We start from the raw sequence: 144,179 nt of genomic DNA on the forward strand, positions 1-144,179 counted from the left end.
ATTTACCACATAGGTCTGCTGTTGATAGGTGTTTCGATTATTTCCAAGCTTTTGCCATTACACACAATGCTGCAGTAAATGGCATTCTTCATATAGCTTGGCAAATCCATATAATCAAAAATAAAAATAAAAAATCAAACCAAAAGTGGAATTTTGAAAGCAATTGACATGGGTAGACATTTGAAAATTTTAAAGTTTTATTTATTTGACAGAGAGAAAGATCACAAGTAGGCAGAGGCAGCAGAGAGAGAGGGGGAAGCAGGCTCCCTGCTGAGCAGAGAGCCCGATGTGGGGCTCGATCCCAGGACCCAGAGATCATGACCTGGGCTGAAGGCAGAGGCTTTAACCCACTGAGCCACACAGGTGCCCCTAGATGTTTGAAATTTTTGTTAGCATTCCTATCCTCCCAATGTCCTTGCCAACTAGTAATATTTTACTACTATTTAAACTTTACCAATCAGCAGAGGAAAATATCTGACTTATCTAGAATGTGTTAATTTTAACCATTAAGGGGCCTTGAGACTTTATTAAATTATTTTGTAAATCACCTATTTATCCTTCACTTGTTCATTTTTTTCTGTATGTGTTGCAAATATTTTGTAAGTATTTTCTGTATGTGTTGCAGTCCTTAACTGTTGTCAGTTTATTTCTGCTTTTGTCACTGTGTCTCTTGTTAAAGGACTTTGTTAAATGTCTAGCTGTCCTTGACTGTCCCTTTCTTTTAAGAGTGAGGCCTGACCAAGCCGACCGGAAGTCAGGTGTACATGGGCGGGACTCCTGAGTGGTCTACCTACAAGTGATAGAAATGTTACCAATGCCACATAGTTTGTCCCAGCACGAACGTGACTTCTCTCTCTGCTCTTTTTTCCTTCATTGCTGCCCAGTGTGCCTTCATGGCTCCGAGGCCAGCTTTGTTCTGGGAAGGAAGTGTCTAAGGAGCCACTCCATCCAGAAAGCAAGGCCTCCATTGAGGACAGCCTGGTGTCCTCCACTAGCTCTCTGTCCAGTCTAGCTGACCCCACACCATCGGTGCTCACGCTCTCTTTTCATCTTGTCTTTCGTGTCTTCTTATAACAGATGATTCCTTGGCTATTTCTCTTGTATCCTTAAGTGTTCTTGAGTTCTTCGATGGACTTAAGACCTTTCTTCTTCCCATACTTCAGTTTCTCTCAACATTTCTTTTGTCCCTGCACACTTGGGGGGCATGCAAACCCCCCTCAATGCAGTGGCTGACTGGGACATTGATTCCTATGGGTGCACAGTGAGGGAATGTGGAAGAGAGAGAGAGAGAGAAGCAAGGTCAAGTAAAACAAAACAAAACAAAACACCCTTCAAGTGTGTCTGCTCACACACAGGTTGAAGGGGGTGAAACACCCTCAAAGTTCCCTGTTCTTGGGGCGCCTGGGTGGCTCAGTGGTTTAAGCCTCTGCCTTCGGCTCAGGTCATGATCTCAGGATCCTGGGATCGAGCCCCACATCAGGCTCTCTGCTCAGCGGGGAGCCTGCTTCCCACCCCCCTCTCTGTCTGCCTCTCTGCCTACTTGCGATCTCTGTCTGTCAAATAAATAAAATCTTTAAAAAAAAAAAAAGTTCCCTGTTCTTTCTTCCTCCTTTTGAAACCTTCTCATCGGATTTTCTAGACAACATTTGTTCCAGAGTCCTGCATCATAACTTTGTTCATACAACCTCAGATTTGCCTGAAAATGATGGAGGGGAATGAGAGAAGCACTTTGGACCAGAATGAGCTGATGTTGTTTCCAGAGTTGCTCTGGAGATCACGTAATAAATGAGGGTTTGGGAGTCTGTGGAGGCTAGTTTTCCCTGTCCTCTCTGCCCTGTCTCCTGAAAACTGAGAACTAGTTGGCTTAGTCTAAGTGATTCCTCATAAAAAGTGAACATTCAGTCCCTTCTGTTTTACAATAAAGGACTAGTATTTTTTTTTACACATCTTTGGTTTTATCTGATTTTTTAAAAAGGATTTCATGTATTTGACAGAGAGAGATCACAAGCAGGCAGAGAGGCAGGCGGAGAGACAAGGGGAAACAGGCTCCCTGCTGAGCAGAGAGCCTGATGCGGGGCTCGATCCCAGGACCCTGGGGATCACCTGAGCTGACGGCAGAGGCCTAACCAGTTGAGCCACCCAGGTGTCCTGGGACACAAGTCTTAATGACAGAGAAGACAAGATTTTATTGAACTGTGGCCTGGATTAATTCATAACATCACGTTGCTTTATTCTGCACCAAGAGGCCTCTACAGTTTGATTTTTCACAAAATGTTGGCTACTCGGCCTTCCTTTTGACATCAGTTTGGTCTGCCTTCGTTATTTAGAGTGTCTCATCTTGTATTTGGCCTCTGTGCTTCCTACATTAAAAACATGTGCTTCACAGTAACTATTATGGGTAGTTTGATACGGTGATGAATCTCTTTTTCCATTTTGCTGTTTTCCAAGATTACTGTGGAACCATGATTATTGAAGGAGAGGAGGCTCCAATTGCCTACACGTTGGATGATACCAAACCTGATGGCAGCTATGCCGCCATAATGGGGTAAGGCGCACTGATGGTGGTGCGGGCGCTATTTGGTGTTGACAAAATATTGCGTGCTATTAATAAATGTGCCACAAGGTTTGTTAAATAATTTTTTACCCAATGGATAAACATCTCCAAAACGACAGTAGAAAAATTCTTAATGCCTTTAAAAATGTATTGTGTTCCAATGGATAATTACTTAGCAAAGACGTAGAATACCAATAACATTTTAAAGTTTGTTATATCCATTTTCTGCTTCATATTTAGTGCTTGGGGTAGATCTATTTTGGTAGCTATCTTTTGTGAAAGCATAATAGAAAGATGACTGAGGGTGTTCTACTAAAAGGGCTTCTTGTGGATCCTGTGTGGACATCAGTGGTCATTATGTGGGGTGCTGAGATTTTCTGAGTCCCACTAGAGAGGCACCAAGGCCAGCTGGGTCCTCAGCTAGGCAGGGAAAACCAGCACAGACTGGGGATGTCTTGGGGATCAGAACCTGGCCCAGATGGGTGGTTACCTAAAGCAGCCAAAATTGAGATGGGCCCTAAGATATATACAGACTTATTTCCAAGAGAGCCCCTGGGTGATGACAGGGAGCTCAAAGCCAGTTGTCAAGTTGAAGGCAATCAGAGAGCTAGAAACGGAGGCAGATTTTAGAAGGCTGGACGCTAGAGCAGGGGCTGGATGAACTTGGGTGAACATTTGAGACCAAAGGCTCATTCTTGTTGGCCATCACCCACGTGGGGGGAGGTAGCCAATCATTGTATTATCTTAGGCGGAAATTATAGACAGTCATGTGTGTTTTGTCCCTCAAATCCCTGAAGCTGAAGGTGCTTGTTGGTGTCAAGAAAGAACAGAATAAACTAGGATATAATTTGTTTCCTCTGATTGACTTTTCATTTGTTCTCTAGGCTTGTGTGTAGCCATAGAGATGGGGGGGGCACAGGGTAAAAGCAGCCATTAATTTCCCCCTTTCTCTGTTTGTATGTTTTAGATTTATCCTTGCCCACAAAGCCAGAAAACTGGCACGTCTTACCAAAGAGGAAAGGTATGAAACCAAGTGCCTCTTCTCTCTTTCCTTCTTTCCTGCCTACTCGCCTGCCTTTCCATTTTGCTAACTTTTAATTTGAAGACTGCCTCATACCGTGTGTACTGCTAATGCTACGTGTCTGCGATATTAATTATGAAGGTCTTGTAGGAAGGCACAGGGCCAATGACTTAAGAACTAAGTGTTCAAATTAATATTTATTGAGTTTATTGTACATAAGATACCATGCAAGGAGCTAGCTGGAATACAAAAATGAACATAGGCCAGGGGCTGAGAACGTACTGAGGAAGGAGATAACCAGATAGACAAGTAACTGCAAGGCCGGCCGTCCCTGCATAGCTTGCATGAGTGATGCGTAACAATTAGATTATAAGTGCGGAGGGACACGTTTCCCTGGAGGTGACAATTTCTTCCACAAGTTAATATTCACCCAATTATTTATTCCCACACCTCCCCTAATGCATATTTACCAACTATGAGCCTCTGAATTACTTTATGGCACATTCCTTCCCTGCGTTATCCTGCTTCTCTGTGACTATGGACCCCGCTGCTCTTGGCCGGGGGTATGGACGGGACCATTCACCTAAAAAAAAAAAAGTCACCACTGGAATATTAAGATCCATCAACGTAGGAGGTTTTGTCTGGCTAGTCTACTGCTGGGTCTCCAGTGCCTGGAACAGTGTCTGCAGCAAATCTTTTCCCAGTTTATCTTTTGACCGTATTTATGGTTTATAAGAAAACGTTGACTTTTTATGAAGTTAAATTTATCAGTTTTTAAAATCATGCCTTCGGAATGGCCTCGCATACATTGAAAAGACTTTGCCATTTCAAGATTATTATAAAAACTGCTCACTTTCGGATTACTTTTCTGGTTTCATCTATTACATTGAAGACCTTTGATCCTCAGAAATACATGTTGGTGTAAGAAGTCACAGAGGAGGTGAACTTTGTTTCCTTCATGGGGAGCTCTTTGTCCCCGTGCCATTTTATTGAATAATCTGTCTTTCCTTCGTAGATTTTAATAATACTTTTGAAAATCATTGCCCGACTCTAGATCATCTCTAAGATTCCCTTTAGCATTCTGTAAACATCAGACTTGAAATAACTGTACTCTCACACCTTACCTGACTAATAACTATTGGCTAATGTCCCCAGTCTCCCATGAAAGTAAATTTCTCAAGGGCTACCATTTATTGAACAGCTATTATGTACCACTTCTTCACTGAGCCTCTGTTATGTCCCAGTTATTCTAAAGCCTAACTTTCTATGCCACGTACCAGTGGTTCTCAAACCTGAGAATCACTCAGAAGCTTTCTGAGTCAGCAGGTCTGGGGTGGGGTGGGAGAATCTGCATTCCTAACCAGTTCTACAGGAGATGCTGCTGCTGGCGGTGGTCTGAGGACCACGCTGTTTTATACCATGGAAGAAAAACAAAATCCTGCCCTTTTGTTCAGGGAACTAAAGCTCAGATAGCTTAAGTGACCTGCTCAAGATCTCGCAGTCTTTGAGGGGCAGAAGCAGAATTCAAGGCTATTCCGGCCCCTTCCTCTTTTCGCTCGGCCCATTGCCTGGCGGCGGGACAGTAGGAGGAAGAAGGGAAGCAAGGATCGTGTCCGGATCCCCACCCGCTCCCAGAATCTCTGGCACTTTGCACACTGACACTTAAGAGGTACACCAGGTCATCTTGCAAGAATGACCAAATTGTTGCGTGCCCCCAGCGATGTGGGCCATTTATGACTTTCTCTTCCTTCATATTGTTGGTGACCACGTAGAATTCAGACATTTGAAAAAGAACGAAGTGTCCTGTCGAAAAATTAAAATGAAATGGCGAGCGGAAGGAATAGCTCACGGGGTCTTTGAATGAAGGGATGGGTGTCTCTTTTACTTCCTTTCTTTCTTCATTTGCCCTTTTGTCTTTTACTCTCCCCCCACCCATAGGATGAAGAAACTGTGTGAGCTCTATGCGAAAGTTCTGGGCTCCCAAGAAGCTTTGCAAGTAAGACCATGTTTCATCACTTTCCTCAGAGAGAGACCCCTGATTTTGTCCTCAGGGGGCTACCAGGAATAGGCTCATGCAAGTAGGGTTCTAGAGGGCTCCTGTGTTCTCTGATAGTTCAAGAATTCCACAACACTGTTGTTGTTGTGGGCGATGCCACGCTTGTCCCTGAGTTCAGTGCTCTTCCTGGAGCCGAACACTGGGCCACGCCACTCCCACCTCTGTCAGAAGGTAAGAAGATCAGAGCTTCTGCTACTCCTCGGGAGATCTAGGGTCCTAGCAGCTGGGATGGGAATGCAAACAGTTTCTTTCTCTCTCTCCGATCCTACAAAAAGATGAGGTTCTCATTTATTTACATGAACTAGCATATAAGCATTCCCTAACATCCCCCCCCCACCCTCCTCTGTCTCAGAGGTCCAAATCGGGTGGCCTGTCCCTTTCCTGCACATCCCCTTTTCTCTTGTTTTACCCTTGAATATTAGGGGTGCAGAGAAGATATGCCGATTGACTTAGGGTGAACCCTGCCAGCCAAGTTTCACAGACCCCTTTGGAAGTAGTCTGAGAATGAGGATCTTTCGATCTTCAAGTTACACAAAGACTAGCCCCACCCGGCCCAGGCTGGATAGGGTGAGATCACAAGGCCACCGGTGTGATAGGGGCATTTGGTGACCTCCAGAGGGCACACTGTGCCCCTAACCAGTAGATACAGTCACCTCCCTCATCCATATTTAAAGCAATGAATTGGTGTTCTTGTGACATGCACCAGACCGCGGGGGGTTTTAACGTTTGAACATGGATTAAATCACCTTTTGAAAGTGATTATTAGGGGGCACCTGGGTGGCTCGGTGGGTTAAACCTCTGCCTTCAGCTCAGGTCATGATCCCAGGGTCCTGGGATAGAGCCCCGCACTGGGCTCTCTGCTCAGCAGGGAGCCTGCTTCCCCCCCCCCCTCTGCCTGCCTCTCTGCCTACTGTGATCTCTGTCTGTCAAATAGATAAATAAAATCTTTTAAAAAAAAAAGAAAGTGATTATTAAATGTGGTTATCCATGAAGCATTTGAAGACCATGGAGACCCATGTTCAAATGAGCGGTTAAAGCATGAGAAAAATCTAATGAGGGGGCTAAGAATATTTACCTTGTTAAGCCTCTTAAATCCAAGTCTCTGCAGTGCTTGCCGTGACTCAGTTGAGCAGCTTCATGGCTTAATCTTCTTACTTCCACACTCCTCTTTCTCAGCTTCAAGGCAACTCATTCCCTCCACTCAGGCTGGTGTAGCTTTCCAATCTGTCATGTTTGTTCATTCTTTTAAAGCACAAATTTTTACACCCCTCCCCCACACACACACACATGATGTAGGTGAAACTCATGCTCTTGAGGCTTTGGGGAGTTCCTTTGAACGAGACTGATTGATTGATTGATTGATTTGGAGAGAAACATAATAATAACGAAGAATGTGTTCTGTTTCGTTTTTTTGTGTGTGTGTGCTTCCATAGGCCACTTAACAAGCTTATTTTATTTATTTTTTTAAAAAGATTTTATTTATTTGAGAGAGACAGTACGAGGGAGGGGAGAAACAGAGGGAGAGGGAGAAGCAGACTCCTCACTGAGCAAGGAGTCCAATGCGAGGCTCGATCTCTGGACCCCAGGATCATGACCTGAGCCGAAGGCAGACACTTGACCGACTGAGCCACCCAGGCAGCCCTAAAACGTTTAAATATAACCGTAGCCTCTAGGCTCAAGGGTAGTGCGAATGTAATAGCAAAACCATCAATATACACACGCTAGAAAAAAATAATTTCATGTCTATTAAAAATGACTGGTTTTTCTGTTTTAAAATGCTGTTCCAGATACTTCCCCTGGGTAGATCCTCAAGCTTTCTTGAAGTTAACGTTCTGAGATATGCTCGGGCTGAGGTGGTGTGTCACTGAGAATCCCTCCAATGACCTGTGAGATGGTTGTTTGGGGAACCCCAGTTGGAAGGGAAAGCAGTTGCTCCCAAATTTAATGTAGGGAAGTCTCTTTTTTCGAAGAAGAATGTGGATGAATCATTGCGGCTGATAAAAATGAGCTGGTCCTGTCCTTGTTTGCTCTTGGCACAAAGAGGAGCACTTGCTTTAGTCTTGAGTTGGTGTTCATTGTGTGGAAGGAAGCAAGCCCCGGGAGCAGGGAAAGGGGAAAGAGAAAGTCCACCCTCTCTCCTGAGTGGCTGGAAACAGCCAGAGAAGAGTGCCCCCGAGGTGGTGGTTGCCCTCAGATGGAGAGAGGGCACGGGATGTGGCAAGACCACTAGCGACCTGGACCCAGGGACAGCCCTCAACAAGGGCCTTGTGTTCTGTAAACAGGATACATTACACACGACTATCCAACGTGCCCTAGGTGACTGCATATTTCTTAGGCAAAACATTTTTTCAAAATTTAGTTTCAAGCTGATATTTTTCTCTTAAAACTTACTATGGTGATTTTCATGTCAAAATAACGCTTAATGATAAAGCTTATTTTAGTTATTTTAATAAAGAGCTCGAGCTTTGCAAAATCTTCGCTACTGTTTTGTCTGTTTGTGGCAAAAACATGTTCTTCAGGCCGATAGTTGTTTGCAAGAGCCCAGATCCATAGACGTGTCTCCAGCCCGTGAAAAACACTCATTTTCGTCCATCTAGCTTCCCCTCGCAAAAGCTCACTTCCACCAAAAACATGAGTCTGGTCCTCCTTTTTCTTTTGACAGACATGTTTTTCTGCTGTTCTCTCTGCTCCAACCACTCCAGTAAGCGTAAATCCTTTTTTAAACTTGTCTTGAAACCATTAGGCACTAACAACTTTTTAAAAAGGTAAGACCAATTGAAACGTGGAATGAGACCATAGCAGTTCCTGAATGTTTCCTGAGACATGAATGAACTTTCTCCAGTCAGAATGTCTTCCAAGTTTATTACCAAGGGCATTTACCTGCCCAAAGACGTATCTCTAAGAACATCAGGCTAGTAATAAGGTTCTCTTACAGACGTATATTGGTACTTCAATATGATGCCCACCAGGCTGTGTTTGATTTATTCTAGAGTAGATAACTTTGTCTGAGTCTCCTCTGAACTCTTGTCTTTCTTTCTTGCAGCCCGTGCACTATGAAGAGAAGAACTGGTGTGAGGAACAGTACTCCGGGGGCTGCTATACCACCTATTTCCCCCCTGGGATCATGACTCAATATGGAAGGTAGAGTAAAAGTGTGCTAAGCTCTCACTGAAATTCCCCGAGCCTGAATCCAAATTCTAAATGGGTTTATGGACCCCTTCTCCTTTTTTATCTTGCAAATGCTAAAAAGGAAGAGAGGGAGAGAGGGAGGAAGGAAGGAAGGAATTCCCAATTTCCTTTGCATCTTGTGAATCTCCTGGGTAAAGTCATTACAACTCTGCCCCATGGAGGTGCCTTGCATTTCTGGAGTCTTCGGAAAGAGCAGTCCCAATCAATATAACCAATGAAGGTGGCCACATAAGAATGGGAGTTTAGATAGTCAGCAGGTTCGCTTACATTGTCAGAAGAATTATCTTTATACCGAGATTAGAGCTCAGTAAAATTTCCTTCAAATGGAACTGTCGGGGAGCTTGGGTGGCTCAGTCTGTGAAGCGCTGGACTCTTGTTTTTGGCTCAGGTCATGATCTCATGGGTGGTGGCATCGAGCTCCCCATTCCGCTCCAAGCTCAGTGCAGAGTCAGCTTGAGATTCTCTCTCTCCCTCTGCCCCTCCCCCCACTCGTGTGAGTGTGCTCATGCTCTCTCTCTCTTCCTCTCACTCTGTCTCTCCAATAAATAAATAAGTCTTTAAGAAAATGGAACTGTAGAAGTACCTGCATGGGTACAGCATCCATAAAAGCAATCATCAAGTCGGAATTTCTTAGAAGTTTATCACAAAGGACGCTGACCTGCCCAAAGACATATCTCTGAACACATCAGGATAATAAGGCTCTACTTCTGACCTATACTGGGTTCTTTGATATGAATTCTAGACTGGAAGTGTAGGGACTTAGGTACAGTCCTGACTCTACCCATAACTAACTTTGTCATCCTGGACAGGTCACTTCTCTCTGGACCTTGCTTTCCTTGGCAGGTGTATGAGAAAGTGCAAGATAGCATACAAGGAATAATAATCAGAATGTTAATGACAACATAAGGAATTTTTTTAAAAGACTGATTTAATTAATTAATTAATTTATTTAGAGAGCGTGATTTGGCAAAAGGGGCAGAGGGAGAGGGGGAATCTCAAGCGGCCTCCAGCTAAGCTCAGAGCCTGATGTGGGGCTCAGTCTCACCACCCAGAGATCATGACCTGAGCCAAAAGCAGGAGTCAGACATTTAACCATCGAGCCACCCGGGTGCCCCAAGAGTTACTTTTTTCTAACACTTTTTCTGAGATATAATTCACATACCATACAATTCACCCAAAGCACACAATTCAGTGGCTTTTAGCATTAACAGTGCGTGCGTCCGAGTAGGACTCACTGGTTGTTTAGATAATTGTGTTTGATGACAATGACATGGTATGGATTGGTGATCTACCAGTAACTTTTATGACCATTACAGTAATACTAAGCAAAACAATAATTTTAAGGCAAGAGCTCAATCTCAAAAAGATAAGAAATGTAGGGTAGTGTGAGGAAAAGCCTATTGGAAGTATGCAGTAAAAAGAGGGTAAGAGTGAATGTGAGCAGATGATCGATCTGTCCACCTAAATCAGTCAAAGAAGGATTAAAAGCTGCCTGTGCGAAGATACACAATGACTTTGGTGAACACTTTCCTTATCTCCCTGAAGATGGCAAAGTGTCACATATGAGAACATTCTGGGGCCAAAGAGCACCACCTGATTAGTTACTGGGTCATTAAGTTCATTTTTGGATATGCTAAGTATAGAATATGTCCATAGTAATTGCTTCATTCAGGGCGTATGGGCTAAGTGCCAACTGCTTGCCAGCTCCTGTGCTGGAGATGTCCATACCGAGAAAATTCCTCCGTGCTGTGAGGGAGCTGACCGTGTTGGGGGCTGGGGTGGGGATGGGGAGAAGAGAGGAGAGCAAACTTTGACTCTAATGTACTATGGTAAGTACTCTAATAGATGGGTATACAGATGTCTTGGGTACCCGGGGAGAGATGGGCTAGCCTTACCAAGAGAAATAGAAGAAAGCTTCATAATACACAAACTGCCTGAGGAGCGCGGAAGGCAGAGAAGGGTATTGAATGATGCACCCTGGGCAGATGGACACTTACGAGCAAACACTTGGACTCCTTCAAGTTTGTGGGAGGTCTGGGAGAAAGTTCCATGTGGCTGGGCTCTGAGTCATACTGGGGATTGAATGGAGAATCAGAAAAGTAAATAGGATCCTTTGCCTCCTACAACAGATTCTGGAAGACAAATTTCCCTTTCAACAAAGAAAGGCCAACCCGAGCAGGACTTTTGGTTTCGGTTTTGTAATGTGATTAGATTTCTGATGGCGGAATGGCAAGCTTCATACTCAGTCCCCTAAGGTGTTGAAGACAATGTCTGTCAGGCCACCGGGTGGCGGGGAGCCAAGATTCACCTGCACTGGCTTGACTCTGGCCACACGACAGAAACAGTATAAACCCCATCATGTCAGGCATTCGTGGTGACGGGACAATGCCCTGTTCTCATCTTGATTTCTTCCCAAGGACACGTATCAACCTTCATATCACCAGCTTCAATTTGGAGGGTAGAGACTAAGGCTCAGCATATCTTGGTGACCTAGCTCCCGGACCAAGCAAGGACTACCTGCCAAAGGGCTTCCCGTGACCCATCAGGTTCATGACATTTGAGGTAGTGCTGTGAGTGAGCTCTTCATGGCCCTGGAAGTAGACAGAAAACACTCGGTTTGCATTTCTAAAGGGTAGACAGAAAAAGGAATTGTAGTGAGGAAGCAATAAAAACATGTAAGGAAAATATTTTACTCCACCAAGCCATGAGAAATATACGTGGAAATAATCCCTTTTTGTGAATATATACTGTCTGCTCACTCACCTGCAAAAGAAGAGACAGGAATTTATTTTTTTTTTTTTAAGAGGCAGAGACAGGGATTTTTGCTTCTCTAGCTGCTGGATTCCACTCCACAACCACCCCCCCCCCCGCCCCGCCACCACAAGGGAAGATTCGCACAGAACAAATAGAGGAAAAATATCTCTTTGTTTGAAATTAATTCTTAGTTTTTACATTCCAATTGTTTGCATGACTAGTTCTCTAAGCTTTTATTCTGTCATCTAATATTTAATTCTAGGATTTGGCCAGGCCTTCCAGAGGTTTCCAATTTGTTGTTTGTTCCCTCGATTTGAAAAAAGTGAACATGCACGGGGACCTCTGTGGCTCAAGGAGTTAAGCGCCAAATCTTCATGTTGGCTCAGGTCATGAGATCAAGCCCCACATAAGACTTCGTGCTGGGTGCAGAGTCTGCTTGAAATTCTCTCTCTCCCTCTCTCTCTGCCCCTTCCCTCACTCATGAGCTCTAAATAAATAAATAAAATCTTACTAAAAAACAAGAAAAAAGTGAACATGTATAATGTTGATGATGATACACGAGGCAAAGTATAGAGGATAAAAACAGAGACCTTGACATTAAAGCAGGCTGTTTTCCTCCTGTGTAAAAAGCAACATTGTTTAATGAACTTGGAAAAAAGGAATTCACCTTCTCTTGCAGGGAATCCTTCCTGAGTACCTTTAGGATCTCCAGGCCTTTCTGGCTGTGGATCGTTCCAGATTATTCCATGTATTACTGGCAGCATTTAATATTCTATAATATCTTCTCTTCTACTCTCTACCCCTTTTTTATTCTTAATGGCTTCAGCGAGGAACAGTGAAGGAAAACCCACCAATTCAAGAAAACCCATTTGGTTTTCTAATAAAAGGTTTGATGGTGTACAGTGTTGACCAGGATAGAGCTTGGGTGTCCACTCTGGACAGCCACATCCCTTCCTTGATATAAAGGAAACCTGAGATAGGATGAATAATGACAGGGCAACAGTGTCCATGTCCCTTATGGTATTTTTGTCAGGGTAACAACAAAGCACCCTTCTTAGAAGCCAAGTTCTGTCCCTTTGTATAGCATATGGCCTCTTTTTGCTAACTAGTGTTGATGATACACAAGGCAAAGCACAGAGGGGGAAAAAAAAACTGACACCAGAGACCTTGACATCTGGTAGACCTAGTTCCAATACTAGGTCTGCTATTTTCTAGCACTTGTGACTCTTGGCAAGTTAGTGCATTATTTCTTCAAGCCTATTTCTCATGTGTAAAATGGGATAATGATAATAGTAGGTATGTCATGGAACTCTTTAAAAAGGTTAAATAATTCAATAGAGGGAGGAGATATAACTAGGTGACTAAGACTGTGGGTGCTCAGGGTCCCTGGGTGGCACAGTCAGTTAAGCATCCAACTCTTGGTTTTGGCTCAGGTCATGATCTCATGGGTTATGGGGTCAAGCCCCATGTGGGGTTCTGCACTCAGCTGGGAGTCTGCTTGAGGATTCTATCCCTCTGCCCCTGTACTCTCTCTCTCAGATAAATAAGTAAAACTTAAAATAAAAAAAGACTGTGGGGGCTGGAGTCAAATGGCCTGGGTTCAGATATCAGCTCTGCCACCAACTAGCCATAACCTAGAGCCTTACTAGCCATGACCTAGAGTGAATGACTGTCTTTGTTGCTGATTAGATTCCCCAGGAGGCAGACTCTGAAACACAGATTCACATACAGGATATATTCTCGAGACAGCCCTTGAGGTCAGTACTTGCAGAAGTGAGAGGAAGGAAGCAAGAGTGGGCAGAGGGAGAAGTTGTACTGCGGTGAAGGCCTGAGCTGAGCCCATAGGAAGCTCTAGAGCTAGGATGTGCCTTAAGAGTTGTTTCAAGTTGGAGCGCAGGGGGAAAGGAGTCCTTATCGCCCCATGGTGCTTAGTCATTGAATGCTCCTGGTTCTGGAAGAAGCATGAGCTTGAGGTGATGCAGTTCTCTTCAGCAGAGCCAATCCCTGGAGAGGATTGACATCCGAAGACATCTTCTGGCAGCATTCCCAGCATCTGGGAATAAATCCTTCATTCCTGAAGTGGGGGGTGCTCTTGGTAGTGTATCACAGTGTCACAGTCCGTGTAACTTAGTATTCTCATCTGCAAAATGGGGATAATCTTAACACTTAATCTTAAGGCTGTGGTGAGGATTAATGCACTTTGAAGAGGGCTTGGCACCCAATAAATCTTAACTGTTATTTAAGCGGTAAAACTCTTAACACAGGTAGCAGTAAGCTCTCAGTGAGTCGCAGGGTTTTTTTGTTTGTTTTTTTGTTTTCAAGATATAGTGAGAGAGAGAGAGAGAGAGTGAACAGGGGGAGGGGGCAGAGGGAGAGGGAGACAAGAAAACTCCCTGCTGAGTGCAGAGCCCAGTGCAGGGCTCGATCTCATGACCCTGAGATCATGACCTGAGCCAAAACCAAGAGTCAGATGCTTAACTGACTGAGCCACCCAGACGACCCTAGTGAGTGGTAGTTTATGGCCATAGTCAGGCTCACAGATTTGTTACCTGTCACTGATGGAGAAGTCCTTAAAATCATTGTTCTGTGTCCTCTAAGTGATGGGGAATCCAGAGCTTAATGAGAGGAATTGATTTGCCAAGTCCATTGGTGGACTCCCCAACAAGTAGGGAACTGAGGCAGGTGTCACCTTGCTTGGACCTGGTGAGCCATAAAAGGATTGGGCCCTAATAGTCCCTCATTTCATGTAGGTGAAGCAAATACATACTCCATTGACATCATCCCCTATACCTGTAGGCTCTTAGTGCAGGAGCAGCCTTCAGCTTTTACTCCTTGTCTGTGACAAGGATCATGCAGTAGCTGGAGGCACCTGTGAACGTCATCCCAGAATTGCCCATGAACTCCCAATGCTTAGTATCAGAGGAAACCATCCGGATTTGGTCTTTGTGGGAGGGCTCTTCTCTGTCTCTCTGAGACTGACCACTTTTACCTCTTCGCTTTTGTTTCAAGGGTTCTGCGACAGCCTGTGGGCAAGATTTATTTCGCTGGCACTGAGACAGCCACGCACTGGAGTGGTTACATGGAGGGGGCCGTGGAGGCTGGGGAGAGAGCAGCCCGGGAGGTAGGGCCTTGGGTCATGGACTGTGGGAAAGGAGGTAATGCATGGGTCTTATAAGCAGGTCAAAGATGTCTGAGATCCTGGAGGCCAATTCCCCAGTGACCTCCATCTGAAGACCCATGAAACACCATTTTAACAGTATCCTCAAGTGCAATGAACACCTTAACCCAAAAGTAATAATGAAAATATCGATCACATCGCCCAAAGTGAAAAGATCCCATGGGGCAAAAGATCCTGATGGTTATACTTGAGAAATCACCCAGGACTAATGTTATAGAACCCAAAATGTTTTTTATGATGACTCAGAATTCATTTATATATTTCCTAACAATCCCTATGTCTCATTCCTATCGAGGCATGTTCATAACTACTCAAATCTATGGTGAGCCCCATGGTTGGGGCTTCTTATGTCATAGCTGAAAGGCCTTTCAGAGCCTTTCAAAGATTGAATGAACTATGTTGGCGTTTACCCTGGTGTTTTGGATGGATATCCTGAGAGACAATCAGTTAGTCTTTTATTTAAAGAGGAGATTAGCAGCAGAAAGATGGTGTCAGCTCTGTTACTCACCAAAATCCTCTTTTCAGATCCTGCATGCCATGGGGAAGATCCCTGAGGATGAATCTGGCAGTCAGAACCAGAGTCACTGGTAGGTTATTTTTTATTTCATGAATTTTTAAATCCCTTTTCTCTAAAAGCAATTATTTACCAAAAGAACCACTTATAATGGTCATATACCTTTCCCTAAGTGATTTAACCCATGCGTGTTTGAAAAGATACCTTATATAAAGGGGTGCTTGGGTGGCTCAGTCAGTTGAGCCTCTGACTCTTGATTTTGGCTCAGGTGAAGATGAATCTTGGAACCCTGAAAAAAATAAGATAAAATTAAGACATTAAAAAAAATTTTAAAAATTTTAAAAATAAAAAGTACATTAAAAAGAAAACTGAAGGGATCCACGAACTCCCCAAATTGTTTATAGATTTTTGTATATATGTATTAAAGGAGTAAGAGGGGTCTTCTCAAAATTCATGGAAACTACCAAAATTGTTTTTAATCAATCTATATTTTAATTTAACTTAATTTCATTAAAATTTTTGATAAAAAAAAAAAGATCTCAGGATTGTGAGATCGAGCCCTGGGTGGAGCTCATGCTGGGTATGGAGTCTGCTTAAGATTCTCTTTATCCCTCTCTCTCTACCCGCTCCCCCCCCCCCGCCAAAAAAGGGAAGAATTTAAAAAGATACCATGAGCTGGGTAGATGAGAGATTTAAAAGAAATTGATAAACTTATAGCCTGCCACATCCATTGCAGATTATTAGGAAAAAATATAATTTCTTTTGGTCAGAGAGTTCTTGAACATATTAAGAACTCAATAAATGCCTCCTGAATAAATCTCTTAACAGTGGGTAGGAAATAAAAGGAAAATAAGTCAGCATCCACTGTCTAGGGACCAAGGAGTGGAATGAAAAAGAGCAGATGTAGATTAGAAAAGTATTTTCAATATATGCACTGTCATTTTTGTAATAAAACCCCAGGAAGTTTTCCTGACTGGAAGGAAGGACACAGAGGATAGAGTGAAATGCACTGCAGAGGACAAGGGTCAAAAAGGTCAAAGTTATTCCTTGATCAGTGTGAAGTCCAAAAAAATAGCCATGCCCGTCCGAGTCATTGCTTCAGTGCTTTTGTCAAAGATGGGACTGGGGGCTGAGTGGACCACAGATCCATTCAACTCAACAAATATTTATCGTGTACTGACTTGGCATCAGCTACCATGCTAAGGGTAGAGCAGTGCTTTCACGGAGCAACAACATGTGGGGAAAATAGATGATAACCAGAAAGTATAAATGTCATGGAGCAGACTTGTCAAGGTGTAAAAAGTGGAGGCCATTTTAGCCTGGGGTCACAGAAAAGGCTCCGCCAGGAGCCTGTAAAGTAAGACTTGAAGGATGAGTCCGAATTAGCCAAGTAAAGGGCCTAGTGGGGAATGGGGACAAGTGCCATGAGCAGCAGGAACATTGTATTTCCTGGCGTAGAGGTGGGCAGGAGTGGGTCATGTTCAAAGAACTGGAGGAAACAAAGAATTTCTGAAGCAAAGTGAGTAAGCCCTGTACTGACACCAAATGTTCTCTGAACCCAGGACGTCCCTGCGCAGCCCATCACCACGACCTTCTTGGAGAGACATTTGCCCTCCGTGCCAGGCCTGCTGAGGCTCATTGGGTTGACCGCCATCTTTTCAGCAACCGCCCTTGGCTTCCTGGCCCACAAAAGGGGTCTACTGGTGCGGGTCTAACCAGTGTGTGGGTTGGGGGCAGGGGTTGTAATGAGGTTCCAAAAAGATGTAAAGACTGTAGAATGACGTGGGGAGCGTGAAGATAAGTCAGACTTCTGACCATAAGAAACACGGTATGTCCATTTCCAGTTGACCCCTGCATATAGTCCCTTACCTGGCTTCATGCTCTTTCTTGCCCATTTCCAAGTTTACTGCGCTCAGAATCTTTCTAGTAGTTAAACAGGCTTCTTAAAATCCTCACTGTGCCACGATGCACCTTGCCCATGCACAAAAAACTAGTTTTTTCCCCATCTCTGTGGCTTTGTGCTGGTCCTTTCTCTTAGGTGTAACATCCTTTTTGTCCAAATTCTCTGCACTTGTCCTTCGAATCCTGTATTGTTATAGCTGGGCCTTAGAGAATATCTAGTCTTCACTTTCTTTTGTAGTGTTGATCAAGCCAAGGCCAGGAGAGTTGGAACTTAAATCGCCCAAGTTTCACAATAAGCCACCTGTATCTAGGGGACTAGAACACAAGTCCATTGCTTCTCCCATCCCCCCCAGGGTGTATGCCCCAGTCACCCTCTTCCACTCCCTGCCATGGTCATCGATGGTGTCCCTTTGTGTGGGTTTATGCCATACTAAGTTGTTAGGTGCTCCTCAGTGCTACTCAGTATACATCTTTAAAGTATTACTGTCTTGTGCAGTGTGTCTTCAGCTGATTTCAGTTTCTTTGAGGATAGGAATCTTGCTTTTTCTTCCTTTTGTATCCTCCCATTATGTCTGGATACAAAGTTCAGTATGTATTTGTGCAATTAAAATAAACTCGATTGACCAGATGTCTGTTGTCTTTTCTTTTTGGGTAATGACTTTCAGGGTTTTGACAGATCAAATCAAGACCCAGTATTAGGCATATAATTGTGGCTTTAAACCCTTTGGTCAAAATTTCCTTGAAGCCCAGATGATGATGTGTGTGTGAGCACTTGGTAAATGATTTATAATGATAAAATAAGAATGCTAAAAGACAGCACTCCTTCCTTTCACCCCTCTCAAAAGACCTGTCAAAGTAATTGACATATTAATAAGATCTGTTAACTATTAAGATAATTATAATATTTCAGTTACCCTTTCATATTCTTTATCAGTGCAAAGCTTTACTAGGTACACTCATTAATTTAAAACTACAGTTTCACAGTCCATTAAATCCTATTTAAACGACTTTTTAAATGCTATCATTTCAAAGTATTCATACCTCTCAACTCCCAAGGTCACTTTTTATCAGAATAGATTTTAAATCCATAAATGACCATTTTCCTACTCTCCTTTAGAAATGGAATTTATTATTATTAGCATAAATGCAGTGTGAGAAATCTCCATGATTAACCAATAATAGCATAGATTTGCTGATTTTACAGTGACATTTACATTCGTGAATTTATAAGAACTTTAGAGACTAAATGAGGAAGTTAAAGAACCCACTGAGACTATGGGGCACCTGGGCAGCTCAGTCGTTAAGTGTCTGCCTTCGGCTCAGTTCATGATCCCAGGGTCCTGGGATCGAGCCCCACATGGGGGTCCCTGCTCAGCAGAAAGCCTACTTCTCCCTCTCCCACTCCCCCTGTTTGTGATCCCTTTCTCAATGTCTCTCTGTCAAATAAATAAAATCTTTAAAAAAAAAAAAAAAGAACCCACTAAGACTTTGTATGTAAACAGTGTGATTTTTTGAATCTCAAAATTAATGTACTTGGGATAGAGATGTCTTCTTGAGCATGTTTCCCTTCAAAAACATTTACCCCCAAATTTGTCACATTATTAACTCCCAACACATCCATTAAGAAAGAGTCAAACAGGGGAATGCAAATCAAAACCACAGTGAGATACCACCTCATGTCTGTTAGAATGACTTACCATCAAAAAGACAAGAGATGGGATGCCTGGATGCCTCGATTGGTTAAGTGTCCAGCTCTTGATTCCAGCCTAGATCATGATCTCAAGGGCATGGAATGGAGCCCCACATCAGGCTCTGCACTGAGTGTGGAATCTGCTAGAGACTCTCTCCCTCTACCTCCCCCCACCCTGCCACTACCCGCTCACGTATGCTGGTGAGGATATGGAGGAAAGGGAAACTGTGCATCTTTGGTGGGAATGTAAAATGGTGCAGCCACTATGGAGAACAGTATGGCGGGTCCTCAAAAAATTAAAAGTACAACTGTCTTCTGATCCAGCAATCCACTACTGGGAATATATCCAAAGAGAATGAGAACACCATGTTGAAGAGATCTCTGCATCCGCCATGTTCACTGCAGCATTATTGACAATAGCCAAGGCATTGGAAACTACCCAAGTGCCCATTGACAGCTGAATGGATAAAGAAGTTGTGGCATTTATATATAAAATGGAATATTATCCAGCCGCATAAAAGGAAATCTTGACATTTGTGACATGGCTGGACCTTGAGAGCACGATGCTAGGAGAAATAAATCAGACAGAAAGACAAATACTATATGATCTCACTTACATGTGGAATCTAAAAACAAAACAACAAAACCCAAACTCAGAAAAAGAGATCATACTTGTGATTACCAGAGGCAGGGGTTGTGTTGCATGTCAATTATATTTCAATATAACTGGGGGGAAAAGATTTATTGAACTTTCAAAAAGGAAGAATCAAATCAGGAGTTACTTGTTCCAAGAATCTCCCGGACCATTTATCCTCCTTTTGGTCAATGTGGTCCTTATACTTTGTTCTCCAGATGCCCCGTACACAGACCTCGTGTCTGGCATGTACCCCATGGTATGGCCACTGTGCCATCTTGTTGACCTGCGTGATGTCACTGAGGTTCCCAGCCACATTAGGTGCAGTTACCAAGGCAAATCCCAAGATGGACAAAAAATGGGAAACTTCCAAGGAAAGACCTAAAAACTAGTTTCTTCTCTGTTGAAACTCCTTGCCAGTTTTGAGGGTGTAAAAAGAGTGGGGAGAGGTTTATGAAGGGGTAGATTAGTGAAGGGCTCTCTCTGGAGGGAGCTTTTATGCTCCGAGTCCAATGCACCCCAAGAAGGAAGGAGAGGGGTGCTATCTTCTCATCCCAAACCTCGTGAGAGGGGTTTGTTTCCTTTGAGAGCTTGACATACTCCTGAGGAATCTAAAGCCCTAGACTCCGCTCTAGGTGTTTCTGACCAGAGAGCAAGGGACAACCATCACAGAGACAGCCGAGAAATAGAAGCTGAATGGGTATTGAAATTGACCACAAGGAAGGCACTGCCTGTGTTGGGGTAGTCCAAGTCAGAAAGGGCCAGCATGAGAATCTGAATAAAACTCCACAACTGGGGCACCTGGGTGGCTCAGTCATTGGGCGTCTGCCTTCGGCTCAGGTCATGACCCCAGGGTCGTGGGATCGAGCCCCATATCGGGCTCCCTGCTCCACGGGAAGGCTGCTTCTCCCTCTCCCACTTCCCCTGCTTGTGTTCCCTCTCTCGCTGTGTCTCTCTCTGTCAAATAAATAAAAATAAAATAAAATAAAAATAAATAAAACCTCACAAGTGTCCCCACAAGAGTTGGTTCTCATGACAGTCCCAAAGCATATAAATCCATCTTACAAGAGGGCCAGTCAAGTAGGAGCGTTCACTGAGCCCCCTTGCCTCATCCTTTTCCACACATACCCCTGAAGTCCCAGAATGTACAGTGGGCAAGCTAAGCAAGGTATACAGAAGGAAAGGAAACATTAGCCATAGGCTTCTGTGAGTTGGCATGACAGGCCCTGAAATGGGTCCTAACTGGAAGAGAAAAGAAAATCAAACTCTAAATCAAGCTCAAAATAAATAAAAAATAAATAAATAAACCAAGTTCAGAGATTTGGTTGTTCTACAATATTGGACATTCAAATTATTGAATTGAAACTGGTTTGTGACTTAAGCCTTAGGACTGCCTCTAATTTAAGAGTGACTGGTAGAGTCACAGACTGCCAGAGTGTTTGAATGCAAGAAGGGGAGGAACATCTCTCCCTGTGCAGGTTTAAATGAACAGTGGAAGAGAAAGAAAGTTGTAATTTCTTTACCACCCATTTCATGTATTGGTGTTCTTATCAACTATTCTTTAGAGCAGAGACTGTTTTTCTATTCATCTTTTCAGCCTTTGTATCTCTTATGGTGCCTAAGCCACCATAGTGTCTCAAGATGGATTCCTGTAATTTTCATTGTAGTTCTGCTATTTATAATTCTGACCATCCGGTTACACCTGCTTACACTTTGTAAAGAGGATGTTCCCGTGCCTTCTTTTGCAGAGAGCTCAGTTTCATTTTTTCTCAGACTCATTGTGAAAGTACTATCTTCTCGACTGTATGTGAGTCAGCGTAGCACTGATAATGTTTGGATCCAGTTTCCTTTTTGAGTCAATGGAGTCTAAGCAGTGATTCTCAATGGGGGTTGCATAGCAGAATTACTGGGGTGCTTTAGAAAGAACCACATACCTAAGCTTTACATGGAGAGTTTAATGTAGCAGGTTGGGTAGAGAAAGGGCAAGTGTCTTCATAAACCTTCTGTCAAGGTCCAAAACTGAGCCCTTCTCACAGGACAGCTGCTCTGCCTTCATTCCCTTTCAGCTATCTAGGTATATCAGGGTGAAAAGAAAGTGCTTATAAAACACTTGGAATACGGGCACCTGGGTGGCTCAGTGGGTTAAGCCTCTGCCTTTGGCTCAGGTCATGATCTCAGGGTCGGGATCGAGCCCTACATTGGGCTCTCTGCTCAGTGGGGACTCTGCTTCCCCCTCTCCCTCTGCCTGCCTCTCTGCCTACTTGTGATCTATCTCTCTCTCTCTCTCTCTCTGTCAAGTAAATAAAATCTTTAAAAAAAAAAACAACACTTGGAATAGAAGGGAACAGTGTCACCCACTGAAAGCCAAGCATTAAATCCATCACGATAAAGAGTGAGACCTATTTCCTGGATCATAGGAACTACTTGAATCAAGAAGGGCTATCTTTCTATTGGAAAGCATGATTGTCTTTAGCTGGGTCCCAAAGGTTCCCCCAAAGGCAGAGCCTGAAGCAATGGCTTTGATGCAGATCATTCGCTCTAGGAAGTGATCTCAGGGAGCCAAAGGGGGACAAGGAAGAGCGAAACAGGGAAGGAGGGAATGCCAGTCCCCAGGGTTGCAGTATCGAATTGGCCATTGCTGTGGGCTCCTGGGGCTCGGTCCTCCTGGAGAGCCTCTGAGGAGCCACAAGAAATTCATCTCAGACTAGATCAACAGAGGGAGTTGAGGGAGTTAAGGGAGTATTCATCTCCCATTGGCCAAAGTTTTCCGGCCAAAGTTTTCCGTAGAATGCTTAACTTGCTTTCACTTCCAGGATTGCCCGTGTATCAGATTGGCTGCTGACTGTGCTGTTAGTAACTTGCGCAGCTGGTTGCTGGTTGCTATAGCAACAGCGGGAGTAAAAAGACAGGCTGAGGGGACGGACGTGGTGGTGTCCAAGAGGTGCCCTATAGAGGCTCCTGCATGGCTCAGTTGGTTAAGTGTCTGCCTTCAGCTCAGGTCATGATCCTGGGGTCCCATCGAACTCCTTGCTCAGCAGGGAGCCTGCTTCTCCCTCATCCTCTGCTCCTCTGCCTGTTTGTGCTTGCTTTCTCTCTCAAAAAATAAAATCTTTTTTTTAAAAAAAGGGTGCCCTATGGGCGCCTGGGTGGCTCAGTGGGTTAAGCCGCTGCCTTCGGCTCAGGTCATGATCTCAGGGTCCTGGGATCGAGGCCCACATCGGGCTCTCTGCTCAGCAGGGAGCCTGCTTCCCTCTCTCTCTCTCTCTGCCTGCCTCTCCATCTACTTGTGATCTCTCTCTGTCAAATAAATAAATAAAATCTTTAAAAAAAAAAAAAAGGGTGCCCTATATATAGGGGACAATATGCAAATTAAAGGAGAAGTGTGGCTTTTTGGGAAGAACTTCTGAATCTTGGGAATAAATCTGTTTATGTGACATTCTTGTGGGTATTTTAGTTATACAAGTACATTCCAATTTGAGACCTTCGAGACTGCCCAGCTGGGGTAAATCCCATGACTGGTAAGGTCTCATGCAAGAAAGGTGTCTATGAAACACAGTGCTTACCATGCCTGTGGTCTCCTTTCAAAAAGAGTGGTCAGAGGTGGATCCTTGCAACCAGGTCACCTGCTTGTGTGATCTACTACCCTGATGACGACTGACTGGATCACGGCTGATTCCTGAGTCAAAGAGGGCTCTCTGTGAGTGCTCAATGGCCCATGCATTGACTGGCCCAAAGACTTTCTGTGGCACTGGTGAAGATAAAGGACACAGGTTTCGGGGGAGCCTAAGCCACAGGAATGAGGTGTAATGGTGCCTGATCCTGACACGTGACTTTAGAGTGGCTGCTGTGTCACTTGACCTACTGAGACATCTCAACAATGATGGATGTTCCAGGACATAGTGAGCTGATTTTCTATGGGAACAGAGTGTACTCTGCCAATATTCCTCCCTCCTACCTGCTTTCTTCCAAACTTCAACTCCACTTGTCCTCAGTTACCTAGCCCTTGGTCCTTTAGGCGTTTGTCTCCTGGACAATCTGTCAGGATAGGATCCCTTTATTTCCATCTTAGCCTAGGCCCAGAACTAAAAGGACAAGTCCTCATTTCAACAATAGACTAAACTGGGACACCTGGGTGACTCAATCAGTGAAACGTCTGCCTTTGTCTCAGGCCATGATCCTGGGGTCCTGGGATTGAGTCCTGCGTCGGGCTCCCTGCTCAGCAGGGAGCCTGCTTCTCCCTCTGCCCCTCCCCCCCGTTCATGCTCTTCCTCTCTCTCTCTCAAATAAATAAATAAGTAAATAAATAAATAAATAAAATCTTTAAAAAACAAAACAGAAAACCCAATAGATTTAAACCTTGTAAACCAAACAAAATAGTCTAGAATGTTCTGGACTCTAGGGGACTGTGTAGACAAACTGGTGTACTGTGGTGGTGAAACTGCTCTTACTGTTTGTTTCCTGCCAGTTTGTTTTTTAAGTGCTGAGAAGACTCATTTGAGCTGGAAATTCTCCTGGAGAGTGACCTTAATGACATTTCGGTCTATGGACACTAGAAGCCAAGCTCCTGTATTGGAAATAACTAATCTAATCAGACCTTGCACTAACCCCGGGCTCCTCCTTTCTGATGTGATTGCTCTTGTCATTTCTGCTGAGACCATGCAGTGAGTCACTGATATATCATATACCAGTCCAGCAGAATGACCTTCAGCCTCTGGCCCCCATCCATGATCCCTTTGACTTCTTCTTTCACCTTTCTTTACCTCTCTAATCCCCAACCATTTCTTCCTTAAGCATTCTAGTCCAGTTGATTCTCCTTGAATATTTACTTTCCTGCAAGGCAAAAGGCTGAGTGGCACTGAGTTTTCGTACTTGACGTTGACATATCCAATTGCCTTCCCTCTAGGCCATTTCATTGTATTATATTTTCTTTTCCCTAACTTGCTGTCAAGAGCTTTTCAATACCAGAATCTTCCCTGGGTTATAGAAAAGCAGGGAGAAAGTCCTGGAGTTATAGTAGAGGATTGGGGGGTGGGGGACACTGAGAAAAAGACCAATCACTGTTTCGGAAGAGGGTGAGAGGTGGCTTGGGCCATAAGCCCCTCATCCCCATGACCCATCCCTCTTCTCTGACCTAGTGTTGTCCTCTATCTGCTCTTCTCCTCTTCTTCTGCTTAAACTCCAGTGCTGCCACATGCTTGGGCCCTAGTCCCCTGGTCAAGGCTAGGCTTAGATAAATAGAACTCCTTCAAGATTCCATGGCTCACAGTGATGCTGGCCCTTCGGACTAGGCCTCTCTATGTTTTAGAAGTACTCCAAGGACAAGACTGTTTTCAAAATCACATTTTTTCTAAAAGCTGCTAGGCATGCTAAAATCAGGAAATAAATGGTGTCCTTAGGTAACAGAAGAGCCTCCCTGCCAACCCCCACCTCCTTGAGCCCCATTTATTTTAGGCGCCCAATGCCAAAGTTACCACTGAAGCAAAGGACAGGGTAAGCGATGAAACCCACTGTAGAAAAGAGCAGTATAGGAACCGCACTCACAGAAGGGGTTCTAGACTTACAGGCCATTCCCATTGGCAATGGCCATGTCTTTTGAGCCACAGATTAGGGCAGAATGTTGGGTATTAGACTTACTCCATATGCATCCTTCCACTCTCTTCCTAAAGGAGTCTTGGTTTTGCTCAGTTATTCACCTACTGCTCTGCTGCCACACCCTCAGCCCCGAGATGTGGGTACTGTTTAGTCTAAGCCAATGGTGGGGCGTCTGTTTCCTTTGTCAATGAATGACTTAAGCCTCACCATGTTACATGATTCTGGCTCATGGAACAAAAGACGTGTTCTTGGGGGGTATGCTGGAGCCTCCAGGAGAGTAAGTTTTTTTAAGATTTTATTTTTAAGTAACCTCTACATCCAACATGGGGCTTGAACTTGAATTTACAACCCCGAGATCAAGAGTCCCATGCCTTACCAACCAAAACCATCAGGTGCCCCAGGGTCCCTCACTCTTAAAAACAGACGCATGAAATAAAAAGTCCCATCCCATCCTTCCCAGGGACACTGCAAGTGTCTGGATGAGATATTTGTAGTTGCTACAGCCATCTAGCTTTCAAGCCTAGGACGAGTCCTAGCACAGATCAGGTCAGGGCCACAAAAGTCTCAGAGGTATGGAGCTGTATCCCTGATGCACCCTACTTACAGCCTAGACTGTCTCAGGATGGCTGCCACGTGAGAAATAAGTTCAACAAGTTCAAATATGTTTTCTGGCGCTTAGAGTCCAAAGCATCCTAAAAGACCCACCTGCCTTAACACAATTTAAGATCTCCTTATAAAACTGTCTTTGGATAATAATTGTGCTCATTATTAATTATATTATAATAATAGCTCCCTTTCATTAAACATGTATTATTTACAAGACATTGTACATCATCTCTTTTAACCCCGAAATCACCCCCATCATCTCCATGTTACAGATGAGGAGTCTGTGTCTCAGAGATGCTATGAGGCAAAGGTCTCAGAATCAGTAAGAGGTGGACATGAGCTTCAGATGCACCTGGGAGGGGCGCCTGGGTGGCTCAGTCAGTTGGGCCTCTGCCTTCAGCTCAGGTCATGATCTCAGGGTCCTGGGATCAAGACCCGCATTGAGATCTGCACTCAACGGGGCATCTGCTCTTCCCTCTCACTCTCCCTCTGTGAGCATTCTCTCTCTCTCTCTCAAATAGGAAAATAAAGTCTTTTTAAAAAATAAAATTAAATTTAAAAAAAAAAATAGTTATCTGGAATACCAAGGACCTGATCTTTCTGAGTTACTGGTATTTCCAAAGCTTAGATATTTTTTTTTGAAACAGCTTTTCTCTTGCTCTCTTACCACTCTGTCTAACCCCAATATCTTCTTCATATGTTCTTCTGCCCATTGCATTATATGGTTTAAAGAATGTTTACCATTCAACCACAACTCAGCAAACATACATGGAATACTATTTATCCCAGATCTTTTTCTTGGTGCTGGGAATAGAATCGTGACCAAAACAGAGGCAACCCCTCTCATGGAACTTAAATGCTAATGGGTAAGTTGGTGGAGAGGAGTGTCATGAAGGAAATGTAAGCAAAGGCAAGGGAAATATTGTGATGTAGGCAGAGGGAGGCTCTAGTAGATTGGGTGGTCCACTGAGGCCTCGCTGAGAAAGTGACTTTTAGAACAGAATCCTAAGTAGAGTAAGGGAAGGAAGCATGATGTTCTTTGGGGGAATAGCGTTCCAGGCACGAGAAACCGAAAGTACAAGGCCCAAAGGTGAGAGTGTGATTGGAACATCAGAGGAAGAGAATTGGGGCTTTAAAGGCAGGAGCGACAGTCACAGGAACTTAGTGATAAGATATAAGGTTGGAGGGTTTGACAGAGGCAAGATCACAGAGGGAGGCTTAGGCCATAGCAAGGCCCTGGCTTTCAATCTAAGTGTGAAGACAACCCATTGGAGGGTTCCTAGTAGGGGTACAGGGTTGGCAAATGTTTCCAAGAATTGCTTTGTAGTGGGTACTGTAGTGTGCCACAGAGATCCCTCTTTGGGAGACTGTGGGCACTCATTCTCCCTGAAAGTTGGGAAGCTGACAGCTCCTGGCTGTGTCCCTTTCTGTAGGCTGAAGAAACCGCCCTGCCCCAAAGATCTGTCCCTTGCTAAGGGTAGCCCCCATCCAGAGACTGGGCCCGGTGGGGTATAAGAGACTCTCCTAGCTTCAAAGCTGCCATGGGATCCGCTGACACCCTTACAGCAACGAGGGCCTAGTTCAACTTCCCCTTCTGCCCGATTCGTTTCCCTCACTCCCTCATAGGCTTTGATCCCAAGAGCACCCTCCCTCCAGAATCCTCCCCATGCTCACATCTCCATCTTGGAGTAAGCATCCTGTGACTTTTTCTTGGTGCTAGGAATAGAATCATGAGCAAAACGGAGGCAGCCCTTCTCCTCATGGAACTTAAATGCTAGTGGGTAGGTCGGTGGAGAGGAGTGTCATCAAGGAAATGTAAACAAAGGCAAGGGAAACATTGTAATGTGGACAGAGGGAGGCTCCAGTAGATTGGGGTCGTCCGCTGAGGCCTCGCTGAGAAAGTGACTTTGAGAACAGAATCCAAACTTGGCAGTTTGGAAAGCAGGTTATTGTGCAGGAAGTGTGGGAGCAGGAGCACTGCTTAGGAGGCCGGGGCAGCCATCCAAGCCAATGACCGTGGTTGCTCGGTCTAGTGTAAGAGACTGGAAACATCTATTACGTATCCATGTACATGCAAGTGGGGACGTCACATAGAATGTTGGCCATATCTTTAGAGTTTAGGGGACAGGTTGGGGCTGGTGAGGTGTTATGGGGAGTGCTGGGATTGAGTAATGCCTGAGGATGAACCCTGAGACATCCAAACATGATATTTGCTCAATTACAAACAGCAGTGATCCCTAAAAGGAACCTATCTGAGAACCATCCCAAATAGCGTACAGAGACGACTGTGACTTCACTCGGATCCCCCACCATACGCTACATTATTACAGCTTTTCAGTGATTACGATGACCCAATGTCAGAAGGTGAGTAGTTATTTCTTGAAGTCTCCTGAAGACATTTCCGGTTTCAACGTCTGGTGTTCTGACACCTGGTTGGGCAATCTGCTCCTGTTATTTATGTTTTTGCTTATTGTCTGTTCCTTCCCAAAGGCTCTGAGGCAACATCCAGCTGTCACTGTAAATATTAAGTTAATAAAGCAAAAGAGAAAATCAAGACTCACGCCCCCTCCCCCAAAAAAGATACCAGTTGAGCAGAAGATCGTTGAGGAGAAGGGAGACAAGCAGCCGGACACGGAGAAGGGAAACTGCTGTCCCGGTGGGGAATCTGAGGGCCTCCAGCAAGGACACAGTGACCAAGGCCTGAAGTGTCCCTGTTTTAGTTTGTCACGCTGTGTGAAATATTACAAGAGAAGCCTCTTGGGTAGGGGGGTCTCTCACAACACACATCTAGCCCACCGCCCGGGCTCCTGGCATATCTTACCATCGTAAGCTTCACCAGGCTGAGGCCAGCCTAGAAATAAAATCTACTCTGCCAAGTGGCTTCAGAACCATAGCCGCACAAGGTGGGTGCTGCATGTTGGGACACCCCTGATTCCTCCTTCCCCTCCACTTTCCAGGCTCCTGTTTCCATCAGCTTTTCCTCAGGTCTCTCCCTGGCCTCCTCCTCCTGGTGTCCTTTCTGGCGGGCAACCTCCTCTTTTTCGCAGATCCTGCTGACAGAAGGAAGAGGGCCTCCAATGTGCCCCCATGCTTCCCAGGGGTCAGGAGGGGGCTGCTAAAAGATGATTTCATGACTTGACATCAGAAAGGTGTGTTCCCTGTTTGAAAGAGCTCGGTGAGGGGCGCCTGGGTGGCATGGTCGGTTGTGCATTGGACTCTTGGCTCTGGCTCAGGTGGTGATCTTAGGGTCATGGGATCAGGCCCCGCATTGGGCTCTGTGTTCGGCTCGGAGTCTGCTTGGGATTCTCTCTCTCCCTCTCTTGCTCTCTGCCCCTCTCTCCAGTTCTCTCTCTCTCTCTCATAAATGAAGAAAGAAAGAAAGAGAAAAAGAAAGACAGACAAAGAAAGAAAGACAAAGAAAGAAAGAAAGAAAGAAAGAGAAGGAAGGAAGGAAGAACTCAGCGAAAAAGCACATGGCTGAGCTAGAATAAAGATGTGTGACCAGGTAAAGCGACACTAAGCTCTATTGGCCTTTTGTCCACCCAGCGGACTGTGGCCTGATGACCCTCCCTCTGGACTTATCCCTGCAGACAGCACTATTTCCTCTGTCTTGAGCAACCTCCCTGTTGTCAGCCTGGAGAGTTTCTCCATTTTGTCTTCAGGGGCTCAGCTCCAGAATGTCCCTCCTCAGGAAGCCAAGGGGAGGAGTCCCCCACCACCCATCGCAGCTTGCAGGGCAATCACACAGTAGCCCTGGCTTGGTGACGTCACCTGGGTCGGTGGGCCCAGGTGGAGCAGCAGGGGCACAGGCAGGGCTGGCAGGTGAGGTCAGCCAAGGTCCCTGGAGACTTGGGCAGGTGGCTTCAGAGGTCCAGTCCTCAGGAAGGGTGGGAAGGGTCACTGAGCGCTGCAAGGCAAGGGCACGAGATTGGAAGCACCTGGGTTCCAGCTATACCCGGGGCCTGGTAGGGAGATGTGGTGAGAACAGGGAAATTAAAGCACCCAGTGAAGACCACTGGCCTAAGGCTGGGTCCAAACCCCATCCTCTGACAAAGATGGGTCTGCCTTAGGGAACAGGACTGAGGCTCTGTGGTCTGTAACTGTCAGCAGCCCCCTGAGAATTCTGCCAGAGGCCCAGTCTCTCTGTTCCTTGTATGCGGGGCCCTCTTGCCCGAGCCTGACAGCGTGCCCTGTCCTGGATTCAGATTTCCTATTGCTGTCTTCTGCCGGCCACCCCCACCACCCCGCAAGACACCCTGGAAACCCAGACCGAGAATGGCAGGACCCTGGCGTGGAAAGCCCACCTTTCCCTGTGAGTGTTCCCTGGCCGCCAAGGCTGTTGCCCTTTGCTCTTCCTCGCCACCCACCATGTTGCCTCTGCCCGAGGAGACGATGTTACACCGCGCATGGACTCTTTTCTGCTCTGAGGGAGCAGCCATGCAGAGCCAGTTTTCCTGGACGTTCATCCACATAGCACTGTTGTCTACAGAGTGCTTGAAAGCACTTACCTCATGCTAAACAGCCCTCATAACGTCTCAATGCTGTCTTCTTTCTTTACCCAACCAGAAATATCTACCGTGGGTGGCTTCACGTGTGTCACTGGGAGTGGAGGTCGGCGGGGGCAGGGGAGAAGGTTGGCTTAACTTGGAGGAACCAGGGGCGCCCTTCCTGGATATGCCCAGTGTCAGTCCCAGCCCTCGAAGCAAGCAGGGGCGAGATTGGATTTGTTCCTTTCTGTGCTTGTTAATTTTAATTTGTTAATTTTATATTTCAGCCGGATACCCAGCTTCCCCTCAGGACTGGGCATGTCATAAATGATCGAGGGAAATAAATAATGAATAAATGCTTCGCTCTTAGATTCCAATTTAAATCCAAGGAGCCCTGGTGAGATCTGAGGCCTGCTCCTGTCAATTGTTTCTTCCAGACTGACCTCCAGATACTAATTGGCTCATTTAAATTCCTTCTTTTGAGGGCTTGTTGCAATGGAAGTGAAATAATTAAAGAGCAGCAAACTTGAGTTTGTGGCTGGATACGTTTGAAGCTATGTCATTACCATGAAGATGCCAGGAACCATATGAAACTGTGGTCCAGGGAAATGACAGTGGGTTTTAATTTTTCTCCTGCAAGTGATGTTGCTTAGGATAAAAATATGAATATTAATGATGATTCTTGATCCTTGCTTGCTTGTATCTTGATGTGTGCCAAAAATACTGGCTTAAGCCAGTGCTTTTCACAAATGACATGGTTGTGGGTGGGGGGAGGAATGATTGCACATGTGTGGCATACTGGGTAAATGGCTAAGGTCACTCCATGCCTGGAAGTGAGCAGCTTGGGAGCTCTGGCCACCCAAGACCCCGTCTCTCTGCCCAGAGGGTTGATGGCCCCCAGGTCCTTGCACACATCACCCAATTTGTGGTGGGACCTATCACTGGGGGAGAGACTAAACATCACTTAAACACATGTGTGATTTCAAAGCTTTAGCAGGGGAAAGACAATGATGAGAGATTATGCTGAAGAACGATTTGTGACAAAGGGATTGTCAGGAAAGGCATCATTGAGGAAATGATACATCATCAGTGATCCAAAGGATTTAGCCAAGTGAAGACTGCATCAAAGAACTTTCTAGAGAGAAGGAGCTGAGACAGAAAAGGACTGGATATATCTGAGGATTTATAAGCAAAGCTAGATGGCTAGAAGTTTCTAAGGGACAGAAGAGTGCCTTGGGGCATGGAAGCAGGCAGGGAGGGAAGAGAGCAGAAAGAGCCTTCTGTGCCGCCATATGTGGTCTTATCCAAAGGGCAACCAGCAGCTATTAGTGGGACTTGAGTCCCAACTGACAGGACCGGACTTGCATTTTTGAAAAGACCACTCGGGCTACTCAAATGGTATGATAAAAGAGACACCTGGACATTTGGGCAGGAAATAACCAGAGAGATGGTAGTTGAGGAATAAAGTAATTCAAGGTGTATTTTTGAAGTCGGAGTCCTCATAGACTACAAACTGTGATGTCGAATCTTCTTTTTCTTCTTAAGGCTACCATGTAACGTTACTAACAGCTTTCGCCCACATTATCCTAATGAATGCTTCGAACCACTGAAGAGCTCCATGGAGCAGGTGAGAAAAAGCATCCTCAGGTACCAAGATTCAAACCCAGTTGACCCCAGAGACCCAGCTCTTAACTCGCATGCTCGTCTGCAAAGGAGGATGACTTTACAAGGAATCAGTTCCTTTTTTTAAAAGATTTTATTTATTTATTTGACAGACAGAGATCACAAGTAGAGAGGCCGGCGGAGAGAGAGAGATGGGGAGATGGGGAAGCAGGCTCCCTGCTGAGCAGAGTGCAGGATTTGGGGCTTGATCCCAGGACCCCGAGATCATGACCTGAGCTGAAGGCAGAGGCTTTAACCCACAGAGCCACACAGGCGCTACCAAGGAATCAGTTTCTAAAGACAGTTCTCAAGGCCAAGAAATCAACATGTGCGTGTCGCAATCCTGAGTATGCTCAGTGCTGCATTACATCTAAGAACTGAAACCAACAGCTTTCTTGGCCCCGAGGTAAACCATACAAGAACCAGTCAAAACAACTTGGCATCTTGTCCCAGGAAAGACTTGTTCCTGGAATACAAAACTTTGAACTGCCAGCAATAGCCTATATCTCCAGACTAACAGCTTGCTTGTCAAGACTCATTTCAAAGACACGGACCTCACTGTGCCTAGCCATTTTAAACTATGATGTCATAGATTGCCAATCCCAATGAGCCTTCTTTAAAAAAAATATATATATATATATATTTTATTTATTGGAGAGTGAGAGAGCCAGAGAGAGGACATGAGCCTGGAGGAAAGGAAGAAGCCAGCTTCCCGCTAAGCAGGGAGCCCGACGTGGGGCTTGATCCCAAGACTCCGGGATCATGACCTGAGCCCAAGGCAGACAGACGCTTGATGGACTGAGCCACCCAGTCGTCCGTCCCAACCAGTCTTCCACTTTGCAAGATCAGCCTTAAGAATCACCCAGAAGCCTATAAACCCTGCCCTAATCTCTTCGCTTTGAGGACACTGCTAACACTGCTGATATGATGTCCTTCTTCACTGCAGCAAGTCTAATAAACCTAGCTTTGCTCGATCGGCACATTGCCTCGTCTTTTGGGAGGTGACAGGTTGACAGGTGCCTGGTAGGTTACTTTTACTTTGAGGTCCTACTACCTGAAGGGAGGACCAACAAGGGTTTCTACAAGAGCCCAGTACTCAGTCATGTGCAGAGTCTGAAGGAACTTGGCTTAGAAGAATTTCTCTTCTGTCGTTCATGGAAGGGGCAACACTGGGGCCTGGTTTTGTGTTTATCTGAGACAAATACCTTTGCTTCTGAGGATCACAGTTTCCAGCCTTTTTGTACCTAAAGGACAAAACTAAGAAATGGCTCTCCTCAGGTGTGTGTGTGGTGGAGTGGGGCAGGGGGGTGGGGGACGGCATTCGTGGAAGCAGGAGAGAGCTCATTTGTTTTTAAATCATTCAACATTCTACTTGCTGCTCCAGATTCAGGCCCCCAAAAGAGCAGGAATCTGAGGACTGAGCAATGCTGGCATTTAATTCTTGGTTTTCAAGAGCATTATGGTCCATGCTGTAGACTGAACAATGACCCTAACAAAGACGTTTGTGTCCTACACCTGGAACGAGGAATACATTACCTTCCATGGCAAAAGGGACCCTGCAGATATGATTAAGTTAAGGATTGTAAAATGGGGAGACTACCCAGGACCCAATTATTTATTTGTTTGTTCATTTATTCATTAAATTTAAATTTTTTTTCAGTGTTCCAAGATTCACTGTTTATGCACCACACCCAGTGTTCCATGCAATATGTGCCCTCCTTAATACCCACCACCAGGCTCACCCAACCCCCTCCCCCCCTCCCCTCCAAAACCCTCAGTTTGTTTCTCAGAGTCCAGAGTCTCTCATGGTTCCTCTCCCGCTCCGATTTCCCCCAACTCACTTCTCCTCTCCATCTCCCAATGTCCTCCATGTTATTCCTTATGCTCCACAAATAAGTGAAACCATATGATAATTGACTCTCTCTGCTTGACTTATTTCACTCAGCATAATCTCTTCTAGTCCCGTCCATGTTGATTCAAAAGTTGGGTATTCATCCTTTCTGATGGAGGCAGAATATTCCATTGTATGTATGGACCATATCTTCTTTATCCGTTCGTCTGTTGAAGGGCATCTTGGCTCTTTCCACAGTTTGGCGATTGTGGCCACAGCTGCTATGAACATTGGGGTACAGATGAAGTGTGCTCAATTATTAACACAAGTATCCTCCTTAAGAGGGAGTCGGGGGCGCCTGGATGGCTCAGTTGTTTGAGCGACTGCCTTCGGCTCCGGTCATGATCCCAGAGTCTCGGGATCGAGTCCCGCATCTGGCTTCCTGCTCAGTAGGGAGTCTGCTTGTCCCTCTGACCTTCTCCCCTCTCATGCTCTCTCTCTGTCTCTCTGTCAAATGAATAAGTGAAATCATAAAAAAAAAGAAAGAGGGAGTCGGGAGGACGAAAGTTGAGGAGGAGGTGATGGGTCCGTGGTAGCAAGAGACCGGAGTGGTCTGGCACCAGCCAAACACGCCAGCAACCTCTAGATGCTGCAAGAGGCAAGGAATAGATTCTCCCCTGGAGCTTCCAGAAGGAATCAGCTCTATTGACATTTTCATTTTAACCCTGTAAGACTAATTTCAGACTTTTGACCTCTGGAGCTGTAAGATCTTGAGTTCGTGTTGTTTTAAGCCATTGAATTTGTGTTCATTTGGGATAGGAAGGATAGGAAACTAATACAGCTGGCAGGATTAAAAGGGCAGGCATAACCAAGGTGGTTGGTTTGTCAGAGAAGCTGATCCTGCCTTTAGCCTGTCTCCATGGACCCCACCCCTGCCACCTCCCAGGGAACTTGGCTTAAGGAGGCACACTCCAGCCTGCTCTGAAAAATATAAAGGCCATAGCCTCTTTGGGCCCACCTAAGGGCCCCACATCCACACCTCCCATGTTCCCTGGTTGATACTGATACAATGGTCCGTGGTAGTCAGGTGAGGGCACAGGATGCATAAGCACACCTCTCTTTCTTAATATAAATTGAATTCCCTGTGAGGCCTATTTAGCGTATATCCAGCCTGGGGTACACAGTTTACCGATGTGGTTTTCCCAGGGCACGGTTGCTGAGGTCCTTGTCTTCAGTTTGTCTGAGATCCCATGAACTGAAACCACAGCATTCAGGCACAGTTCAGGATGCCAGGCACTATTAGCCATATGTTCTCTGAATTTATATAGCCCCGAATAATATAGGCTGTTTGGAGGACTTCTAAGGTGGTCCCGGTACAATATAGTATCTGAAAGAAACACAATTTAGCCCCCCAAGTACTCACTGCACCACACGACTCTTAGCCAGACTTCCTAAAGACCCTCCTCACCTTCTGCGTTCCTAGGTGGTCAAGGCAGCTTTTGCAAACCCTTTTTCTCCAGCTACACTCCAGAGCCCCAAGTTGACTTTCTAGAACTTTTTCTCTTCCACCCATCCCCCAAGCCGCTCTCTCCTGCTTTTCCTGGATTAGGTCCCTGCTCTAACCAAGGTAAAAGTAATTCCTTCCACCTCTTTCTTGGCTCCCACACATTTTCCTCACCCAGTACCCAGACAGACACAGTAGAAGCCAAGCAACCAACATAACAAAACAATCTTTCTGGGGCATTTGGGCAGAAGAAAGGCTGTGGATATTAAATACTAAATATTTCTGATCCAGGTAGCAACTGGGAAGTAAGAGAGCACAGACAAGTAAGTGTGTCTGGAGGTGACACTTAGTCCCCAAGAACGAAACTCTTGAATGCTTTAGGCTTTCCGTTGAAACAGCAGTATTTGGCCAGAAGATGGCACTCTTTTAAAACAAATTTAGGCGGCCCCTGCGCACGGGGGGGGGGGGGGGGGGCTGGAAGAGAGTCCTAGTTAATACAGATCTCTGGGGGAGGGTGGGGTGGCGGAGAAGGGCTGGGTAGTGAACAGTGGTCCATGGGGCAAATGGGACTTAACATTCAGCATTTATCGAGGTTGCTGGTTGTGATTTTCTTTACCCTTTCGCCATGCTGTCTGCCAGGGACAGGATGCTTGTCCCCATAAAATTCTTGTTGAAATTCTAACCCTTATGTTGATGGCATTAGGAGGCGGGGCCTTTGGGAGGTGCGTGGGTCAGGAGGGTGGAGCCCTCAGGAATGGGATTAGTGTTCTTAACAAAGGAAGCCACAGAGACTCCCTCCTACCATAAAGGGACACAGTGAAAAGGCATCGTCTGTGTACCAGAAAGTGGGCTCTTATCGGACACCAAATCTGCTGGAGACTTGATCTTGGACTTCCAGCCTCCAGAACTGTGAGAAACAAATTTCTGCTGTAGACAAGCCACCCAGTTTACGGTGTTTTGTTGACAGCCCAAATGGACTAGGACTCCATCTTGTTATTTTGTACTTCCTTTCTCGGCCCGATGCAGTGTTCTCACTCAGTTGCCACACAGTGACGCTTATGGAGGCTTCAGGCAGATCCTAGAAACTTCCCCTTAAATCTCATGTCCCCCCAGAACACTTCCCCTGCAGTCATATATCCTATGTTTTTCTGTCACAGCACAGACCAGATTCACAGTGAACATGTGCTCTACAAGGTGGGGTCTGTCTCGTTCACTGCTGAATTCCAGCTCGGTGCCTACCAACACATAGTAGGTGCCCAGTAAGCGTGTGTTGAGTGACTGCCTGTTCCTCTGAGGTCTCAGCCGGCCCCTTCAGGTTAACAGACATACTTGACATTTTCCCCACCACCTTGGTATAAAGCAGACAGCAGCTTCATAGTTTTAAAAATCCATCCAATGTTGATGTCCTGTTTACTAAAATTACACTGTAGTCAGCGCAGATGGAATGCTGACGGAAGAGCTGAGTTCTATCTCACTGCGAGGATGTGATTTTTCCAGTAAAGTTTGGCACTGTTCTTGTCAATCACAGCATTGACAGGGCTGGAGATAAGCATTGCCCTGGGTGGGCTGAGGGAAGGGTTAGCTCTTGAGGGAGATTTTTGGTCTAAGAGGGACTCGGGAGGAGTTCTTTTCCCCCTTGTCTTTTTGATCTTCCAAACCCAGCCTCTCTTCCCTGTTCTAAATAGTTTTAGAGAATGGTTGCTGGTCTTGGTACCATTTTGCAGAAAATCAAAGGCATCCTAAAACAATCTGTCATTTCAGTGAAGTAAAACCGAGCCTTGTCTTACTTATCAGAGACTTCAGAAAAATTTTGACAATTGTGAGCAAAGCCTCAACACGTTTTCATCAGTTAACAATCTTTTAAGGCACTTTGAATATAGATACTTCTGAGAGAGGCGGGTATTGCCCAGGTCAGCCACAATCCCCACTGGTCCCTAAGGCATCATACCTACTGCTGTTCATTTTCAGCTGCCTCACTCCTGAGAACATCCGATTTGGGACTCCTGCTCATAAGTTCACATCCCCCCACCTTGATCTGTTAGCAACCTGTTGAAGGGGCTTCTTCATTGAGATAGAGATTGAAGCATTTCTAGAGTTTCTTCCAATTTTAGTTTTTTCTTCCACCTAACTAGTACAGAAGTACAACCTTCTAAAAGCAGTTCCCTTATCTAACAGGGATAGGCTCATGGAGATAACTCCATTCTATCTGTAAAACCAAAGCTCAAGTTCAAGTTTCATACATGACAAAGGGCAACTGTATTCTCCTGGGGAGTAAGTGGATACTGTGGGTGCCTCTCCCTGGATCCCGCTGCTACTGGGAATACAGGCTGATCTCAGTTCACTGCAGTTCCTCACTAGGAATGGTCCTTGGACCTGCCTCACCCAACCCAAGGCACCGGCTCTCAGAGGGCAGCTAAGGAAGGGATAGAGGCCCAATCCCTTGTTTCAGTGGGGATCAATTCTGAAGGGCCATCCCAGCTCCCCCCTTAGGATCTGCTGAGGCCTCAGCTGCAATTGCTTAGTAGGTCAACTCCTGCCCACTCTTGCCTTGCTCACCCTCCTGAGCTATATTTCCTGAGAGCCGTCCCCAATAGCTTCTGCCCCTATTCTCCAATCTTGTTTCCAGGGAATCCAATCTAAGAAAAGGAATGAACCAAGACAGAGGGTGACTTTGCCTCTGCCATACCAGTAGAGGCCGAAATGTTACCAGAGCGCTGGCGACAAATGTATAAATCCCATAATGATGCCCTGAAACAAATCTTAGAAGTCATTGGGTGCGACCCACCCTCTTCCAGATGGGGAGACTGAAACAGAGAGCCACAGTGATCGGCTCAAGGCATCAGAAGCTCCTTAGGTGAGAAAGCGACTATTAAGACTCCACACTGATTGTGACCCTGGCAGGAACACAGTATTCTAGCATTTGATTAGCTCCCAGGAAACCCTGACAGAACGTGAAAGTCAAAGGGAACTATGAGAATTTGGGAGTCAGTACGAGGTAGCCTCGTAAGCCCATCCCTCACTGATTAAAAAGAGGAGCCAGGTCTGCGTCAGGGATGGTAGTGCACTTTATTAACAAACAAAACAGTACCATACGGGCAAAATCATTACTTCAACGGCAAAACACACACATATGCATACTCCCACATGTAGCACTGGGGCACATTTCAGACAGAACATTAGGCACCAAGTTCACAATCAAACGAAACAGAGTTCACAATCCTTCGGTATTTTCTCTTCAGTGCGGTTCAAGACCTTCCTTAACAGTTGTCACAAAAAGGTTACCTTTTTAAGTTTAATTCTCGACCTTACTGTGGAGTGAGGCCCACGCAGCCTTCAGGACTTTGAAGCAGATGCCAGGCTCTATCAGCTGCTTAAACTGCCTCTAGTTTCTTGGGGTGGGAAGAAAGACCTATAGGATCTTGGTGGTGGACAAATAAAATGGTGGGAGTTCTCAGCTCTGATTTCGCATCTCAGCACACCTGGAATAGCATTCATTTTTAAGCTCGATCTACGGTTTAATCAACAGTTAAATGGGGCTGATCTCATTTGGGTAAATGATTGGTTTTCTAAAAAGTTTGAAAGGAGGGTAAATTCCGTACTCAGGAGTCCTTCAGCATTAAACACAGATAATGTTAACAACCTCCTTACTGTTAAAACTGCTACAGTTAAGAAGTTGAAGTCAGCATTTCCCAAAAGGGGTGTCAGAACAAAGTTAATCAGTAAGTGAACAGAAACAACTGAAAAGGATCAGGGCTGTGATTTCTCCGAGCAGTTTGATATAATATGCACCAACTCTTTATGGACTGGAGCATATCCAAGATATTACCCAAACTCCTAGTTAGCCAAAACGCTTTTCAATTACAAAGTAAAGAGTGGCGGAAAAATCCTGCTCTTTGCTCTTAGGATAGGCAAAACTGGAAACCTTAAGCCCTCATTATCAGGGTCCAGAGACTTGTGAATTAATAAGGTTAATTATGTAATAAACTTGGGTTGATTTTCCCTGGCAATCTTTAATTCTCATTCAGTAGAAGATAGGAGATTAGGTTAAGAGGTATTAGGAGATAATAAGGGTAGGAAAATCCTGAAAATGGGAAGAGCAGTATGAGAGAAGAAGCAGTAGATTCACCAGCTATAAAACAATCATGTGACATTCAGTAGAGGAGCAAACACAATGGTATCACTCTCTTATAAAAGTATAAAATGATCAAGACACATAAGGATTGGCCTGATTAATTTAAAAAGGTAAACTGGAATGAAGCTTATTGAATAATGTGTGGAAGTATACCCAGCAACATTTTTATGTAAAATTTTTGGTCCACAAAAGAGTAAACTTCGGCTATCTAGAATCTTCTTCTAAAATGAAATGCCTCATTCATCAGTGATATGGGATAAGGTGAACTCTGTATCCACCTGTGGACCCAAGTCCACTGAGCCTTGTCAACTGCTTTCTTTGATCACATTGGTGTTGACTTTTTCCCCTAGATGCTTATATGTAGAACAGTAGTCTTTTATGGCTGAAACCTCTGGAGGGGGCTTTAAGAAATCTGAGTTTTTTAAATGGTGAAGGCCAGAAAGAGGTGGGCACTGTTCTGGGTGCACATTACTCCTAAAATAGAGAACTCAGTCTTCATATTAAAACCACTCAATTTCTGAAATAAGTCAAGCAGAGAGAGTCAATTATCATATGGTTTCACTTATTTGTGGAGCATAACAAATAGCATGGAGGACAAGGGGAGTTAGGAGAAGGGAGTTGAGGGAAATTGGAAGGGGAGGTGAACCATGAGAGACTATGGACTCTGAAAAACGATCTGAGAATTTTGAAGGGGTGGGGGGTGGGAGGTTGGGGGCACCAGGTGGTGGGTATTGTAGAGGGCACGGATTGCATGGAGCACTGGGTGTGGTGCAAAAATAATGAATACTGTTATGCTGAAAAAATAAAAAATTAAAAAACAAAACAAAAAAAAACCACTCAATTTCATGTCTGTTATAAACTTAATAACTAAAGTCGGTGAGATTATAATATAAAGCCCCAGTTTCCTTTCTCTATTTGATAGTCTCAACAAATAGCAATCAGAATTTATCATGTGTATTTCAGTTCCTATTTGAGAGTGATCAGCATGTTAATATTTACTCAAAGGTAACTCCGTCATTTAAGTTAACGGATCTGCTTAATTCTACTGTGGTCCTAGGAAAAAAGAAAAAAAAATACACCACTAGGGGCCTTCAGACAGCCAGGGTTTACCTGAAAAAACGAAAATACTTTTTTGAAATCGGCAGAGGAGTTTATCGTGCTGTCTAGCCATCTTCCAAGAGGAAGAGAAAATGCCTACTGCAGTCAGTCTCCTGCAGCGCTCACCAGGAGGCCTCCTGGGGGACAGTCCCACCACTAGTCTGCTCTGCTCTCCTGGGGAGCTACACACAAGTCACAGCAAGTCACCTGAAACATCAGACTAGATGTCTAGAGACTTCACAGGAAGAAGTGGCCAGGATGACCCATAAGATGCCCCTCAGTGGTCTACACCTCCATTGTTTTCATTTCTCTTTCACTGCCTCCTCCAAAGGGGGAGCTGTTCATCCCCAGGCTCAGCCCCACCTCTTGGCTCTGGACCCACACTTCCCCATTTCCCAAGGAGTGAAAAGGACGGTCACAGGCTGGGTTGCCTCCTATTCAACCTCTACAAAGAGAAAGCGAACCGCTTCATTTCTGCAATTATTCAGCGTTTCATGTTATAAAAGAACAAAACAGGACACAGAAATTGTTTCTCATCAGCATTTCAATCACATATCTTGAAATTAGGGAGCTGGTCACAAGGTTTTATTCTACCAGCCAACACAAGTTAGTTGACACAAGGCAAAGAATGTGATGGAGCTTTGATCTTACTGAAATTAACGAGGTGATTCTTTGGGTGGTTTTTACGTTGACACCAACTGAGACTAAACTTATGGGTGAAAACCAGTGCATTTAAAGATGGTCCAATGATTCGGCCTTTGCCAACATTTTGCTTTTGATGATGCTGGGAAAAGAGTAAGCAGAAAGCGTGAGGCCGAAACCTCAAGATCGTGTCAGCAGCCTGAATTTGTACGCCACAATCCATAGGGCAGTGACTGATGTGGAGAAGCCAATGATCTTCAGCAGGCCTGCCACGGAAGGGAGGTTCCTCTCCCAGAAGGTGTGGGTGATCTCCATAGCTGGAACATCCTGGATGGATGAGTAGACAGCATTAGCAGAGCGATTCTCGTTCGCCTGGACAAGGGCAGGCAGAACATATCCGCCAGGCCAGCACGTGGACATACGCCCGACAGCGGCATCTACAATGACCTTAAGAGCTAGAAGATGAGAGTCAAGAGCTTTACGTTCGATCACTGGCCCATGGAGAAGAAGCCGCGAAACTCACCTTTGATTCAGGTTCCTGGACTCTTATGTCTTTTTTGGCCACCTTCCCCAAAGCATTCAAGACCTACAAGAAAGTGACCATGGTGTTACGAAGTGAGCTTCTAAAGTCCCCATGGACTTGGCCCCACGCGCCATCAAGGAGCCCCCCAGGAGCGGAGGGAGTGGCAGAGAAGTGGAGGTGCACATTTATCTGTGTCAAGAGCTGGAAAGGCCCGATGCCAAAACCACCACCGGCCTCAGGCAAGACAGTGACGTCCCCGCTGCCTTACCTCTCTAGCTGCCCGTTCACCGGCCTCTACTGCCCCTTCCATGTAACCGCTCCAGTGTGTGGCTGTCTCTGTGCCAGCAAAGTAAATCCTGCCAACCGGTTGGCGAATGACCCTTTGAGAGAACAGAGAGGTCATGTACAGTTACCTGGGAAGGCGCAGAAGGTCACTGAGCCCACTGCTGCCCTCATTTACCACAGATAAGACCGCGCAACTCAGATCATTTCCAAAACTCCTGTGTGGCTCAGCCAAAGGTGAAAGGCCCCTCCCTGTTCCCTGGGCCTGTGCCCAGGGATGTGAACTTTCAAGCCAGAGAGAATCGGGCTGTCAGATCATTAATCACTAACGGTGACACTGGCCTTTTCCTAGCCAGCTAGGATCAGAAGACAAGAACACACATGAAATCTATAATCAGATTTCTTGGCTGTAGGTTTCCTGTTTGCAGTCCATTCTACTCCCGACACCATCTTTTCAAAGGAGTGCAGTCTTCACGAGAGGGGATCCGGCAGCAGACCCGAGCCAAGTGGGCACTCCCAGGGTATCAGGAGGAACCACAGTGGTGAATGGGAAGACAGGGAGAGGAACTGATTTCCAGCAAAGGACAGACCCGAGGGATTAGATGTCTGTCTGTCTCAAAATAACCACGTCTGTACAGTTAGCTTTTGTGAATTTATGTGGAGATTGGCTGAGGACAGGGAAATGGGCCTTCCCTTCCAAAGAGGTCTTGGCAAAGAAAGCCACAGAAGGACTGGGCTGAATGGGCAAGTGTCTACTCCTAGCTCATCAGCTTTGAAACCGACCACGTCCGCAGCTATTCTCATCCACTCTCCCTAGTGGCACGCCCTGTACCCCGCAAGGCCTTCTTGCCTTTTTCCAATTCAGAAATCTCTGGTTTCATCTGTCCTTGATTCTAGTTTCCACTTCTGGGCTTCTACTCTGCCTTCCGAACTATTCCAGTTCATCAATCCCGTTATCACTAACAAAAAGACTATTTGATTCAATATATTAAAAACAAAGAAAAATCTTAGTGAACAAGTCCCTCTTTCTCTGTGGATACACGTGAGCTGGAGGTAACTTTCTAGCTCAGCTCCCCTGGGAACCTGATGGAAGGTAGCCTGCCACGGACATTATCCAGTGACACGCTTACGCCCAAACGACTCTCCCCCTGCCCCTCACTTGGATAATGGCATGGGGGCTGGGAAGGCCGTCAGGAGTTGCAGACATCCAGCAGGAAGCTCTCTCTCTGGGCTTCCCCGAATCCGTGCAGAGATCCCCTCCTCACAGGTTAGCTGTCCACGGAAGGGACAGCTCTGCCAATGATGAGAGGCTGCAGTGAGATGTCTGCAGCCAACGTCCGTAGGCGGAGATGGGCACCCAGAAGCCTAGGGCAGTCGCATGAAACTCGATGTCTCATCAGGCTCAAGAAAGCCAGTGGGAGGACATGGCAGCTTGCAGAGTGCTCATATGGAGCACTGACAGTGGGAGCACTCACATCTGAAATCCTCACCAGCGCTCTGCTATTGTTCTGTGTGGTGATGGCTAAGCTCCTACGTACCAGCATCTTGATTCTCCTATGGACACCCAGAAATCTACACACTAACTACAGAGCATTTGAAATTAGAATGCTGACTACTATTTCTATAATTCCCCCCAAACTTTGCTTATGAATTTAGTGTGGTGCATGACGGGGCGCCTGGGTGGCTCAGATGGTTAAGCATCTGCCTTTGGCTTGGGTCATGATCCCGAGGTCCTGGGATCGAGTCCCACATTGGGCTCCCTGCTCAGGAGGGAGCCTCCTTCTCCCTCTGCCTGGCGCTCCCCCTACTTGTGCACATGCGTGCACTCTCTCTCGGTGACAAATAAGTCTTTAAAAGAAAAAAAGGTTGGTGGATGTCTTAGAATAATCGGGATGGTGTCTGGGTCATACCTGCCATAATGCGTCATGATCCCGGGGGGGAAGTAGGCAGTGTAGCAGCCCCCGGAGTACTGTTCCTCGCACCAGTTCTTCTCTTCGTAATGCACCGGCTGCATTTAATAGGGAGAGAATTCCAAAGGAAAGACAAAACTGAAACACTACCGGTCAACCATGAAGGCTCTTGTGTGTTTTACTTTAACAAAAGTTTACGTTAAAAAAAAAAGATGGCCCTGTTTTTCTTTTTAAGGGGAAACAGGACCATGCCAAGTAAATGGCCTTCAAGGAGGTATCAAGTGACAAAACATGTATACTTTGACTTTTTTGACCTCTTGATGAGGGAAGGCATGGAATATTCCAGCATCTAGGAGAGAGGGCGCTGCCACGCAGACTCTGAAATCTTTAGTCTAAGTCTACAGGAAGCCCCAGCAACAATCCGATTCTGGAAAGGCCTGCTCAAATCTCTGGATTCTCTAAACTAACAGACTTTATTTCCCCATCTACTACAGCTGAAAAAAAAAAAAAGGTGGAGGGGAGGAGGCATAAGATAAGCACAACGCAGGAGTGCCGGGAAGGCTCAGTCAGTTGGGGGGTCTGACTCTTGATTTTGGCTCAGGTCATGATCTTGGGGTCCTGGGATGGAGCCCCGCATCAGGTGCTGCACACAGTGCAGAGTCTGCTTGTCCTTCTCCCCCTACTCCTCCACCCATCTGCACAAACCCCTCTCTCACTATCTCTAGAATAAATAAACAAAATCTTAAAAAAAAAAAGATAAGTATAGTGTCTAAGAAAGGCTTTTTTAGGAGCCATTTCTCTGAGCTGGGAAAGTGAATGATGGGAATCCTGGTAAAACGGGGACAATTAGAGATGAATAATGGTTTCTAAGAGACATGAGAAAACCTGCTCTGAGTTCTTCCCTAATGGAGTCTGGGAGTTTATTGTTTCAACAGTTCAGAGGTAATCCCCTGAAAGAGCCCCCAGTTAGCTAATAGCAACTTCAGATAGAATTTCATTCCCGTCATCCCTTTCGGTGGTGGACTGAAAGCACTGGAATCCCTTACGTGAGCTGTGAATGAATTGTACAAATGGAGAAATCCATTAGTGTGGCTTTGACGTGAGAGAGCCTAGATTCCGCCCATCCTGTCGAGCACACCCTAGAGTGCGCTCACCAACAAACAAGGATATATATGGGATTTTGCTTCAGAGCAGTCAGTTGGTTTTGATGGGAGGGCAGGACGTCTGTTGTGGGAACTGATCTCACCCACCCTGGAGATACCTGTAACTCCAGGCCCTGAGGGCAACTGGCTGCCAGTTATCCAGCCCAAGGAACTGCTGCATCAGAAATTGCATGCACCTGTGACTAAAGTTAATCCTCCAGTAAGCATATCCTTTCATAAGATTCTCTTTGTAAGACTGTCAGGAAACCAGACTCTGCTTTGCTTCACCACGTAGAGCAAACAGAGCAGAACCTTCCAAGGATTAAAGCTGAGGGTTTCTTACTTGTAAAGCTTCTTGGGATCCTAATACTTTGGCATAGAGCTCACAGATCTTCTTCTTCCTGCAAAAGAAGAATTAAAAAAATGTTAAGGAAGTAATAACTGAGGAGTAGAGAATAAACACAGTGAGTTTACTCATTATCATTGGCTCTCACCCATGAACCAGGTGTATTAAGGAAAATCTAAAATCAATGGTAACTACACAACATGAACAGTTCCATGAATCTCTGCACTCGGGTCAACCCTCTATGCCTCAATATGGTCATCCGATTTGAAGATGCAACAGAATTTTCCTTCTACAGTTTTGCCTCTTTTACTACCCAATATCCTATCTATTCAAGATTCAAATGGGGAAAATAAGATTCAGTGAAGTACACTCGGTATAGGAAATGATGCTAAGTCACTTTTCTGGAACACATAGAATTCTAGAATAATCCCTTTTAGGAGTCCACAGTCCACATGACAGTGTCTTTTAACTATTCTCTACTTATGTCTTACCTGAAGCTCATTTAATCTTTTAAGTATAACATAAAATATGCCACACCATGAGAGGCCTACAGCCATTCTACTCTAGTCATCAGGCACGTGACAGAATGGTCTACAGTACTTCCAAGGAATGTGCTACACGATGTTACCTCAGTCAGTCTTTGGCTACCCTCATAACTCATTATGTAAATATCTATCACAGCTCATGACAAGTGGTAGAGCTTAAAAAAAAAAAAAACAGTAGCTCACTGATCTAAACGCTCCTCGAAACAGGTATTTTTAAACTCACAACCACTCTTGGGGAAATTAAAAAGTGCTAATTTACTAAAATCACCCCCTTTTCAAAATAAATGGTTCAGTTTCAGGATTTGTTTGAACAGGTTCACACTGGGCCAGTTATATGCTTTGGTATTTACCTACTTTAATCCTTATATAGTTTCAGCATTGAAACTGTTCCAAAGTATTTGTTATGAGCTAATGAGCAACTGGGGAGAAAATGTGCTAAAAAATGTGGTGCAGGGTTTACCTCGAATCTGAAAGGCAAGTTCTGAAAGGTGAGGAGACAAATGGCCAAAAATGAGAAGAGGGGGTAAAGGAGGGGTGCGAAGGTTATATTTACTAGTAATAAAAGAAACAGAGGTTTTTAAAAATGATGATTTTACATTGCTGATTACATTAGAAAACATTTTTAAAACGTGTCCTCCATTTCTCTGAATGATGTGAGACAAAATCTAACCTTATAAATTTGTCCAGATGCTCACATTTAGGCCATTTATATAATTCCCACAACTTTCATTTCATGGAGATGCAGTGTTAAGTCAGGAACAGGAAGTGAAGTCATAAACATGGTGGCAATTAGCTAATCACCACTGTGTTCCCACGGAAGGTTTTCAGAGACAAAAGGCTACTGGTGAGGTGATGTCCTAGAACATTTAGGTAGTTCTATAAGTTTCAGTACAAACAAGAAAAGTTGGGTTTCCTTAAAGGAGCTGTTCCTACTGCAGATGAATAACCATAAAGGAAAGGCAGAACTGGAAGAAGTTTCCAGACTACTGTCTGCCTCTGTCTCTCTCTGTCCAATCCAAGCCCCTTATGTCAAAAATAAGGAGGCTGAGGCTCAATAAAAATGTACTGAATCAAAATCCATCCTCGGGATAGCATGGTAGCCTCTTTTCTACTCTATGATGAGAGGACAGATTCTTACCTACTTCAAGTGGGTGTTACAAGGGAATTCCAATATTTGAGAGTCCATGAGAAAACAAATATATTGACGATCATTATTCTAAAGGTTTAATGATGCTTGGAGCTTATTTTCGGGACATGTGATAAAATCTTTATTAAAACAGAATGAAATCTAAAATCCAGTCAACTTACCTTGCAGTTAATTTTTCATGCATGGACAATAAGCCACTTACAATAGAAATGGAAGTCATTATTTACTGTATTTTGTAGTATTTTATAGTAAGTCAAGTAAGTCAAGGATGAGTTCATACAAATCCATTAGGAAGTCATCTTCCCCCCATCCCTTCGTCCCATTAAAATGTAAAAATATTTGGAAAAGTTAGGTAAATCAAAAATGTTAGAGTGATGAAGTGATTGGTTAGTTGGGCTCTAAAAATAATAAAACATATTTTAAATGATGGCCAAAAGAGGTCACTGTAGAAATCTCTCATAGTTGTGTTTACTCACTGGTTTCTAAATCTGGCTGATCATCATAATCATTTAAAAAGCTTGTTAAAAAATACAAAATACTGGGGCGCCTGGGTGGCTCAGCGGGTTAAAGCCTCTGCCTTCGGCTCAGGTCATGATCTCAGGGTCCTGGGATTGGGCCCCGCATTGGGCTCTCTGCTCAAGCAGGGAGCCTGCTTCCTCCTCTTTCTCTCTGCCTGCCTCTCTGCCTACTTGTGATCTCTCTCTGTCAAATAAATAAATACAAATCTTTAAAAAAATACAAAATACTGAAGCCCCACCCTTAACCTACCAAATCATAATCTACTGGCCTCAGAAAAAAACATATTTCCCAAACATTCTCTGGCAGATGTCAACGCAGCCCATTCTGGGAATCTTGCTCCAAAGAGTACTAAGGGTTTTGCCTTATAAAAACTTTTGAAAAGTTCAGCCACCATGTGGAATCATAACCAAATGTCTACATCCAGGCTGGTATTTATTTTACTATTAATAAAGAGGGAAAGCAGGAAATCCAAAAGAAAATGTCAAGCTTAGTGTGGCATAATGAAAAAAAAAAAGTTTGCGTTGGATACTATTCCTGACTTGTCACAAGCTAGCTGTGGAGACCCGGACAAACCATTCCCTGCCACTGGACCCCAAATTCTTCGTCTTTGGAGTGAGTAGATGGACAGTTCCCTTCCCCAAATCAGATCGCACGGTAGCTCAAACAAACAAATTCACGCGCAAATGTGGAAACTTCGGCAGCCTGAATTCCAAAGTCATCAAAGTAACTCTCTGCTGCTTAATTGTTTAATTAAATGCAGAGAGAAGTGTACATCTGTGTGTGTCCTGGTCCTCTTCAAAAGCTAACAAAGAATTTAGGGCTACCCTCCAGGGCACACCTCCCCACTCCAGAAACAGCCAAATGACTGTTTCCAGGTTAAGAGTTCCTGGTAAGATTTTATCTGAACAAAGGAAAGGATTCCAAGGCAAAACAAAACAAATGCAACAAGGCAGAAAGAGAAAGGCAGAAAGGAAGAAAAAAAGCCACTGTCCTACAATGATTGTTTTATACTAGGAAGCTATCAGGAGAAGGGAACGTCAGAGCTGTGTCCTAGATAATCAAAAGGGGATACTTCTATGTACACAAGCAGCAACAGGTTGAAACCCACACGTATGGCTTTGCTCTTCGGAAAAAGTACAGGTCAAAGAACCTTGGAAAAGGGATAATGGTCTCGCAAAGCGATCAGGACTCAGCCTCTAAAGCTTTCTGCACCCCTAATGTTTCCTATCGGTTTTCTCCATCTACCCTACAGGGAAACCCTACCTCTCAACCACTGTACAATAAACACAAGCATATAAACCTAAATTAATTTATGCATACAGGCAAGCCCTGAGTCAAGGGGACTTGTAACACAAAGGTTGCCATGGTGATCAAAGGTTGATTTTTTGGGGATTTTAAGACTACTTGTGAGTCATGGAGTTTTTCAAGATGCCATTAGACTGTTGTTAGTGCGACCAGTACAAGGTGAAGCTAAGCTTTCACATGCGTTTCAGATGTCACTTCTTACCTGATTTCCTTATGAAGCTTGGCGAGTCGGTCAGCTTTTCGGGCAAGTATGAAACTGCAGAGAGAGGTTACATTTGAACAATTAGGTGACAGAAAGAGCTGCCTCCTCTTTTTTGAAATGTTCCTGCCTCCGCCCACTCAGCATTGATGAACTCTCCCACGCACTCCCATTATTTCCCTCTATGAGAGCAAATGTCAGGCTGCCTTCCACCTGCCTGTGTCCAAAATCCCTCTAGGCTGCGGGCTCCTAAGTAACTGGTCACCTCCTACTCAGTGTTTTACCCCCAGAGTTCAGCACGGCTCTTGGCATATAGTTGGAAATCAAATGTTAGTTGAATTCATGTTGCGTTAAATGATAGCTTGGTAAGTGAACTTTGTCCACGGCCAAAAATTTGATAAAAGCTGGAAAACCAAATTGAAGAATGTAGTTGTAGTGGATGCCATCATGGGCCCCCCAGAGTCCTCTATGGGACGAAGCACTCATTACTCTGAGCTCAGTGCTGGACCCTTCCTCAGCCACTGCCTTCTGTCCCAGGTCCCGCCTCTCCCCAGAATGACCGGCTCTGGGGTGCGGTGGGTACCAAAGTCCACTCCCTCACCTCAGGTCATGATACCTATCAAGGGCCATCCCAGTTCTAGAGTTCCCTGTGGGGTGGAGACCTCCGCTGGGACAACACTTGGAGCCCAACCTCTTGCTCTGCCCAATCCTGATTCCTTCTCTTCCTCACAGGCAGTGACCAGGGCACACACCCCAATGAACCCCTTGCACCCAAATCTCTATGTCCAACTTGGCTTCTGGGAAACTGGCCTAGCACCTCTCTCAAATTTAGCAACTCAGTAAAACTTGGTTATAATTAATCTGTAAATACTGATTATTACTAATTGGATGTATGTTTTAAAGAACTGAGTCATGACAAGAAGTCCTTACATACACGATTATTAGAAAGCATTCACAAATCCCAATGAGCTAAAGGACACTGAAATTATTTCTCCATTTAGAGAAAGTTTTACACTTATATTTCTTTGTTCTAGGCCAAAAAGACAAGTAGATCAGGACTGAGAATGCAAGAGCCGAACACAGATATTTCGTCCTCTCCCTCACACCCAAATTAAACCGTTCCTCAGTTTGACTGGCAATTCCTTTAGAGCCGTCTGTTACTTGAGATCATTCTGGAGCGCAAGGATTACACAACAAATTTGCGTTAACCCAGAGAACAGTATTTTGGAGGAATCTGTGGACTACCTAAGGAATTTGAACTAATCAACTCTATGGGATAGAGTCACAATTTTGTTTGATTTAAGACTGTTACGTTACGGCTTACTAGTAATGATTCTGGTTAAATTTTAAGTTTATGCAAGAATCTGTCATTTTGAGTCTTACACAGGACTTCAGTGAAAATCACCAATATTGGATGAAACATTAAATGATTTCGATCTTGGGTACTTCTTACAGCTCCTTCTCTAAAGGGCAGTTCGTGGTGGCCATTCCTGCCAAATCTCAAAACGTTTTGAGATAACAACCACCCCTTTGACCCACCTCTAACTACACACAACTATTCTTCAACTCGCTCTGGGGTTTTATTGAGGAAATGAAACATGCTGCTTTGGGTTGGGGACATTTCGTGACTCTAAAGTACACGGTCCTCTGTAGTTGCCAGTCATCACAATCACAGCCTGGACGATTACCACCCCTGTCCTCAAGACTTTCCTTGCCCAGAGCAAAGAGCAGGGTGAAGACCAGGCAGTGTGCAGGCAAGAGCAGGGCGTAGGCAACGGTCCAGATAAAACAGATTAGAATATCACTTTTTAGGAACTGCCTAGATAACCCCATTCCCATCTGGAAAACTTGTGCCAAGCGTATCCTGGCTAATAAAGTCAAAGAAAGCCCAGAAAGGCAGATGCCACAACATCTAACTCCCGGGCCAAGAAGACCATCAGTGCCCTTCCAGCCACAGCTGGGTTGGTCTTGATGGTCTCCTGAGACCCCTATGTCCACTTTCTGTTTTCCTCTAGCACACAGAAGGTGAGAGCAAATGGCGCCCACAATCTCTATCCTTTTTTGCCCAGTGGGGTTAGAGATAGAGAGGACGTGCTGGTCCTCAGTTCATTGCGCTGTGAGCACCGCCCTTCCCAGGGAGGCTGGGGCTCGTTCTGATGGTCTGCAGACACAGACATGCTTACAGAACGACTCGTGGGCAGTCCGGTAGAGCTGCCTGCTAAGTCCCGGGTCATGGGTTGGCCTCTGGTTTTGTAATTTCCCCTCGATGATGCAATGTGCATGAGCTCGACTCTCCCCAGGGGGAAGGGGAAAACCGCCATTCTCTGGAAGCCACTTGGCTCTTACAGAACCCTGCTGTTCTGCTGTCATGTGGGAGAATAAACAGCTCTTTTCTTGTGGAGCTTTGAGAAAGGGTCCAAGGCAGGGCACTTGGGAAGGCAGAGGCGCTCCTTAGCCACTCCTTTGTGAAAGCACTGCTTGTTGTCTGGACCTCTAGGCCCCCAACAGCAGAGGAGCTGCAGGCGGTGGGGGCTGGGAGGACAAGGGGAGAGCTCTCCTCTTCCGGACACAGAACCAAACCCTGGACCATCTCTAGCGAAGGACAGCTGGGCATGACCTATCACAACGAGGGACATCCACTCGAGGCCTGGCTATACCTCCAACTGCACCTCCTCACTGGTCATCGGTCTCATATCCCTGGGTAACAAATAACGTATTCACACTAGTGGTGTAGTGATGTCTGGAATGGAGAAGAGCCGACGGTCCAGAAACCCTAACTCTGAAAGGCTTTACAGAATAAAACAGTCAATTCTCATTCTAGATGAGTGTGGACATTCTGGCCCTGGGCAGGGTTGTCTACCCTACCGCCTGTCTCGCTGCTTCCTTCGCTCTGTCCTCAAGAGTTGCACGGGGGAAAGAAAGAAAGAGGCACAAGTTCAAATAGTGTCAGTTTTTGTAAAGTTTTCCAGAGTTCTGTGCCTCATACCAAACATTAATATTTTAAAGTAGGGAAAAAGATATATTCCTATAGGGTTATTTACAATTGCTGGAGCTCGAGTCCATAAGCTCTGCCAGCATCCACACCAAGACACCCACACAATTTAGGAAATGCGAAGCACCCAGCTCTAACCTACCCCATGATAGCGGGCAGCGATCCATCTGGTTTGGTGTCGTCCAGCGTTATTGAAATTGGAGCTTCCTCATCCTCAATGATCATACAACCACAGTAATCTTAATAAGGAAAACATCAAGAGGAGATTGACATGGACCTCATCGAAGATTTAGGGAAAAATTATATATATAGATATATAGAGAGAGATATACACACACAGATAGACACACACACATACACTGTATAAAACTCTTTTGCTAAGAGGAAGGCAAATCTCAAATAGTCTTTGCCCCAACCCTAGAAGATATTTCCTTATTAAATACATTAACTATGCAAAGATGTCTGCTAACGCAGACATGTGGAAAATGACCTATCTTGATGACCTCTACATAAATGTCATGTAGGACCAATGCATGGCTCACACCGTACTGAGGGCCCGGAGCCTTGCAGCACATAGGGGAAGAAGCTTGTGTCAGAGGGAATCACCACGAGGAGCCCACGGAAGAAGTGGGGGAAGGAATCCTTTGAGGACCAGGTTTACCAACAAGAGCCGCCATATCCATTCAGGCCCTGCCTCAGCTAGTAGGTGCACACATCCTGACAGTAGGTCTCACTATCACCACTTGAGGTAAGGAGACTGATGCTGAGTGGTGAAGTGTCACAGCCAAGGCCACTCAGCTAGTAAGCAAGCGAAGCCCAGGATGGTGGGACTTCAAAGCAGGGCTCTTCCCCCAGCACTCCTTTGCGTCACTCTCTCATTTACAGAAAGGGGCAGAACGTATGCCAGGAACCAGGGCCATGGTGCCCCTGCCACTTGGTGGGATCTCTTCTTTCCCTTTCATTGACAGCAAGGGCTCTTGGGGTCCTTCTGTGTCGCACCAGGGGTTGTGAAGTGATGGACTGAGATTTCTGATCCTTTCTCTACCAATTTAAAAATACTTATCTCTGTCATCTTTTTTCCTGGCCAGGGTCTACCAGAACGTCCCTAAAGAGAGTGTGGTCCCTTCACTTAACACAATTTAAACATGAGCAGGTGCAGCCTACCCTTCTTCTTCCAAAAGGCCTCCTTGTAATACATCATGCACTTAATGATGGCTCCCATCGGAAGACGTTGGATTAATTGGTTTCTCTCCGATGGAAGTTCAGGTCTAAAGTGGATCTTGGCAGTCAAAGTTGGTGGGATGGCACTAATTACGTATCCACACTAAAAGACACAGACACAGAATACCACCTCAAACGTGTGAGTCTCAGTCTTCACGGAGAGGAAGAAACACCATATTTATCATTTAGAATGACACCGAGCGGTAACCACATATAAAATGAGGCCCCTGTGAGGCAGCACAACAGAACAAGGCAGGTCAACTAAAAATGGTAATTTAGAAGACAGAGTTGGGGTCATACCAGCATTAATTACACCACTGCTTGGATGGTATTTAGTTAGAAGCTGCGGAAGACACAAGGCCTATTTAATATATGTTCTTTGGGACTAGGCCGAATTACCTCGTAAGTTTCATGATTCAGTGTCTCGATGATGATCTTGTCACCTGACTGGTCCACATAGGTGACAGGGCACCTCAGCTTCACTCTGTCCCCGAGGCGTTCCATTATCCGTTCACTCACTTGACCCGATCCACCCACAAATTTCCGTTCCTATAGAAGGCAGGCAGGCAATGAGGACTATAAACATCAAAATATTGATCACAATAGCTTAGAAGGTAAAATACAGGTCAAAAGAAGAAATGTGGAATTTCTAAGTATAAAGCTAATTCAAAGATGCAACTGTCCTACATTTGCTAAAGATAAGGGTCAAATGGCTAATATCTCTTAGGGTCACAAGAACAACTTAGGGTGTTCCAAAGATCTTCTGAGGAGAGAAAATATTCACTTGGTGGAGAAAGATAATACACCTTGCACTATGGAACAGAGCCTGTCTGGAACATAGATGACTTTAAGTACCAGTTCTAGAAGTTTCTGAAAATCAGTTGATCGTAGTAACTCAGCTTCTCCCACAAAGCTAGACTAATTCTACCCACCTCCCCCGCCCCCAAAAGGATGGACCCGAATTCCCAAAAACAAATGAGTTCAGAACAAAACATTCTTAAGCTGTGAATGCATCTCCAGGAATGAGAAAAGGAAAGGAGAACTTTTGGTTTTGGGCACATTCATTGAAATGTTTTCAAAAATTCATGTCTCAGATCCACTCACGTTTCCAGACACGGGAGCGGCTATTAAGATGGCACACTGGGTGAGGGCAGAACCACAAATGAATTTACAGGCTGAGAACAGACACTCCGTACCTGGCCCCCGTTGGTGACTGAGAATATCCGAGTGGTGCCTCCGCACTGCTTCACGTACCACAAGAACCATAGCGCAGACACCTCGTAGGGCTCAGAAGTCACATTGATGTTCACAAAGAGCGATGCAAACTGCCTAGCAGTCCTGGTCGCATGACAAAGGTGGCAGTCAGGTGTAAATACATACATGCTTCATGGGATAGGAGCTTTTTTTTTTTAACGACTTTATTTATTTGAGAGAGGGGGGGGGACCCTGGGATCATGACCCGAGACGAAGGCAGATGCTTATCCTCCTGAGCCACCCGGGTGCCCCAAGAGAACAGCAGCTTTTCAAAACACAATTCAGTATGGTTCAAAAGCATTTGCACTGTTTTTGGGAAAACAAAACAAAATACCTCAGGGGCTCAACTTCTGAAGGAATGCATATTTTAACTCCTGGTGAAAAATAACCTTTTCCTTTGTTTTGAGGGAGTTATGGGTTTGCTCCAAATATATCAATTCTGGTACCGTCTAAAAGGGTCAAGATGCTGGTGAGGGATTGTTAAGGATACAGGATACAGTCCTCTCTTCACCTGAGCGGCTCCCACCCTACTCCAGTCCACCCACATCCCTCACCTGGGTCACAGCGGTGGTGGCTTCCTCCTGGCCATCTCTACCTGGTTTATGACTACAGCCCCTTTTGGCCCTTTGCCACATTGCAGCCAATGAAGTCTTTTGACAGTGCAAAACAAAACGAAAAAAACCCCACTCGCAGAAAACCCTTCAATGGCATTCATGGCAAAAGGCAAAAATCCTGATGTGGCCACTCTATCTTCCACCACAAGCCCCCTCTCTGACCTCTAATTACACTGCTTTTTCGTGGCATCCTTAGTGTCTAGGCATACTGTCACAGCATGACAAAAACATGTCAATCTCCCCACCCTGGGGCCTTTAAAAGCTGTTTCCTGTTTTCTCTACATGGAAAATGGCATCCCCCACACCATCCACCCTTCATATTTCGCAGCATTCACGGTGGCTCATTTCTGGAACATACCGTGCTGTAACACCATCCTTATTCCTGTCTCCTATCTACTGTCGCTGTAGCTCGTTGCCAGAAAAGACCACGGCTACACTATGTATCCTTCCTATAGCTCCCCCTACCACCACATACCCGAGGCACTGTGGTTCCTTCCTGGAAGATACCATCCCACCAAACCACATATCCTTACTGTCTCCCTCCAGACACTGTGGTTCATTCCTGGAAGATACTATTCTCCTACACTGTCTGCCCTCCCCCATCTATCCTCACCTATGTAGCTCATTTGTGGAAGCAACCTTCCCCACATACCAACCACACCTCTAGTCTCCTCCCATTCTACTATGGCTCATTCCTGGAACATACCATCTTCTCATACCATCCAAATTTCCTGCCTCCCCCATCCATAGTGGCTCATTCCTAGAAGAAACCATCTCACCACACTATCCACTCATCCTCTTCCCTGCCATCCATTATTGTTTATTTCTGAAACATATCATCCCTCAACACCATCCACCCTTCCTTTCTCTCCTACCCACTGATGCTCATTTCTGGAAGATACCATGCTCCCACATGATCTACCCTTCTTGTCAACCCCCCCACCACGGTCACTGTAGCTCATTCCTGGGTGATTCCATTTCCTCTTCCTCTTCCTCTCTCCTCTCCATCCACCAAGGCTCATTCCTGGTAGATACCATTCTCCCATACCATCCAGCTTTCCCATCTTCCCCATTTACTGTGGCTCATTCCTGGAAGATATCACTGCCCCCCACCGCCTGCCCGCACACATACATACCCCGTTCCTATCTACCTCCGTGGATTATGGCTCATTCCTGGAAGGTAACATGCCTCACCACATCCATCTTTGCTGACTTCCCCTGTTCATGTGGTTCATTCCCGATGGATAACATCCACCCTCACTACCCAGTTTTCCGGTCTCCACCCATCTATATGGTTCATTCTTTTTTTTTTTTAAAGATTTTATTTATTTATTTGACAGAGAGAGATCACAAGTAGGCAGAGAGGCAGGCAGAGAGAGAGGAAGGGAAGCAGGCTTCTTGCTGAGCAGCGAGCCCGATGCGGGACTCGATCCCAGGACTCTGGGATCATGACCTGAGCCGAAGGCAGTGGCTTAACCCACTGAGCCACCCAGGCGCCCTATATGGTTCATTCTTAGAAGATACCAATCCAACCTCCATGTCTCCCCCTATAACTTGTGGCTCATCCCTGGAAAATATCCCCTCAGCCACCATCAACCATCCTGCCCTCCCCCATACACTGTGGCTCATTCCTGGAAGATACCATCCCCCAACCTCCATCTTCCCTCAGGTCTCCCACATCCACTGTGTTGTTTCCAGGTTGTCATCACATCATCCAGTCTCCCAGTGTCCCTCTCCCACCTCCTCCATCACTACTGTTCCTTCCTGGAAGATAAATTTCCCTTCCAGCCATCCACCCTTCCTCTGTCCTCCTACAGTGGTTCATTCCTAGAAGATACCATCCCCTCAACCCTCAACTATTTCTATCCTTCCTATATCCCCCCCGACCAACTGTTGCATCCCTGGAAGATACTATCCACCTCATCAACCATCCTATCAGTCTCACCAGTCAACTGGCTCATTTCTGGAAGATATCATTCCTCCCACACTATATATCCTTCCTGTCTTTCCTATCCACTGAGGCTCATTCCTGGAAGATAACTTGCTTCCACTTCATTTACCCTTTCTGACTCCCCCCACCCATAGTCACTGTAGCTCATTCCTTGATGATACCATCTTTTCATACCATCCTCTCTTCCCTACCTCTCCCAATCCACTATGGTTCATTCCTGGAAGATACCACCCCCTTAACACCATCCACTCTTCCTGTTTACCTCCATAGACAATGGCTATTCCTAGAAGATGCTGTCCCACCATCCATCCATCCATCCATCCATCCTGTCTTCTTCCCCCACCAACCATCTATCCTTCCTTTCTTACCCATCCATGTGGCTCTTTCCTGGAAGTTACCATTGTCTCACACCATCCAGCCTTCCTATTTCCCCATCCACTATGGTTCATCCTTAGAAGAGCCCATCCTCCGACACCATCCTTTCTTCCTTTGTCCCTATCCATTTGGCTCCTACCTGGAAGATACCATCACCCCACACGATTCAGCTTTCCTATCTCCCACCCCCCAATCCAAGTGGCTCATTCCTGGAAGATACCATCCTCTCACACATTCCACTCTTTTTGTCTCCCCCACCAAATGGCTCATTCCTGGAAGATACTATTCCCCCACACCATCAACCTTTCCTGTCTCCCTCCATGGATTAAACTCACTCATGGAAGATACCATCCCACCAAACATCCATTCTTGTCTCCCCAAGTCCATCGTGTTTCATACCTAGAAGATACCATCCCCTCACATATTTCATTCTTATTCTTTCCCCCATCAATTGGGTCATTCTTGGAAGATACCCACCACAGCCACTGCCACCACCACCACACACCCCCCGCTCCGCTGCCAACACAAACACCATCCAGCCTTTTTATCTACTGGCATACACTATAACTCATTCATGGATGATACCATCTGCATACACCAACCAACTTTCATTTCTTCCCCTTCCACTGGGGCTTATTCTTTGAAGATACCATTTCCCCACACCATCCACCCTTTGTCTCTCCTCATCTGCTATGGCTCACTCCTGAAACATGTCATCTCCATACTATCTACCCATCTGGTCTCCCCCCATCCACTGTGGCACATTCCTTGTAGATTTCATATTCTCACATCATCCTCCCTTCCTGTCTATCCCCAAATACTGTGCCTCATTTCTGGAAGACACTCCCTTCCACACCATCCATCTTGCCTCTCTCTCTCCCTCAACCACTTTGTGGCATTCCTGGAAGATGCCTTGTCCCTCACACCATCCACCCTTTCCTATCTCCTCCCATCCTCTGTCACTGATTTTTAGTGGATGCACTTAGTCCTTGGTTTATGTTTAAAGATGGCTGCATCCAAAAATCTCTTCCTTACCCTCAGATCAAGATCCTTGTTTGTCACTCTAGTAGCATTATGGAATTATGTGCATAATGTCAATCTTTCCTGCTAGAAAAAAAAACTAACTCCATGAGTTTAGGGGCCATGCCTAACACATTCACCACAATTCCTCACTGATAGCTACAGTGCCTTCACATAGCAGCCCCTGAACGCTGACTAAACAATCTGTAAGTAACTCAACTCATTACACATGTTTTCATTGAAAACATTATAAAACGTAGATTTTTTATTAATAAAAACTAGCTTGCCTTCCGTTCCATGTTTTTTTATATCTGTAGGGAACGACTTTAATATCTTTCCAAATTGCTTCTGCAGCTGACTACTGTATAATTTGAATACACAATTACTTGTTTTATTGCAAATCACACAGCCCTTTCATTTAAAAAATTCTACTTCATTTGCCTCCTCTTTTCTTTGTTTTAGATTCATTTTATGTTCAAACCCATTCAGCAGTGTCTAAAGTTCCTTCAAAGATCTACTGACTGAAAGATCATTAGGTTTCCTCCTAACTTTTTTCCTACAACCTATTAAGAAAAACACTGCAGGGGCCCTGGCTGGCTCAGTCAGTGAAGCATGTGACTCTTGATCCTGGGACTGTGGGTTCAAGCCTGTGGGTTCAAGACTGTGCGTTCAAGGGTGTAGAGATTACTTTAAAAATAAAATCTTAAGGGGCACCTGGGTGGCTCAGTGGTTGAGCCTCTGCCTTCTACTCAGGTCATGATCTCAGGGTCCTGGGATCGAGTCCCGCATCGGGCTTTCCCGTCTGCGGGGAGCCTGCTTCCTCCTCTCTCTCTCTCTCTCTGCTTGCCTCTCTGCCTTCTTGTGATCTCTCGGTCAAATAAATAAAATCTTAAAAAAAAATAAAATCTTAAAAAAAAAAGAAAAGGAAAACAGTACAGTTCAAGATAGGACAGAAAGGATCCAAAGGAAAGATGAAAGGTAAACTTTAAATAGTCAAGGTTTTTTTATCCAAACCATAAGAGACTCTTAATCTCACAAAACAAAATGAGGATTGCTGGGGGGTAGAGGGGTAGTGATAGCGTGGCTGGGTTATGGACATTGGGGAGGGTATGTGCTATGGTGAGTGCTATGAAATGTGTAAGCCTGATGATTCATAGAACTGTACCCCCTGGGGCAAATAATACATTATATGTTAATAAAAATAATTTTTTAAAAAAGATTACTTTGTCCAGCAGATTTTATCGATGAGATCTTTCATGGTCATCTTGTCCCACTCCTCAGCATGTGGGGCCTCCCATGGTGCATCCGCTGGAATCTGCAGAGGAAGGAGGGCCCACATTCAGGGGTGATGGTTACTGCCCACTGCCCTGCCAACAGGCCTTCAGGAGAACCTCTGAAAACCAGTCTCTGGGTGTGTGTTGGGATATATGATTGGCACAGATAGTGGTGGGGTTGGGATGGATAGGTCTCTGCATTCTACGCCTTAATGCTGTTGCCATAATAATGATGATAGTGATGCAAAAAGGGGGGGATTACATATAAATGTATATATAAAAATGAATATGTAATTATGATGATGATCCTTATTATTGAATGCCAATACCCATTTTAAGTGTGAGAGAGTGATCTTATGGAGCCTAGGCCTAAGTAAAAAAAAACTCGGGGGGGATAAATCCCTTTTTCCTTTACTATCTAAAGTGGAATCACACATGGATAAGGAAACTATGAATAGGGTAACTGGCAAACAAAAGTGACACAAATTCTCAGTGCCATAGATTTGAAAACACACAGGCATTACAGTCAGAGAGATGTGGGTTTGAATCCTGGTTCCCTTGCAGTGTGGTGTTGGGGAAATTACCATAGTCCCTCAGCACTCATTTTCCTTGCAAGTGGAAATACTACCAACTTGGCAGAGCAGTTGGGCGTGTTGGAAATGACATGTATGAATGTCCAGAGCAACGTTCCCTGCACTATTGGAAGGATATTAAGGTCATGTGTAAGCCGAACACACATTTTACCTCCTTTCCCATGTTATCCATTGTCCTCCACAAATTGTTGTAATCCAAATAGGCAATGGGATTCCATACCGGTGGAAAGGCCCCCCGAAATGGATAAGTTCTCCCCTACAACATAAAAGCAAAGGATAATATGCTAAATTAGGATGGCATTCTAAATAACAAAACCCAGCCAACATAAGAGGCATTTTCAAACTAACAGTATGCTCTCCTATTGCAAAAGCATCACCTTTGATGGGAAGTAAATACATTTTATCTATATATGCCCCAAATTTCAATTAGATTAGCAAAATGCCCCAGGTGTTGTGCTACCTGCTTTTAGTTTACAGGAAATAATAGCTGTGAACTTACTTGTACTTATATAGAGAACATAAATATAGGTAGCTCATCCTAATATCTAACACTGATGCCACAATATTCTCAACCCTTGAGCTCCTAGCTAGCTAATCTCTTTGCAGGGATGCTCCCACTCAGATGAGAGCAGGATGATGACATGGAAGACTGTTCTTGGACCACAAAGAAGACTGGAACAACAAAGCAGAATATCTTGGACTGAGTTTTAGGGTTCACATGGGCTAAATAAAGACTGGCTAAACTACTGGCTATGCCTGAAGTCAAGAATCAAAATATGGGTGGAGCCTGGGTAGCTCAGTGAGTTGGGCCTCTGCCTTCGACTCGGGTCATGATCTCAGGGTTCTGGGATCGAGCCCCGCTTTGGGCTCTCTGCTCAGCGAGGAGCCTGCTGCTCTGCCTACTTGTGATCTTTCTCTCTCTGTCACATGAATAAATAAAGTCTTTTTTTAAAAAAAGAATCAAAATACGGGAAACAGAATAATGGGCATTTGACATTTTTTTCGCTGCCCAGCACCCACGTTCCTCCCCCAGTATTATCCTGGTTCCTCTTTGGGAAACTGTCTCTCCTCTGTGGGTAGATGTGTAGGGAGGATGATCCTGGATATCATCTCCCATTACAGCAGGTGATGGGCTAGATCTTTCTCCACCCCCTCTGGCTACTGGTGCAGCTGGGGTGTGAGCCTGTCAGCTAAGCTTGGCCAATCACACACACTCTCTGACCCTGGAATGAGTCACCCAACAACAGATGAAAGCTAACTCTGGGTTCTCCTTCCCCATGGCAGCATGCTGCACACATGCTTCCTGCTCTAAAGACCATGGCTGCGGCTCCTGCCCTTAACTTGCCAGAGCTCCCCTGTACTCTGCCTATTCCTAAATGTGGCCCTCCAGCCTCTTCTTGGTTCTGTGGGCTCTCTGATATCCTTTCACTAGATTCCCCCTCTTGTTAGCCGGAAATGGCTTCCTTAAACAAGGAAATGGCTTTCTATTGGCTGGTACCAGAACATAAAGACAGCTAATTTTTTGCCACCATTGACTTCATTTCCATTGTGTGACAAGTCCTGTGCTATGCAAACATCGGGGTGAGGTGAGAGTGAACCCTGGGGAAGAGATACCAGGTCTGGGTATTTTCTAAGGTTTCACTCCTAATTCATTTCCTCTAAAAATAAAACATTCATAAGATTTAAATATTTTCTACTAATTCAATTTTGCTTGAGATTTGTATTTTTTAATCAAAGAAAAACATAATACTGGCAGAAAGCCTACTGTGCGTATTGCACAATATTAAGAACTGTTTTGAATTAAGAAGGTGGGGGGAGGGGAACTAAAGCAAAACTCCTAACCATCAAGACAGGGACACAAGACCCAAGAGCATTTGCATTCATGTGCACACACTTACACATGCATGCGTGCACACATGCACTCTTCAACTGAGTAATGGTACACGGCAGCCATTGAATGACAAGTAATTTTGCCTGCCAGGGTAGCAACTTCAAATAACCCTGGCAGATTATGTGATCTGATTTCTTATCTGAAAAAATGCCATGTTTGTAATGCTGCAACACAACTCTCCGAGACTCCAAACCTTTATCATCACCACCACTATCGCCACCATTATTACTAACATTTATTGAGATCTTTCTCCACGCCTGGCCCTGGCTAAGCTCTTCATATGCATTATCTCACCCCAACCCTGTGGAGGCAAGCACGATTAATATTTCCATCTTATAAATGAGGAAACTAAAGCCCAGGGATATTAGCTGGAAAACAGTAGAATGGAAATTTCCTGTTCCCAAAGCCTTTGCTCGTAAACATTAAGCTTTCTGGCCTTCCTATAGGGTTGACAGAATGTGGGGATAGGTCTGTTCTAGAGACATATTAACCCTCCCAGGTGGATGAAGGAGTGTTTGGAAATGTGAAAACTTAGAAATTTCCCACACCATCTTTTATGTTTCTAAGGAATAAAAATGGAGACAAAGAAGCTCTGGGGTATAAGCTGGCTGTTGAGGAGACAGCATCAACCCTGGGAAATGAGGAGGCACGTCTGGAGAAAAACAGGCAGACATTTAACCCAGAATGCTATGCTAGCTACAGAGAGGAGGCTGATGGTTAACAGCTCATGGGCAGCCTTCAGAACAGCGGGTTGTCATTACAGTTCTTTCCTTAGTTGAAATCGGGGAAAATCTACATTTTCCTCTGTAAAATGTATTTATACTCAAGGAATAGTCTCATAAAAAACTGATCTTTGCTTTGAAAAGAAATACTTTTTTTTTTTTTATAAAAACAAACATGCCCAATAACCTGGAGACATTAAGAAAAGTATAAATATAATTCAACAAAATGTGTCCCACATTCCTAATAAAATTCTTCTCAGGATAATGCCAACCAGAGTCTCATTTCACACACGGCCTAAAGGCCCCATGATCTGAGCCTTGATTTAAAAAAAAAAAAAAAAAAAAAGAGGTGGCAGGAGAAGTAAAGAATCCAAGAAGAGAGGAGAGTCCAGTCTGGCAATCTTTTTAGAAATGGGAGCCATGGAAACACTAAAAGAAGATCATAAAGGCCGGCCACCTACAACATTAATTTCTATCCTGTTGACAGAGGCACCAAGTTGAAAAAAGGATTTGACTAATTAGTTTCACTCTTCATGCCTGGCTTCTCTGCTCTTATTCCATAGAAAACCTAACAGTGGGACATCTGGGTGGTGCAGTCGGTTAAGTGTCTGAGCTTGGTTTCGGCTCAGGTTGTGATCTCAGGATTGTGAGATCGAATCAAATCGAGCTCTGCACTTGGCATGGGGTCTGCTTGAGATTCTCTCTCCCTCTGCCCCTTCCGCTCGTGCTCTCTCTCTCTCTAAAATGAATAAATAAATCTTTAAAAAAAAAGAAGAAAAGAAAACCTGTTTGCTAAAGAAATGCATATATTTGGGAATAGACTCCTACACGTTACCTCTTCCTTTCTCTGAAACCCCTGAAAGGCTTATTTCCTCCACGGCCTGCTTCTAAACTAGACAACTCAAGACAACTTTTTCTCTTTGGAATCTCTAAAGCGGTGCAGTGGTAGGGCCTGGAGCTGTTTCTTGATGGAGTAAGAACAGCCTGCCAACCAGACCTTCTCAAGCTTGTAAATGTGACCGTACCGTTTTCTCCCAAAGGCGCTCGTACTTTCTCAGTATTTCCAAATACTTCCAAATATTTCTAACTGGTTACTGCTCTTGGAAAATAAAAGGAAAAAAAATCTTGGGTAAAGGTCAAGTTCGTTTTGTACCTATACTCTGGAGCCTTCCAACCCTTCCAAAGTGGCCTTTAATCTCTAAAGCACAGTGTCTCCGAGTTGAGGTCAAGCAGAACACAATGTCCCTGGAACTGTGCCCCAAACACTTAAATCCCTTTGAGAAACCACATCCTCAATGTACTGATGTTCCTAATAAGAAGAGACTATTGCTAGGAGATGGCGATTTACGACTCCCACATAATTCTTTATTGTTGGTCTTACAAAATAAATCAAGTTTAGAGTAAGCGAGTAACATTTAGTGATTGGCGTGTTGGAGAGTTTCGGCTCTTTGTACTTTTAGTTAAAAAAAAGGAAGTGGGTGTTATTAAAGAACATCACAGCCCCCGAGGAAGGCTTCCAAGCAGTTTTTTTAATTATCTTGAAAATAAACAGCTATGTGCTAGACTGGTTGAGGAACAAGTCTGCCCAACTCAAATGAATTCCTTGGCATTCTCCTTGTCCCGCTGTTTTGACAAGCCTATAAAAGACATCTTTGGATGGTTTCTTTTCTACAGTATTTAATAATGCTTTAACTAAAGAAATCATCTAAAAAGGCATTAAATAGGATGGCAGTACTGTGTTGTACTCATAGTTTAAAAAAATCGTTTTCTTCCTCTTTCCAAATGCAGGTTAGCCAAGCTCTCTTCAAACCTACATCATTCTACTCGACCAAAAACAAGCCATCCTAATAGGGAAACATCTATCCCACGGTACTGCGCTGCTCGTTTCAAGTCTCCAACTAGTGTCCATCCTTCTTTGCAAAACCCTCCCATCCTCCATCCACTGCCTCCCGACGGTCTGATCCTCAGCCTTTTCCGCCCCCCATTTCCCCGCAGAACTCAGCCAACATCTGGGTTTGTCCTTCAATTTGCACAGTATTACAGTGTACATCTTTCGAGCCTCTGCTCCCTCGATGTTGAAGAGAACTTCCAAACCGTAAGGTATAACTTCTCACACAACTTCCAAGGGCTGGCAGCACATTCCCGGGTGTTTGCTCATAACCTGATACTTCATCTTATTCTCAGTCTCTCTCTCGGGACTTGGAATGGCTACGAGGCCGTGTGGCAGCCCATGAGTTGTGCGGTCCCGTCTTGGGGAACAAGACAACTGAAAAGCTCAGGTACAAATGATGCCACAGAATTAAGAACAAAAGGTTTCAAATGAAGCTATGCTGCCTTTCCCAAGGAACTCCAGTTCCATACAGAAATTACAAACAAAGCAATTAAGGGATGCCTGGGTGGCTCAGCCGGCTAAGCGTCTGCCTTCAGCTCAGGTCATGATCCCACAGTCCTGGGATCGAGCCCCACATCCTGCTCCCTGCTCAGTGGTGGAGTCTGCTTTTCCCTCTGCCTGCCGCTTCCCCTGTTTGTGTGAGCACTTGTTCTCACTTTTACTCTCTCACAAATAAATAAAATCTAAAAAAACAAAAACAAAACAATTAAGATAGCAACAATATGACCTCTTCTGGAGGCTCTTGGGTAAGTAAAGATAATTGACAGAGTTTTTTCCTCTTTCACGAATGCCATTAACTCTGGAGAAACGGGCAGTTAGGAAAAAAAGATGAAAATGTTACACTATGAGGATGAGTGGCTGCTTTTCCAGAACAGCTTTATTAAGACATAGTTCACAGACTTGAGGGGCGCCTGGGTGGCTTGGGTCATGATCCCAGGGTCCTGGGACTAAGCCCCGCATTAGGTTTTCTGCTCAGTGGGGAGCCTGCTTCTCCCTCCCCCTCTGCCTGCCCCCCCCAGCTCGTGCTCACTCTTGCTCAAATAAATAAATAAAATCTTTAAAAAAAAATTCACATCCTCAATAATCAACCCATTTAAAGTGTATAATTCAATGGGGTTTTGGTATATTCGCAGAGCTGGGCATCCATTATGGCATCTAACTTTAGAACATTTTTGTCACCAGAATAAGGAACCCTTAGTCGCTAATAGTCACTCTCCACCCTCCCCCCACCCCATTTTGCTATCTTGCAAAGCAGCTGCACTATCTTGCAAAGCAGCTGCACCATTTTACTTTCCCACCAGTGACGTATGAGGGTTCCAATGGCTCCGCTTCTTCACCAACACTTGTTACTGACTTTCTGATTCTAGCTAGCCTGGCGGGGCCAAAGCAGTACCTCACTGTAGTTCTGACTCACATTTCCCTAATCATGGGTGATGGCCAAAGTCAAATCAGGCTCTGTCGCGATCTCTTTCTCTCTCAAATAAATAAGTACATAAATAAATAGTCAATCTTTTTAGGAAAATTGTTTACTTGCTTTTTTCTTATTCCTTACATCTTCCATATCACTATGCCTGGATTTCATGTCTGATTTCTCTTGGTTTTCATTGCTTCTAATTAAAATCCTGTGATCATCAAAAGTGAGATGCATCACAGGATAATAAATTTGATGAATTTAGCAAGCTCACTACATCTTTGAAGATATTCAGAGGTTCACATTTCGTATGTATTAGATTTTTAACATATATGTGGGTATGTATATGTGCGTGTACATGTATAATTAATCCCAGCTGGTGCCTTGGCAGAGGCAGGAGAATTCATGACTCCACGCTCTTGGCCTAGTCCCTCCTGTGCCCCCACCCCGGGCCTCAGTCTCCATGTCAGGAAGATGGGACCCGCAGTGCCCCTGAGCTGGATCCTCCATTGGGAGTCTATTAGGATGTGCTTTCTATATCTGGAGGTTGTCGGCATGAGTAAATACAGCTCTGAGACAAACATGGTCCCAAAGATCCTACCTAGTAGCGGAAGGTGGAAATGACTTCTGCTTCCTCTGGCAGACTAAAGCACTTTGTTGCCCATGGCACCTCACTTTAACTGATTTATATAAGAACTTTCCTGACTAGTTTCAACACACCCAAGAAGGGCGATGTCTCACACTTGTTTATATCTCCTACACTGCCTTGTATATACCAAGGTTCCAAGAAATGCTCGTTAAATGGAAGAATTGAAGGGATAAATAAATACAGGGGCGCCTGGGTGGCTCAGTCGGTTAAGCGTCTGCCTTTGGCTCAGTCACGATCTCAGGGTCCTGGGATCAAGCCCCGAGTCGGGCTCCCTGCTCAGCAGGGGTCAGCTTCTCCCTCTCCTCCTGCCCCTGCCCCTGTTTGTGTTCCCTCTCACTCTTGCTTTCCCTCTCTCAAATGGATAACTAAAATCTTTTAAAAAGTGGGCAGAATACAATTCTTGCATGTATAGCCCATCTGATCTCACATCTAGCTCTACCAGGCTCCAGAAATAGTCCAGCCTCTTTCTACACAAACAACTCCCTCTTTTCCCACCTCAGACAAGATCTTCTAATGAATGCCAATTTAGCACTGGTTTTCAATGATCAACTCCACAAACACACCTTTTCTAAAATAGCTGTAGTCAGTACTACCAACAGATTTACTAGAACTCCCTATGTGTAAGGTATTGAAGGGAAGAGAAAAAGATGAAAATCTCTAAAACCATTTCCTATGTGAACCTTTCTCACTATGCTCTTTCTGGATGCTATGTAAAAATGGGTTCCATGGTGATGAATCTGGGAAATCCTGGCTTATAGTTAAACAGCTTTTCTTTTTAATTAAAAAAAAATTTCTGCTCATCCTCATAGGACCCCTAATTTGCTAACAAACATCTTGGCATTCAATGATAGGGACGGAACATGGAGCATCCCCACATGTATATGACCAAGAAACTCCCTCTCTAGCAAAGCATTGCTGAGATTAATGTTGATTAGAAAATAGGGGCGCCTGGGTGGCTCAGTGGGTTAAGCTGCTGCCTTCAGCTCAGGTCATGATCCCAGGTCCTGGGTTCGAGCCCCACATCGGGCTTTCTGCTCAGCGGGGAGCCTGCTTCCTCCTCTCTCTCTGCCTGCCTCTCTGCTTACTTGTGATTTCTCTCTGTCAAATAAATAAATAAAATCTTTAAAAAAAAAAAAAAAAAAAAAAGAAAATACTCCCTTAGACATGCTTTCTTCCTCTTCTGGCTGGCGCTCTCAGGGGTCCAAGGGGACACAGGAGAAGAGGGGCTAGAAAGAGGAGCCCTGATAACCAGCGGATTTATTTTCCAAATGCTCCTCATGGGAATACAGTCTCCTGCGGACATCTGAACAAGAACGCACGTCATACCACAACACTGAGTCAATAGGAAAAATAAAATGAAATCACTTGTGCGTCTAGCTGAAATTGCAAGAGCTCTGTGCTGAGTCTTGAGCCTGGGACTCTCTGCCCCTGGGAACTGGGCAGGACAAAGAGAAAGTACGTCAGAGCAGGTAGAGAGGGTCAAGGGTAAAGCCGAGCTTCTTGCCAGACTGGCTGTTAACCGAGTGCATTCACCTTGCGTGTCCCAGTGGACGGGGTTGGATCTGCGTGGAGTTACTTCAGCGATGGCTCCCGTGATCATGATGGTGCAGACGTGGGAGGGAGAGGGGACTGGGAGCCATCAGATCCTTAGTACCATCTTCCCCACATGTGACCATCAGAGAGGATTTTTTTTTTTTTTTTTTTTTTTTAGTCTACCAACTGGGAAGAGTCACAGATACTCAGGACTTCTTTGGCCCATATAATAATGTAGATTAGTGACGGTGCCCACATCTGTGCCTTGGAGGCATCTTTTATGACTCCTGCTGGGCAGCAAATGTGGGCCAGTGGTGATTTCTTCCCATTGTCTCTGAAGCCTGAGGTTTTTTTCAGAGACATTTATCTGCTGGAGATGGCTGTGGAAACTAGGCCACTGGATACTTTGGCAAACACACAAAATTAAATCTCGGCCTGAGGTTCCCAGTGTATCACTTGAGTCTGACAAATTACAGAAGCACTGTGAGAATGAAAGGAAACGGACTAGTAGTTCAGGAATTGATCCCTCTGTTTGAAAAACCTGACAGGAGAAAAGTCCTTTAAATGGAAAGGACTCACTTCCACAGTTTTCGGGATCAAAGTGTTCATTGCATTTAACTACAATTAACATTCACATTTTCTGTCATTCCACCTAGAATTTTCTTCTTCTGGTTGCATGAGACCCCAACACAAAGCAAACAACAAAATGAAGTGTTATGAAGACAGTACTGGGCTGCTCAAATAGAAGGTCTCCACATTAGGATCGTTATTTGTCTCTTCAGTTTCAAGGTCTGTGTTCGCTAAGGTTAGTTATCAACTATGCTTTCACATCCGTCTGTCTTTCTCTCTCACTCACTTCTGTAGGACCTTGAACCAAACACTTGCATTCTTACAACTTTCTCCCATCTCGAAAGTAAGGAAAACTGCTTACTAAAACTCACTTATTAAAACTCTGTGGTCCACCCGGTTTTCAAAAGGTATTTGTTCAAATGAGCTTGACACAGAAGTGAAAAAGCTTAGAGTCCAGGCCTGAAATAGAGGGCTACCTATGGCAGCATCGATCCCATTAAATGGCAGGACAGGGCAATGAACGCAAAGACCTTCTGGTTGGGTTAGCATGTGCTCAAGGGTCACGGGAACTTCTCTTCTTCAGGAAGTGCCCAGAATGCATCAGGTATGGGATTTATAAGGACATTCAATGGTGTTTCAGTTTCAGCTGTTAGAAGGCTACTTTACAAAAGTTAGAAATTTCAGGACCAATGATTAACTCTTTGGGCTACGATAGTGGGTGCGTGCTCTTGGGTAAAGTAGGGCCTGCAGAGGGGAAAGCAGGAAGGAAGCAAAAATAGGGATGAAGAAAGTAGGGGGAGGAAAAAAGGAGTTTTTGACCTCAAACTAGCAACATTTAACCTGAAAGCTCAGAACCTCTAGCAGTTGGGTTATCATGGAGAGAAGAGCAATTTCTGTTGAGAAAGCTGCTTATGTGATGCTTCATTCCACTGACAAGGTTCTTTTTGCCATTAACCACAATGCCAAGGCAGGTGGCATTAAGGAGGTGACTGCAAAGTTCCACAGCCTTAGAGAAATCCTTCGTGTCTGACTGAATCCCCTTTCTGCGCTGCCACCAAAAGCCAGTTCATTGAGTCACAGAGGCCAACTCTAGACCACTTCTCAGTGAATGCTGAGATAAGGATTGCCATAATGAACTGGCCTTATTAAAAATGAGTAACAATGTGCTATGGTGAGTGCTGTGAAGTGTGTAAACCTGGCGATTCACAGACCTGTACCCCTGGGGATAAAAATATATTATATGTTTATAAAAAATAAAATTAAAAAAAAATGAGTAACAAGAAGATGAAAAGAGTTTTGTGAATGGTTGATGGGTGCACAATCATGTTAATGAACCTGACGTCACTGAATTGTACACCTAATGGTTAAGAAGATAAACTTTTGTTATGTGTATTTTTTTTAAAAGATTTTATTTGACAGAGAGAGATCACAAGTAGGGAGAGAGAGAGAAAGGAGCAGGCTCCCTGCCCAGCAGAGAGCCCGATACGGGACCCGATCCCAGGACCCTGAGATCATGACCTGAGCTGAAGGCAGAGGCTTAACTCACTGAGCCACCCAGGCAGCCCTGTTATGTGTATTTTACCACAATTATTTTTTTGAGAGAGAGAGAGAGAGCGTGAGCGCACATCCACGTGGGGTGGGGAGGGGCAGAGGGAAAAGGAGAGAGAGAATCTTTAGCAGGCTCTATGCTCCTCGTGGTGCATGGGCAGGGCTCAATCCCACGACCCCAAGATCATGACCTGAGCCAAAATTAAGAGTCAGACGTTTAACCAAATGAGCCACCAAGGCGCTTCCACAATTTTTTTTTTTAAAGATTTTATTTATTTATTTGACAGAGAGAGATCACAAGTATACAGAGAGGCAGGCAGAGAGAGAGAGAGGGAAGCAGGCTTCTTGCTGAGCAGAGAGCCCGATGCGGGACTCGATCCCAGGACCTGAGATCATGACCTGAGCCGAAGGCAGCGGCCTAACCCACTGAGCCACCCAGGCGCCCCCACAATTTTTTTTTTAAAAGAAAAAAAAAGGAAGGAAAAAATTTTAACAATTCACTTGACTTTTCTATTTATTGGGCTGTCACTTCAACCAAGTAGAAGTTTTGTGCTCTACAAACTAAATGGGAGATTTCTCCCTGAAAGTTTATAGGGAAAAGAAAGGAGGCTTTGAGAGAAAATGGTTAATGCTGACCTAGTTTTCTAAACAGTACAAGGCTTTAAGAGTAATTTCTGTCATTACGCTTTCCTGTAAACATAAGAAATAAATGAAAAAAAAAAGAGAAAGAAATGAAGTCTTTTTAAAATGGACAGTGGAAAAGAATGGAAGTTACTAAAAACTATATATCTTTGTACTATCTATATATCTTTGTACTAAATACTTGATAGATGAACATATTTAGTCTCTCTGCTTTTAAAGACCCAGGTATAACTGTAATTTAGAGAAGAAATTAAATAATCCTTCTTATATTACTTCATTTCTATGATCAAACAGAATTTCTTATCATGAGCACCTGCCCATTTACTATGTGCCTCTTCTTACCCAATTTTTTATCTCTACCCTAAATAATTACCCTGAAATAATATACATAATAAATAATAAAATAATATACAAATTATTTTAAATCTCTCTTTCTTTTTCTTTAAAGCCTCATTTATTTTTAGAGGGCGGAGAAGGACAGAGGGAGAAGGAAACAGAGTATCTTCAAGCAGACTCCCCACTGAGTGCAGAGCCCAAGGTGGGGCTCGATCCCATGACCTATGAGATCATGCCTTGAGCCGAAATCAAGAGTCAGATGCTCAACCAACTGGGCCACCCAGTCTTTTTTATTCTTTTTAATCTTTTTTTTTCTCTTTTTAAGCCAGGGAGGATACAATGGCATAAAATAAGGTACTCTTATCTAGATCATACTTTGACTAATGAGTTCACATAAATCACTTAACGAAACAAATATATACCCAACAATTCCAAAGCATGTCCTAGACCTCTAGACTTAGTAGTCTAACACTGTAATAGAAACCATCTGTAGTCTTCAGTCTGCTGAGCCTAACTGGGATTCTCTGGGGGTTCCTTGGCAGTCAGGTGCTCACTGAAGGCCCGAGAGGCTCCATCCAGATTTATGGCTCAGGATGCAAGAGAAGCAGCCACCCTGGTAAATGGAACCACACATGGTCCCAGTGCGTGTGTCCACAGGAGGCCAGATCCACAGGAGCCCTTACTGCCTGAGTAGCATGTCAGGAGTTCAGAACCCTTTGGGGTAAGGTGATTTTTGTCATACTTCACAGCTGTCTTTTACAGAGATTTACAAGTTGACCTTCTGCCTGTGGAATAAGGAACGATGTGACATAACCCACAGAACCCTGGGCTCAAAACATGGAAAGCCCGACTGTGGTGCCTAAGCTATCTGAGCCTCAGTTTTCTCATCTGTAAGATGGAGGGGATTCTTATTACCTCATAGGATCACTAGGCAACTCACATGAGGCAACACAAGTATAGGCACATTACAGATGGAGGGCAAGACCTGTGCATGGAGTGAGGAGGGATGGATATAAGTGATTAAAAGAAAGGAGACAAAGACACAACAAGCAATACCCCTACAAGAGCCTTTGGTTCCTTGCCTTTCCTACTGAGCAGACTTGAAAGTGAAAGCATAACTTTCTTTGAACACAAAAGATATACCTTCTGTGAGTTGATACGGAAAGGTGTTGAATGCAGTTTAAAAATATATGTCCCTAATCCTAGAGAAACACTCTATTATAAAGCAAGGGGTCAAAGATACAGTTATTTCTGGCAAGCATTTAGACAAACTAAGAAAAAATAAATCCCCTGCTTTCAACATGGCCTCCTGGTTAAAACAGAGTTCACCTCTTTGCAACAACAAAAAATTTTTACTTAGTATTCCAGAGCACACACATTCTGAAAAGCCTTTGATTTCAGTCGTTGGCATAGAAACCCCAAGTAAACAGCTGTGGGAAGAACAGAACCCATACTAGAAAACTTGCTTGGTGAGCTGTTACTATCAGGAAAGCCTACGTTGTTTTAAATAAATTTTTATCATACCATTCTCTAAAAAGAAATGTGTGGTATATATTTAGAGTTTCCATTTTTATTTAGGGAGAAAGTGGGAATGCATAAATGTGTCAATTTCTCCTTCAGAGCGGCGCCTGCCAAATGCCTTGCTTCATCTCTCGAGGCAGTGTTCTCCCTCTCTACAGCGTACCTGCATTATGAATATCTGGAAGAATCCATTAAAAGAAAAGAAGAAAAACAAAACAAAACAAAACAGGAGCGCCTGAGTGGCTCAGTCAAAGTGTCTGCCTTTGGCTGAGGTCATGATATCTGGGTCCTGGGATCAAGCCCCACATCAGGCTCCCTGCTCAGCCGGGAGCCTGCTTCTCCCTCTCCCTCTGCCTACTTGTGCACACACACACTCTCTCTCTCTCTAATAAATAAATTAAAAGAAGAAAAAAGAAAAGAGAAATCAAGCATTTCTTCCTCCTTCTCTAAGACTCAGCACTGCAAAATTTAACAAAAAGTCTCCACAACTTCATGAAACTTACTCATAAAATAATCGTAATGATGGTGCATCTAATTTACTAATGCAAGTAACCGATCAATCAATCCAAGAAGCACTCAAGTCCATCTACTTGTCTTAACACCATCCAGAGGAAAAGAAGTGATAGAGTGTTTTAGACACACCTAGCTGATGCCACTTCAAATCCACCTTTTAGGGTAAAGACAACATGGTTAATTTAATTTCACAAATGAGATACAATCGCCTAAACAGACCTGTATCAAATTCACCACATTCATAAAATCTGTTCAAAAACCTATTCTATAAGAATCAGGATCCACTAGGCGGCCTGGCCGGCTCAGTGGGTAGAGCATGGGATGCTTGATCTTGGGGTTGTGATTTCAAGCCCCAGGTCGGGTGCAGAGATTATTTTAAAAATAAATAAATAAATAAATAAACTGAAGAGAAAAGAATCAGGATCTACTAAACCAGAATTAGGATAGGTATTCTATTCACAAGATCCATGAAGAATACAGGCAGAAATGTTAGCTAATGGTAAGCTCCATGAAAGCAGGAACTTTGATCATGTATCTACCATTTCCAGCCTACAACAGTATCTTGTACAGAGAAGACTCTACAGTAACTATTTATTGAACTAATGAATAAATTTGCCAATAATGACATGAACTCTCTGTGATTAGATGGAGTCTCCCTGGGAAGGGAAAGAGTGTTCAGCTCAGAGGCGCAGGCTTGGAACTCCACACTGTTGTGTCAAAATTTGCACTGCCAACGTGATCTACCAAAGGTTACGAAAAATTATTTGATGAATAATAAAAATCATACTAGAACACGTTGAAACTTGATGCACTACAGTCTGCTGCCAGAAGAAATAACTGAGCCATTCTTTACGGCTGCACACTGGGAAAATTTAACAGCTAAGGCAACCTGGACCATAACTAATATGGCTTAGTTTTAACTAGACAATGGCAATCTTCTGGTGATTCACCCACTACCATTTTGGTGGTATTTACTGAAAAGAAAGCACTGTGGGAGATTATAGAAGCTCGGGTTGTCACAAGAGCCAATGCAGAGAGTGCCATGAAGATAATTTGCATTATTAACCCTATGCACTATGGTGATCGGAAAAGATCAATTTCTTCCCCCCAGAAGTGGACGGAACAGTGAGGGTTGATATATTTTTAAGTAAGTGGAATTATTTTTTGCCGTATGGTTTATAAATAATCTTACATGGAATATAAGACTCCCCTAATCTGGCCTCCTCGCTTTACAACTTCCTGGTCATTATAAAAACATCAACCCCACTGAATATTTCTCATTGCAGAAATGATACGATTTACTAGAACCCTAGCAGAAAGGTATTCATTCAGGTAAAGTAACTTAACCTCTAACTGACCCACTATAGTTTTACCTTAACATTGCTGTCTAACTTGGGGGAAAACACATGTTCTTTGGCAGGTTACGGTATGTGAGGGGATGGTCTGTTTAATCGAACTTCTAGGATCCATCTTTACTTTAGATGAGATTAGGTCTTAGATGAAAAGAATGGTGTTTAGTTTCATCCCTTAAATAGGTGCATATTTGTTAAGTCAGTCCTAAAATTGATGAACAGTAGGAGCTCAGGGGATAGGCAGACCATTAATAGTTCCATAGCCTTGTCAAGTTGCTTTCCTTTGCCGAACCTCAGCTTTCTCCCCTGTAAAATGGGGACAATTGTACCTGCCTAACACAGTGGATGTAAGGAGTTTGTGCATAAAAAGAGCACTTTGTTATTTACTGTGAGCCTCCAGGGAAAATAAAAATCTCTCAGCTCCTGAATGTTCAACAGGAAGAAGTTAGAACCACAAGTCTGCTCAGGTTCCAGGACAATCACTAGACTCATCTGCCTCCCAGTTGGACTGGGGAGTGAGTGAATGGACGTGACTGTTTGTGTAATTAGTAGTTGAGTGCGAATACGTTACGTAGGCTAACACACGCAAATGTGCTCAGCAAATGTTAGTTGCTACCATTCTTAGTGTTATTGCCTAGTCCAGGGAAACACCATCCCGCGCAGAAAAGAGAAAGTGGGGAAGCAAAGGGGTGTTTTCCCTTTGTGATCATGAAGCCTCTGGAAACCTGCGTTCATCAACACTTTGCGTCATTTTTTATACTTTCATACTTTCTTCATTCCTCCCTGGATTTCTGAACCCCATTTTGCCAGACTCTTCCCCGAAGCATCCCGAACCATCCCAAACCAGCTATAGGAATTTCCCCAGAGTTCCCTGATTGTGCATCAGTGTGCATACCCTCACAAGTTCTCTCGATCCCAAGCTTCAGAAGTCCCCGCAGGTGTGGAGCCTGATTGCCTGGGGAGCTGGGGGAAGTTGTTGAGAAGTGATGTGGTTACTTGTGTGGGAATCCGGGCATTAGAATGAGTAAATGAGGGGCTCCTGGGTGGTGCAGTCGGTTAAACCTCCGACTCTTGGTTTTGGCTCAGGTGGTGATCTCAGGGTCATGGGATCGAGCCCCATGTAAGGCTCTGTGCTCAGCCCCAAGTCTGCTTAAGACTCTACCACTAATTATGTACTATACAGTGGCTAACTGAATAAAAAAAAAAAAGGAGTCTCTCCCTCTCCCTCTGCCCCCTCCCCGCTGTGCTCTGTCACTCTTTCTCCAATAAATACATAAATGTATATATAAAAAAATAAAGAATGAGTAAACTGCAATGGCAGGTCAGAGAACTTGTGACCTCTCAAGGCACATCTCCAGACTCCAGCTGCTCCATGCTGGGCTTCAGTAAGAAAGAATAACACTGGCAACAGCTGTCGTTTCCTGCGTGGATGTCAGCAGAGTTTAAATAATCTCACTTCAACAGTACGAAACTGCACAACCCAGCTAGACTTCCCAAGAGTCAAGGCGTGACACAGAGGAAATTATCAAAGTGTGCAAAGACACGTCAGGTAAAAATGAGAATAATAACCTGTTCAGTCTTAAGAAATGGCCTCAGACTACTGTGTTCCTTGGGGCCTTAGAATTGCCTCTTAGGTCAATTATCATATGGTTTCACTTATTTGTGGAGCATAACAAATAGCATGGAGGACAAGGGGAGATGGAGAGGAGAAGGGAGTTGAGGGAAATTGGAAGGGGAGGTGAACCATGAGAGACTATGGACTCTGAAAAACGATCTGAGAATTTTGAAGGGGTGGGGGGTGGGAGGTTGGGGGCACCAGGTGGTGGGTATTGTAGAGGGCACAGATTGCATGGAGCACTGGGTGTGGTGCAAAAATAATGAATATTGTTATGCTGAAAAAATAAAAAAATTAAAAATTAGAATTTCTTTCTAAAAAAAAAAAAAAAAGAATTGCCTCTTAGGTGCCTGGGGGGCTGCCCGGGGCACCGTGTGTGTGTGTGTGTGTGTGTGTGTGTGCGCGCGCGCTCCTACCACAGATGACTCCTGCTCCCCTCATCTCCCCATCCCCCACTCTCCATAAAGGGTGAAGAGGAAAAAAATGCTGAGAGCCTCCTACCCCTACTCCAGTTGGACTGGGGTGAGGGTGGAGAATTCAAGGGCTACAGTGGGTGATGTGGAGGAGAGCCAAGCTGATGCGGGCAGTGATTCCCAGAGTCCACAAGGATTTTTTAAAAAGAAAAAAGAAAAGAAAACACGGAATACTACTGTAGAGCTGACAGCCTACTGGTAGAATGGCTTTGAGAAAAAAACAGCTAAAAACAAAAACAAATACTTTCCCAAATACAGTGCTCTCCCACTGGTCAGTTGAGTAAAATGTCAGACTTACCTTGACATATTGTACAAGACGTTCATTTACGTTCACTTTGTAAGTCTCTAGACCCAGCTCCTTGGATAAACGTAAGATTCTGTTCTGGGTTGGTCCCACATAAGCCCCGCCAACATCTACGTAATCGACATGTTCATTCTGTAGAAAGAAAAAGTGGCCAGAAGACCTCAGTTAAAACTCGGGGGAAAAAAAAAAAAGCTTCGATGTCTTATTTAAAGACAAAAACAATTATTATTTACAACTCACATGTGCCTTGCTTTGCTCTTAGAGAGTGCAACTGAAAATGGCAACCCTTTCTCCCCTGCCCAAGGACCAGGAATAACCTGGTATGACACTCATCACACAGCAATCCCATTTGTATAGTTACTGGGGAGGCCGATTCGACAATGACACGTATCACAAATAAAAATTGCTGCAGTACATTCTGCTGATCTAGATCCTTTTCAAAGCATTTAAGTTTTTCTGTATGTTTTTCTTTGGGGCTGCTGGTGTAGGCCTAATTCTCTGATTTCCAACAGAAGAAGTTTTAAATCAGCCCACACCGATGACTCTTAATCTTATTTTAAAATATTAGCAGGGGGCAGGGGGCACCTGGGTGGCTCAGTGGGTTAAGTGTCTGCCTTCAGCTCAGGTCATGCTCCCAGGGTTCTAGGATCGAGCCCCGCATCAGGGAGCCTTCCTTTGCCTTTCCCCTGCACCCTGTTCATGCACTCTCTCTCTCTGTCAAATAAATAAATCTTTAAAAAAATAAAAAATAAAATAAAATACTAGCTGGGAAGAATATATCACAGGAAAAGGTACACAAAGCTATAAAAAGATTCATATTAGACCTAACAAATTATTTTATAAATATACAAACCTTCCTTCATAAACCGAAATTTACTTTCCCCTCTTTTGTGCAGTTCTACATTTTCTCCAGCTTTTTTATGAACACATTTCCCGGTAATTTAATCAATAGACTGAATATTGGTGACTTACATCTCCTCCGTGTTTTTGTAATAACTTCTTTTGGGTCTGCTTCTATTTTGTTGTCTATATCCGTTCTCATCCATGTTGCCTTTCCTCCTTGTTTGCCTGATTATTCTCTACTGAGTGCCACTCATTGAATTTGAAAAAAAATACAAACTAACTCGAATCCTAGGAGGATATCTTTCTCAGAGAGGATTTCTGTCTGCTTCTGCCCAGCATCTGGGGGCCCTTATAATATGAGATAACTTTATTGCATTTCCTGGGCCTGATACAATTTGAAGCCAAGCTGAAATGCACACACACTCCGGTCTTCTTACAGCTCATCCCAAGGACACAGGCCAACCCAAAGCATGAGAGCTGTACCAATGCCTCCCTTCATTTGCACACAGTCTGGTGGACTCTGGACTTGACGCTCAGTTGCCCTAGCTTTGGATGATTTTTGCAAGTCCTTCTCAGCCTCTCGCTTCTTCGGTGATCAGTAAACTCCCCCTCCCCCTCCCCACCTTCCAGGGCAAAAGTAGGCCAAACCTTCCTGATGGCGGCCCAGTGATTCTTCACTACCTTCTTAGCCCTCTGATGCTTTGAAGATTCGTGTGTATACAGTGCAATTTGTCCATTCTCTTTGCATTTAGTAGGAGGGTTGGGGCAATTCGCCTAAGTGTTATTTCAGAAAAGTGATTTTCTAGTATCATTCAATTTGCCTTCCTGGCAAAACACAACCTGATGTTATCTTTCTATCACAGGATATGTTTTGCTAACATTTTGTTTAGGATTTTTGTAGCCAAGTTCATGAGTGAAATTCAGATTCTTCTACAACCCTAGTCTCCCCTTTGTGTTAGAGTATTGCTAATCTCATAAATTAGTGATCATACTTTCTTCTAGTCTTTGGAAGTGTTTGTATATACATAGAATTATTTATTCTTTAAACATTGGGTAGAATATAATTCTAGAGCTATCTAGGCTTGCTGTTTCCATTGTTGAAAAATCTTAAACTATGAGATGCAATTTGCTTTGAGGCTAAACCACGACCCATATTTTCTATTTCTTTTTAAATCAGTTAATTTTGGTAAACATATTTTTCCTTATACGTTTTGTGTGTGTTTCAAAACTATTGGTTTAAAGTTAATAACATCCTTTTTTCATTTCTTTACTGGATCACTGGTTATATCTACATTTTCATCCCTTTTATTGTTTATTTGAGATGTCCCTTTTTTCTTTTTCTTGAAAAATCTTACCAGATACTTCTCTATTTTTAGTTTCTTCAAAGAATCAACCTTTGTCTCATTGATCCTCTTCATTGAATATTTATTTTCTATATCATGGATTTATACTATTTCCCCCTTTTAGATTTTTTTTTTAAAGATTTTATTTATTTGAGAGACAGAGATCACAAGTAGGCAGAGAGGCAGGCAGAGAGAGGAAGCAGGCCTCCCGCTGAGCAGAGAGCCTGATGCAGGGGCTCGATCCCAGGACCCTCAGATCATGACACGAGCTGAAGGCAGAGGCTTTAACCCACTGAGCCACCCAGGTGCCCCTCCCCCTTTTAGATTTATTATATTCTTAATTTTCTAACTCCTCACATGCTTTGTTCATTCATACTGAGCCTTTTTTTTCCCCCCAATGGAAGAATTTAGGCTATAAATCGTCCTCTAAATATTGCCTTAACACAACTTTATTTTGAATATTTCCATGTGCAGTCTTAAGTATTTTCATGTTTCCATTACAATTTCTCTTTAGACTTGTGTTTCTAAAAACTGTTGGATTTTAACTTCTACAGCTGGGATTTTTTTTTTTTTTTTTAGTTATCTTTTTGTCATAAGTGCACTGTGGTAAAAAAATGTGGTTTCTATGACAATTTTTGAGGCTCATGTTATGACCTAGCACATGACCAATTTTCAAAGATTTTCCTATTTGCTTGAAAAAAATATAGTCCATAAAATGATATGCATGGCTTATACATGTCCATCAGAATGAGCTTAATTGTGCTCAGACTTTTTCTGTTTGAAAATTATGTAAAAAATCCCCTACTCCATTGGGCATTTATCTTTGATTCCTGTTAATTTTTGCTTTATATTTTGAGGTCACATTATTCACTGTATAAAAGTTCAGAACCATTTGATTTTCTGTCTTTTATCATTATGTACTGATACTTATTTCAATGACTTTTTTTTGTTCAAAGTTTACTTCGTCTGATATTAATATAGCTATAACAGCTTAGATTAGTATTTGTCTATCTTTTTCTATCTTTCAGTTAGAGTTTGTAGTCTGACGATTGTTTTCCTTTGACAAACTTAGCATTTACATATATTATTATTCCTTTTTAAGTGCTTTAGCTTACTTCTTATTTTATTATGCCTATTCAAATAGTTTTTCCCCAGATTTCTTTCCTTCTTTTGGAATGAGGGGTTTCTTCTTTTTTCTTTTTAAGTTTTTTTCTTGTACTTGTTTGGAAGTTAGTCAGGCCTATTTCAGACTTTTTCCTAGCAATATTAACATGCACACTTAATATAGTCTAAAGTTTATGAGTGGATTATCTTCCTACTGAAAACTACGAAAACCTTCATGCTCCAACTGTGATCACCCTTTTTCCAATCTCTAAGCTATAAAAGTACTTTGGTTCAGATTTGTATCAAAGCAAATCTGACACTACTTTGTTTTATTGTTTTGATGTTGCCGTATTATATTTAAATATTTACCAATATCTTTGCTCACTGTCCCCTCTTGAATCTCAGACCTTTTATTTGTAATCTTTTTCCTTCTCCTTGAAATACATTTTTCTTTATCATCTCCTCCAGTCTGGGTCCTAAAGTCTTTGTTTTTGTCAGTCTGGGAAAAAGATTTTTTCAAGCAGGTAATGAATTCAGTTTAGTTCCTCTTTCTCACTGTCTCAGAACATTAAAGATATCTTCTGGAAGGGTGCCTGGGTGGCTCAGTGGGTTAAAGCCTCTGCCTTCAGCTCAGGGCATGATCTCAGGGTCCTGGGATCAAGCCCCGCATCAGGCTCTCTGCTCAGCAGGGAGCCTGCTTCCCTGCCTCCTTCTCTGCCTACTTGTGATCTCTGTCTGACAAATAAATAAATAAAATCTTAAAAAAAAAAGATATCTTCTGGCATCTGTTTTTGTTGTCCAAGGGTCGCTCATAAATTTAATTGTTGATTTTTTTAAGAGTATGTATGATTTGCCTTTTTTGCTCTTTAAAAAATAATTGCTTGTGAGATCTCTTTTCTTTGGTATACTGCAGCTTCTCTGTCCCTGGGTGAGAACTTCTTTTCCTTTATCATGCATTGAACCTGATAAGTTTCGTCTTATCTTCCAACAATGCTGGGAATATCAGCTAGTATTTTTTTATACCATCATAACTCTGTCTTTCATGTCTTAGCTGCCCACCACCCCTGAAAACATATTTTCTAATCTTCGCTTCAGAATTGCATGCTAGGCAGTTTTTCTAGATCTAGCAGTTCATTCGCTGTCTCTAGCTGTGTCTAATATACTGTTAAATCTGCCTGCTGAATTTTTTCATTTTAATTAGTATATTTTCATTTCTAGAATTTTTTAAAAATTTACTTGATCATTTTTTAGTTTCTTTACCCTGATCCTAGTTTTTAAACCACTTATTTTCTTTCAAACATGCTGAACAGAAAAACCAAAGATTAAAAAATAAATTAATTAAAAAATTTAAAAATAAAACAAAAACATGCTTAACTATAATATTTTACTCTTTGCATTATATGACTGTTACAAAATCTTTCTGGATCTTTTTCTTTTATGCTTGTCCTTTTTTGGTGCCTCTTTTCCTAGTGCGCTTTTTCATTTTTAACTATGAGTTACTTATTTTCTTTGGAACATTTCCTGTGTAAATGATTTGAGGCCTGGGTGGAAAGGATTTGAGTCTATTTTTGCTTTGGGGATTCATTTGTTTATTCAACAAACAGATTGTGCTTTCCTACAAGATGCCAGGTACTCTTCAAGGAGCTTCTGTTACATCAGTAAACAAAACAAAGATCCCTGCTCTAAAGGAACTTACATTCAATGGGAAGAGACCCATTGGGAATAAACCCCAAACATAATAACTAAGTATCTCAGAAGTTGATAAGAACAATGAAAAACAAAAAAATTACAGTAGGACAAGAGGTCTAAAACAGCAGAGGAGAAAAGAAAAGGTTGCAATTCAACATACGATGGATATGTCGGCCTCCTTGAAGAGGTAATATCTGCATAAAGACTCGAAGGAAATGAAAGGATTGTCCACATGCCAGGAGAAAAGCATTCCCGGCAGAAATTAACAAGACGGGAAAAACAAGTGTTGGTGAGGATGTGGAGAAAGGGGAACCCTCTTACACTGTTGGTGGGAATGCAAGTTGGTGCAGCCACTCTGGGAAACAGTACAGAGGTTCCATAGAGCTACCCTATGACCCCGCACTTGCACTACCAGGTATTTACCCCAAAGATATAGATGTAGTGAAAAGAAGGGGCACATGCACCCCACTGCTCATAGCAGCAAAGTCCACAATAGCTAAACTGTGGAAGGAGCCAAGATGTCCTTCAACCGATGGATGGATAAAGAAGATGTGGTCCATATATACAATGGAATATTACTCAGCCATCAGAAAGGATGAATACCCAACTTTTGCACTGACATGAGTGGAACTGGAGGGGATTATGCTAAGTGAAATAAGTAAAGCAGAGAAAGACAATTATCATATGGTTTCACTCAAATGTGGAACATAAGGAGTAGCATGGAGGACCACAGGGAAGGGAGAGAAAACTGAAGGGGGAGAAATCAGAGAGGGAGATGAACCATGAGAAACTATGGACTCTGGGAAACAAACTGAGGATTTCAGAGGGGAAGGGGGTGGAGGGATGGAGTAACCGGGTGATAGGTATTAAGGGAGGCACATGTTGGGATAAGCACTGGGTGTTATATGCAACTAATGAATTGCTGAACACTACCACAAAAAGTTATGATGTGCTATATGCTAACTGAACATAATAATTAAATAAAACATACAGACCAATCAAATAACATGCAAATGCTTATTAAATGTCTACTCTGAAACAAACAAAGAAAATACAGCCAGTGCAAACTCTAAGGCAGAGGGAGTCTACTGTGTTCAAGAAATAGGAGACCAGTATGGCTAAAACAGAGTGAGCAAGGAAAAGAGAACTGAAGGGGCACCTGGGTGGCTCATTTGGTTAAGTGTCTGACTCTTGATTTCCGCTCAGGTCATGATCTCCGGGTTGTGAGAGCAAACCCCACACTGGGCTCTGTACTGATGTGGAGCCTTCTTGGGATTATCTTTCTCTCTCTCTCCCTCTGTCCCTCCCTCCCTTAAAAAAAAAAGGAAAAGAGAACTGGGGATGAGGTTACACAGGTTGTTGGGGGCAGGTCACAGAAAGCTTCACAGGGCATTGTAAGGACACCGGCTTCGCCTCTGAGAAGGAAAGCCTCTGGAAGCTTTTGAGCAGAGACGTGCCAAGATCTGACTTAGGTCTGAAAGGCTCACTCTGGCTGCTGTACTAAGAGTAGGTTCTAGGAGGCGAGGGTAAAGCAGGGAAGTCAGTTTCAGGAGGCCATCGCAGCAATCTGGCCAGAGATGTTGGTGGCTCCCCCCAGGCGGTAGCCATGGAAATGGTACAGAGTGTTGAATTCTGGTGGTATTTTGAAGGCTGAGCCAACAGAATGAATGTGGGGTCTGAGAGTATTGAGCATGATGCTTGAGGTCTTTGGAGTTGCTATCCTTTGATACCGGGAAGGCTGCTGGAATGGCAGTCTTGACGGAGAACATCAGAAATTCAGGTCGGGTACATGAAATCTGAGATGTCTGTTCAACCTCCAGGAGATCTGCAAATTTCTGATTTCCACGTCAAGGCAGCAGTGTATATTTCATTCAGCACTGGGCTTATTGCCAAGGGGAGCGTTAATCAGGGCTTCCCATTCTGCCCTAATATCAGAAATGAGGTGTGCCTTTCACTTCTTTCACCTGTCCCTTATATAATCCTCACCTTCTCTTTACTAAGCCTCTAAACCTTCTCCAGCACCCTTTTAAAATATAAAACAGAACTGGCATCAGGGCTCCAATAAATTTCTAGGCTTTGACAAAGACAGCATTCATGGGAATTTCCACACATGATGTCTTTAGAATACTGACACTATCTTTAAAGCAAATAACCCTAAGTAGTAAAAAGTGTGAGGCATTTTACAGAATATTTCTTATTTTTACCACACGAATTATTATAACATTACCGACTATACTCCCTAGGCTGTACTTTCCTTTTTTATTTTTTTTAAGATTTATTTATTTATTTATTTATTTGACAGAGACACAGTGAGAGAGGGAACACAAGCAGGGGGAGTGGGAGAGGGAGAAGCAGGCTTCCTGCTGAGCACGGAGCCGGATGCGGGACTCAATCCCAGGACCCTGGGACCCTGACCTGAGCCGCAGGCACACGCCTAACGACCGAGCCACCCAGGCACCCCTAAGGGTGTACTTTTCAACGCTTTCAAGTGACTTTTTATTTTATAACTGGAAATTTGTACCTCTTAATCCCCTTTATGTAATTTGTCCACCGCCCCCCCCCCCCACAAGTATCTCCCTCTTGGCAACCACCAGTTAATTCTCTGTACTTAGTCTGCTTCTGGCTTAGCTTGTTTTCTTTGTCTTCGTTTGTTTTCTTTTACAGGATGTTTCTTTACAAAGGTGAAAGATTCTAAAGCAGGTGCGTCAGGTTCAGCATGAACATATCGGAACTCTAATACCATATTCTGCTATATTGTGCCTCCATCTTGAAGGTCTTGATTTTGATCTTATTTCTCAGCCTCTGAAAAGGCCACAAACATTCAACTATATTAGGAAACAAATACACCAGCATTGCAACAGCCCCACAGGCATTTGGACTTTGTAAAGTTGGTCCTGAAGAACGATAAATGAACCATACTAAGAAAAAATTGGCAAGTTTTTTTTTTAAATTTACTTTAGGTAGGCTCCACACCAAACATGGGGCTTGAACTCATGACCCTGCGATCAAGCATCACATGCTCTATCAACCGAGCCAGCCAGGTGCCCTTAAAGATTTTATTTTTAAGCAATTTCTACACCCAAGGGGCTCGAGCCCACAACCCCGAGATCAAGAGTTGCACCCTCTACCAACTGAGCCAGCCAGGTGCCCCAAAAAATTGGGAAGTTCTGAACTCATAGGAGATCTCTCTGAACAGCCACCAAGTGAAATACCAAATTTAACATTTCAGTGCTTAAAGATCCAGAGTAACTCGTAGTGCGTCTCCACCCCGAATTATCCTAATTGACTATGCTCTCAGAAGCAATTCTAACAATATGTGATTCAGTTTCTTACAGCATTTCTGTCCCTTTTTCGCAAAGTTCTTTTTTCTCCTTTTACTCAACTGAAATCTTATAAATGTCAAGTCCCAGTCTGTAAGCACTGCAAAGTGCATTTCAAAGTACCTTCCTCATATACCTAAGGAGTTACAATATCATGGTCAATACACAAGAGTTCCTGTATGGGGCTGACATGTATAAATGATGCTGTGTGAAAAATCAGCCTGGGGCAATAAAGCAGCTGGGGAGAGGCATGTTGGAATTCTCATTTCCCTTATATCAAGAAACCTATCCTTAACTGAGAATCTGCAACATGACTGATGCTCCTATTTAATAACCAAAAGGTTTTAGAGATAAGAAACGTGGGGCTAAGGAACAACTTAATAACTATCACCAAAGTGAAGGAATAATTTTCAGAAAATGACAGGAGAATTGTATCCAACAAGGTCAGACAGCAGGATACGCAATCCTTCTTTTGCACTCTAACACACGTCTTCAACTAGAATTTGAAGCTGCAAAGGAGCTTCGAGTACATTTCGATTGTATCTTCACTGCCCAGATGGGCAAACAGATATAAAGCGCTAACAGCACTTACCCAAGCTAAGACAGTATGTCAGGCAGTGCAGGGGCCTGAATCCCAGGGTCCTGGCTTCCAGACCACCAGCCTCCCAGTGGACTACGTCCGAGGAAGCACTCAGAAATTCTCCCAATACAAATAATCCGGATTTACATTAATTTCAAGCCAGCAAGCAAACAGGGAAACACTTCCGTAGCAGCCCCCGGGGACCCTGTTGAAACCCAGATTTGGATTCAGTGGGTCTGGGACAGGGCCTGAGACTCTGCATTTCTATCATGCTCCGGGGGGACTCTGAGGCTGCTGGGCCATGGATCACACTTTGAGTGGCAATGCTGGGGAGCACTCTCAGAGCTGAGCTGAGTGAAAACGGACTCATGGTACATCCTTGTACATCTAAAAAGGTAGGAAGCAAATGACAGAGGGAACGTGGTGTGGTATGACTGGAAGAGCTGGTACAATATGCTAGTTCAGATGTTGGTTGGCCCTTCCATATCCATTCATATGGCCTTGCCCACCACGCCTGCTTCTGTGATGCAGCCTGGAAATGTTAAACACTTGCTTTCTCAGGCTCCCTAGTGGCTAAGGGTAGCTATGTGCCCCAACTCTGGCCAGGGGACTGGAGAATGCCCGCCAGGTTCTTCTTGTAAAGGAAAAGCTCGGTTTCAGATAAAACTGGGGCTGCCTCACCAAGAACCAGACTCTTAACTCTAGAGAACAAACAGATGGTCACCAGAGGGGAGGGGGTGGGGGGATGGGTGGAGCAGGGGCTGGGAATGCAGGAGGGCACTTGCCCAGATGAGCACCGGGTGTCGTATGGAAGGATAGAATCACTGCATTGTGCACCAGAAACGAAGAGTACATGGCTTGTTAACTAACTGAAGGTTAAATACAAACTTAAACGGAAAACTGGGACTGCCTCTTCATGCTTCTTCCTGTCTTAAACGAGGGCTCTTTGCCTAGAGTCGCAGCAGCCATCTGGTTACCATCAGGCAATAAGCCAACATACAAAGAACGGCTGAGCAGGAAAGACATGAAGAGCGGAAAGCCTTGACAATGAAGCCCAGCGCCTGCAGCAGCCCGGACTCCCTGCCTCCAGACTTCTTCTCACGCAAAGTAACCGAATGTTTGTATTGCTCAAGCTGTTGTAATGAGCACCGCCTAAGCCATTTTGCTGTAAGTCTGATACCTCTTCTAATTAGATAAATCCTTCGTCTCTTGCCAGTCATTGCAACTGTCTGGTTTTGTCCTGTCGGCCTCTCGCCTGTAAAACAGTCTATTTGTGTGCTCTAGAAAAGGTTCTCATTCATGACCTAAATGCCAAACACAAGGGCGCCTGGGTGGCTCAGTGGGTTAAGTCACTGCCTTTGGCTCAGGTCATGATCTCAGGGTCCTGGGATCGAGTCCTGCATCGGGCTCTCTGCTCAGCAGGGAGCCTGCTTCCCTCTCTCTCTCTCTCTGCCTGCCTCTCTGTCTACTTGTGATCTCTCTGTCAAATAAATAAATAAAATCTTTAAAAAAAAATGCCAAACACAAGGGCCTCTCTTTGCAGCCCTCATCCTATGTCAAATACCCTTGGTGTCTGGCTCAGTGCAGCTTCCCTTCCTCTTTCCTCCACGGATTTGCATGGCACTGCTCGGACCCTGCCGCTTCTCTCTGGCTCCTCGGCCGTGGCCCCCGTTAAAGCTGTGTGCTCCCCAAACTTCCATATTTGGCCCTCTCTTCCCCACCCCATGTCGGCCCCCTGCACACTTTCATTGGCTCCCACTGCCACTGTGTCCTTGAATAACAGTAAACCATAGTTAGCAGGCATTTTTCTAGAATGGTGACATTAGTCCAAGTATGGAAAGAACTGAGCTTCCTCGTCATGTCCAGTGGGCCTTACCCGAAAGAAGAGTGTCTCTGGCAGCCGCAGTCCTTTTAGGGAACAAGGACCAAGGACAAAGTTGCATAAAAACATGCTATATTTGCTGTTGCTTCCTGCGGCACACGTCTTTTAAGTTGTGCATCCTTGGATAAACAAACAAGGACCCTATACTCTGTGTGTGTGTGTGTGCACTCATGTACACGTGTTGTGGGCATATAGTCACTTCAAGTCCAGCCAAATTGTAACCCCATCTGAGACACTACATACTCGATTTAGGTCTCCAGTGTGGAAATTATGACAGTGCACTGAAGTTATTTGTTCACATTTGTTTTCATCCCGAGACTATAAGCTACTGAAGGTCAGAGGCTGTCACTCTCAGCGAGTGCTTGTTGAAAAGCATGGACCCGTATTTGCTGGAGCAGTTTAGGGCTCTGGAGGATAAATGGCTTCACTACATGAACCCCTGAGATCACCTCGAGCTCTGGGACTTCCAGTGCCCCCCCTCTAGGGTGAGTGAGATATTACATGTAAGTGTAATCACTTACCCTCACGGTGTATGTTCTCCCTCCAACTCTGTCCCGTGCTTCTAAAACCAAAACGTTAATGTCATGTTCAGCTAAGAGTTTGGCAGCAGACAATCCTAAAAGGAAAAACAAAAAGAAAAACAAAAACGAAATCAAGGAACATATTAAGACCCAAACGTGAGATAGCCAGGAGTTAGGCAGAACTACACATAAAATGAAAGCAGGGCATCATACGTAACCCTTCATTTTGCTATCTTTTTAATAAAGTCTGACCATACTGTGATCGATTGAGCCACCAATTTGATAATCTAGCCTATATTACATTATCATAATTTTATCATCTCTCATAAGGTTGTTGACAAAATGTAATTATTTTTTTTAAAGATTTTATTTATTTATTTGACAGAGAGAAATCACAAGTAGGCAGAGAGGCAGGCAGAGAGAGAGGAGGAAGCAGGCTCCCTGCTGAGCAGAGAGCCCGATGTGGGGCTCGAACCCAGGACCTGGGATCATGACCTGAGACGAAGGCAGCGGCTTAACCCACTGAGCCACCCAGGCGCCCCCAAAATGTAATTATTTTTAAAATATATGCATTTTTGGTGATAATGAAATCCTATTTAAGAGAAGGTGCTGAACCCCTAAATCAACCTTTATTGTGCCCTTCTTCCAGAAAACCTGATTGCATAAACAGAAGAGTTTGTTTTCCTGGAAACTTCCCCTGGCTACACCAGCCCTCAGTATATCTGTGCTTTTCTCAACTTAAAAACCCCTTGTAGGGGCGCCTGGGTGGCTCAGTCAGGTAAGCGTCTGACCCTTGACTTCAGCTCAGGTCTTGACTTCAAGGTTGTGGGTTCGAGCCCCACATTGGACTCCACATTGAGTGTGGAGCCTACTTAACAAAACATAACCCTTATAATCACATCTTATGATTTCTATCTGAATTATATGCTTGCTAGGGCGTGTTTTTCCCACCAGATTCAAAGTTACCCAAGGTAGGAACCATGCATCACACTATTCATTGGCTCAAAGCTGAGAATGGGTTTTTCACATCTAAATAAAAACCGTTATAAAAGATGGGTTTAAAAGCTAATACAGTAATACCAGAAAAGGGAAATGTTGCAGATTAACATTATTATTGTGACAAAAAGGGTCAGGAACCTACCTATAGAGACTCCAACTGGCCAAAGATGGAACAATATAAGTATCAAATCAAATTAACAACTGCAGGAGGGAGATAGGGCAGGGGAAAAAATACAAAATAACTGCGGTGGCTGAAATCCATGAATTCCTAATAATACTAAACCAATTAAAAAAAAAAAAACTCTCCCTGGTTCTTTGGAGAAGGTTAAGGAACCACCTTACCAGTTTAGAAATGCCTAAAGGAAAAGCAAAGCATCTGGCATTAATCCTACCTCTCCTACTTGCAGTGAACTGCAAAGCAACCAAATAGCTAACAAAGGGAGGTTCTGCATCTAAAAGCATGCTAGCTAATCAGTGAAGACAAATAAAATTAGAACATCAGCACCCTGCAATGCCTAATCAACCAATGGACCTAGTGTAATAAGCATCAACATCTGCTAACATCACATAAAAAAAGAGAGATAACCAGATGTTATCTGCCTCCTGATGGAACAACACACCAGCATCTATGAAGTCATTAGGAAGGAAAGAAGGGGAGGGAGACAAGGGGCAAATACTAAATTCTAATGTGATCAAGCTTCTAGATCTACTTTAGGGCCAGAGGAACATGTTTAAATAGTACTACTGGGATGCAATCAAGAAAAGCCAGATTGTAGGAAATCCTACAGGACTGCCCTGGTTTTTGTTTTTGTTTTCTTGTTTTTTAACGACTTGCCCGCTCCTGTTCTCTCCCCCTCTTTATCCGTTGCAGGCTTTTCCCATAATCAATCTCATACATGGTTAGTTCTGTCTTGACGTCTGCTCTCAGAGGACCCAGACCGACACAGCATTTTGTCCATATACAGAATCAAGGATGAATCTGGGTTTAGGAGATCTAGAATGTGGGGAGGCTAAACCATAATATCGAGCACTGCTATCTGCTAATACTTGTATGTAGTTTTGACCCCTTCAAGTACAATGTAACATTACACTGCCGACATTCATGAAAGATTTAGGTATGCAACGAATCTTTGGAATCTGCTCATAAAGAAAGCATCCATCCTGTGACATTTAAATAAATTCAAACCAATGTCTGCAAACCTTGGTGCAATGTGTTCTCGGGGACAGAGCCAAAGGCTTCTTCTGCTGAGGGTCATTTAAAAAAAGGATGAAGTTGATGTTAAAAGCCTACTGATGCACAGATCTTCTAATGTCAAAGTACCACTCTATATTTAAATCCAGAGAAACTCAGATACAAAAAGGTTCCTTTCTTCCTTGTTCATCTTAATCAAACTATAAACAAATTAGAAAAATAAAGCCAAGGGTTTACTGGAGTTCATCGGTTGGTAGCTCCTCCTCTAAAGGACAAAGTCGCCCTCTGCATGCCGCCTACAAAGAAGCTGAGATGGCTTTGACCTCCAGCAGCCGTGGGTCCCACAGCGTCCGGCTCCCGGCTCCTAAGGCAGCCTAGCAGCTGGTTAGGGGCTACATATACAGATCAGGTTCATGTGCCTTGCCTGTTATCATCCCTGGGAGTTGATTTCATTGTCCCCATATACCAGATGAGAAAGCCAAGCACCCAAATGACCACAACAAAGTCTCCACAAAAGTCAATGGTTTTACTTCTCACACCCTCACTCGGAGCCTGAGAAAAATCATATTTAATGTGTAACACTAAACGAGTTTGGCGAGTGGCGTTCAGTGCCAATAAAGAATAAGCACCACTGGGGAATCTAGAGGGGATTGGGGGGAGCAGAACGAGCTGAGTTGGGACAATGACCACACCAGGGAAAAAGTCATTTTTGGATATAAACAAAATTAAAAAGCTGACCACAAGGGTTGTTGCTGCATTCCAAGAAAATGATTGGGCCTACCTCAGCAAGGAAAGATTCAACTCTTAGTTAAGAAATAAAGAAAATATTTAAAACATTTTAAAAGGATTTCAGAAAAAAAATGCTTTTAAAAAGTTCTTGGGGGTGGCTGGGTGGCTCAGTTCGTTGGGCATCCGACTCTTGATTTCAGCTTGGGTCACGATCTTGGGGTTGTGAGATGGCACCCGTATAGGACTCCATGCTCAGTGTCTCATGCGCTCTCTCTCTCTCTCTCTCAAATAAATAAAATCTTTAAAAACGTCTAGGAATTTGAAGAGGGAAGATGTAAGTTATCTAGAAAAAATATTTCTTCTACAACACTGAATAAATGGGGTTCCGATGTTTCAGTTTGTGTGTTTATTGTGAACAAGATAAGGAACTTCCACAATAATTGAAAGATTAGAAAATACCGAATATGGAAATAAAAGCTAGGGCCATTTTTTAAAAAAAGTTATTTAAAGATTTATTTATTTGAGAGAGAAAGAGTGTGCATACACACGAGGAGTTGGAGCAGAGGGAGAAAGAGAGAAAATCTCTCAAAAGCCTGAGATCATGACCTGAGCCAAAATCAAGAGTTAGATGCTTAACCGACTGAGCCACCCAGGGGCCCAAAAACTTGTTTCTGAATAATAATTAATAATTAATTTTGAATAGATAATTCAGTAAGTCGAAAATAAGGCACAGGCAAATACTTACAGTCCAGGAAGGTTTTTCTACTATTATAACTGTGGCTGTTGATTTGAATAAAACTGACGCCTTCTTCAAGGTGAAAGTCTTGGATACTCCTTAACTCCTATTTTGTTCTTACTCGGTGTATCACTCACTATGTATCACCTCCCCCATCACCACAAAACTCAATAATCATTCACAGAAAAAAGTCATGTCAATTGTCAACTCCACAGATTAGCTTAAAGACTTCTGCCTTTAACTTTCAAAATATTTACTTAGCTTTTTTTTTTGTAAATGGGATAAAATTTTTAGAAAAGAAAAGGCTTTTAAGTCTGAAGGCAAGTCACCAAATACAATGTAGCTATTGCAAAATGGATTTTATTATTTTTTAAATTGAAATATAGGGCTCCCCACAAGGGTAGCTACCATTTGTCACCATACAAAGCTATTACAATACCATAGACTATATTCCTTATGCTGGACCTTTCCTCTCCGTGACTGATTCCTTCCATAAAAAAGATTTTATACTCAAATTCTTTAATTTTCATATTTGTTATGAACAGAACAATAAATCTCATATAGATTTAATGTTCATCTTTTTCCAAAGAAAAATAGATTAGCCAAAGCTAAGACCACTGAATGCCATAGCTCCTCATTTCATTCATTTTCCATCATTTCATTGCCACATGGAATCCTGAGTGATAGAAGAGACCTGCCCCCCACCCAACCCTCCTGGTAGGCACCATCCCCCCCTCCCCTGCCAAAATAAGGAAAGGGTTTGTTACAGTGGTATGCTGCTAAATGGTTAACAACCATCTCTGGGCTGTGGGGAGGGAGAGGGCACCTGATTTGTACCACTGGGGTTTCTGTGGTGTATAGACATTCCCATGATGTCTGATTTCAAACTACTTATTTCAAGCTACCCATGTGGTATCACCAAATGTGGAATTGGAAAAAGGCCTCCCCAGCCAGTAGAAGCCGGCTCCCTCACACACTGTTAGAGGTATAAACTCTCGGCCTCAGATCTGTGAGGAGAGGGATAAAGTCAGGGAGGGGAGAGTGTGTATTAAATCAGCAGGTGTACGAGATACAAGTGTCCTTGTGCCTAAAGTCTCTGGTTCTCCCACGGAGAACCTCCATTTGGAGGGAAGAGGTCTAAGTGGGCACTGGTAGAATCTACCATTCATTGCACATGCACCTAGAGCTGTTCCTCTCCCAAATCATGGCAAAGCAAACTCCTTAGAAGGGAAAGAGCCCAGGACTCTCAAACGTCCTGTGGTTTTCTATGAGGGTTAAGAGCCCGGAGAAGTCATGTTCACAAAGAGTTTGATCAAGACTTACTGTGTAGGGGCACCTGGGTGGCTCAGTGGGTTAAGCCTCTGCCTTCAGCTCAGGTCATGATCTCAGAGTCCTGGGATCGAGTCCCACATCGGGCTCTCTACTCAGCAGGGAGACTGCTTCCTCCTCTCTCTCTCTCTCTCTGCCTTCCTCTCTACCTACTTGTGATCTCTCTCTGTCAAATAAATAAAATCTTAAAAAAAAAAAAGACTTACTCTGTAAATCAGGATCTGATCACTTTTAAAATGCAAAAAAAAAAAAAATCTGAAAAACAGGAAAATCAGAGGAGCAGGGCACAAATCTTGAATCACTCTGCAATTAAGTAGCTTAAATAGGAACGAGGAGTTTAAAACAATACAGTTCCTCTCCCGATATTCCTTCTATCATTTGGGTTTCACATAAACCAGAATAAAACAGGTGAAAGGATGTATTAGATAGGTTTAAAAAAAAAAAAGCCAGGCTGCTTTTAAAAACACACGCCGGGGCGCTTGGGTGGCTCAGTGGGTTAAAGCTTCTGCCTTCGGCTTGGGTCATGATCTCAGGGTCCTGGGATGGAACCCCGCATCAGACTCTCTGCTCAGCAGGGAGCCTGCTTCCTCCTTTCTCTCTCTGGCTGCCTCTCTGCCTACTTGTGATCTCTGACTGTCAAATAAATAAATAAAATCTTTAAAAAAAATAAAAATACACATCGTCTGAGAGTTCAGGCAACTGTTTTTTGTTTTATACAACAATACTGAAAAATCGTGCTCGATCTGAGATACTATAGAGCAAATAGAAGCAAAATACTTTCTTTAGTTTCTTTCTTATCTAATTAATTAATTAATTAATTACTGCTGGTTATTGGGCCAGGAGGGCCCGGAGGAGATGGAGGAGGCAGGCAGCAGCGGTGCTGCTATGGCAACCTCAGACCAAGCTCCAGCTTCTTAAAGCCACTGCCCTTGGAAATGACGTTCCAGCAGATTCTGCACTGCCTCTCAACATCCGGCCGTGCCTAACCTCCCCATAGAAACGGTACAGGCAATGATCTCACCCATGCGGTGCACCTGGTGATGGAATTAATCATACCTGCAATGAAGCCTTGGAAGAAATGGTCCTCTGCTTCCTGGGATAGAAATCTGTTACTGTGGAACCCAGCCTCACACTTAGCCCCGCCTCCTCTAGCTCTCTGAAGGCCCTTCCCTTCACTGTCCTTCCTCAAGGACCTGCATATTACTTTATTTGACAGAAAAGAAGCAATTCGTCCATTTGACTTGTGCTACCCTTTCCAGTTCAATTTCTGGTTTTGCTTCCACAACAGATGATCTGGTGTCTTTTCCACTCCTTCACTAGAACAAACCTTGAAACAGAGCCCATTCCTCGTGACAAGTGTCCGGGGAACACACTTTCAATACAGGCAGGTGTTTTCATCTTCTGTCACACTCTGTCCCTGTCAGCCTGTTTTATTTTTCTTCTTCCCGCCCAGTGCCACCTGGCACCAGACACGGAGCATTTATGGCACCTGCACTAGAATGAAGTCCCCAAGCAAGGTGGGTCACAGGGGCATCTCCAGCTCAATACGTCTCAAGCAGGACACTTACTATCTCCCCAGAACTCAGTCCTCCCCCCTGGCCCTCTGCAACTCAGTAAATGGCACCACCATTTACTTAAGACGCTCGGGTCAAAACTCTCGAAGCTATTCCTGATTCTTCTCCTTTTGTCACTTACCTCATCCATTCGAGGGGCAGGTCCTCTTGGTTGTGGCCTCAGACTATGTTCTGAATCTGCCTGCTTCCCATTGCGACTACAGACACTCTGGTGCAAGCCACAGTGGCCTTTTGCCCTCGCCCAAGGCACCATGATCTCTTGCCCAGAGATCTGACTCATAACTAGTGTGTTACGACTTTTTTGAGAACAGAAATGTGTTATACGTCTTTGCATCCCTAGAACAGAACCTGCCATGTTGCAGGTGCTTAAATGCTTGTTGCAATGAATAGAATAATCTCATACTGAGAAAATGAAACCATGCTCCCTGGATGAGGGCAACAGGGAAGTTTCTAATGCTTAGATTGTATGCATCTCGAGCAGCTAAGGAGACTGACAAGGACAGGGCGCCACATCATTTTAACCTTTGTGTCGAAGCCAGCCAGCGGAGTCTATACTACTAGTACATTTTCTGGTCTCTGATCCACTATTGTACTTTTTAGCAAAAGGGAACAGAGAGTATCAGTGTATACACGAACTTGTCCTGGACACATATAATCATTCCAATCTATGTATCCATCCCTACGTCCAACTGCAATTTGTCCTTCCTTTCAGAGAAATAATTCTCTGCTTTTGAAAATGCCAAATCTTCTAATCTCTTTGATAAGCTAAAAAGACAGTGCTGTCTCAAATGATAAATAGATGAAAACTAACAATTAACTTCAATTTGCCCGTAATTCGACAGACTGGTTGTCTAGACAGTCCTAATTTATTTGATTATTGTTCAGCATTCATCTTCACTCTAGATAAATGGATTTCATCCGAGTTTGGGAATGCAATTACCCCTTAATTCATGATCCACCCCATTCTTTTACTGAAACTTTAAAAATATACCAAGGGGTGGGGGATGGGTGCGCCAGGGTGGCTCAGCGGGTGAAGCGTCTGCCTTCAGCTCAGGTCATGATCTTGGGGTCCTGAGATTGAGCCCCGCACCGGGCTCCCTGCTCAGTGGGGAATCTGCTTTTCCCTCTCCATCTGCCCCCTCTCCCCACTCATGTTCTCTCTCTCCATTAAATAAATAAATTTAAAAAAATACACCAAGGGCCCTCCACACTGCCGTCCCTGATTCTGCACACTAAGATGCACTGTGGTTTAAAGTGATAGTTTCAAAAATATTTTATGGGAACACTAGTCCTCAAGATGCTCAGGGGAGAAGTATCAATGTTCATGGATGTTGCAACATACGTCATTTCTCCTTCTGGGAAATGTGTGGCACATGCTGGCATAATAAAGGGCCCTAATAAGTCCTGCAGTGAAGAGACCCATTCAATTCAGTATTTCTCCACCTTCTGCCTTTTTATTTTTTTTTTAAATTGATCTTCTTTTTTTTTTTGAAGATTTTTATTTATTTATTTGACAGACAGAGATCACAAGTAGGCAGAGAGGCAGGCAGAGAGAGAGAGAGAAGGAAGCAGGCTCCCCGCTGAGCAGAGAGCCCAATGCAGGGCTCGATCCCAGGACCCTGAAATCATGACCTGAGCCGAAGGCAGAGGCTTTAACCCACTGAGCCACCCAGGTGCTCCAACCTTCTGCCTTTTTAAAAAACATTACTCCTCGAAACACACTTTGGAAAAGCTGTTTTCATCTCTTATAAGAGTGTCCAAATATTGATAGTTATAAACTCCCCTGGACAGGGACCCAGGTGAACGATGCCTAGAGCACAAGCTAAGAGCTCTGAAGCAAAACTTGAGGGCAGCTACCGCTTATGCTCTGCTGGCTCTGCTAGTTCTTCCTCTTAATTCTTAGAAGTGACATTTTTCTTCAACGTTCACATTCATCACCACCTAGGAATATGTAGATTGTGTATCACATATTAAGCTTTTATTTTATTTATTTATTTTTTTTAAAGATTTTATTTATTTATTTGACAGAGAGATCCCAAGCAGGCAGAGAGGCAGGCAGAGAGAGAGGAGGAAGCAGGCTCCCTGCTGAGCAGAGAGCCTGATGCGGGGCTCGATCCTAGGACTCCGAGATCACGACCTGAGCCGAAAGCAGCGGCTTAACCCACTGAGCCACCCAGGCGCCCCACATATTAAGCTTTTAAAGTTAACTTTCTATTATTCAGCAACGTGATCTCTGGCCAACAGAATTCTTGTATAACTGCACGTTTGGACTCTTGGACTCCACACTCTGAGGACAATAAAAAGTATAGTCAAACATCACCTCTTACCAAAGGTTTAGAAGCAATGTTCCCAAAGCAGGAAAACAGAAATTTTGCTCCCGGTGTGCAGTGAGCACGCGATCAACAGATATTTATCAAATGAATGGATGAATGAGTGAATGAATGAGCAAACACCGACAGGCGTGCAAGAAAAATTCTGGAATTTAAGCCACGGCTCAAAGAAAACCCATTTAACCTGGAAATGGTCACCTTAAACGTCATCTTGATGTGTCAACTATACCTCAATTAAAAAAAATATTTCTAATTTTAAAAACAAAATAAATGACTTACCGGTAAGAAAAAAGAAGACAAGAAAAAAAAAAAAGAAAAGAAAAAGTTGTTTTTGTTGCATTTCAGAATTCACCCAAAACCCACAACACTTCCGTCAAGTCTTACTTCCTCCAAGAAATCCTATCCTTGTCTGTCATTTCCTGCTTCCCTTGTCTGTCCCAGCACTGACCTCCTGAACCAACCTCAGATGCCAACAGCATTTCAGATTTCTAGTTGGAATGGCACAGAAAGTTCCTGGGCATCACCTGGTCAGTGGAGAGACAAGTGGACTCTCAGATAAACTAGAGAATTCACTCTTCTACTTGGGTCTGAATTTTGTCAAATGCTTCCAATGACCGAGGAGCATAGGCTCTCACGAATGCATGTGAAAGGGATGTCTGGGTGGCTTAGTGGGTTAAAGCCTCTGCCTTCCGCTCAGGTCATGATCCCAAAGTCCTGGGATCGAGCCCCGCATCGGGCTCTCTGCTCAGCGGGGAGGCTGCTTCCTCCTCTCTCTCTGCCTGTCTCTCCACCTACTTGTGATCTCTGTCAAATAAATAAATAAAATCTTTTAAAAAAACAACTGCATGTTAAATAACAAATATATATTTAATATTAGTGGCTTAATTTCAATACCTAAAATCTGTAAATACCAATCTTGGAAAACTATTTAAAAAAAAAAATCACATTAACCACCACAGCCTTCCATTTTCTTCACCTGTGTTGTCTCCCCACATTCATTTTTTCCAAAACATGTCAGGTTCACTGCTTAACTTATCATGGACTTAATATAGGAGGCACATATGCCTTATTTTTCAGACTAGATGTCTTGACTGTTTTTAATCATTGTCTATCTACACAGTCATTACTTGTAACTGTCTAATGACCTAGTCAATCCTTTGAATTCTCATTTTTCCACCACTCTGCGAACTCTCAGTCTCAGCCCCAAATAGTTACACTACAGGGACAGTGATGCTGAAGACGTTTCCATAACAACTGATATTGGCCTGGGGCAGGAGGAAAAAGTCTATGAGTAAAAACTCATATTTTTTGGTGTAAAGTTTCTTTTTTTTAAGATTTTATTTATTTATTTGACAGACAGAGATCACAAGCAGGCAGAGGCAGGCAGAGAGAGGTCGGGGAGAAGCAAGCTCCTCACTGAACAGAGAGCCCGATTTGGGGCTCGATCCCAGGACCCTGAGACCATGACCGGAGCTGAAGGCAGAGGCTCAACGTACCAAGCCACTCAGGCGCCCCATGGTGGAAAGTTTTCAATAGCTTTCATCAGATATTCAAAGGGAGACAGGATCCAAAAGGTTAAGAACCACTGATGGAAACTAGTCAAACTGTTCCACATGATCCTAAACACACCAGATATGGACCTTTCAAAAAGGAAATAAATTCTTCATATGAAAGTCATTTGACCTTAATAGGGAATCCCATCTTTTTAAGTAAAAATGTTTGTGCAGCAGTAACAGGCTATGTAACATATTCTAAAACATAAATTACTGGGCAACAATAGTTATCACTGTGTTTTAGAGCATCAAGCATCAAAGTAAAGCAAAAATAAAGTTTACTTCAGTTCTAGGGACGGGCCTACGGGGCAAGCCCAGCGAGGCAGGGTAAAGAAGCAGCACTGCCCTGATGGTCAACGTTTTAGGGGTCCAAAGTCAAGAATTTTTAGCATTTGGTAATTTACTTGATCCCTCGGAGCCTCTGTGTTGGTCCCTGTAAGGGCTTACAGGCTGTAATTCTGTGACCTTTGAACATGGTTAATATGTAATAAACTCAACTCTCAAAGCTTATCATCTGATGTTTACGTTCTTATTGACACTTTTACCGAATCAATTGATTAATTATTGCTATAAAGTGGGGTTTTGTTTATTTTGGCTTAGCAACAACTACAAAAGGGCTTTGAAACTAAGGCTGAGAGAAGTCATGGAGAAGGTGTGAATGAGCATGTGTAAGAGAGCCCCAGACTCGGATTTAATTAAGTTAGTGTAGGATGTCAGTGTGAGAGATCATGCAAACTATTTCCAGAGTACAACATGGAGGGAAAAATGTGTAGAGGAGGATATTCAAAAGAGAAAGCTGAAGAGACAGACAGTAGGACGACTACTAATTACTAAAAGAGATGCTGGAAGATACATCACATATAACATAGTCCAACTTAATCCAACCTCTAATTGCATAGATGACAAAACCCACAGCTTAAAGATTTTACACTGCCCTGGGGCACCTAGCTGGCATAGTCGGTAGAGTGTGCAACTCTTGATCTCGGGACCGTGAGTTCGAGCTCCACACTGGGTATAGAGATGACTTAAAAAATTGTCTTAAAATGTGGGAAAAAAAGATTTTAAGCTGCCCTAATTCATAATGCCAAATGGCAACATAATAAGGAACAGATCATCCAGAAGAAAATACAAATTCCTGGCAAAACTATAAAATATTTTTCGCCATAAAGGCAAACAACAGTCCTAACCATCAACTTGTCTCAAAGCTTACAGTAGTAAAAAATGTAACTAAACTTCTTTTGGCTCATTTTGCGCAGTTCTGATCACTCAAACCTAACATGAGAAGGAGCTGTCATTATGAAACCTACCCATCTCGTACACGCAAGCAGTCTTCAAACACGTGCCACCTGGATGTCTGTGCTCTTGCAAACCCTTGTATGTGATATAAAATGACAACAGGGGCTGCCTGGGTGGCTCAGTCGGTTAAGCGTCTGTCTTTGGCTCAGGTCAGGGTCCCAGGGTCCTGGATGGAGACCTGCACTGGGATCCTTGCTCAGCAGGAAGTCTGCTTCTCCCTCTGCCCTTCCCCCTGCTTGTGTAAATAAATAAAAATGTTTAAAAAATTTTTTTTTAAAAACTACAACAGGGGGCGTCTGGGTGGCTCAGTGCGTTAAAGCCTCTGCCTTCGGCTCAGGTTGTGATCTTGGGGTCCTGGGATCTAGGGCTCTCTGTTCGGGGGGCGAGGAGCCTGCTTCCCCTCTCTCTCTGCCTGCCTCTCTGCCTGCTTGTGATCTCTGTCCGTCAAATAAATAAATAAAATCTTTAAAAAAAAAACTACAACAGAACCTCAGTCTTTCTGGGTACACTTGAATCCAAAAACTGGTAACATTGGTTATATATAGATTAATATGTGTATGTCACACCTGCACAAAGACTGTATGACCCATAGTTGCCAATAACAAACTCCCACCTTTCAACTTCTCAATCATGGGTCTCTGTGACGTAATTATGCTACAGTTGTACGATACTTATATAATTACACTATACTTAGATCTATTGTTAAATGCATTTTTCACATTAGCTGAGGATTATGTGTCGGGTCAAGCCAATTAGTATTGGCTACATGTGAAAACGGCCCATTAAATGTTAGCTAAACCCCACATCTCATTCAACCATGAAGATTTCAAAAAAATCAGAACCCAAATATTCTAGCGTTCTTTGTTCAACATCAAAAAAGTTCCTAAAGTGAAAGGATTCTAGTTTAAGAAAAAAACACAAAATAGAGGCAAAGACGTGTCCTAAAAGGCAGAACATTAGTGCCCCATCTGCACTGAACCTCAGAGTATCTGAATAACTATGGTGCCCCAAAAAAGCAGCATTTGTAAATGTTTTTCGTAATCACTACCAAACCACAACTGTCTGTTGCCAAGTTCTGAGTTAAAATGCCAAAAATGCTCTCAGCAAAAAGGATTCTTCAGGGTGATGTATTTCAGCAAAAAGGGAAATTGCGGTATGTTGTGGACTCAGTTGTCGGAATTCAGAGGATTAGTCAACCTTCTTGCAAAACAGCTTTTCTGCCTCAGAGGATGAAAAGGATTCAATCCCCACTGATTTTATACAGTCCCGACTTCTGCGTGGCTAGTGTGCTCAATTCTTTAAGCAGAATTCAGCTCATGGATAAAAATATGGGGGAGGTCCTCTACTTAAACACTAGTTGGAAATAATCTCTTTCCATGTGACACTTCAAAATTTCCAAAACCATGGAAAAACTCTTCCACTACCCAGGACTGAAGTGCTTTCACTTAGAAACTTATCTTTCAAGGTCCCAGCACTTGTTCATATTCATGACAATAATGTTTCTTCCACTGTTCTAATGTCGATTATTCTCTTACTTGATTCCTTCTTGCACGAGGATGGGGCATCTTATGGGCAGGGAAACTACTTACTCATCATCAGACCTTTTCCCCCAAGATCTAGCCACTGCCTGACATAAGGTAGAGGCTCCCAAAGGGCTTCAATGAGTCCAGGCAGCAGAGCCATCTCTGCTCATAATAAGTTGGTTTGAGGAGCAGAGCTTTCCCCTTCCCTAGATGTGTTCAAAGCTACAGCCAGATCATCACCAAGGACATGCCGTGGAGAGGATTGAAATCTTAGGTGACTGGACCGGACTGCCTGGCATAAAGCCCTTGGGCCCAAAGACTCTGAAGTATACATTGACCCCTGGAGGTGGGTTTTTTTCCCCCTTTTCTTTTCTTCTCTTTTTTTTTCCTCCCCCTACAGACAGCCAATTCAGAAATTCTCGGTTTGGGGCAGATTTTAAAATCGTATGCCGCTGGGTTTCTGTCATTTGTTGTATCTGTATCAGCTCCTGAGTAAGAACTAGCATCAATGGTCAATGACTGAATTGCTATAGTTAAAATAACATCAAGAAATAGACACAGAAAATAAGTGTGCGTTGTTAGACATAGATCACAAACACTAACAGGGAAAAATCAAGGGCAGCCAGAGTGATTAAGGAAAGGGTCATTAGGGGCACCTGGGTGGCTCAGATGGTGAGGCGTCTGCCTTTGGCTAAGGTTATGGTCTCGGGGTCCTGGGATTGAGCCCTGTGTTGGGCTCCCTGCTCAGCAGGGAGTCTGCTTCTCCCTCTACTTTCCTTCTCCCCCCACCCCCCCATCCCGGCTTCTGTGTGTACGCTTACTCTCTCTCTCAAATGAATAAATAAAATCTTTTTTAAAAAAAAAGGGTCATTGGGACGCCTGGGTGGCTCAGTTGGTTAAGCAGCTGCCTTCGGCTCAGGTCATGATCCCAGCGTCCTAGGATCAAGTCCCACATCGGGCTCCTTGCTCGGCAGGGAGCCTGCTTCTCCCTCTGCCTCTGCCTGACATTCTGTCTGCCTGTGCTCGCTCTCTCTCCCTCTCTCTGACAAATAAATAAATAAAAAATCTTAAAAAAAAAAAGGGTCATTAATCAGGTGTTGAAGAATGAATAAAATGTAAACAGTCAGAGAGAAGCACTCCCATGTTAAGAAAGACAAAAACAAGGAAGCGGTGAAGGGACAAAATAAACATGGTGTAGCACCGTTGACAAGACAACAGCATGCCTCCATGTTGGGGACAGTGGTGGATGTTAGTTGTCTTACTAAGTGGGGTTGACAACTGAGCGTATGGAGGGAAGCTTGAAGGGCTGGTAATAGACCACTGAAGGAAAGTCTTGAGCAGAAGAGCAAGGTGATGAAAGAAGTGTTTAAAAATTCAAGTCTGGGGGGCACCTGGGTGGCTCAGTGGGTTAAAGCCTCAGCCTTCGGCTCAGGTCATTGTCCCGGTGTCCTGGGATCGAGCCCCATATCGGGCTCTCTGCTCTGCAGGGAGCCTGCTTCCACCTCTCTATCTGTCTGCCTCTCTGCCTACTTGTGATCTCTGTCTGTCAAATAAATAAATGAAATCTTAAAAAAAAAATTCAAGTCTGGTTATGGAATGAGTTAAGGTACAGCATATATGAAAGGGAATATAATCAATAGTACTGTACTACAGTGTAATGGTACACATGGTAACTACACTTCTGGTGAGCCTAGAATAACATATAGACTTAGCCAATCACTAGGTTGTATATCTGAAACGAATGTAACATTATGTGTCAACTATGCCCAAAATGAAAAAAAAAAAAAAATCAACTCTGGGAGAACATTGCAGGATGGACATGAAGGGAGAGCCCAAAGTAAAGGGTAGCCACTGGAAAGATGGTCATAACCTGATGAGCCAAAGGGGTCCAGAGTCTATCCTGGGGATGGAGGAGTCACTGGGAATGGAGAAGAGGAAAAGCCCAAACAAGGATTTAGAAGGATCTGTTGGCTGGGTGAAAAGGATTATGGTGCCAAGAACAGAGCCAAGGCAGTGAGGAAGAAAAGCTGGGTTGGAGGTCAAGGAGGCTTTTGGACATGGTGAATATGAAGCAAGAACAGGACATTAAAGGGTGAAATACCCAGGAGCAGATAAGTTATAAACAGGATCTCAGAGAAAGAAACGGATCCAAACTAGAGACTTAAGAGCTTTCTATAGATAAGGGAAATCTCAAGTCCTAGAATGAGTAAGAAAGGGGAAAAGTGCATAAGAACACAACAGTGATCAACAGCTGAACCTCAAGCCGTTTCAAAACTGGAAGTTCACAAAAATATGGGCACAATGAGAGGAACAGTAAAGGGGCGATCAGTGTGGAATAAAAAATTCAGGATCCAAGTGTCACAGAATGAAAGGAGTTTCAAGAAGGACTTGATGATAGATGATGGATGACAAGTAAGGGCCAGAGCATATTAAAGATACCATTATATTACTTACAAATGAGCAGGGGGTCTCCCTTCTCCACTACTGACACAGTATATACAATTATGTAATTGATTAGCGGACAGTAAAAGGGGGCTTGTGGCTATAAGACGTGCTCTGTTTTATTTTTTTTAAAGATTTATTTATTTTGGAGAGAGCATGCATGCACATACATGATTGGAAGAGGGGAAGACAGAGAGACACTTCAAGCAGACTCCCCACTGAGCATGGAGTCCCACACAGAACCTGATCTCAGGACCCATGAGATCATGACCTGTGCCACCAAGACTCGGATGCTTAACCCACTGGGCTACCCAGGCATCCCTGTTTTAAGGTTTTTGTTTGTTTGTTTGTTTGTTTTTCTTTTAAATATTTTGTTTATTTATTTGACAGACAGAGATCACAAATAGACAGAGAGGCAGGCAGAGAGAGAGAGAGGGAAGCAGGCTCTCTGCTGAGCAGAGAGCCCGATGCGTGGCTTGATCCCAGGACCCTGAGATCATGACCCGAGCCGAAGGCAGAGGCTTTAACCCACTGAGCCACCCAGGCGCCCCTGTTTGTTTGTTTTTTTTTAATGATGAGAGAGCTATATTAAGATGCTTCCACTCTTGGGGTGCCTGGGTGGCTCAGTCAGTTAAGCATCTGCCTTCAGCTCAAGTCACGATCCCAGGGTCTTGGGATCGAGCGCTGCAACCCCTGCTTCTCCTTCTTCCGCTCCCCCCAACCTGTGCTCTTTGTCAAATAAATAAATAATCTTTAAAACTGATATTGAAAAAAAAGATGCTGCCATTCTTTATACAGCCAAGGTAGTTATCAAAAATGAAAGATAATTCTGTTACTATGGATTGATTTTGAGGAATGTCATTTGGAATTTGTACTCTTCTGGGAGCTACATTGTTATATAAAAGCAATGACACTGAAGATACTGAGAATTGGCCATATATTATAAGTGTGTGGGTAGCATATTAAAGTGTGCAAGTTGTGATAGAAGTTTTAAGAAATATCCCAAAGCATTTAAAACTGATACAGGGATTAAGTTGCTCACAGGACTCTGCCAAGCACAGGCAAAGATGACGTGTTTCTGAGATGGGGTTCTCAAGAACCCCTTGAGCAATAACGCCTCTCACCTGCTTATGAAATACCCAATCCGTGTGCAGGGTTCAGCCTGAGCCAGACTTACATCTACTTTTAATTTTAGCTGTGAACCATCTTGGGAAAGCACCACAGCCAGAATGCAATGTTTCTGGTCAGTTTTGGTGTTAAAGCCACTCCAATTGAGTGACGAGAGATGATATTAGAGAAAGCTCCCTGGTTTTCCACTGTCACTAAGGGACTGGAAGCTGGTTGCTAGAATAGGTGTGTGAACTACTGTGCAATAAAGTCCCTCTGCTTTTCCCCACATGAAACAAATTAATAATGAATAATGATCAGAGACAGATCCAGGTTTTGAGGGGCCTGAAGCTTACATGATTTGGGTGGCCTCTTTAAGAAAAAAGAATTCAAGGTTACCAATACAAGACACAGTCTGAAGCTATTTATTCAGAATGAGGAGCAGAAGGCACCTGCAGTTGAAATGCCATAAAGCAGGATGGTCACCGGCTCCACGATAAATCCACCTTAGCTCATGACCAATTATTAGAAATAAGATGTGGAAAGGGAGATACAACAGGTAATTGGGCAGAGGGAAAAGACAAGACAAAAACGCTCCTTAAGGAATACGGGAGCACAGAACAAGAAAAGGACAAAGATAAAATTCCAGAAAGAACCCCAAATTGTGAAGTGTGGATAATGGAGATGGGGGAAGAGAAAGAACTAATCACTTCATAGACCACAAAATCAGAACATTTATTTCCCAGTGATCAACAGTCACATTGCTTCTAGGAGGCATGCATGGGAGGACTAGGTTTTGGGGAAACACCAGTTCTCTTCACTGCACGCACTTGGCAAGTGTTTGTTGAATGAATGAATGGAAACAAGACAAATTTACTTCTTTTTCTTACTCCTCACCATGCTCTGCTTTCCTCTGATGTTTCAACATACATGCATGTTTTTGCGGGCACTGGCTAGAGTGTCAAAGCAACAGCTCAGGCCAACCTCTCCTCTGGCGATTCAGACTGTTGATCCTCAAGAGACCAAGTCAAGCTATCTCCACTCAAAATTGATTTTTAAGCATGCTCAGAGTCTCCCCCTCCTCAGATGATGCATACAAATGGCTACTGTGGGCCATTCTACTTCACTCCCTTCCACCTTCTTTCTGGCTCTTTCTAAATCAGATCCTGCAGGTATATTTCAGAAATTAGTGGGAATCGGGGCAGATTCATGCGGGACTCTAGCCAGGGCTGAACTGAAACACAATGCCTGAATTTCAAATTTTAGCAATTATGACAGCCTAAGTGACAAGTGAATATATCAGTCATGATGAGGTTTCCAGGAAGATACAGGCAAGCCTCATGCACTTGGTCAGCTGCAAACCTAGGACAGGACCAGGGGAACCCAGGCTCACCAGCTCCACACAGGACAGGATTCGGTCACTGGGAGCTGTTATGAAAGGACACAACAGGGCATTCCCTGACCAGCTATGGGCCTCTGCTTCACAAAGGGATTCCCTTTGGGTAATACATGCCCCACACCTTACTGCAAGTTCTAAAAAAACAGCCGGAGCAGGTTAAAACTAAGAGCCCACCCTCTCTCCTTTAAAATAAAACAAAACAAACAAAAAAAAACAATGAACACGTTTTACTAAACGATTCTTCCTTTTTCACTTACCAAATTTTCTAAGGAAAAGAGCTTGGAGAAGAGCAGAACCAGAATAACACTCTTACTACTTCAATACTACAAAAATCCCAACACTGATGTTCTGTTTGGGGCAAAGGACGTGAAATCAGTGAGGCAAAGCAGCCACCTCAGGGATTAGAAGTGAAGGCCTTAAATGGAAAAAAAAAAAATCATCAGCCCTTTTCTGGCTAAGTGGTTCAACCGCTGGAAAAGTAATTGAAAGTCTCCAGACCTCAGTTACTTGGTTTTGTAAAATGGGGGCGAGTACCCCTCTCACAGGACTGCTGAGGATTGAGGAAATGCTAGTCAAGTACCGAATATAACTGCACAGTGAGTGCTAATTAAATGCTAGTATTTAATAGTAGCAGTAAAATTATTGTTCTGCCTCCCCCAGTTCACACCACAGGCAAATCTGGCCCAACCCCCACTCTCTCCTCGCAGGATCCGGGCCCGGGCACTGTTGCACTCCAGCATGCAAGAGACACCCCCCGCCTGCCCGCCCCATATGCTGCTGCGCTACTGGAGGCCCCCCACCCCGGGCCGGCCAGGGGCCCTCAGGTTACCGCTACCGTCCATACTAACCTGAGATGCCGCCTCCTATCACGACTACGTCGAACATGTGGCCCGCGATACTCGACTTCTCCTCACTCTCCATGCTCTGGCTGAGACTCTCCCGGGGCGTAGGTATAGGAGTGGAGCGGGCCAAGGGCGGGGCGGGCCCTTCTACCGACTCTCGGGGGGAGTCCGGGGGCGGAGCCGATTCTTCCACCGACACTCGGGCAGAGCCCGGCACTGAGGGCGGAGCAGCCCCTTGCACTGCTCCGTCAGTGGAGCCCGGGGGCGGAGCCGATCCTTCCGCGGATGTTCGGGGGGCACCTGGCACTGAGGGCAGGGTGGACCCTTGTGCCGACCCTCGGGAGGCGTTCCTGGGCGTAAGAAGTCCTTGTACCGAATCCCGGGGGGAGCCGGGCACGGAGGGCTGGGTGGACCCTTGTGCCGACCCTCGGGAGGTGTTCCTGGGCGTTAGGGGTCCTGGTACTGAATCCCGGGGGGAGCCGGGCACGGAGGGTTGGGTGGACCCTTGTGCCGACCCTCGGGAGGTGTTCCTGGGCGTAAGACGTCCTCGTACCGAATCCCGGGGAGAGCCGGGCACGGAGGGCTGGGTGGACCCTTGTGCCGACCCTCGGGAGGTGTTCCTGGGCGTAAGAGGTCCTTGTACCGAATCCCGGGGGGAGCCGGGCACTGAGGGCGGGGTGGACTCGGAGAGCTGGGCGGATCCTTGCTGCGGAGCCGGGAGGGAGCTGAGCTTGGAGGGCGGGGCGGACCCTTGCACCGACACTCGAGAGGAGTCCAAGAGCGGGCCAGATCCCGGCAGTGAACTCCGGGGGGTACTGAGCACTGAGGGCGGGGGCGACCCTTGCACCGACACTCGGGAGGACTCCGAGAGCACAACAGATGCGTCTACTGACAGTCGGGGAGAGCCGGGTCCTGAGAACTGATAGGATCCTTGCAATGACAGTAGCGGGGAGTTATTGGGTACGGGAGGCCCAGGCATCGAACTCCAAGAAGAGCCGATCACTGAGGGCGGGGCGAGCCCGAGTGCTGACACCTCGGGAGTGTTATTGGGTGTTAGAGGTTCTGGAATCGGTAACCTGAGGAAGCCGGGCGAGAAGGGCAGGACAAACCCTTGCCCTGATTCTTGGGTAGAGGTCGTGGATGTAGGACGTCCTGGTACTGATTCTCGGGAATAGACGAGCACTGCGGGCGGGGTGGACTCAGATATCGACGCTAGAGGGGGACCTGAGAGCGAGGCAGGTCTTTGTACCGGTACCCGGGGGTGGCCTGCGTCAGGGGTGGAAGCTGGCGCGGCCCCATCGGCGGTGCTCTGGCGGGTGGCAGACATGGGGATCTGGTGGTTCAGGCCGTGGGCGCCGAAGCCCCAGAGGCCAATCCTAGAGTCTGTGTTGGTCCTGGGGCCGGGAGTGGAGCCGAGTTGGGCGGGCGAGCCGGAGCTCTTCTCGTATCCGGGGTCTGGTATGGAAACGTTCGACAGGAAGCTGGAAAACGGACTGGAGAAGGTCCGCCACTCAGAACCGCTGCTCGACCCGGAGGCGGAGGATGTGACCGCGCCCAAGTTGGAGTCGGGGTCCGAGATGTGGGAAGCTGTTCCCCCGGCTCCAGGCGCGGGCTCCGCCTCGCAGCCCCTCCCGCTGCCACTGCCTCTGGAGGCGGCCGAGCTGTGTGAGCTCATGGTTCTGGACCGCGCGGGGCGGGTGACGACGTTCTGCTCCCCGCCCCTCCCCCACGGGCGCGCGCCTCGCCAGCTCCTGGGTCCGGTACCCGCGCACTCCCGAGGCCGCCCCAGCAGACCCGCCCACTGGGCAGCGGGGGAGCCTAGGGCTAGCGCAGCGCGGCTCCGTCTCTCTCGCCGGCCCCGAAGGGCGGGCGACGCCACCCAAGGGCGCAGTGGCGGCCCCGTGGGGGTTTGAGCCTAGCACCTTTATTCTCATACCCTGACTAAAAGAAGACTGAGCCAAGTGGGGTAAGGGAAGCGGGTAATTAAAGAGCAGGGACTAGGACTATGGGGTCCCGGTGCTGCACCGCACTTGGGTGGGCTCCTTTGTGACGTCACAAGGGGCTGGGTGAGGTCTGCGCAGACGCGGGCGCCCCCTCCCTAGGGAGGGGGCGGGGTGAGGTGGGAAGCCGTTGGGGCCAAGGGGCGATTATTAATTCTCTGTGGGGTTGTCCAAGTTGAGGTGCTTGACCCCAAACGAAGCAAGTAGATAAGAAAATTAAGAACTCAACTATCAGGGGCGCCTGGGTGGCTCAGTCCGTTAAGCTTTTGCCTTTGGTTCAGGTCATGATCCCAGAATCTTGGGCTGGAGCCCTGATCAGGCTCCCTGCTCAGTGGGCAGCCAGCTTCTCCCTCATCCCTGCCTCCTCATCCCTTATGCGCGCGCTCTCTCTTAAATAAGTAAATGAAGTCTTTGAAAAAAAGAAAATAAACCAAAAAAAAAAAAAAAAATCCCCCAGCTATCTCAGATTAAGTGGGACCTGCACTTTAAAAGTGAAGATCAAGGGCTAGTTAAGGAGCACAAGCAAACAAAACACGTGTTTCCCAATCCTACCGAAAAGATACTTAGTGAACGTATTTTACTGTACAACCAGCCTCATGCTAGTTTTATCCCTTCTTTAAATGTCCACTTTATCCGCCTAGAGCTGATTTTGTCATCACTAGAACCCTCAAAACAAATAAAACATCTAGAGTAAGTGACGAAAACTCCAGGAAGTTAACTAGAATCCATGCTTCTTGAGTTGTGTATCAATCTTGTTGAAGAAACTGTAAGGGAATATAGATATAGTCTTTTTATCCAGTTTTTTTAAAGTTTTTTTTAATGCATTTATTTGAGAGAGAGAGAGAGAGCGAGCATGTAGGGGAGCAGAGGGAGAGGAAGAAGCAGACTCCCCGCTGAGCAGGGAGCCTGATGCTGGACTGGATCCCAGGCCCCTGAGATCATGACTGGAGCTGAAGGTAGACGCTTAACTGACTGAATCACCCAGGTGCCCCTATTTACCCAGTTTTAATAGCTTTTACTTTCTAGAAAAGTAGTTGACGCATGACTAAATAAGTATCATTTTTATCTTGTTAGACTCTGAAGCAAAAAAAGAGGAAATAATGGATATAAAGAATTCAGACCTTTCTAATACGATTCGTCCAGCTTTGTCTTTATCCCTGTTGCGTTTATTTCTTTTCATTCAAATACTGATTTCATACTATGTGCTAGGCACAGGGCAAAGTACTGGATGGAGATGTGCAGGCGACACAAGACAGCCTACCATCTGCTAGAGGATCTGGTAAAGGAGAAGGCAACAACATGCTTGATGTGTTCACATAAGCTCTGATAAATGTAATGTTGGAAAGGCTGCTAGTGATAAGAAAGTGTTAGGGTATCTTATCACTCTGGAGGTTAACTTTGGGGAGGTATGTAAAAACGTCCCAGAAAGGGCCTAGGTGGCTCAGATGGTTGAGCGTCTGCCTTCGGGGTCATTATCTCAGGGTCCTGGGATTGAGCCCCATAGGGCCCCATGCTGAGCAGGGAGTCTGCTTCTCCCTCTCTCCCTCTGCCCCTGCCCCCACCCCCAGCTTGTGTTCATGCTCAAATAAAGAAATAAATTCTTAAAAAAAAAAAGTCCCAGGGGCACCTGGATAGCTCAGTTGTTAAGTGCCTGCCTTGGGCTCAGGTTTTGATCCCAGGGCCCTCGGATGGAGCCCTGTGTCAGGCTCCCTGCTCAGCAGGAAGCCCTTTTCTCCCTCTTCCACTCCCCCTGCTTGTATTTCCTTTCTTGCTGTCTCCCTCTCTCTGTGTCAAATAAACAGATAAAATCTTTAAAAAAAAAAAAAAAAGAGCCAAAATGGGGGAGCAATGTGGGCAAAGGGCCTGTGGTAGAAAGAAGCATGGTTCCTTGGTGAAGCTAAAAGCCAGACAGTAGAGCTAACCAAGGGGAGGAAAGGAGCACAGGAGACAAAACTGCTGAGGTTAGCTGGGCCAAAGGACGCCCCTTGGTCTGTATTTTAAAGCAGTGGAAGCCATTTTAAGCAGGGGGTGTTATGACTAGATTGCATTTTGAAAAGGTCTATCTGCCTGCTGTGTGAATAATGGGCCGAAGGAGACAAGAGTAGATAGATACAGGGAGACCAAAGCTTGGAATTCTTCAAAGAAAGAGGTGATAGTGTCTTGGACTAAGGTGGGTGGTCGCAGCTGGAGAGCTGTGGACATATTAGAGACATTTACATGTAAAATTGACAGGACTTGGTTGTGGCTAGAACTTGGAAGATCATGAGCCTATTTTGGACATGTTCAGTTTCAAGTGCCTTTGAGACATCCAGATGAAGGTTATAGAGTAGACAATTGAACGTAGAGCCTGGGATGAGAAGCAGGAGTTTGCCTAGAAACAAAAATGTGGGAATCTTATTAAAAAAATAATGGATGGGTTGGGTGAGTGGAAATATGGGTATTTTCTTCTCTTCGTTTTATTTGTTTGTACTGTATATTTTGTATATCTTTTGTAATAAAAACAATAAAAGTTATTTTAAAATAGATAAAGGAACAATTTTGACATATCCTACAATTATTATTTCCTCCCTTTTGTGACCTTGGGCATATTAACTTCTCTGTGTCTATCTCCTCAGATATAAAGTCTCATAAGCCATGGTGTCTGTCAGGGATCCGGTAGGAAACAGAAAACTCTAATTAAATCATTTGAAGAAACTGACATAAATATATATATTTTTAAAGTTTTTATTTACTTATTTGACAGAGAGAGAGATAACGAGAGAGGGAACACAAGCCAGGGAAGAGGGAGAAGCAAGCTTCCTGCCAAGCAGGGAGCCCGACGTGGGGCTCCATGCAAGGCTCCATGTGGGGCTTGATGGGGTCCTGGGGTCATGACCTGAGCTGAAGGCAAATGCTAAACAACTGAGCCACCCAGGTGCCCCATAAAGGAAATATTTTAAAAGAGATAAGTAAGATGAAGAGAAACCACAGGGAATCAGTCAGCATCCCCAGGCTGGTGAGAGCAAGAAGGCATCATTGTGAAGGGGTAAAGGGATAGAACAGTTATCAGAACCTGGTGACGGTGGTGTTTGGTAGGGGCTGCCTACACAAGCTGTGGTCTTTAGTTCAGGGAAGTTTACAGCCCACAGGAAACTCACAGAGAGGGAACCAGGACAAATAATATCCAAAACTTCCTCGCCGGCCTTCCCCTGGTCCTTTCCATTGCCCTACCCCAACCAGAAAATAGAAGGCAAGAGATTCTGTTGATGCAGCTCTTACCAATCAGAAGAAACTGGAGAAGAGTGGTGGGTGCACCTGGAAGGGCCAAGGAATCTAACCAGTATCCTTGTAGTGAGGGGTCAATGAGCAAATACAAAATACTTAGACAATTACTCAATACATACGCACATTTTAATTTTTAAAAACTGCTTTATATTCATGTCATGTTATCCTCTAACATGAAGCATGTAGTACTTTTTAATTTTTAAATATAATGCATAGCTTGGAGATGAATATTTTTGTGCAGAAAGTATCAAACATATTTTTTTAGAATTTCCTTGAGATGGAGTCCTAAAACTAAAATTATGGGGTAAGAGAGTAGGAGATTTTCTAAAACTCTTTGATTGAAGTTACCAAATTGCTTGCCCAAGAGATCATACAAATGTATACTTCATCAACAATGTCTAAGAATAACTATCTAGGGCCCTAGGATCTGAACAAAGCTCTCATTCCTCCTTCAAAAAAAAAAAGACTGTCCAAGTTCTTACTGCCCCCACTCTCACATTAAGCCATTAAGGAAGCTAACTTTTTAAACTTTCTTTTTTTTTTTTTAAGATTTTATTTATTTCTTTGACAGACAGAGATCACAAGTAGGCAGAGAGGCAGGCAGAGAGAGAGGAGGAAGCAGACTCACCACTGAGCAGAGAGCCGGATGCAGGGCTCCATCCCAGAACCCTGGGATCATGACCTGAGCCGAAGGCAGAGGCTTTAACCCACTGAGCCACCCAGGTGCTCCCTTTTTAAACTTCCTTAACTTGAAAGGTGAAAAATCAGCATGGCATTGCTATCTGCAGCAGTGTTTCTTTGATTACTGATCAATTACTTTTTTCAGATATTTATTAGCCATTTCAGTTTCTTCTGTTGTGAATGATCAGTTCATGCCTTTATGTAGTTGATTTCTGTAAGTGATTTGTACAGTAAGATATTACCCCCTCCTTGGTATTTTCACTGCAGATAGTTTATTCCAATTTATATTTTAGTATTGTTTATGGCATTGTAGATAAGCAGAAATTTAAAGTGTAGGTGCTTGTATCTGTCTTTTGGTAATTTCTCCCATTCCTTTTAAACTTACAGATATGAAGGATGAATTCTGTTTTCTTTTGTGTTTTGATGGTTGGTTATTTTAGAATTTATTAAATCCTAATCTACTGGGATGTATTTTGTTATGTTATAGAGTGAGGATCTAAATAGACACTCCATCTCAGGTTTCAGCACCAAATAAATAAATAGACACCCTCCACACGCCTAAACAGTTAACCGCTCATAACAAAAGTGTCTATTGAAAAAATCCTTCCAGGGGCACCTGGGTGGCTCAGTTGGTTGAGCGTCTGCCTTTGGCTCCCATCATGATCCCAGGGTCCTGGGATCAAGTCCCAAGTCTGGTTCCTTGCTCCGTAGGGAGTCTGCCTGTAAGGAGTCTGCCTGTAAGGAGTCTGCTTCTCCTCCCTTTGCTCCTCCCCCAGCATGTGCTCTTTCACTCTCTCGTTCTTTGTCTCTCTTGCTCTTTCAAAAAGAATAAATAAAATCTTTTTAAGAAAAAAGAAGAAGAGAAGAAAAATCCTTCCATTTTCCATGGATTTGCTTACATAATATAACATAAATACTAAGATCTGGCTTTGGACCATCTCTTCTGTTATATTTACATGCATATTCTCTCCACATTGCTACCAATGCCACAGTGATTTACTTTTAGCTGCTTTATAGTAGATTTTACCAGATAGAGGGTTTAGTCCCTTCCCAATACTCTTCTTTATAAATTATTTATGATATTCCTATATATTCTTTCTGTTAATGTATTCCTGTATGTTTAAATGAATTTTAGAATCATTTCATCAATTCAAACTCAAATTAGCCAAGAGGCTAATTTTTTTTTTCACTTTTTAATTTTTTTTTTTATTTTTTCAGCATAACAGTATTCATTATTTTTGCACCACACCCAGTGCTCCATGCAATCCGTGCCCTCTACAATACCCACCCCCTGGTGCCCCCAACCTCCCACCCCCCACCCCTTCAAAATTCTCAGATCGTTTTTCAGAGTCCATAGTCTCTTATGGTTCACCTCCCCTTCCAATTTCCCACCAAGAGGCTAATTTAATTGAGATGGTGATTATTCCTAAACATTATTCTAGGAAATTTAGATTTCCTAGATTTAACATCTTATTTTTATTTTTATTATTATTTTTTAAAGATTTTATTTATTTATTTGACAGAGAAAGAGATCACAAGTAGGCAGAGAGGCAGGCGGGGGTGGGGGAGAAGCAGGCTCCCTGCTGAGCAGAAAGGCCGATGCGGGGCGGGGCTCGATCCCAGGACCCTGAGATCACAACCCAAGCCAAAGACAGAGGCTTAGCCCACTGAGCCACCCAGGTGCCCCATTACTTTTAGTATTATTTTATGTAAGTGCTACGCCCAAGGTAGGGCTTGAACTCACAATCCCTAGATCAAGAGTCCTATGCTCTACCAACTGAGCCAGCTGGGGCTCCTAACATCTTTTTTAAAAGATGTCTTTATTTCCAGAATATTTATAGGACATGGTTTTATTTATCCCTGAAGTGAAATAACTTTGTGAGGATAATGTGGATCTGTGTGTGTATGGGTGTATGCATGTGGTATCATAACTCCTTTCAATCTGTGGATTTTTAATTTGGAGTTTTAATTAATCTCCATGCTAGGACATTTTCTTCTACTCTAATCTGGATTACTGCATTTGTTCTAAGTGGTTTTTTCCTGAGAAGCACTTATAATTATGTTATTGGAGCATCTTTCTATGTCCTTTATCATTATCATGTCTCTGTTCTTTTCCTCTGAATTCTGAGACAGCTAATCATATTTATCCTTCGTATTAGTGATTTAATTTTCTGCAGTTCTAATTCTTTTCTAAGTGTGTCATTTTATTTTTTTAGTTTCTACCTACATTTTATTTTGTTTTTATTTTTTCTACATGCATTTTATTTTTTTAAATTTGCATTTCCTGATTAAAATTTTTTTATTATGTTAGTCAGCATACAGTACATCATTAGTTTTTGGTATAGTGTTCCAATATTCATTGTTTGTGTAAAATACCCAGTATGCCATGCAATACGTGCCCTCCTTAATACTCATCACCCGGCCAACCCATCCCCTCACTCCCCTCCCCTCTAAGACCCTTTGTTCCTTGGAGTCCACAGTCTCTCATGCTTCATCCCCCCTTCCGATTTCCCCCCCACTTCCTTTTCCCCTTCCTTCTCCCAATGTCCTCCATGCTATTCCTTATACTCCACAAGTAAGTGAAACCATATGATAATTGACTCTTTCTGCTTGACTTATTTCACTCAGCATTATCTCCTCCAGTCCCATCCATGTTGATGCAAGAGCTGGGTATTCTTCTTTCTGATGTTTGCGTAATATTCCATTGTATATATGGACCACATCTTCTGTATCTATTCATCCATTGAAGGGCATCTCTGCTCTTTCCACAGCTTGGCTATTGGACATTGCTGCTGTGAACATTGGGCTGAACATTGGGGTGCACCAGAGTCCAATGCGGGGTTCAATTCCAGGACCCTGGGATCATGACCCAAGCCGAAGGCAGATGCTTAACGACTGAGCCACCCAGGTGCCCTTAGTGTTTCAACTTATTGTCAAATAATTTAGAAAAAAACAGACACTGAAATACTTCTTTTCACTACATCTGTATCTTTGGGGTAAATACCCGGTAGTGCAATTGCAGGGTCAAAGGGTAGTTCTATTTTTAATTTTTTGAGGAATCTCCACATTGTTTTCCAAAGCGGCTGCACCAACTTGCATTCCCACCAACAGTGTAAGAGGGTTCCCCTTTCTCCAAATCCTCTCCAACATTTGTTGTTTCTTGCCTTGTCAATATTTGCCATTCTAACTAGTGTAAGGTGGTATCTCAATGTGGTTTTGATTTGAAGCATTTAATTTTTTTTTTTAACTAGGCTCCCCTCCCCATGTGGAGTTCGAACTCACAACCCTGGGATCAAGAGTTGGGTGCTCTACTGATTGAGCCAGCCAGGGGCCCCTCACCAGTTCCAATTCTACTTTTCTCTGCCTCTACTGCAGATATTGACAATGCCATCTCAGTTTAGGATTTTTCTTGACCTTTAAATCTTTATTTCATCCTTTTCATTGATGCCACATATATCTCGTTGTATCTTCTCCTTATGACTTCCGAATTTTGTTTCACAGCGACTTAGTTTTGTGCAATTTCTGAGGACATCAACTGAGTTTGAAATGCTCTTCTTTGCAGACATGTAGCGCAGCCTCATTCACTGCTAACTCAAACACAAAATGCTACGACCCCTGTGGAGAGGAATTTGGTGACATCTCAGGAAATCGCATATGCATTCACCCTTGGACCGTGCACTCCTACTTCTAGGAATTTGTCCTAACCATATACCTCAACAAACAGGACTAACATATGCCTGAAGTTATTTACTGTAAACTTATTTTTTTAAAGATTTTATTTATTTATTTGTCAGAGAGAGAGGGAGAGAGAGCAAGTACAGGCAGACAGAATGGCAGGCAGAGGCAGAGGGAGAAGCAGGCTCCCTGATGAGCAAGGAGCCCGATGCGGGACTCAATCCCAGGACGCTGGGATCATGACCTGAGCCGAAGGCAGCTGCTTAACCAACTGGGCCACCCAGGCATCCCTACTGTAAACTTATTTTTAAGAGCAAAATAATTGAAGCAATTTACATGCCCATTGATGGGAAACTGCTTGCATAAACTTTGATTACGTCTCCAGAGTGAAACATTATGCAGCCGTTAAAAAAAAAATGACAGGGCTCCTGAATGGTTCAGTCGGTTAAGCATCTGCCTTTGGCTTGGGTCATGGTCCCAGGGCCCTGGGATCGAGCCCTGCATTGGGCTCCCAGCTCAGCGGGGAGTCTGCTTCTCCCTCTCCCCCCTGCTTGTGTGCTCTCTCTCTCTCTCACTATCTTTCTCTCTCTCAAGTAAATAAATAAAATCTTAAAAAAAAGAATGAGGATGTTCTTTATGAACTGATATGAGTGATTTTCAGGATATATACCTCTACATGTATGTGTGTGTATGTATGTGTGTGCGTGTGTTTCTGTGTGTAAGAAAAAAATATGTACCTTTATTTGCAAAGAGAAACATAAGTAAGATAAATCGTAAGTGAAGAAATATGTGACCATGTAATGGTGGGGGTAGGGATGGGAATAAGTTTTTTGAGTATTCTGTTCTAAAAGAGCACAATTCCTCTTATGGATTTTCATGGGCTCAATGAAACCTTCACACTCACAAAACTACGATGGGCCCCTTCTGGCTTCAGTCTGCTCAGAGAGATACAGCTTGCCGGCAGGGCAGAATGTTCCATCACGGGATACCCTGCAGTAGCAGACAGATCATGGAGCCGTCCAAACAGCATCAGTCAGCTCTTCTCTTATCCCACGAGTGGTTGCTCAGGGACAAGGGGAAAAGTTTCCCATCAGGCAAGTATGGAACCTCACCTGGCGTGGCAGCCTCATGCCCATAGGCGCCAATAACTGATTCACAGGCATAATATCCAGGGTCCCTCATATGGGACACACCCAACTGCAACAGTCACCACACCCAGGGATCCCCAGCTTATGGCATTCGCATCAAGTATTTATAGTTCATTTATAGTTTCTACAAGTCCACATGCTCTTGACTGATCAGGAGGCACTTAGGTTGGCCATAAATCATGTTGCCTCATCAAACTGGAACAGTTAGAACATCCAAAGGATTATGATGATTGTTAATAAAAGATTAATAAAAAATGCGTCAGTCCATCGTGTTAGGAAAATATAAATTAATAAAATATTAGGAGAAAAGAGTCTTTAAAAGGAAAATTATTCTTTATAGAAACTATCAGGTTGTAAACAGAGGATTTCTTTTTAATAACACCATTTCAAGTCTTGTAATAATTGGTTTAAGCAAGGATCTCAGCAAATGCTAAAAACCTTGAGTGAAAGATCATTAGGAAACAGTTTATTTACATGGTCTCCAAGTAGAACTCCATACATTATTGTACTAATTTTAAAGGAAAAAAAATTTTTTTTTTTTGCTGTTAAGAGATCCGGTAGTTATCCCCTTAACCACATGATCAAACTTAAGATCACCAATTATCAATAATTTAATATAGGGGCACCTGGCTGGCTCAGTCAGTAGACCATGTGACTCTTGATCTTAGGATTGTGAGTTTGAGCCCCACATTGGACATATAAAATGTCCTTTGATATGATGTAGTAAGTACACAGTCTCATGTGTGCTATATTCTTAGCAAAAATGTCTAACTTGAATCCAATCATAAGGAAATAACCACACAAATCCAGACAAAGGATATTTTACAGAACAATTGGCCTGGATCCTTTAAAAAACAAAACGAAACAGTCAGTGTTGAAAAGAAACCAAAAGGGGCACCTGGGTGGCTCAGTGGGTTAAGCCGCTGCCTTCGGCTCGGGTCATGATCTCGGAGTCCTGGGATCGAGCCCCGCATCGGGCTCTCTGCTCAGCGGGGAGCCTGCTTCCTCCTCTCTCTCTGCCTGCCTCTCTGCCTGCTTGTGATCTCTCTGTCAAATAAATAAATAAAATCTTTAAAAAAAAAAAAAAAAGAAAAGAAACCAAAAGACAAGAGCACTGTTGAAGATGAAGAGAATAAAAAGACATAAAGACCAAACACTGAGAAACCTGACTGGATTCTGGATTGGAAAATAAAAAAAATCTATAGACATGGTGACAATTGAGAAGATTCTAATATGGGCTATATATCTGGTGATGTTATTCACTAGTGTTCATTATCCTGGATGTGATCATAGTACTGCGGTTTTGTAGGAGAACTTTCTTGCTCTTCAGAGATACAGGCAGAAATTCTTTGAGGTGAATATCATGCGTGTTTCAACTTATTTTTTTTTTAAGATTTTATTTATTTGACAAACAGAGATCACAAGTAGGCAGAGAGGCAGGAAGAGGTGGGGGGAAGCAGGCTCCCCGCTGAGCCCAGAGCCCCATTTGGGGCTCGATCCCAGGACCCTGGGACCATGACCTGAGCCGAAGGCAGAGGCTTTAACCCACTGAGCCACCCAGGAGCCCCTCAACTTATTTTATTTTAAAGATTTTATTTACTTGACAGAGAGAAATGCAGCGAGAGAGGGAACACAATCAAGGGGAGTGGGAGAGGGAGAAACAGGCTTCCCGCTGGGCTGGGAGCCCAATGCGGGGCTCCATCCCAGGACCCTGGGATCATGACCTGAGCCAAAGGCAGATGCTTAACGATTGAGCCCCCCAGGTGCCCTGAGTGTTCCAACTTATTTTCAAATAATTTAGAAAAAAACAAACACTGAAAATGTGTTAATATGCACAATTGGTGGATCTAGTGTAGGGTGTATCAGTGTTGATGAAAGTACTCTTTTTTTTTAAGATTTTATTTATTTACTTGACAGACAGAGATCACAAGTAGGCAGAGAGGCAGGCAGAGAGAGATAGAGGAGGAAGCAGGCTCCCTGCTGAGCAGAGAGCCCGACGCGGGGCTCGATCCCAGGACTCGAGGATCACGACCGGAGCCGAAGGCAGAGGCTTTAACCCACTGAGCCACCCAGGCGCCCCAAGTATTCTTTTTTTTTTTAATTAGAGAGAGAGAGAGAGAAAGCATGCGGGGGCATGCACACGCATGTGCAGAGAGGAGGGCAGAGGGTAAGGGAGAGTCAGACTCTTAAGCAGGCTCCATGCTGAGTCACTGGGCTGGATCTTAGGACTTGGAGATCATGACCTGACCCTAAATTGAGTCTGATGCTTAACTGACTGAGCTACCCAGACACTCTGTTGATAAAAATATTCCTTTAAATTTTCTGCAGGTTTGAAATATTTTCCATATAAAGTGTTGGGAAGAAAACAGTTTGGAAGAAAAATTATTTTGAACCCCAAGTTCTTTACTAAGGGAAGTCAATCATTAGGAAGGCAAAAGAAATTAATCAAATATGTAAAGAAGAGATTTTACCTCTCTTTCTAAAAGTACCTTTTTTAGTATTCACTCCAGAAAAATAAAGCCTGAAAAGTAAGAAAGAGGGTTGTCCCATGGCAAGGAACTAACTGGAAATCCAGTAAAATGTCAGTGGCCACAGGTTGGCAGTCTAGAAAGTAAATAGGCCAAATTAAAATTCAGTGGGTTCTAAGAAGACTATATTGGAAGGGGAGGTGAAGCATGAGAGACTACGGACTCTGAAAAACAATCTGAGGGTTTTGAAGGGGCAGGGGGTGGGAGAGTGGGGGAACCAGGTGGTGGGTATTAGAGAGGGCACGGATTACATGGAGCACTGGGTGTGGTGCAAAAACAATGAATACTGTTATGCTGAAAAGAAATAAAAATTAAAAAAAAAAAAAGAAGACTATAGTGGATTCCAAAGGAGATATAGAGTGAATGAATTGGAATACACAGGAGTAGAGTAATGAAAGCCCATTATTTGTTTTTGTTTTGTTTGTTAGTTTATTATCATTGCTTTTATTTTTTTTTAGCTTCAGTTAGCCTATTTATAGTACATCATTAGTTTCAGGTATAGTTTTCTATAATTTATCAGTTGCATATAACACCCAGTGCTCATCACAGTACGTGCCCTCTTCCTTAATGCCCATCATCCATGAAAGCCTATTATTATCCTCTCAATTAAACAAAGACAGAGAAACAAACAAAAAAGGAGGCATTGCTGAGCAATTTATTACATTTAAGAGAAGCAAATCCATTTGATCTTGACACTAGGCAAATTCTCCTTTGCTTGGCATGAAGATCATGACCATGGAACCAGAGAGAAGAAAATACTATATAATTATGCCATATAACTCAGCTCTACAATTAACTATGTTATTTGATAAAACTTCTATCGATTCTTCTACTTTTAGAATACTTAGTTATGGTTGCAGAAAATAATGTAAATTTATCAATCTTGACAATAAAAAATAAAGGAATAGCTGACAGATGATGGGGAGGAAAAATGTAGAAGTGTCACAATACTTATCAAGTGTCAAAAGATACCATAGAAAATTGGTAGAAACTGAAATAAGAGTTTAAGTATATTATTGAAACATATAAAGGAGAAACTAAAATAATGAGCCAACAAGCAAAAATGGGAGTGAAGAGAGAATGTGGGAGTGGTGTAACTGAATTAGATCCTCACCTAAAATATAGGGAAGTCAGTAGAGAGTGCCTAAAGTAGGCAAGTGAGGAAATAGTGCCATGACTTGGGACTGTGGGAAAAAAGTACGTCGTATATTGCTGATAGAATTGTGAATCTCAGTAGCCTATTTTAGGATAATATGTATTAAAAGCCTTATAAATATGGATACTCTATTATTTAGTAATTCTACTTGAGGGAATTAGCCTAAGGAAATAATTATAAGAGATTTACTGATAAGCAGGTTCATTGTTCATACAAGTGATACATTGAGAGGAACCCAAATAAAGGGGATTTGGTAAATACATTTTGGATTACCCAAAAAACGGACTATTATAACCATTAAAAATAACAATGTATATTTCATTCAGGAGTAATCATGGCTATGTTCCTTCACTGATTCATTAAGAAATATTTATTGGGGCACCTGGGTGGCTCACTTGGTTAAGTGTCCGACTCTTGATTTCGGCTTAGGTCATGATCTCAGGGTCCTGGGATCGAGCCCCTTGTCGGGCTCCACATGCAGCAAGGAGTCTGCTTGGGATTCTCTCTCTCCCTCTGCCACTCCCCCAGCTCATGCTCTCTTTATCTCTCTCCAAAATAAATATTAGAAAAATATTTATCAGGGGCGCCTGGGTGACTCAGTGGGTTAAAGCCTCTGCTTTCAGCTCAGGTCATGATCCCGGGGTCCTGGGATCAAGTCCTGCATTGGGCTGGGCTCTCTGCTTTGGTGGGGAGTCTGTTTCCCCCCACCCCGCCTGCCTCTCTGCCTACTTGTGATCTCTGTGTGTCAAATAAATAAATAAAATCTTTAAAATATATATATCAAGCACTCCTTATGTGCTAGGCACTGGTCTTGATGGTACGGATAGATCAGGGGACAGAATAGATCATTTTTCCGCCCTCATAGAGCTTAGATTCTTTTTTTTTTTTTTAAAGATTTTACTTATTTACCTGAGAGAGAGACAGAGCAAGCATGAGCAGGGGAAGGGGCAGAGGGAGAAGGAGAGGGAAAAGCAGACTCCCTGTGGAGCAGGGACTCAATCCCAGGACCCTGGGATCATGACCTGAGCTGAAGGTAGCCGATTAACTGACTTCGATTAAGCTCCCCAGGTGCCTCTAGAACTTAGATTCTAATGGGGTTAGACAGAAAAGAAAAAGAAGAGGAAACAACAATTAAATAAATAAGTAGCTATATCGGATGTCAGGTTATAGAAGGGCTCTGAAGAAAAATCAAACACAACAAGGGGAAAGAGAATAATAGGATAGGGTTTAATATTTTGTATAAGGTGGGCAGGGAAGGCTTCTTCCATCTGGTGACATTTGAATAGCCATGACAACAAATTGAGGGTCAGAGCCCAGAAGATCACTGGGGAAGAGCATGCCAGGCAGAAAAACGGCAAGTACAAATTCCTAAATCTAGAAATACGCTTGACTTGTTTGAGGAACAGCAAGGAGACCGGCAATGTCGGAGTGCAGTGAGAAATGCAGGGAGTAGGGGGAGATGAGTGTGGTGCAGGGGTGGTCAGATCTTACTGGACTTTGTAGACTATGGTAAGGAGTTTTTAAAAAAACATTTTATTTTTAACTAATCTCTACACCCATCGTGGGGCTCGAATTTACAACCCTGAGATTACACCACTGACTGCGCCAGTCAGGTGCCCCTATGCTAAAGACTTTGGATGATTTTTTTCTGCGTGATGGGAAGCCATTCAAAATTTTGAGCAGAAGAGTAAATAATCTGACTTCCATTTTAGAAAGATAATTCTAGCTACTTTGTGACAGATAGACAGGTAGGGCCCTTGTTCTTGCATCTGGGTGATCTTAAGACCAGTTCTAGCAATAGAGTTTGGTGGAAGTGATGATGTTTGACTTCTGAGGCTAGGTCATAAAATATCATGAAGTTTCCACTTGGTTCTCTTGGGATGCTTGCCACAGTGGGAGTTGGCCCCCACCTGAGAGAGCCCTATGCCAGAGAGGCCATGTATTAGGGGTCCCACTCAACAGCCCAAGGTGAGCTCACAGCCGGCAGCCATCATCAGCTGTTAGGCCCATGAGTGAGCCATCTTGGACAGCCAGCCCAGTCGAGCCTTAAGATGACTATAGCCCCAGCTGACACTGGGCTACAACAGCATAAGGAACTCCAGGCAGGAATTGCTTGGCTGAGTCTTTCCCTGAAGTCCTGTCCTACAAAATCGTGAGCAGAATTAAGGGGTTGTCGTTTCATTCTCCTCCTTTTGGGGCGGTAATGTGTGATACACGAATAGTAAGAATACCATGTGTGAGGTGACAATGACTTGAATCTGAGTGGTAGATGCAGAGGGGGCCAGATGTAATCAAATTCTGGAACTATTTGGAAAGTAGAGCCAAGTACAGGCTGTGAGGAGTCAAAGCAAAGTCCTTGCAGCTGGCCTGGCAAAGTAAGGTGAGGAGAATGAGGCACTTTCCTCGGGTGCAAAGTTTAGGGGGCACCAAATACTGAGTAATCAAGAGAAATAATATTTTCATGCAGTTTTTTAAAAAAATCAAAATGAATGCCGAAGTTAACCCTGAACAAAATATCCAAATTATAAATAAAGACAGGATTCGTAATTCCGAGTTTCCCTCTTGCTAGGCACAGCATTGTTTCTAGGTGTTTCCAACAGGCCCTTCCTTGGTTTTGCTCATCTCAGCAGGAAGGACATGCATACTGGCCACTCTTTTCAGGTCACTGGGGTACACGGGACATTCTTTTTTGATTTCCCCACTGCCCCTCCCCCTGTCATCTAGAGTGCTTCCGTGAGACATAAGAACCATTCGGGGGCCGATTGCCTGCCAACTCTCAGCGTCTTTGTGTCATTTCTGCAGAGGTTGTTTCCTGCCTCAAACACTGAACAGATGACACATGTCAGTTCAGCCGCAGAGACTTGCCCCTGCCTTCTGGTGCTCAGCCAGTCCTTGTCCCTCCCCACAGATGCACAGCACCTACAGTCACAGGACCCACAACCTCTCTGAAAGTCAGAGGGTACGCCTACTCTCTCAGACCACCACAGCTAGTCACTCTTTCAAGGAGGGCCCCACCAGGGAAAAGAAGGCACACGGTAAATTAGGACAATTTGAAGAAGTGTTAGGATCCAGAATATTTACCAAAGTGTGGGCAGAGTACAGGGAGGCTACAAAGAACAGTGAGGTAACCCCTGAGGAAATAATAGTGGGGCTGTTATCACTACTGGGAAGGGCTAGAAAATCTGGAAAAATAAAGTCATACAGAGAGGACTCCCTCGAGAGGAGCAGTGAGCACTAGTTGAGGGACACAAGTAGCCCCTGAAGAGCTCACAGGGAAGGAGTGATGGGATCAGTACCCCACACTTCCCCTTTCCCCTTTTATCTCCCCATTGGACAAACTCAACAAGAAGCCGGAGCATATGGAGCCTGTTACAGAACATAGAAAACAGACTTCTGCGGCAGGAAGAGGCGTGGAAGAGAGGAAAGTAGATCTAGAGGGGTAACTGGAACTGGAAGGTGTTCAGCATAGCTAGCCTCCCATAAAAGCAATGCATCAGTTACCTTGTTTATCACAACAAAAAAATCATCTTTGTCATTTGTCATTTGTCAGAATTTGTGGCTCTTTTTTAAAAAAAAAAAAAAGTATTTATTTATTTATCAGAGACACAGTGAGAGAGGGAACACAAGCAGGGGGAGTGGGTGAGGGAGAAGCAGGCTCCCCAATGAGCAGGGAACCCGATTCAGGTCTTGATCCCAGGACCCTGGGATCATGTCCTGAGCCGAAGGCAGATGCTTAGCGACTGAGCCACCCAGGCACCCCCCCTTTTTTTTTAATTGAAGTATAGTGAAGGAACAATGTTACATCAGTTTCAGGTATACAGAATTTATGGCTCTTTTATTTATTTTTATTTTTAAAATAAAATCATTTTTTAAATAAAGATTTAATTAATTTATTTGACATGGAGAGGCACAGTGAGAAAGGGAACACAAGCAGGAGGAGTGAGAGAGGGAGAAGCAGCCTTCCCACTGAGCGAGGAGCCCGATGTGGGGCTTGATCCCAGGACGCTGGGATCATGACATGAGCAAGGCAGATGCTTAATGACTGAGCCACCCAGGCACTCCTTTAATAAAATCATTTTAAGGATCAAATGACTTTTAAGATTTTATTTCTAAGTAATCTCTACACCCAGTATGGGGCTTAAATTTCCAACCCCAAGATCAAAAGTCACATGCTCTACTGACCGAGCCAACAGGTGCCCCTTATGGCTCTTTTAAGAAATACATTTTTAAAAAAGATTTTTTCTATTTATTTGACAGACAGAGATCACAAGTAGGCAGAAAGGCAGGCAGAGAGAGAGGGGAGGAAGCAGGCTTCCTGCTGAGCAGAGAGCCCGATGCAGGGCTGGATCCCAGGACCCCAAAACCAGGACCCCAGCCAAAGGCAGAGGCCCCAACCCACTGAGTCACCCAGACGCCCCTAAGAAATACATTTTAACTTGCAGTCCTCCCCAGTCTCTGGTTGTATGCCATTCATCCGCCGTAAACAGTCTTGGTTGGCAAAACCAAAATTTTGCGACGTGACCCAGTGGTATCTTCTAGAACTGAAGGTTTGCAAAGTCTCAGGAATCCCCTGTCTGAAGTGTTTCTCGATGTGTTCTTTCAGAAGTGGCAATGGAAGTGTGGAGAAAGTGTAACCAAATTAACATGAGTTTTCTCCTTGGTAAATCCCAGATAGAAACTATACCAGGGAGAGTTGTTGCACAAAGGAAACATAATTTGCGGCAAATAAGGATATCATGGGGAATAACTTCCGAAGTGGAGACTCCCCGAGCAAGGGTGGATGGGTTCCTTTTATTTAGGGTTAAGATTAATATTTAGAAAGGGGAGCTTTGTCATGGTCTGTAGAGGCTGGTATAAGGTCCCACATGCACCTTTAAAAAAAATTGCCTATCCGTACATTGTCTGTGATGTAAATGTGGCTTGTGCTTCTCCCCAGGGGAGACTTAGTACTCTGATGAGTTAAAGGTAACTGTCAGTCACTCCATGGGTCTCTCTGTGCAGGGGTGAGCTGAGGGTTTAGCTCCTACTAGTCAGGGTTGCCTGGCCAGGAGAGCTTCAAAAAGGTAGCTGCTATCATTTGACAGATAGTATCAATTTCCATCAGGGATGTTATGCCCCTCGGGGATTTTCCCTGAGTTAAGAGATAAGTTGGAAAGAAGGGCTTAAGGAAAAATGTGGGACGAAGGTCTGTGGGGACAAGCAGGTGAGCAGTAAAGGTCAGTTCTTGGGGTCTAGCTGGTGACAAAAGTTTCTTTCACACCCAACTCTTGGGAAAGTGGATTGGTACAAACTTAGTAGAAAATCAATTTGATGGGGCACCTGGGTGGCTCAGTGGGTTAAAGCCTCTGCCTTTGGCTCAGGTCATGATCCCAGGGTCCTGGGATAGATCTGGCATCGGGATCCCTGCTTGGGGGGAAGCCTGCTTCTCCCTCTTCCACTCCCCCTACTTGTGTTCCCTCTCTCACTGTGTCTCACTCTGTCAAATAAATAAATAAATAAAATCCTTAAAAATTTATCTTTACAAGGACTTTTAGCAGGAGAAAAATATGATGATATAAGATTGAGTGAAAAAGTATGATAAAAATTTAAGCGGCATGTGGTTTCAATTATGTAAAGCGAATATAATCACTGAAACATTAATCCTAAAATTTAAGCTTTTATTTTGAAATAATTATGGGCTCATGGAAAGTTGCAAAAACGGTAGAGAAAGGTCCTATGTACCCTTCACCTAGCTTTCCCCAGCAGTAACTTACCACTAGCATCACTGACGTTCGTTCGTTCGTTCGTTCTTTCTTTTAAAGATTTTATTTATTTATTTATTTGACTGAGAGAGGGAACACAAGCAGAGGGAGTGGAAGAGGGAGAAGCAGACTTCCCACTGAGCAGGGAGCCCCGTGGGGGGCTGGATCCCAGGAAACTGGGATCATGACCCCAGCCCAAGGCAGATGCTAACAATGACTGAGCCACCCAGGCACCCCTGAAGTTATTTCTGAATAATAGTCCATATAAGCCACTAGCAATTATACTTCATGTGTATACATATCACTGTTGACATGCCAACACTTTGATTTATAAAATATTGTCATTTGGTCAAATCCAAGTAGGATTTGTAATCTAGATAATTGCGTTGCCATTGTCAATTTCCTGGTTTAGCTACCCATTTACACTCCACCTCCCCAACACACACACACACACACACACACACACACACACTCCATGCATGGGCAAGAGCCACATAGTGTTTCATAACTTTTTATACTGTGCTGCTTCTTGACCTAAATTCTCCCTCTGTATGAATTTTTGCTTGGATGTTCTTGATTCATTTACTTAAAAAAAAAAAAAAAGCAGAAAATGGAGGTCATTTGCTCCCCAGGTAGGCAAAGCAAGACTTAATTACAATTTCGACTCTCCTAGGAATGTGACCTTGTAACAGTCCATCTGAAATTCTTTGATTGGCTCCCGTAAGGTAATCTGCATTTGTAAAAAGAAACTTGTGGTCCCTTCCCCCAACAAAGATGTCCTGGCCTGAAACAACCGTTTGTTCTCTTTTGTTAATAACTTTTTTGCCCCACCCTCCCTCTCTCCTATAAGAGGCTTCCATTTTGTATCATTTCTCTGCTTGCTAGAAGGAGTGCTGTCCTTTTCACGAGACACTTCGGAAAGCCAATGACATCTGTAAGTTTACTTGGTTGAATGTTGTTTTCTAATGAATTTAGTGTCAGCGAAGGGATTAGAAGAAGCCAACCACCACTGGCCTTTGGCGACAACTGAGAAACGGACGTGGGGGCCCGAGAACTCTTGAGTTCACCATGTTTCTGGCCGTTCCTAAGGGCTGTGGTAAGTTCCTCTCGGTGGATCTTACTCCTTTTTTTTTTTTTTTTTTCCTTTCATTCAAGCTCCCGAAATAACTGGGTTTCCTTGACAGGGCAGGTCAGCTTGATCTGGCAGGGTTCCGCCCTAGTTGGCTGATACGGGTGCGTCTACGTGGAGCCAAGCCTTTGGCCTTTCAGACTTCAATTCCCCGGGCTGGAAAAACCCTATGCATTAGCTCCGTCTCGGGATTACAGGCTGGGAACAGCTGATGGTTCAGTCTGCACTTCCCCATTGGTTTGGACTTGGTCTGCAGTCCCGTTCCTTGGAGTCTGCTGGTCCAGTCCCTTCCTCAGTGCAATACTGCATGGCGTTGCTGGTGGCGCGCAGAGCGTCTTCTGGTCACCCGGAGGCCGTGACCCCGATTAGTTACTGCTGGTACATTGAGGTGCCTGTGTTTGTCTTGCTTTGTGTAGATGCAGGTTATTGCTACCTGGGTATCTTGGAAGCTAGAAAGAAACCCTGCCTCTTTGGTTTGTCCCTTTGGCACAAAATCACAAACTTTTTGGAATTTCTTAAGAGTCAAGGGAGTTTGGTTGGAGTGTTGGTTGAGTCCAGCTGCCTGGGAAACACACTTTTCGCAGGGAAGGAGGTTCTGCAGAGAGCCAACAGTCACAGGCTGATACGCTTTTTTACATCTTGTAGAAGCTCGGGAGATTATAGATTGGCGTATAGGCAGGAATCAGGAGTTTAACATTAAGGAATGCAGAGAGTAGGAGCATTGATGGCTATCTCAAGGACAAGATGGGTTTTCCTTTAGGCTACTCATTCACAAAGCAGGCAGGGGCACAACTTAATGTGTCACGGGTCAGAAGACACGCTTTTGGTTTAGACGAAATTTATGTACAGTCATTCTGACTTAGATGAAAATCTAAAATTTCCCTTCTGTCTCAGGCCTTTTTTTTAAAAGATTTTATTTATTTGACAGAGCATAAGGAAGGGGAGAGGGAGAAGCAGGCTCCCTGCTGAGCAAGGAGCCCGGTTGGGGGGTCCCTTCCAGGACTCCAGGATCATGACCTGAGCCAAAAGCAGACTCTTAACCGACTGACCCACCCAGGCATCCCTACCTCAGGCCTTTAAAGAGTTGTTTTCTCATATCAGTTCCCAGATTCTCAGATTCCATGGTAGGAACTGTTGGTGGTAGCTGTCATCCTCATTCTTCGATTTCTTGCAGGCTCATTCAGCCCTTTCCTTAATCCTCAGATTAGTAGTGTGGCTCTCAGAAACCAAAAGACCTAGCTGCGGGAAATGGGATCCTTTATATCCAGAGAGGTGAGTGACTGTGCAAACTTCCAGCCTACCTGCCTGGGTGGCTCAGTTGTTAAGCATCTGCCTTGGGCCTGGCTCCTGATCCCAGCATCTTGGGATTGAGTCCCTCATCAGGTTCCCTGTTCGGAGGGAAGCCTGCTTCTCTCTCTCCTACTACCCCCTGCTTGTGTTCCCTCTCTCACTGTGTCTCTCTTGGTCAAATAAATAAATAAAATCTTTAAAAAAAAAAAAGTATAGTCCCGAGGGATGCTAGGGTGGCTCAGTTGGTTGAGTTTCCGGCTCTTGATCTGGGCTAGGCCTTGATTTCAGGCTCATGGGTTCAAGCCCTTGTGTTGGACTCCATGCTGGGTGTAGAGACTACTTAAAAAAAAAAAGCATAGTCCCATAAGTTTCGGAGATGTAACAAACTGACAAAATTTTACTAAAAATGACTTGGAATTACAATGGCCATTATGAGGAACATTCCAAATAAATAAGATCATTTTATTTTGTATGTATTTATTTTTTTAAAATTTTAAGTAATCTCTACACCTAATGTGGGGCTCAAACTCACAACCCCAAGAGCAAGAGTGGCATGTTGGAAGCAAATGATTTAGGTGTATAGATGTAAGAGGAATAACAGTTTATAGACAAAATCTTTAGGAATAATTATATTTCATGGTATATGTCCTTAAAAATAGCTTCCTAATCTCTTCGGTAGCTTGAAATTTCAGAGTTTTGCTAAGTTAAATTAAATGATGGAAATTTACTGAATATTTAGATCATTTCCAAGTAAAGTATAAAATATGGAAATATTAATTACTGAACATAGGTTTATCCACTTACAGCTTATTTCAGAGAAGCTGAAGATTTTTGTGTTAGTAAACACACTTTGTGCCATGCTGAAACATTTATTATAAGAAAGCATATGCTCCTAGAAATTATAAAACGTATTTATAAGTCTGTCAAGCAACAGACTGCTAATACCATTCATAATTGTTTACTTCTTAATTTTCACTAAAAATAAGGTTTCTAAGGGTTAAGAATTCTCATTCATATATGTAATTGAAGCTACTAGAAATAGTAAGGGGAGGATCTTCATATGCAAAGAAAATAAGATGTGTTTTCCATAAAAGAAGATACAGGGAATGGAGATGCATTTTTTTGAGGAAAAAGAAAGTTGAAAGTTTGTGAAAAAAGGAATAATTGGAAAGGTATTTTATGTGTGCTCAGGACTAAAGTTGAAATGAATATACCTTTATTTATTTATTTATTTATTTATTTGAATATATTTTAATATCAAAAGTGTAAGAAGACCTCAGCTACCTCCATTTTGACCTCAAACTTTCTAATTAAGTTCTTTCCAGCTTAATTCTTAACTCAGGCAAAAGACCTTGTGTGCAAAATACCCCCTGATGGGAACCGAAATTACCCCGCACCCTGCCCCTGCCCATTAGCAATAAGGACTGTCTTGAGCTAGCAAGACCCCACCCATGTCAATGATGAGTTGACCTTTGCTGTCCACCTGCACCTAGCCCTGACCTTTGTTCCACTTTTCCCTTCTATAAACTGAGAAGTTTCAGCACTTTGAAGACAGTCTTTGAATCACTAGTCCATTGTCTGCCCAGTGGGAGCCTCACTGAACTAAATTCTTTTGTTTCACCTCCACTGGTTTTTCCACCTTCAGGTTTTGTCAGCAGCAAATGGCTGAACCTGGTCAGTTTGGGACCCCTACTGCTCTTGTACCCACCCCCTGAGCCCCTGTACAGAAGTGGGCTGTTGCAAATTTAGAATTTGGTTTTCTCTCTTAAAAGGATGGAGATTTATATATATATATATATATATATATGGCTTTTCATGTCCTTTTGATAATAGATTGTGAAAGTTCTTTTACTTTTAAAGTACTCTACCCAGAAAACAAAGATTCTGCATTTTATCACTGTAATTTCCTATGTTTGCTCTCCTTATCAGGTCTTTGAATAAGTAGGAAAACTGAGTCTTAATATTAAGAGAGTGAAGTTTTGTTAATGGTAATTAATAAGTTTTATAATAATCTGTGATTGCATTCTGACAACTGCTTTAAAAGCTTTTTTTGATATTTTTGAAAAATGTTCACAAGGCAAATCCCCCCCATCCCTTCTTTTTTTTCTAAAGCAAGCTCCCCCCACAAAAAAACCAAGCTCCATGCCCAAGGTGGCGTTAAGGTGGTGAACTTAAGACCGTGAGAAAGTCACATGCTTTGCTAACTGAACCAACCTGGTGCTACCTTCCTAAGGCAAATTCTAAATGAAGTCTTTTTTTTTTTTAATTAACATATAATATATTATTTGCCCCAGGGGTACAGGTCTGTGAATCACCAGGTTTACACACTTAACAGCACTCACCATAGCACATACTCTCCCCAATGTCCATAACCCCACCACTCTCTCCCTGTCCCCCTCCCCCTGGCAACCCTGAGTTTGTTTTGTGAGATTAAGAGTCTCTTACGGTTTGTCTACCTCCCAATCCCATCTTGTTTCATTTATTCTTTTCCTACATATATGATAGTTGACTTATTTTGCTAAACATAATACCCTCTATTTCCATCCATGTCATCACAAATGGCAAGATTTCATTTCTTTTGATGGGTGCATAATATCCCATTGTATATATATACTACATCTTTATCCATTCATCTGTTGATGGACATCTAGGTTCTTTCCATAGTTTGGCTATTGTGGACATTGCTGCTATAAACATTCAGGTGCACATGCCCCTTTGGATCACTACATTTGTATCTTTAGCGTAAATACCCAGTAGTGCAATTGCTGGGCCATAGGGTAGCTCTATTTTCAACTTTTTGAGGAACCTCCATGCTGTTTTCCAGAGTGGTTGCACCAGCTTGCATTCCCACCAACAGTGTAGGAGAGGGTTCTCCTTTCTCCACATCCTCGCCAGCATCTTGTCATTTCCTGACTTGTTAATTTAAGCCCTGAATGAAGTCTTTTTTACCTGGAAGAAACTTTGGCATTTTTCCAGATAGTCCCGGCAACATTTCAATGGATTTGGTAATTAGGCTTATTTGATATGTTAAATTACATGGGAAGCGTTGTCAAAATAGAAGTAACACTAAGCCTTCTGTTGTGTTTGTATAGGTATATAAATGTTCTAGAAATTATATGAAACTCCTGAAAATCTGGTATGTCCTGGTAGATTGTCATCATTATAATTTGAGTTATTATCCTAAAATGTTGTACGTCCTCTGGGATCCCGGTCAAAAATGGGCAACAAGCAAACAATATTCTACTATTCTCTTACCTTCTAAAGTTGTTATCAAAATTGAGGCTCACACTGAAAAGACTAAACCTGAGTATCAGGGTAATGCCCCAGCTGACTTTCATGTGTGTTCAAAACACCAAATTCAACTGAGTGAATTTGAAAATACTAATTGGCTTTATTAAATGACTCAAGATTCTCTATAAAGTAGAGAGGTGCTCTGAGGTGCTTTGTGACATGAAAGACTGGTATAGGCAGAAGGAAGCAGGAAGAAGGAAGTTGTACTAGGCGGAAAAGCTGATTGGTTGTTGCGGGATTACTTTCCTTTAGGGGATGGCATGGGATATATCTGGCCGACTTCCTTCCCTAGTGTTGATCGGGTAGTTCCTGACTGGCTAATGAATCCATTTCTGGGAGAACTGAAACTATATTTAAATTTGATGCTGGTGGGGCTTAGTTTGTCACTCCATTTTGGTCTGTTTTTTTTTTTTTTAAAATATTTTATTTATTTGACAGACAGAGTTCACAAGTAGGCAGAGAGGCAGGCAGAGAGAGAGAGAAGGAAGCAGACTCCCTGCTGAGCAGAGAGCCCGATGCGGGACTCGATTCCAGGACCCTGAGATCATGACCTGAGCTGAAGGCAGAGGCTTTAATCCACTGAGCCACCCAGGCGCCCCTGTTGTCTTGTTTTTAACACGATGAAAGAAGATCACTGTGATTATTTGTGTGGAAGAGACAGTCACACCACGCCCCCCCCCAAAACCTGTTTTTCCCTTTTCTCCTTAGAAATAGAACCCATAACTAAGCACAGAAAAAAAAAAAAAAGAACTAAAACCCATAGTTTTTGCTGCTCAGAATAAAGACTGTAATTTCCAAGGCTCTGTTGTACTAAGTATGACAGTTGTGGCTCATAGATGCAATTGGCAATGTCATGTGAAACTCCTGGGAAGTTTCCTTAAAGGGAGGGATTGTCCACTCTTCTTCCTTCCTGCTGCTACCTGGAATGTAGACATGAAGGCTAGAAATCACGTTGCCATCTGGGATGGTGAGATAGAAGGAGGCTGGCAGAGTAATAAGAGGGAAGGAGTATACACATATTTCTAGACCTCTTCTGCATGAGAGGTACGTTCTTTTTGTTTAAACCATTATTATTTGGGGTTTTCAGCCATAAGCAGCTGAACTTAATCCTTCTGTATAGTTCTTTAAGTGAATGTGGTACAGAAAATACGTGCTTATTGTTGCCTTGCTCAAGGAAGATACTGCCAGTTGTTTCTGTTCTGTTCTACCTTACCCCAAGGGGCTAACGTTCTCCTTTCGTGCCTCCTATCTCCACTTTTTGTTCAAGAGTGGAGGGAGAGGGGGACTTAACAGATTTCTGGTATTGTGGGAAAGCTGGGTTGTCCACAGATTATGACAGGGCGGGGGAACTAGAGGAAAGCTGATCCCCTTATCCTCAGCTCCGTGGTTATTGTGACAGAAAATCCATTCCTCCCACTCTTCTGTCCTTCCTTTTCCATTTGAATGTCTCTTGTGCATCTCTTTCTACTTTGCCTAGGCTCTGTCTTATCTAATCTCTGGGAGAGGAAAAGCTGACATCCACATTTCCCAAGAATCTTTTTTTGACGCACAAGTCAAAACTTTCTTTGGTCATTCTTTATGTACTTAACTTCATCTTCAGTGTAGACTGGAAGAATGGAAGCAGCCCTCAGGGCATCAATGAGAGTAGAGAGGGGGCAGGAAAAGACAGAATACCGCCAGAATAATATTTTGAAATATAACCCTGTCGTGGGAGAGAACCACACTGATGACCGTGCGGACACCGGTGATGGTATCCCTGGGACATGCTATCTGTGGACTGAATTAAAGTCCCCGAAGAGTCTCCCAGATACAAGAAGAAATAATAAAGGTATGTGGATGACAGGTGACTCCAGTTCTGAGTAGGCACGGGATGGTAGAATGATGTGTTGGGAACTCCATCTTCCTAGCGGCTCAGTGGTTGACCTTGAAGTTTCCATACTCAGAGGGAGGAGTGCCTAGTTCCTTTAAAGGTTCTTATGTGCAATGATAGGACATTGGGGAAAGGTAAGGCTTTCCAAGCACATCAACATCAGTTCTTTGCCAGACTTCTGGTCAGCAGTGATATTGAATCAAGCCCTTTGGATAATTTTTTTAATGCTGGCTCTGGCTGTCTGCATCATTGCCCCTACAGGGGCCACGTCTGACATTTATAAACGTGTTTACTCTTTCTTTCACCTAAATATACAAGAATTGGAAGAACCGTCTGAATCATGTGGCTGTAGGCAATGAAAAGTCCAGGCTCTTCTTTAAATCATCCTTTTAACTTTCAATATTTCGAGACAGAGTTTGAACGAGAATGATCAAAAAACCAAACCAAACCAAACCAAACCAAAACAAAAAACACACAAAAACCCCTACAACAAAACCCAACCACCCAGGCAGGGCTCTTTTAAGCAGATAAACAATTAAGCTCAAAATCTGCCTCACTTAAGAAATGCAGCTCCAGGCATTCCCACTGACTGGGACCAGGGAGGCAAAGTAAAATGGCAGGATAAACAAGCAATTATCTACACAATTTGATCAATGTGGAACTGGAACACCATGCAAACAAGACCTTCCTTAAAAGCATGATCTTAAGAGGGACTTGAATTATAAACCAGATAACGGCCTTCAATTTCCTCAAATTGTTTTTGTATAAACACTTGAAAAGGGCTGAGGGCGTGTGCTGGCTCCTCGGTGTTTCTCCCTCTTCCACACTGATTTTTCCATTTTTCTCTGCCCTGCTCTGACCCCCGTGGAGTGCACGGTCTGAACACCCTGGCCTTTTAGCTTCTGGTTGGGTTGGGCCAGAGGGGTAGGGGTATTAGCAAGAGACTGAAGGGCTGGAGGACAAGGTCAGGGTGTTTATTGCATCACCATCACCATCTCTCCCCATATCCCACTTAGATGAGGTTATGGTCACGATTGCCTCCTCTTCTGTGCTGCCATTTTCCAGCTCTCAGCCTGGATGCCTCTTTTTTTTTTTTTTTTTTAAGATTTTTAATTTATTTATTTGGGACAGAGAGAAATAGAATGAGGGGGTGGAGCAGAGGGAGGAGAAGCAGACTCCTGGCTGGGCAGGGAGCCCAAAGCGGGGCTTGATCCCTGGACCCTGGGATCATGACCTGAGCCAAAGGCAGATGTTTGACCAACTGAGCCACCCACCCTTCCCCTCCTCTCCAGCCGGGATCCCTTAACACCATTTCTTCCCTATGTCCTGTCAGGCCAAGTAATGGCTTTCTACCCTGGTAGTCCCCTGAGTGCCTTGGCATCTCTTGTAGGTTCCCTATACCCAGTCCACGCCTTTGTAAATACTCTCCTTTGAAAAAGTTCATTCGAAAAATCCCAACTGAGCTTGTCCTGTGGCTCTTATCAGGACCCTGATTAATGCTCAACTGCCTAGAGCAAGACCAACTGATAAGAAAGACTTTGTAGCTCTGTTTACTTTCTATGGTCTGTTTTTATTTCTGAATCTTAATTTTTTAAAAAATTTTATTTTTAAAGACTCTGTACACCCAAGGTGGGGCTCAAACTTACAACCTGGAGTTCAAGAATCACAGGCTTTGTTGACTGAGCCAGCCAGGCTTCCCTCTATGTTCTATTTTTAAATGAGTCCCTTAAAAATATTTCAAAAAATGATGCGGTGCCTGGGTGGCTCAGTCAGTTAAGCATCCAACTCTTGATCTCATCTCAGGTCTTGATCTCAGTATTGTGAGTTCAAGACCTGCATTGGGGTACATTCTCATTAAATAAAAATATTTCAAAAATGTGGGCAATCGCAGTGTATATGCACAGTAAATAAACCATTCCAAATCTGCTGAGCTGGAAAGAGAACGTGTAAAAAGAGGTGACCTGACCTCTGTTATCAGTCACCATGATCCTATGTGTGAGGGTGAAAGTTCTTTCGAAAGGTTTCGATTGGTAGGTGTGAGCATGACTCAGCCTCATTATTTCCAACTGCTTCCTGTTCGCATAAAAAACTTGTAGTTAATAGCTCTTGCTACAAGTGTAGAGCACCTGTGTTGGCCAAAATCCTTCCGGTTTATCTCTGTGATATATTAAGATTAATTAAACATTTCCCCGGAGGGGACTAAAATCTGAAATCATGAGTTTTTTAAGATTCTATTTATTTATTTGACAGAGAGACACACAGTGAGAGACGGAACACAAGCAGGGGGAGTGGGAGAGGGAGAAGCAGACTCCCTGCTGAGCAGGGAGCCCAGGGCTCAATCTCAGGACCCCCTGGGATCACAACCCAGGCCAAAGGCAGATGCCCAGAGATTGAGCCACCCAGGTGCCCCCAAAGTCATGATTATTGCAAAAAAAATTTTTTTTAAAGATTTTATTTATTTTTTTGACAGGGAGAGAGGCAGAGAGTCAGGCAGAGAGGGAGGGAAGCAGGCTCTCTGCTGAGCAGAGAACCTGATGCGGGGCTGGATCCCAGGACTCCGAGATCATGACCTGAGCCGAAGGCAGAGGCTTAACCCACTGAGCCACCCAGGTATCCCTGCAAAAAAAAATTTTTTTTAAGTAATCTTTATGCCCAATGTGGGGCTTGGACTCACTACCCCAAGATCAAGGGTCCCATCCTTGGGGTGCCTGTCTGGCTCAGTCGGTAGAGCATCCAACTCTTTATCTCTGGGTGGGGAATTCAAGCCCTGAATTGGGGGCAGTGTTATGCCTGAGTTTTTGCATCTGAGAGACCACCAAGGAGCCAAGCACCGATGCAATCACACGAGGGTTTATTTGACAAGCTTAAGCCTGGGCCCAAGTATACCCGACACAGCTGAGTAGGGACTTGGACCCCGAGCCAGATTATAGTCAGAGTTTTTAAAAGCAGAGTAGGGGTGGACCCGGCAGTGGGTGAGAACAAAGGGGGTGTTCAGAAGGGCTATCAGGGTAAAGAAGACTGTCAGGATATTGAAGGCCTGGCTACTATCAAGCCAAGGCCGTTTTTCCCTTTAATGAGACACTAGCGTGAAGACAATTGGGAGTTTCCTGGTGGAATGTCAACATTCCTGCTATCAAGCGTCCTTGTTAGTGAGATTTGGGTTTAGAAGAAATTTAACTTTATATACTTTTCCTTCTACCTCAGCCTCCTTCAGTTTTGTTTATGGAGGGGAGGATGACATTAGGGCTTAAGGAACTGAGTTATTTGTCTCTGGAAATTGGGCTAGACTCGAGGTAGGTACAGCCTTGTTTTTCTTGGCCTCCACACAGAGATTACTTAAAAAAAAGAGAGAGAGAGAGAGAAAGAGTTGCATGCTGTACCAATTAAGCCAGTCAGGTGTCCCTGCGATAAAGTTTTTTTTAAAAGATGAGAGTAAGCTGAGAGCATCGGAAATGGGGCAAGCAAGCAGAGAGAGTTACAGATAAAAAGACATGAATGGACACTGTGTAAGTGACAAGGGTGCCAGGCATTGCATGGTCTTTTGACACTTCTCCACGATTTGAGGAAGGGAGGGGTCTAGAAAGACTGGCTATTGTCTCTGAGCATGGAGTTTGCTGTATGATGGGGACTTTCTCAGGACTCACTAGCAGACCCAGTGTGTGTGTGTGTGTGTATGTGTGTGTACAATAAGACCACAGGTTTTTAGACTAGGGGTTCTTAACTTGGGGTCAACTTATAGAATTCAGGAGGATCGGTGATCTTGAAAAGGGAAAGAACTTACATTTGCATTTTTACTAACTTCTAGCTAAGATTGGCATTTCTTTCAATTATGCATGTAGGTAACAAACCACAGTAGCAGTAGTAGCACTACCTGTGACTTTGTCACCAATAAGCATCATAGGGAGGCATTGTTAACATCATACAGTTCTTGAAGGAATCCCAAAAGTTCTTTACACTTATCACAGTAATTCAAAATTAGTCCTAAAGCTCACTGCTAGATCTTGCTACTTCATATACTAATAAAGAATCTCAGAAAAAAAGAGTCACACATATTATTGTATTATGAAATTTTAATACTTTGGTAACTGTGTTTCAATGGAATTGGTTTCCTCTGTAATCTTAGATCTTTTCCCTTATTAATTTAAAAACATTATTATCCAGACTGTAGAAGGATCCATGGCACAAAGATCTCCCTTAGTTACCAGCTCTGACTTGTAAATCATTGCAAGTTTTCTAGTCTATTGATTTTTTAGGTCTCAGTAACCACCTCGGTCATTACTTTTTGAAGATTTATTTATTTTAGAGAGGAGGGGCAGAGGGAGAAGGAGAGTCTCCAGCAGACTCCCCGCTGAGCACAGAGCCCAAGGATGGGAGGTTTGTGTGGCTGGATCAGAATCTGAGCCAAAACCAAGCGTTGGACATTCAACTGACCAAGCCACCCAGGCGCCCCTGCAGTCATTAGGTTTTGAATGGTCTGAAGAGATAATTTGGCTTCTGTTGAGTCCAGAAGAGAGTAACTTCCTTGGAAAGTGTTCCTAGGAGCACTGTCCCCTGGGGATAGAGGAGAGTCCATTCTCCCTTACTTTTCCTGTTTGCACTGAGGGGTAGCAGAATATGCCATATCAAAATATGCCATACTGATTATAAGATTATTTTGAGCTGGAGGCAAATGAGAATCCACAGATGCAAAATGAAGCCTCTCTGGAGCTTTTCTTATCTGAGTAAAAGCAGAAACTTCTGAGAAATGAGGACTGCCATTAATTCCCTCCCTTAGGCAGGATTAATGGCCATGAAGATGGAGAGTCAGCACCGCAATAGACCTGCGCAGATAACCTTACCTTCCATAAATTTTCACCATCTACTGACCCTTTCACAATTTGCTGTGCTTGGAAGCCTACAACCCTTTTCCCTCTTCTTTTCACGTTTCTATGAATGCAGTGCTCTTATGTTAAGCTGCTATATAAGCCCAAGTTCTAACAACTTTTTTGAGTTACATGTCTCTGAGTTCTCCCAGGTGTATGCATGTTGCATATGTTAATGTACTTCTGGTTGTGTTTCACTTGTTGAGAACCCAAGATGGGTAGAGGAAAAAAAAATCTTTCCTTCTCCTATGTCATTTTGGAAACCTCCCTTGCCCGCAGTTGAGGAGCAAAGAACAAAACTGCCAAGTTTAATAGTCATAGTTTGCTTATAAATATCTGCTGTCCCAGCAAAAATGGCATAACTAGGCCTAACACTCAGGCTACAATTTTCCTGCCCTCTTATTTTTGCACTACACGGAGTTAGCCTTGTAGGCAAGTTCCAGTTCTTCCAACCCAACTGTACTGCTTCTGCCTGGAACTTCCATTAACAACTTGGATTGTGTATTCATCTCTATTTGCATTGTCCAGTTTCCCATCTGGATTGCCAACTTCTATGTGACAGGTGTTGTGTCTTATACCAGGAAATGTAGTTACATTATATGTTGGTACATACCAGTGTCACTGTATTATTTCTCAGCCATGCTCTACAGAAGCTATTAGCAATTGTATTTGACTTGTATTCATATCACTCTTGAAATGCTGACACTTCAGGTGTGCCTGAGTGGGGGTGGCTCAGTCAATTGAGTGTCCAACTCTTGATTTCTGCACAGGTCGTCATCTCGCAATTGTGGGATTGAGCCTCGAGTTGGGCTCTGTGCTCAGTGGGAACTCTGTTGCTCTTTCTTTCTCTCTCTCCCCTTCTCCCCCAACTGTCCTCTTTATAAAATCAACCAATCAGGGGCGCCTGGGTGGCTCAGTGGGTTAAGCCTCTGCCTTCGGCTCAGGTCGTGATCTCAGGGTCCTGGGATCGAGCCCCGCATCGGGCTCTCTGCTCAGCAGTGAGCCTGCTTCCCCCTCTCTCTGCCTGCCTCTCTGCCTACTTGTGATCTCTCTCTCTCTCTCTGTCAAATAAATAAATAAAATCTTTAAAAAAAAATCAACCAATCAGTCTTTAAAAAAAAGAAAGATGCTAACACTTCAGTGTTAACGCATAGCTATTTGGTAAAATCTGAGTAACAGAGCTGTAGTCTAGTTTAATTGTGTAGCCAATGTCGGTTTCCTGGCTTGGCCCTCTCTGCCTGCCCCACTGCTCACTGTCTGCCCATAGTCTGTGCATCCACAAGAGCAACACAATGTTCCATGATGTCACCCCTTTATTTGTGCTGCAGACTGGGCTTCATTCTCTATATGAATTTCTGCCTCGATGGTCTCTCTTCATCTAGGCTAAATTAAACATCATCTCCTTATGAAGTTGTATCATTCAGTAAATATGGGGTCCCAGTTGATTTAATGGTCTGCCGTTCTAGCAATCCAGGTTCCTTTACTTCCCCTACCCCAAAGGAAGGTCTTCTCTCATCTTTTTTTGTACTCTTCATCCTCCTCACCTTGCCTGTTTCATACTTGTGTTACTTCCCACACTTACCACTGTCCACGTCAGAACTTTTAGATGTGAGCCTGTTCTTCGTGTGTATGTGAGAGTCATTTAAAACAAGACCCAAAGCTCATTTTCTTTTATTTTTAAGATTTTATTTATTTATTTGAGAGAAAGTGAGAGACAGAGCACCAGTGGAGGGAAAGGGAGGGACAGACAGAGAAGAAGACTCCCCACTGAGCAGGGAGCCCGATGCCGGGCTTGATCCCAGGACCCCGGGATCATGACCTGAGCCGAAGGCAGATGCTGATCCAGCTGAAGCACCCAGGCGCCCCCAAAGCTCATTTTTATCATGTTTTCTCCAAGCCATTTGCCAAGAGGATCCAGAGAAGATGTGAACGAGCAGTTTCAGAGCAGCCTCGGTGGAAAAATACATTGAATACGATTAATCCTTTGCTTTGAGGAGGGAGGCAGATCCAATATTCCTAACTAGTTTAGGATATCTGCTTCTGTGGCTGGCATATTAAATCAGGGACAGCACACCCCCAGGCCCCTGACATTTCTTTGCTGTCTCTCTTTCCCTCTCTGTTTCTCGCTCTCCCTCCTTGGCTTGTACCAAAGTGAAATGTTAAAATCTTTCAATTGGGTTTAAGTTTTAAATATTAAAAGATGCTTGGGGAAATTGTCCATGGGCACAGTTTTATTAAAAGAAGAGTTTCCACAGGATGTTACAGGTCCTCACATGTACTCCCTGGCCATCTTTCCTTGCCCAGGTAATAGGCTATAATTTGGCAGGTGACTGCCCACTATATATTCTAGGAGCCTTTTAATTATTTTATATCCCTCTCTCTTAGACGGATGAACTTTAGATTATATTTGAAGCAGGATTATATTTGCTCAGTGTTCTACTTGGCTCTTCCCAAATCTTTGATTATTGTGTCCCTTGAATACTGTGTTTTTGTTGACATTTCAGTAGACTCTGTCTCTCCCTGGGGTATTAATGTAGCTGATGACCTAGTGAATAGCAAGTCACTTAGTGACTGTCCCTTACAGAGGAGTCTTCTAGCTCTGCTGCAAGTCATTGTGTGCTTCCCATGCAGTTCTTGAACAATCAGGGTATAAAAATCCCTTTTTATAGCCCCCTTTTTGAGAAACTCGATCACCACATCTTATTTTTTTAAGGTTTTTCTTTTTTTAAGATTTTATTTTTTATTTATTTGATACAGAGAGAGAGACAGACACAGAGATAGCACAGGCAGAGGGAGCAACGGAGGGAGAGGGGAAAGCAGGCTCCCTGCTGAGCAAGGAGCCCAGTGGTGGGCCTTGATCCCAGGACTCTGGGATCATGACCTGAGCCAAATGCAGACGTTCAACTGACTGAGCCACCAGGGGCCCCTATTTTTTTTTTTTTTTAAGATTTTATTTATTTACTTGACAGATAACAAGTCGGCAGAGGCGGGCAGAGAGCGAGGAGGAAGCAGGCTCCCTGCTGAGCAGGGAGCCCAATTCTGGGCTCGATCCCAGGACCCTGGGATCATGACCTGAGCCAAAGATGGAAGCTTTAACTCAACTGAGCCACCCAGATGCCCTGGGGACCCTATTTTTTTTTTAAAGTTTTTATTTGAACTCCACTTAGTTAACATCCAGTGTAATGTTAGTTTCAGGTATACAATATAGTGATTCAACACTTTCATGTAACACCCAGTGCTCATCACAAGTGTACGCCTTAATTCCCATCACCTTTTTCAGGCATCTCCCACCCACCTACTTATTTTTTATTTTTCTTAAGATTTTTATTTTTCAGTAATCTCCACCCCCAGTGTGGGGCTCAAACTTAAAACCCCAAGATCAAGAGTCACATGTTCCACTGACTGAGCCAGCCAGGTGCCCCAACCTCTTATTTTTTATAACCATGTTCTATTGAATATGATTTCTTCTATCTTATTTATGTTTTTTAATTTTAAGGGCTTTCTTGAAATATAATTGACACACAACAAACTGCACACATATGAGGAGTATAATTTGATATGTTTTAGCATATGTGTGCACACTGAAACCACCACCATGATTAAGAAAAGGAACATATCCACCACCTCCAAAAGTTTCCTTGGGGGGCTTCATCATCCCCTCACTACACCTAACTCCCTGGCAGCCGCTGATAATGCTTTCTCTTACTCTAGATTGGTTTGCATTTTCTATAACATTGTATATGCTGACTCAGACAGAATATATTCTTTTTTAAAAAATCTGGCTTCTTTCCTCGGGATATTATTTTGAAATTCATACATGTTGTCTTATGTATCTCAGCTTATGCTGTTTTATTATTATTTTTAAAGATTTTGTTTATTTATTTTGAGAGAGAAAGGGAGGGAGAGCAAAAGCAGTGGGGAGGGGCAGAGGGAGAAGGAGAAGCAGACTCCCCGATGAGCAGGGAGCCCCATGCGGGGCTCT

At 43.8% G+C, this 144,179-nt stretch overlaps 2 protein-coding genes across 3 annotated transcripts in view; one reads left to right on the forward strand and one right to left on the reverse strand.

Moving 5' to 3' along the window:
- MAOB (monoamine oxidase B) overlaps positions 1–17,796 on the forward strand; it is a 98,268-nt gene extending 80,472 nt beyond the window's left edge. The window contains 8 exon segments of the mRNA XM_047715219.1: positions 2,449–2,545; positions 3,522–3,575; positions 5,514–5,571; positions 8,675–8,772; positions 14,584–14,695; positions 15,278–15,311; positions 15,314–15,339; positions 16,829–17,796. Coding sequence (XP_047571175.1) covers positions 2,449–2,545; positions 3,522–3,575; positions 5,514–5,571; positions 8,675–8,772; positions 14,584–14,695; positions 15,278–15,311; positions 15,314–15,339; positions 16,829–16,981 — 632 coding nt within the window. The 3' untranslated portion in view covers positions 16,982–17,796.
- A 23,134-nt stretch (positions 17,797–40,930) lies between these two features.
- Positions 40,931–109,476, reverse strand: MAOA (monoamine oxidase A). 2 transcript variants are annotated; one of them, XM_047715216.1, is made up of 15 exons: positions 107,569–109,476; positions 88,512–88,606; positions 77,224–77,361; positions 60,410–60,514; positions 59,615–59,706; positions 54,374–54,515; positions 53,577–53,726; positions 53,121–53,280; positions 52,099–52,195; positions 48,968–49,021; positions 45,247–45,304; positions 43,762–43,859; positions 41,838–41,949; positions 41,570–41,632; positions 40,931–41,373 (listed from the first exon to the last, which is right to left on the reverse strand). In XM_047715216.1, the coding sequence occupies exons 1-15, from the start codon at positions 109,235–109,237 to the stop codon at positions 41,227–41,229; spliced, it is 3,180 nt and encodes a 1,059-aa protein (XP_047571172.1). In that variant the 5' UTR covers positions 109,238–109,476; the 3' UTR covers positions 40,931–41,226. The 2 variants fall into 2 exon arrangements, with proteins under 2 accessions (XP_047571172.1, XP_047571174.1); XM_047715218.1 differs by lacking the exon at positions 107,569–109,476 and adding an exon at positions 97,862–97,871.
- Between the last annotated feature and the right edge of the window lie 34,703 nt (positions 109,477–144,179).

The sequence above is a fragment of the Lutra lutra genome, chromosome X (genome assembly GCF_902655055.1).
Source record: "Lutra lutra chromosome X, mLutLut1.2, whole genome shotgun sequence".
In the NCBI taxonomy this organism is placed as follows: Eukaryota; Metazoa; Chordata; class Mammalia; order Carnivora; family Mustelidae; genus Lutra; species Lutra lutra.

Excerpts from the sequence above, each read along its gene's own strand:
- MAOA (XM_047715216.1), bottom strand. The coding sequence starts at position 109,237 with ATGAGCTCACACAGCTCGGCCGCCTCCAGAGGCAGTGGCAGCGGGAGG. Across the intron at positions 41,950-43,761 it reads ATCATGACGCATTATGGCAG|GGTCATTCGCCAACCGGTTG; the intron begins GTATGACCCAGA and ends GTTCTCTCAAAG. Across the intron at positions 41,633-41,837 it reads GTGAACGGGCAGCTAGAGAG|GTCTTGAATGCTTTGGGGAA; the intron begins GTAAGGCAGCGG and ends ACTTTCTTGTAG.